This window comes from Lepisosteus platostomus, chromosome 17 (genome assembly GCF_059453375.1).
Source record: "Lepisosteus platostomus isolate fLepPlt1 chromosome 17, fLepPlt1.hap1, whole genome shotgun sequence".
Taxonomy (NCBI): Eukaryota; Metazoa; Chordata; class Actinopteri; order Semionotiformes; family Lepisosteidae; genus Lepisosteus; species Lepisosteus platostomus.
Window position 1 is genome coordinate 14933948 of NC_142627.1, and position 121896 is coordinate 15055843.

The following is a 121896-nucleotide window of genomic DNA, read 5'->3' on the forward strand; positions in this document are numbered from 1 at the left end:
CAACATGTGTCCCAGAGAACACTTGTAAATTATCTCAGTCTTACCCAACAGGTACACCACAGTGTGCCAAGTTGATTAGCATTTGCAGATTCTAAATTTGGGTATAAAATTTAAAACAAAATTAAACTTATCACTTCCCGAGACAGGGGTATAGGTTCATTACTATTAACATTAACACTCATGTGACACGAAATGCAGAATTACATACTACTAATTAACAAGTAGCAATTAAGTATGGTTTAAAGGTTGAATAGCTCTCTCTGTTTTTTTTTTTTAATTGCAATGTGAAAATCAGTCATTTCAGAGAAAGACAAACCACATTTCTTAACATAACGGCTTCTTTTATAAGGCAGAGCCACTGAAATGTAACATTTTTACATTCATATTAATTTTGAATAGAGATTCCTTTAATTAAAAGTTATTTAAAAATTGGTTACACTTAGATTAAAAGGACATTTTTAATGCAGTTTATTAGGGTGGGTTAGATAAGGGTTGATAGTAGTTCAACTTCTAACATTCTGGTATCCTTCTCATGGGTTTCTAATACCATGTGTTTTTTGTTATTGTTTTTTTTTTCAATTTCGAGAGATTAAATAGAAAATAAATGGGAAAAAATTGGTGGAAATCTCCCAAAAGGGAAGTGTTTTGCATTTTTATCTAACAGAGGAAAGTGCATTTGTACGTCAAATTTCATGTTGTCATGAGGGAATACTGAGGCCTATCACTGGCCAACTGAGATACTTCCTTATTTGTTACCTAATCATGTTGTTACATGCCAAGTGTTACAGTATGTTTTAACAGCTGGTGGTAAATCTGTTGAAGTCGCCTGTGAGAGTAATTATAATGACCCAGATTTTACATGAATATCACAAGGGGTGCAAGTCACTTTACAATTCCCATGTCATTTATTTATTGTTTCCAGGCGTTCCTAATTTTTAGGGGAAAAAACAAAGAAACACATAAGTGTTGTTATCTCATAAAACTATTTGGGTTTATTCCATATCTAGGTATTTAATAACTGTAAATCATCTTGTAATAATAGCAGAGCGTGAATGTAAGGATACACAGCGGGATTTCAGAGTGAGTCACCTCACTCCACGTCCACTCTTTGTGACACTGTCAGAATCCTTCATAATCGTAGTGAGAAACATAAAACTCTCTGATTACTAGAGCTATGCTCCAGGGCTTACCACAAGACCACATACTGTAGCAAGCTCACACTTTAATGTAATATTGGTAGACATATAAAACAAATGTTTTTCAAAGTCAACTTAAAATACCTAATATTCTATACTTGTGTACAAGTATCATGGTTTCTCATGAATATTGGCCCTGTTTTGCTGACATTTTCCTTAAAAAATCCAACAGTTGCTACAGTAGTTTAATACAATACCTCAAAACTTAAATATACACACATTGGGTTTGAAGTGGGGCTTTGATGTTTTAACACTTTAAAACTCAAGGAAAATTTAAACAGAAATTTATAACTTGAGGTGTTTCACACAGCTTGTCTCGGGTTTCTAAATTTGATGATTAGGAGTTTTGTATTCTTTTCCTTGTTTCTTTATATTATACATTGGATGAAAATCCCATCCCAACATCAATTGTTTAGTTGAATTGTAAAAAAATATAGATTCCTCCATTACAAATTTTGCTCCTGGAACTGGCTTATTACTAGTTCTGCATATCATTTGGCTAAAAAAGTATCTTAGGAAATTCTATTAATAATACATGGGTTAAATGCATATAAATGGTACAACATAGGGATAATACATTTTATTTATATGGTGAGATTTTAAAGTATTTTGTCAAAATTTCTTTAGAATGTCAATGAAACTGTGGCTCTATCAGTGCAAGACAAAAAATACTATAAATCAAAAGTCTATTTCTATGAAAGCAACAGAACATGAAGGTCGTTTTACAGAATGTGGATCTGTTAAAAGAACTGAAGTAAATGAGGTGTGATGAGGATTGCAGGGAGATGAGAGTAAAGCAATGCATTTTACCTTAGACTTTGCTACAGGCCAGAGGTTTACTGTAGCTCTATAAACGATATCTTGCTTCAGATGCAGACAATGTTATAAGCACTAAAACCTTGACAAATTCAAAGCCTCAAGCTGATATTTTTATTTTAGTACTACAGCTACTTCTGTAAACACCTAGTGTTGATTTTTGTTGTTCTTCTTTAATAATGGGAGATGCCTTAAAATATCATACTAAATAACAGAAAAAACACATTTATGATATACTGTACAGCTTCAATTTGGTGTACCATTGGTTGGTATACTGAGGGAAATGCATTTTGTGCTCTGTGTGGTTTAATTTTTAACCAATAAATAAAATGTTTGTTTATAAAAAAGAAGTAAAGAATATAATACATAAAAAGAAATATATGCAATTTAAATAAAGGGTTATTTTGCATGTAACCTTCTCTGCTCTTGTGAAGCACTTACTGTACAAATTCCCACAGCCACACACAGTTCTTCAACACACAGCAGTGCTCAGCATAAGAAATCTGTTGAAAAAATCCCTAATAATGGGCTGAAACAAACTAATAAAATGTATTGCAAATGACAGCTGATTAATTGATTTCACGATTCGATGATTAAAGGAATATTCATACATGCTGATGAAGGAAAAAACTGTTGAATAAATATTTCCATCTCCTCTAAGTTTGTATAAATTATTTGGTAACAGTTTAAAAATACAGATTAGCTACAGAATATAAGAACACAAGCTAAACATAAGACATACAGTATGAACATAGATAAGAACATGAAGAAAACACCATGTTTTCTGAATGAGGCACAAGCACACTCTTCTTTACAGTGTTAGCTAGTATACATCTCATGTCACTCAAGCACAATTTATATCTTCTGGGATCTGGGGTTTGGCACTGAAACAAAAAGAAACCAGTCACAATAGGAGAACCTTCTGACACTCTGTCTTTAAAGTTCTTGTCAGATAATTACAGTGTGCCAATCATGGCGAAAGAAAACATGCATGGCCTCAGTGCTGACAGCTGGCTCCTCTGACCTCATTGTAAATGATTAAAAAATAACTACTCTGCTTTCTGTGTCCTAAAGAATGCAAGAAATGATTGTGGCAGTTGCTTCATTTTTCCTATGGGTGAAACCTGACCTACTAACAACAAATAAAAAAATAAAAGTAAACATCAGACCATCAAACAGGCAAACATTGGATTAGAGCGGATGATTTCATCAAGTCACCCAACAGCATTTTGTAATGTCAGTTCAGATTGAAGATTTGAGTATCTCCATAAACCAAGTCTTCTTGTCATCCCACGTTTTTCTCTGCAAACAGGCACATGTTAAAGTGCTGCTGAAGAGAGCAGAATTGCTTTAAGCACACAGGATATAAATGGCCTACACCTTATTTGACAAAGACAGTGAATTAAATTAATTAATTTGACATGGGTCATTTTCCAATGTCATCTATTGTGTGCTTCAGAATTGAAAATACAAGCTTTGTTCAAAAGTTGCAAACTAACTTTTTTTTGGTCCTTTATAATTTATAATCATTTGATAGTAGTAGACAGTCATTCATTTCTTGATACTGTTTAACTGATGGTATATTACTTATTCATGAAAACTTATTCATTTTTTTTTTATTGAAAACAAAAGGTTTTGAATTACAACCTAGATATATAAACACATTATTTTAATTTTGTGTTCCTAGTTTAAGGTAAGGAAGGTCTTATCTTAAATAAAAATGTGTTTGCTTAATACTCAGACTTATATCCTTAATATATCTATATAATCTTAATAAATTTGCATTTTGTAAAAAAAACAATATGGTCTTAAAGTCAAAATTTTGTTTGATTTGTGTTGCTGTAATGCTAAAGGAAGGATATGTAAAAATGTAATTATATAGTAATTTCTAGACCCTTTTGAAAAGCACAAATCAAAGATGAATGTCCAATCAAGTAATTAGATTTACACTTTCAAAATATTTTAATTCATTTTTCTGGGCATACAGTAGCTTTATTGAAAGGTTCAAAACAATTATGGAACTAGGTAAAATAATTGACTTTGTCTGGTTTATTCTAACCCTAAAGTATGTCTATGATTATTTCCTTAAGTCATTTACAGTATTTGTGTATTTGCTTCATTTCCCATTCTAACTGTAACATTACACATTTGTATCATGGTTGCTATGTTGAAGCCAGACATTACCAAAAGTATGATAGTAACCATTAAGCGAAATGAATCTAATGTTACATAATTTCTTAAAGCCAAACTGAATCCTTTCCTTTCAGTCAATCAATGCAGGAGGTGAGGATATAGATATGTACTGTAGTCTGAAAACCCCAGCCCTGCTTTTGCCTGTCTTCATGCAAGATTAATATCATATAAGAAATAATGGGCACTGTCTCAGGCACAACAACACTAATGCAGTTCACTGAACTCCCACTGGAGTGTGGAATATTATACAACAAAGGAGCCTCTTATGAGCATAATTAAATAGTCCTTACAGTGCCTTTGCACCACAATATTTTTGTAGATTGAACAAAAGCAAATGAGAAACGTTAATGTGCCTTTTACAAAGGTAAATACTTTTTCCCCTGTGAAGAGAATATATTCAGCATATTACATGTGGAGCAATTATCCATAAAAATAGACATTTTACACTTGTGCTTAACCTCTTCCTGTGGTCTAAGGGACCTTCATGTCAGCTTGATGTCCAAGATGCAGCATCCTAAGATCAGTGGGTTGCATTCACTCTGGAGTCTGAAGATAGGTAGCACTTCCATTCATCTTTGTATTGGAAGTTTGACAAATGGATGGATAGATATTTGACATGTGTGATATCGTTTCACTGAGAATACACTTAACAGTTGAATGAAGGCTTCATATATCAAGGACACTAACCATGCCCTCCAACATTTAACCATTTCCAGTTTCCGGGTCCGGAATGCTACATTTTTGCAATAGATATCACATCTCTCTACACCATCATTCCTCACAATGACGGTCTTACAGCCCTCAAGGAAACGCTGGACAAACGCACAGTGCTTGATCCACCCGCCCACACCCTTGTACGCCTTGCAGAATTCGTACTCACTCACAATGCCTTCTCATTAAATAACCTTTTTTATCAGCAGGTTAGTGGAGTTGCCATGGGCACCAGAATGGGACCCAGTTATGCCAATACTTTTGTTGGCTGGGTAGAAGAACACTTCTTCACTTCCTACACTGCATTGGCTTTGTCCCTGATCTCTACAAGCAATGCACCGATCCATGTGTCGGTGCTTCCTGCATCACTTCTCCAACTTGCACCCATCCCTCAAATATACAGTTAATATATCTTTGACTACTCTTCCATTTCTAGACATAAACCTATCCATTAACCATCACATTTACTTCAATCTATTACAAACCCATGGATTCACACAGTTATCTCCTATACAGCTCATTTCACCCCAGATACACTAAAAACTCTCTCCCTTTTTCACAGTTCCTTCGGCTACAAAGACACTGCAGTGATGAAATGGATTTCCAGAACCAAGCGCTCAAAATGCACTCCTTTTTCATCAACAGAGGATACCCCACCCATGCTATTGACAAGGCCCTCATCCTAGCCAAAAACAGCCCCCAGACCATTAATTCGATCAGGAACTCCCAGCCTAACACCACACTCCTTTGGTGCTTCCCTTTCACCCTGGCACACGTTCTATCTCCAGGACCATTAATGACAACTTTTCCATCCTACGGGCTGATCCCTCCACTGGGGCCCTCTTTTCTGACCGCTCCATCATCTCATATCAATGAGCACCTAATCTGCGTAACCTTCTTGTTCACAGCTCTCTTGACCGCCCTCAGCAATCATCCACACCAGACACTTTCCCTTGCAACAGAGCTCGCTGTATCACCTGCAAATCCATATCTAACACCACACTCATTAAAGGCCCCTCAGGACAATTCCGGATCACCCAGGTGACCTCTTGTGCCTCTAGCAACCTCATTTACTGTATCTCTTACAGGAAATGCCCAGCTATCTACATTGAGGAAACCAGAAGGGGACAGGGAGACCGCTTGAGAGTACATGTTAAGGCTGTGAAGATGAAGGATTTCTTCAAGCCCATAGTTTCTCATTTCATCTCAGACAGCCATGATCACACTGATCTCTCCGTCTGCATTCTCGAAGAAAGATTTCTTAACTTCCATAGCAGAAAGACATCAGAAACAAAAATGATCCTTGGTTCGCACCTTCCCCCTTCTCTCAATGACAGACTTGTTTTCATGTAACTTCTCTATTCACATGCAGGTTTTAACTTCACCCCTCTCTTCACCTCTCCCCACTTTGCACCACCCGAGTGGCCTCTCTCACTCTCCCCTACTCCTGCCTCCACCACTCTCCCAGCTTTTTTTCTCCTGTGCTATTTAATCTTTGCTGTCTGCCCTGTCTTTCTCACACCTGAAGAATGCTCCACAGCCGAAACGTTGTTTTCTTTCTTCTCTTTTCAGCATGGAACAAACCTATTGCTTGTTCCTTTGCAGCCTACGCATGTTGAAGCAGCTACCCACCTGAACTGCAGTTGAATTAGCCTCCTGATTTTGTTTATTTTCCCTACCTTACATGTTTATTGCATAGAAGTAATGTCTATTATAAAATAAGAATGGTGTGATTAAACATACAGTGAGAATAATGATTCAATAACTTCCTGCCTAAAGTAGTTTTGTATATTGTGCTTCAATCCATGAGTTATAACTCATAAATGTGTTGCCAAACAAATGCACTTCCTATACAGTATTGTGCATGAAGACAAATGTTAAGTGACCATGATGTTCACTGTACATTAAATCAATCCTCCATTAAGCATTTCATATGACATGAAGTAGCGGCACTAAAACATTTCTTTGGATTGCCCAGTCATCATTTTTATTGTGTCCTTTATCCTTTAAGTCCAGTCATGACTCCCCTGTGGTGTGTTAGACCCAAAGTAATTTTCTTAGGCCATTATCACAGTGTGTGATGAAGCAGCAGACACTGCAGTCAACATTTTCCCTTTGTCATTTCAGGAACTAGATTGTTTCAGTGTGTAACACAACACATGCATTATTTAAAGCAAACAAATACCAGTCTCCCTGATAAAACCAGTTCCTATAAAACTGTGCATGCATAATTCTGGTTTAAAGTAGTGATTAAAAGAAAGAAGATACTCAACACTTCCTATTAGCATTAATAGCAACAAAACTGCTAAATAATACATCCTTTATGTACTTCAAATGATCAGAAACAAGATTGCCCTGTTAAGAGTGCTAGTTGGTATAACTTTCATGAGACTGCAAACGAATGTACTTTCTGCTTTATATACAGTACACATTACCAGGCACTATTACATTATTCAGCAAAATTTCTGCTCTAGTTAAAGTGCTAATGAAGTCATCTTTTAAACATTTTTAAACATTTTAGACATTTTTAGCACTTGGTACTAAAGCTGGCTTTTCTGATGTTTTGAGAAAGTGGTGTAGGAACTAGTCCCCAAGTCACTCACTGTTTTTCATAAGAATAGTGGGTTGGGTCAGAAAATTGTCCCAGAAGAGTGTATTACATACACTTTTATAGGGAGACTAGAACTAGGAAGGGCTGAAATGATTGATTTGAATGAATGAGTGGAATATTTCACTTGTGATGCTCTGCAGAAGTGATCTGAGAAGGTGGCTCGGTGTACAGAGAATGAGATACTTTGACTGTTTCTGGAAAGGGGGAGCCCGCAAGATTATCTGAAAAATGTGCAGAGATTCAACACACTTTCATTTCTGTGTACCATGGATGACTGAGTGTATGAGTATAGATTCTGGCCCCAAGTGGAATCCCAAAGAAGAGTGGCAATGCTTTTAGTATACAGTTCACCAAATGAGAAAATTCATGAGGTGCTAGTGAAAAGTCTTTGAACAGGCAGAAGAAAAAGAGTGTAAGTACAATCACCAAATGTGAAATCTAAATGCAAGAGTAAACAAGAAGTGTAATATTTATTTATACTCAGGAAAGTGTAAGCGAGCATGGTTTTGACTTCATCCAAAACCTTTATTCAAACCTCCATTTATCACATTATTCCTTTAGATTAATAGATTAGCAAAAGCTTTATTTTAACATCTGAATGAAATTAATTACAAATACGATAATTGTTTCAAATGTAGGCACCTTTTTTTCAGAAAGATGTATCCTCACTGTTGCCTTTAATTCTCTGACAAAAAGAAATAACTGAGGTGTTTTTTTTATTTCTGTTTCAGATTTCACTATTTTTAATAACTGATCAAAAAAGTAAGAAAAGTCAGGCTCAAATTGCAGATGTAACACATGATTATTCTGAGTGTGAGTACTTGTACTGACTTAAGTGTTTTGATAGAGCTGTCTTTTTTCATGTCTGTAGTACTAATGTACTTCAGCATCACTTCCAGTCATTTCAGCAAACTATGTTAGGTAATTACCCTAAAAGCACAAAATCACTGCACTGTTTTTTGTGATAACTACTGGTTCTAAGCACTGAAATTAGCTGTGTGATAATGTCTCCTTCTGTGTGCTTGACAGTGCTGAAAAGTAAGCATTTAATCTAGTTTATTGAATATCATTCAGTCCTGACTTCACTATATAGCACGTTTGATATAGCAGTTGGTCAAAAATAAGAATCATATGGAATAGAGAAAGAAATGTACTTGCTTGAATTAAGGCAGAGAAACTTGCCTCATTATTTCTCCCAAAAGTCCTTCCATTGCACATTACTTTGACTGTTAACAGTAGGCTTCAAGCATGTGTACTGTATAAAAGTAGGACTCCCAGTTTTTGTTCTTCCTCATGTTTTGGTGCAAATGGCAATAGTAATTATGATAATCTGTCTTTGGAAAAAAATGTGGCAAAATGAAATAATTAAGGATTAAAGTTATGATGCACAAGTACATATCGATCTTGCTGCAAATTAGGCTGGTGATGCACTCATTTGCCATTATTATCATTATGAGGCCCCTTCTTATAATCAAGATACCAAGAGCCCCACACTAGCTCTACTATACATGTGTAGTGTATGCTGTTCTGTTGTATTGAAGAGAAAAGCACCAAAAGCCATTAGAAAGCATAAGAAGCACTCTTTTTGGTTACTAGTAAATCCAGATTAAGACGCATTTCTCTTGGAGACCTGTAATAGCGGCAGGTTATTGTGAGTGTAATACTAGTGAGACATAGGCTTGACAGTAGATGATGGAGGCATGAATGAAGTTTCTTTGTATGCTGGTTCGTGCAAGTTCCTAAATTAATGAGCTTTTTTTACGGCAGAACAAAACTTAGTCTGGTAAGCAAATGCTGTTTGATCCCTGTTTCAGAATCTGGCAAGAAGGAAACAGAAGTGAATAGGATTGTTAAGAGGACGTTTTTCAGTTTGGGTGACAGATAAAAGCTTGTTTTTTCTGGTTTCATTATTTATTAAAAGCTACTTATGCTATCTCACCATTACAGCACCCATTTAAAATGTCAAATGTCTAATCATGTTTGCTGCTTAATGAAGAACATAGGCTGCAAGATGAGAATTGTCTTAGATGGGTATGTGTAACAGGTACCAGTATTAATCATGGCAAGCTGGAAAGCAGTTAATGAATTGCTACTTTGTACAGACGAAGGGCACCTACTTGAATGAAAAAATCATTATAGTTAAATTACTGCCAAGGATCAAAATGATTGCACTATGTTACAATATAGTATTTTGCAGCAATATTAATTTTTTGTCATTTTTAAAATTGCTGAGAATTTACTGAATGGAAATCTTGGAAATTGAAAAAAATTGAGATCAATTTTTTAACAGTTCTTGTCCATCTGCTTATCCAACAACACAAAGTCAAAGCTGTCACAATTGCTGACTTTCATCATGCAGCTACTGTATAGTTTAACAAAAAAAACAACGGTGTCAAATATGGATGCTAGAGGTAAGAAAATTACAACAAAAGCAAAAGCAATCCTTATCTCTCTTCTATTGCTTTAACTCTTCCCTGGAGAAAATAGCGTTACTGGAATACATAAGAGTTTCAGAGCTCATGTTTATTCACACAGATTGTGGACGTGTCAAATGCGCTTGCCTTTGCTGACTAACATTCAGCTTTTGGGATGCAAAACAAAAAGCCCCAAGGAATGAGCTGACAGTGCCAAATTTAATCGTAGCATTGATTAAAAGTCTCATATGTACAGAGGTGGAAGAAAAGCTTCATATCCCCAGTACAGAAAAGACAAGGGTTGATTGAGCTTCTTAATGACTCTTCCTTTATGATTGCAGTTGTCTTTATTTTTGCAATTTCTTTATACAACCTTTTTATTTCAAATAACAGACCTAAACAAGTCTTGAGTCATTACATCTTTATGACAAAAGATGGAGTATCTGCTGAGGAAAGCTCTTTGAGGAAAGAGCAGCATAATCAGATTCATGCCAAGAGTAAGTCAAATGTAAGTAAAATCAAGAAATCAATTGCCCAACTGGTTTAATAAAATAAGAAAAATATAAGGAGAGAGACAATATGAAATGGTCAGCAAAGTATAGTATCCAGTAAAGCAAAGCAATATCATGAATTACAAACCTGTGAAAAAAAGAAATATTAGAAAGCTCTGTGTTATAAGTCTAAATTGTGTTCAGTCATACAACAGCAAAACAACAGTAAAAAATAAAATGCCTCTAAGATAAAGACAGTGAAAATGCGTTTTTACCAGGGAAGAAATCAACTGTGTGTCTCAGGATAAGGAAAGAGAGAGTACCAGTGCTCTGTATGAAAATCACTGCTCTTATAATTGCTTATAATGATCTAGATTTAGGTATATTTAATAAACTAATCAATTTTACATAAATTACCAAATTAGGAAATTAGCAAATGCTGTAGAAGTTGCAAATGAAAAAAATTATACTTTTACCTTAGACAGGTGCAGAGCATAACAGGTAACAAAACGAAATACCATAAATATCAGACGGAAAACCTCAGCTTGAATAATATGCTTATGAAAAAGACTTATGATGTTTATTTTGGTAGATAATTTACATCTAGACAATGTGAGGAATAAATAAAGGTAAGGGATTATCATAAATAATGATGTGAAATCAAGAAAATAAATCAAGTGCCGTTTAATTAGTCCAGAGAAAAGCAACAACATTCCTGGGCTTAAAGCAATGTTCTCCATTGGCATTTCTTGATAACTGCTGACATACACTGCTTTAAGCTTTTCATACATCCCAACACACCTCTGTGTCATTCCAAGTCATTCTTAGTGGTTTGTCCCATTCTTATAGAACTGACTGCTAAGAAGAACTGTACTTATTTAGTTTGAGGAAAGAGAGGACTATTAGTAAGGAGTAAGGAGTTTACCAGTCTCTTCCCTCACTTAATGATTAAGTTAATTCATTAGAACCATTTCTTCATTATAAACAATGAAACACAAACCAGAGAATTCAAGTAGAAATTACAGGATAGTGCAGCCAAACCAACAGGAGACACTATACACAAAGGACTTGAGCAGTCTGGAAAAAGCTGGCCAACCATATTGTTGAAGTTGAATCTCTGTACAAGCCGATGAAAACATACAAAATAAGATCGTCCATAAAAACAATTTTTAAAAATTAATCAGAGAAATAAACTGAAAATCCTTGTAAATTAAAATAGAAATGTCGGGACTTTAACAAAACTGTAAAAACTTAAACATTTTCATCTCTCCTTCCTGATAACACAAGACATGCAGTTGTACTCTGGGAGCTGCTGTAATGCTTTTCATTAATTTTCCCTCATAAGAGTTTAAAGTCATCATGTGGAATGTGACAGCAATTAACTCTGAGGCCAGAGAAAGCTTTAGGTGACAGAGTACCAAGAATTATACTTTCACTTTTTGTAGGCTTATTAGGAAATGTCTATTATCTGATGATTAGTGGCTTTAATGACCTAAGTTAATTCACCTTTTTAAATTTATTGAACGTAATGTCCATTTTCTAACCTATTTAATCTGAATGCAGTTTTTCTCAGTGTGAGGAAGACCTCTTGGCTGAATTTCCATTATTAAATTGTAATGTGTTTTTAATAAATAATATACTGTAGATAGAAAGTTTAGTTCACTCCCAACAACATTTAAGTTCTGAAGGTACATATGTGATTAAATCATTACATTAAGATTATATTAATTTTGTTGAGTTTAAAAATGACGGACAACCCATTTTAGTCATGCAACATATCTGGTAAATATTGCAATAGTATATTTAAGTATTTGTTTGCGTCTATTAAGTTTAATTTTGGAGAGAAAGATTATAACAACTAAATATATTTTTTCAATTTTTGTTCTTAACTATTTAGACTTGCATTTCTTTAATTTCTAAAACATGTTTTTGTATTAGGGCACACAAACATAAGAAATGTAATAAGTTACATTTAAAAAGCTAGACTCCTGTTAAACTGCAGTATTGCTGTGCTTTATTTTTGTTAAGGCAGGTGACTCAATAATGAAAGGAGAAAGGAACAACAAGGTTGAAAGAGATGGAAAAGTGTATTGGTTTTAGAGAAACATTCTGTGTTTGCTGTTCATTCTAGAGTGTCTATTTTTCTTTTTATTTATACTAAAGTTGTTGAAAGAAACCAGCAGCCCCCTTCGTTTCAGCAATGCAGACAAACCTTTCAATAAGTAAAAACGTCCAGAAAATCTTTGTCTTTTACCTGCATGGCCAAAGCAATGCCACCTGGCTGTATGAACAAGGTGTTTGGTCATCCTCAGTAAAGTGAACCAAGGGGTAGCTTCAGTATGGATTTCATGGGAAGAGTGGAGAGCTGGTGAGCTGTGATCACAGGCAAGGGAAGATTGACTCTTACTCATAATTATGTGGGAAAATCAGATTAGAAACTTTTGGCTTGTTTTCCTCCTTAACGTTATTTATTAATTCCATTTACAAAATGCAACCCTTTGCAATATGTTGTGAAGCAATAATTGTAAGCTAGATATGCCAATACAGTAATGCTTGTATTTCCAAAGTATAAAATCAGATGTTTGAGGACTCTTGCTTGCCTTGAATGTTCCATTCCGTAGCAATTAAAGACCAAGGAACATTTCTTTTCAACGGTCAAGACATACGTAATTGTCTTGCAATTTGCCAGCAGCCATATCACCCTGCAACTCACAACTGGCAACCCACTGAAGCTAAGCAGGTGTGAGCCTGGTCAGTACCTGGATGGGAGACCTCCTGGGAAAAACTAAGGTTGCTGCTGGAAGAGGTGTTAGTGGGGCCAGCGGGGGGCGCTCACCCTGCGGTCCATGTGGGTCCTAATGCCCCAGTATAGTGACGGGGACACTATACTGTAAACAGGCGCCGTCCTTCGGATGAGACGTAAAACCGAGGTCCTGACTCTCTGTGGTCATTAAAAATCCCAGGGCGCTTCTCGAAAAGAGTAGGGGTGTAACCCCGGTGTCCTGGCCAAATTTCCAATTGGCCCTTACTAATCATGGCCTCCTAATAATCCCCCTCTATGAATTGGCTACATTACTCTGCTCTCCTCCCCACTGATAGCTGATGTGTGGTGAGCGTTCTGGCGCACTATGGCTGCCGTCGCATCATCCAGGTGGATGCTGCACATTGGTGGTGGTGGAGGGGAGTCCCCATTACCTGTAAAGCGCTTTGAGTGGAGTGTCCAGAAAAGCGCTATATAAGTGTAAGCAATTATTATTATTATTATTATACGTAAGACAAAAGACATTTGTGTAACTTGAATTTTGCACCAACATATTTGTGCCATATTTTGTTAATGAATCAGCAACTATAATTAAAGCTTCATGTGAAAATCTTCATTGTATAATACTAAAATAGATAATTCAAGGCAAAGGCAAGAAGTATGATTGTATGTACTGTAATACCACAAGAAAAGGAAGAAATGTCTTTTCCAATACTGTAATCACCATGCACGATTTTGTTTAATTGGAAATGAGAAAAGTACTGAGGAACATAGTGTTCTAATTCTAAATTAAATCTATTAACTATAGAGACATTTAATCCCTTGATTGTTTAATAATTTAGTTTTGATTTATGAAAATATTTAGCTATTTTTTACCTCTCATTAACTCCTCATTTTTATGTATACAGTATTCTCTGTTATTTTTTGTCACTGCCAGAGTTATTATACATTTTAAGGTGTTAGATGAATACCCCAAATAACAGAATATAGTGTGGATGCTATAGTTTTCCTTTTGGTGCCATATGGGCCCAGATGCTTTCTTAGCATGATTCCAAGTGTCCTTGGGTGGATGGGTAGACAGAATGAGCATTTGGATAAAATAAATGGCAGAAATTTGGCCTTTATCTCAAAAACATGAATATATCAATCAAAAGGTTCCTGGTAATACATATTACAAGTGCAGTTAAGGGGAAATGAACAGCCCAAGAAACAGCTACTGTATTACTGGCTTTCTTCTATGATCTTGTACAGAAGAGAAAGAAAGAACACAACATCAGTTTAACAGAAAAGAAGATCATTTTTATTAATATTAACAAATCAGTTTAATTATTCGTTGTCTATGCATAATATTTAAATATTCTTTATTCTATATACAAGATATATACCTGTATTTTATCCATGTACTGTATATTCTACAGTATACAGAATATAGACAATGATGTCAGGTCAGCTGTTCTTGTATCAGTTTTGATTAAATCATTGGAGAACTTCTTGATTCAGAATCTCCCCCGCTCAGTAAATGGTAAATCTTGATTCCTATCAGTTTGCTTATGAACAAGAGCAAAACACAGAAAACGCTGTAGTTACCCTCACCCAGCATATCTCAAAGCATTTGAACAAATGGAGAACACAAACTATGGTACTTTTCTTTGACTTTTCTTCAGCTTTTAACACAATCTGACTGGATATTTTATTATGAACAATGTTTCAGTTATAGGTCAACCCATATCTAATACTGTGGTACAATTCTTTCCTTACAAGAAGATTGCAGCAGTTTAAAGTTAATAATGTAGTTTCTTCAGAGGTAATAACTATCTGTGGAGAACCCAAGGGATGTGTGAGTTCCTCACAACTCTTCACTCTCTATTGTATTGCCAGCAGTCCAAACCAATTCTTAATCAAATTTTCTGATAATTCCACCTTTCTTTTTCTGATAAATAATAATGATGACCCCAGTCAGTATCGAAAGAGTGGTGTGACCAGAATTCCTTCATTTTAAATACAATGGAAAAATGGAAGAAACTGCCTTTGGTCTTGAACAGGGTGAACAGCATCCCCAGTCATAGATCAAAATTAGTCCAGTATGCAAATTACGCCCTGTAAATATCTGGGAACATACTGTGCATACAGTAAAAGCTAATCTGTTTTGGAAGGCACATTTTGACTTAATTTGTAGTAAAATACAACATCAAATTTACTTTTTTTGCAGGTTGCTGATTTTTGGTGCTAGTAGTCAAATACTCTCCATGTGGGTAGCTGCGTCAGCATGCGTAGGCTGCAAAGGAACAAGTAATTGGTTTATTCCATGCTGAAAAAAAGAAGAAAGAGAACACAACGTTTCGGCCGTGGAGCCTTCTTCACACACCTGAAGAAGGCTCCACGGCCGAAACGTTGTGTTCTCTTTCTTCTTTTTTTCAGCATGCAAATACTCTCCATGTTTTTCAGTTCTGAGGTACACCATGTCATGCAGTAGAGAACAACCATGTGGTATAACAGTCTTGGCAACAAAAAGCCAGGATGTCCAGATTCTTAAAGATGTCTTCTAAGTTAGTAAGACATCAGCCTGAGCAGAGCTTTCAAACTTCTAGGATTAAGGGTATGCTTAGACTAGCTGGTAGTATCACATATTTTGCATGAAGAATACTATCTAATGCAGATGTTATAGAATTCCTCAGTCCATGTGTAGCAAAATGAGGAACTTCTTTATTCTCCACATTCAATCAAACTACTCAAAAAATGATTTCAAAATAAAGAAGCATTAGTTATTGGGCCAGTGCAATTGGTTTGGTTACAGAGTTGAGAAACTATTTCTTGTGCACATTTTTAAAATGTATTAGTGTGTTAGATATATGCCTCTACACAATGTCACCCTTTAGCTTCCATAATTAGAGTTAATGAGAAGATGTATCTTTGTGATCTATACAATGACATTTCAGAGCTCTATATCTCATTAGTACACTAATTAAAATTCATTCCTGATGCCTGTATAACACTCTCTGTTACTCACTTACCCCCTTTTCCTGTCAGACTGCTGAATTATCCAAACTCATTTTTGGTCAGTGGTTTACTTCAGTCGCTGAGTGCTGAACAATGTGCAGTTCTTCAATTTCAGCATACAAGTTCTCCCAACCATTCATAATACATTACAACAAAGCCGATTCCACTAATCAATGCCAAATAATATTAAGTCTCATCCAGCTTTAAATCTGAAATCATTGGAACCTAAGATCTTAAGGAAGCATTTTGTTTACATATAGTAATTTTTTAATTATATTGGACTACTGTGGGCTCTATGGTCAAAACACATCAGTTCTTAAACCCTAACTGCTTCCTATGGGCATCTGAATTTTGAATATAGGGTGTTATTCTTTTCAAGCCACTGCATATCTGTTTAAACAATATTACATTTATCATTGTGACTGATTTACGCACACTTGATAAGTAGTTAAACATGTTCAATAGTAATGTCCTTTAATTGTTCACCTTATTTTGCCTTATATTTAGTAAGTCAAAATCTCATACTGCATATGTTTAAACTGCTCTTACCAGTTTTTCACATTCGTAAAGTCATCAGTATGTACTGAAAGGAAATAATATTTTCCACACAATGAAAAGACTCACAGGTATGTTTTTTATAGGTTGATTAAAAGTTGTCTTTCCTTGTTAATTTCATTAGTACGATCAATTGACTGTTAAGCGTATTTTTTCAGAGTGGATTGTCATTGTTTTTTACAAAATCAGTCAAGTGGACACAAGCTTTCATTACTTCTGTTGGTCATCTAGCTTAATTTATGCTCATTAATTAATCCTTATCCTTATTAAGTTTATTTTGGCTGCAAACTTAATGTTCTATCTTTTCAACCCAATTAAATGTGTTTGATTTATTGGTCTGAAATAGCTGCTTCTCTCCTGCTAAGAACCAGCACTGAGAATAAACTACTACCCATGAGCAAATGGAATAATTAGGTTAATGTAATCCAAAGTTTTGCTAAGTGTCTGTAGGCTTTTCTCACTTTCAAAACATCTTTCATTTAGTTTCCCATTTTTTCTGTTCATTTCTTTTTCAAGTACATAGAAGGAAATCTGCCATTATCTGCAAAGAGCTGATAATGCTCTCCACAATATCAGCTCCAGAAGACTTTCTGGTGCAACATGAAAGTGGTTATACAGTATGAATACTCCTAATGAAAGAACCAAACTTTTTTAAGATACTGTGTTACTTGCTTTAGAAATTAACGCAAAGATTGAAATGGGTTGCTTTTGCATTTTCATTCTGGTCATATGGTAGTAGATACTTACAGTGCTAAGTGGTAGAGGGTGTGTAATTGACAGTGCATTGATATCTGAGTGTCATTATGCAACAGGTACAACAGGTACAAAAGATATTAAGGATAGCAAGGATAGAGAAAAAGTATAAGAATGTCACCAATCTGGTGTTCCTAAATGTATGGGTATGTATCTTTTTTTTAATTCAAAATAATCATCATTTCACAATTTACATCAATCTTACCATGAGAACACACTCTAACATTGCATAAAATCTCTACTAAATTACAAACAGTTCTTGGAAGGTGATTGTCCTTTTCCAATCAATTCACTGTGCAAGTCATTGCTGGGGCTGGGTTTGCACCATAAAAGATAAAAGAGTCCCTCCAAGCCCTGCCACTTGCTGTCGTCTACTCCTTATTTCCCTGTCTTGACTCTGAAACTGGGGTTGTCCAGTCCTCTACAAGATCTCAAGGGAACAGGTCTTTCTTCCTTAGTCCCTGTACAGGGCCCATAGTCCTTTCTAATGCTCCTTCTCCATGGAGACGCCCCATTTGACGACATTGCACTTCATCCTCCCTCTGAGGTTTGCAGGGATCCTCTCCTGCAGCTCCCACACTCCCCACTCTGTGCAATGCTGGATTAGGGTGTTCCTCGCAGTCCGCAGTCCTTGTTTTGTTAGTGACACCAGAAGATAGCAGGTACTGTGTCCCTTTGGGGGTGTATCTTTAATTGTTTTACACTTACAGTTCTAGTAGCTCAGGTGATGATTTCATGATCTTGTCTCACCAACAAGGGTGGCATGGTGGTATAGTGGTTCAGTTCCCAGGGTGCTTTCTGCATGGAGCTTGTATGTTCTCCCTTTGGTCACGTGAGTTTCCTCCGGGTGCTTCAGTTTCCTCCCACAGTCCAGACACATGCTTGCACAATTTGCTTCTGGAAATCTGGCCTTGGTGTGAGTGTGTTGTTGTGTGTCTTGAGTGTGTGCCCAGTGATGGACTTTTGTCCCGTCCAGTGTGTGTCTCACTCTACGCCCTTTGTTTTTACCCAGCTGAGCTCCAGCTCCACCTCCACCTACTGCATCAAGCGGTTTAGAAACCTGATGGACGGACAGACATATTTTGCCAATATCAAAAGTAAAGCAGGTCTGTTTACAAAAAGGGCACACTTCACAAAATGATATAAATATCAGTCTAACACCTGTCTTGGCTTTTTATTTTGCCAGTGGTGACATTACGTTTGACAGACAGTTGGTAAGTTTGAGCCTTGAATCTCTGAATCACAGTAATAAAATCATAAATCAGAATGGTTCTCTGGAAGCCCTTGAACATTTCGTTTTGTGACAAGATAAAAATAGAAATAAGCTCTGCATGTTATCATAGTTAGTATTGCAACATTCACACAAATTATAATTACTATAGATTGTAGAATCTGGAAAAATCAGCAGTCTTTTAACATACTTACTTGAAGAAAGGTTTTCTAAATATTATTCTGTCTATAGGAGTACTAGTGAAGGTCTCAAAATACATATCTTGTTTTGTCTGGGGACAAATAAGGCTATTTAAATGCGGCTCCATTTGTATTGACAGTTTTCCTAAGTATGTCATGTTGTTTCCCTCCTTAAAACAGGTTCCTGGTAACACTAATCATAGACAAGGTGCAATTTCACTCCTAATGCATGAAAGAAAATCATTTGTGATGTTTAAAACTTTGCAATAAATTATTTTGATGGTGATTTGAGGGCTCAAGGGTCCTCTCAAGGTGACAGATAAAAGATTTCTGTACTGAGCAGCACTTCCCTTCTTTAACAAATAATGCAAATTATCTCTTTCTATGAAATGATTGTGATAATTGTAGCCATTTTCAGAGTATCAACAAACATGCCCGATTGATTTATCTTTCTTTGATGGCAGTGATGACTTTGAATAAAAAGGCAATAAGTGCATCTGTTACTTTTGACAAAGTCATGCTGCATAAATGCATATTTCCTTCGTTTCACATGGTATCCTTTAATAACACTTTTCTTGACATAATTGAAGACAGTGTGAGGTACAGCAACCACCTAGGGTGTTAGTGTCAAGCATAAAGCATAACTGTCAAGAATAAAATTGGTATATAATTCAGTTCCTGAAGATCCACTTAAAATATTAGTAGGTACTACAGTATGTGTCTTTACTTTTTGCTTTTCATAGTTTTTATTCCAGTTCTCTCCCATTTTATTAAGTGTTTTTTTTTTATTTATTACTCCTTCATAGAGCCTGCCCTTCTTATCATTCTTGTTAGAGGGATTAGAGATCTTTCTTTACATATTTCTAAGTTATATAATAGTGTGTATTATAGTAAGTGTTCTAATTTAGCATACATTGTTATAGTTAAAGCAAGCTAAAAAAGGAATTTTGATTTATCGATAACAATAAAACAGTATTTCTTTTTGCCTGAAAGGATATTTTGTCAAACAGTCACATACCAGGTACTGTAGGTAACTCACATTAGTACTTACTTTTCATATTCCATCAAGGTTGCTGCAATTGATTGTGATAATGTATACCTGGAAATGCTATTTATTTTGGTTGTTGACAAAGATAAAGATATCTTTATCAAAGATAAAGCTTACATGGTGATAAAGGGTTTAAGGATTGGAAAGTGAATGTTAACAATTTGTGTGGGTGGCTTAATTCTGTCTACATAATATGTAGCACTAGAATCTGTAAGGAAAAGGACATAAGACGAGTTGGTAGACTTTTATATGCTGAAGCCGAGCTCCTTCTGATGTGAACTGGAAAGATATGTTTTGGTGCCTTATTTTTATTGTATAAGGTTGTTTTATACTGTAGTAAACTTTGGAAGGCATTTTCTCTTTACTCTACTGGACTCTGCAACATAATGTCCGTAAGAATTCATCTGAGAAAATGATACTCTACTGTTCAGGGTCTTATTAATATCAAGATACGTTTAAGCCCAAAAGAGTAAGATATTACATTATCTGTATAGGCTTTCTAATCCTTGAAGTAATGTGAAACATCACTAAGCCATTTTCAGCCTCAGTCAAAACAGGATTCATGGAAATTTGATTGAGATTTAAAACTTGTAAAAAACAAAGTCCAAAAAACCTATTTGAAAAATTCAATGGGGATTAAGCGATTACAAGGGGTCAAGCACACGTGTAACTTTCTATAGTTCCCAGTCATTTTTCAGCTGATGATTCACTGTGATACTTCAGGTGCTATCTTAGCAATCATTTTTGCCTCAATGGGCTGACAGACCTCCTCTCATCTTAATGTCCTTTATTCACAAGTAATTTAATCGACCACGATGGAGAATTTTCAGCTTAGCTGTGCAAGACTACCCTATTACATGGAATACCACCTTTTCATCACACTGTCAATTGAACTTACTATGGACAAACATGTATTGTTTATGCATGTGAATGCTTTCAAGCATTCCAGAAAGGTATTACAAGTTCACAGTATAAGTAATCTAAAAACTGGATTAAGGATTCTAAATCAAACCAGCATTATACTGTACAGAAAAAGCAAACTTATAATTATAACTATAACAATGACAAAGTTATTATTTCATTATTATATTAGGAAAGCGACATTTTTTATGTGGTGCATGGACAGTTTTTGAACTGACATGGCATAAGTAAATTCATTATGCTGGTTAACATTTGAGATTCTGTCAGATTCCTCTCATAGAGTCTCATTTGAGTCTAGCCTCTAAATAAATGTAATGATGTCCCAGCTCATTGCACAAATGTTCCATGGAACTCAAGTCTGCCAGGGTATCCATGATATAACTGCGGATTTGTGTTCCCTTAACACAGGTAAGCCATAGTTTCATAAGCAGCAGGAGGAAGTATTCTGTCCTGCTAGAAATATGTCATGTCAGTATGAGTCTACAGGAAAGGAGCGGCGGGGTTCCAGGACTTGATCAATATAGTATTGTGCACTCTGGTTGTAGTCAGAAATATAAATTGTGGGTTTTGTACTGTAGATCCCAGACAGAGAACAACAGTGTGTGGGCAACAGGTGAGATTCCAGGATGTGATTTGATTCTAGGATTGGATTCCAGGACTGTAGTGCCATGCAATCAGTTTGCCTTCAATCAGTTGCTGGACCTGGAATGTCTGTGTGCAGATTAAGTCTAACTTCCAAGGCATTGTTCTCTTGATAAGCATGGTATATTAGTGTCTTTATATTACTTTTATATTTACTTGCTTCACTTTCTCAAGCTTGATCTTCGGCAGGTTAATTCACCTCATTACCTGTGTCCAATCAGCCCTCTCACTAATTAGGTGATTTATTGCGTATACAACAGTCAAAACCACTAGAGTGTATCAGGGACAGTCATGAATGATCAATTTATCAAAATGACACAAAAAAACATTCAATCCATACCCAAAATCCATATATTTTATTTAAAAAACATACATAGAGAAAAAAATCAATCTTTCTTTTGAGGCTCAGTATATTTTTCTGTAATTATACTATTTAAAAGCAGCTGTACAGTGAGTGATCAATGAGAATTGAATTAAAAATGTAAATACTGTATCTAATTGAGAAAGACAGAAGGTTAAAGTGTAGATATCCCTTAGAAAAATCAATTGAAAGATACTTCTTTAAGTCCACTATAATAGCATAACTGAATTACATTTTTTCTAATTATTGAGCCCTTTCTCTTTAAAAAGAACACTGCACTAAAAGGGGAGTTTCCTCTTAAATAAAGGAAAGAATTCTAAAGACTTTAATTCCCTCCAGGTCTAGTCAGACATTTGGGAGGGAGTGGTCGTATTCCCAACAGAAATATCTAAATGGATACAAATCTTGAACCATCCCCTAAAGCTCCGTGCCATGCCACAGAAATACTGTGCCATCTGACCCAAAAGCCTGGAGTGAAGAGAGAAGGGACTTCATGACCTTATCCCTTAACTCTTAAGCAATGATTTTCTTTTCTTTCCACATTTAGATAAAAAAAAATGTTCTGCAAATTTCTCATAGACTAATCAAAGAAAATGTTCTTAAATGGTATTGCATTTCTGTGTGGTTACTTAGCAAGCAATCTACAATTTAAACTATGCAGTCATATTGTTAAATTACTTCTAGTCAAACATCAAATCAGTTTTGTTTACTTTTTTCATTTAATTTCTGCAGCCATATGGATTTCATTCCCTCATTTTTGCACATTATCCATAACTGATTTTTGTCTGATATGTATTTTGAGCCTTTAAATGGAAATATATTTAAAAAATCTGAATTCATATGAAATAAAGAAATGCTTCACAATTAACGTCTTTGTTCATTACATAGAAAAGCAATAGGAGAAATGTGGCATGTTTAGAAATGATTCTTGACTGACCTTGCACTCATCAATTTATTAATCGCGATATTTATGCAATGCTGGAATAAAAAGTAATGATGATTTTATTTTCCTGAACATCAAGCAAGAGAACTGTTCAATATGTTACATAATAAAACCTTCAGTAAAACTGATGCCTGCTGAACTGACAGCTCCATCTCTCTGGCTGAGAATTTAATTAAAATTAAAATGTGTGACATTCTTCACATGGAAATGCAATAAATGGTTTGACTGATCTATGAAACAATTATTTGGAGATAGATTAATCAAAATAAAAAATGGAGAAGGAGTAGACCTGCGATAGTTGTGGATGAGCAGAGGTGTACCCTTATGCAAAAGCGTTGAGATTTAGCCATCTCCCAACATTACTAGAGATTATATAATTTAAAAGACTGGAAGAAAATTGCAATGTGATAGAAGAAACAGACTCTAGTAACAGTGTATCAACAGATACTCTCAAATGTTAGCTGTGAATGTTGCAATCCTTTTTGTGAAGTCTTTTTTCTGATGATGATGATTCTCAGCGACTACAAAGTTCTTGACAAGATTGTTATTAACTGTTTTCCCACAATCTTCTCAAAGAGGTTTTAATCTCGGCAAATGTCATCCACGTTGCCAGAGAATATAAAAGGGGGGCAGTTCACAGCAGTGTAGGTTTCTAGCTCCACTTCAAGCTATGTAGGAGTAACAGTTGCTTATAAAGGGCACTACTGCCAAATTCACTAATCAAACGCCAGTTTAAAGAGCCGTACCATTTGTTTTAATGAAGTATAAATAGAATAAGTAAACCCACAATTTTAGTGATGAAAAATATGAATATTTATAATATCTAAATGGCTAGAATTTACTATTGAAAGAAAAATCAATTGTCTAAATTATATTTGCTATCATTAATGCATTCTTTGCATTATTTAAATGTAGATCCTCTTAACAGACTATATATATAGTTATATAAGTATGTTAAAGACTATATAATTATATATGATATAGTTTTTAAAATAATTAAACACATGCATGCACATAGTTTTTATTTGCTATGAGACGTTGCCTTTGGTTGTTGTACTATCCACTTAGCTGGGTTTAAATAGGAATGATCCTTTGTATGAGTTTTTCTAGAGGTATATGGTTAATAAGCTCCCAGTTGCATAATTCTATGTATCATTATGCTCAAATTTTATTTTCATATATCATTAGCTTTGATGATGTTATCTAGAGTTACATCAATTTAATGTCTGGGAATAGGTTTTGCTGACTTATAATTTATTTACATTACACCCTTTAATTGCATTCCTGACAAAGTTTACATTTCCCACTAGACAGAAATAAAGTCATGCTAGCATTTTAAATATTGAGGAAAACAATTCACAGTGCAGTTTGGATAGAGCAATCTGCCTATTTTATTGTATTGCTTTTGAATAGTGATATTACAGTGCTGTTTTGAATCGTCTGTTTGAGTCACAGTTACTCCAAGGAAAACTTGGTAATCTAGATCTTCTATATTCTTTTATTTAATAAAGTTTACACACTATACAGAAGAACTAAATTCACAATAATATAAAAGTGTATTATACCAATGCTATAGAGACTGTAAACCCATAGCTATTAGAGCATATGTGTATTCATAACCATTATTTTATTTTCCAATTGTGTCATTTTTTGCAGCAATAAGTAGTAGGATTTTCCTTTCCTGTGTTTACTGATATAACCTGTGTGCTCCAAGAGCTTGTTTTGTTTACACCTGTGGGAACCAATTGTATTCTGTAAATAAACCATGAACCAACATGAGGATTATTTAACATCATTTCTTCAAGTCTAGAATGTTTTCATGAAAATTTAAGAGAATAAAGGGTCTGCTTGCATTCAAGGAATAGTACACCAGAGAATATAATTTTGGTGAGCGAATTAAATAATCTCTTTGAGGTCACTATTGCAGTGATGTGATTAGATGCGATTTCAGATTAATTGAGGGGAGGATAAAAAAACGATGACAAGGAATTCAAGGATAAATTAATATAGTAGAATGGTATACTTTTTTCTTCATAGTCTAAAAAGTACAGAGTACCTGTTATTTTATATAATTTATTTTTAAAAATCCCGGCTCTTTGTTCTTTGCTTTCTGGGATAGACTCTGGCTCCAACCTGCAACCCTGTATTGGATAGAGAGGTTAGAAAATGGATGGAATTTAAAAAAGGTTTCATCTGCTGTTTTCTTTTTTGTCTGATGTATATCCTCCCAAATTCTGTCACATTTACCGTCATTTGCCTTTTTAGTTTTACTCAAGTGCCGCTGCAGAAGGAGGGAGGTAAGATGGTAAGTCCTTCTCCTACTACAAACTCCAGAAGCCTATGGGAGATGTTTTGTTTTGTAACAGTTATTGGTCAAGAAGTAAAGACTTCATGATGGAGCTCTGACAATCTGTTGCCTCAGCTGCTGAACCTGAGCATAGCACAGCTAGTAAAGGCTGAAAGTGAAAAATAGCCAGAGAGACTAGCTATTGAGAATTTGTCCAAAGGACATGGATTGCAATTTGGTCTTGTGTGCTTCAGCTGTGTTGATTTTATTCTGTTTTGTTTTTTTAAGCCATGAGTACTGCTACCAAGGTGCATTGATTTCCAAATAAACTGTTTTGCTCCCCTCGTTCTGCAATGCCACACTAGCTTAATAAGAGATTAACATATAAACTATATACCATGGAATACAGAGTTAATTCTTTACAACATTTCTCATTGATCCTAAATAAGCCTTTTAAATACCTGTCTTTCTCCATAATAGTTAAGTTGCATACCACACAACATTCAGAATTTTCCAAACACGAAATTGTCTCAAAATGTACATGTGGAACTTACCTTTTTTAGCATGGATTGATCTCCCTTTTAACACACCCCATCTGATAATACATTTCATTATCCATTTGTAATATACAGATGGAAGTGACTACTAAAAATATTTGAGTGCAACACACGCAGTCAATTAATTTTTTTCTGTTTCAGAAGTAATGCTACTGCTTTCAATTCAGGCCTGAATGATACATTTTGCTATGGTTTAATGATCCATAGGACGTATTGCATCTCTTCAAAGTACATTATCCCCTCATATACAACTTGCCATCACAAATACAGTAGCAAGGGCCTGGTAGTCTGCCATCTCTTGAAGAGAAGATACATTAAGGTTTGAAAAAACTGCATTTAAAACATGTAATTACTGCTTGCCTTAAATAATTCATTGTACAATCATTGATTTAACCTGATCCCTGTTTTACAAAATATGTATTTTCTTTTTAAAAATAAATCTCCTGCAAAACCTGCACATGCCTTGATGTGTGGTCTTGAGCGTCTATGGTATCTGGGAGAACACACGCATTCGTTGCTTGTTGAAGACTTGATGGAGGACAGCTGGGCACCCAACTATTCTAAAGGAAATATTCTCAGCACTGGTTCAAGCAGCCCCCTAGAGGGCCGATGTGTCTGCAGGTTTTCAAGGTCTCTTTAAAGCAGCAGCACCCAAAGAGCTGGGAGAAGCCATTAAAACGATCCTGTCAAGCCAGTAACCACCTGGTATATTCTGTTGTGAATTGAGTTGGAATGAAAACCCACAAATATATCCAGCCCTCCAGGACCGGTACTGGACACTGCTGGTTCAATGGATATAAAAGAAGGTCTGTCCATAACAGCATCTTCATCAGCAGTTGGAGGGCAAATGTTTGTTTATGTGTATTAAATGACTGCCGGCATAATCAGAGACACACAGATGTCCAGTTGATGTTTGAAAGAACAGCAGTGCCAATGGGCAGCTTTCAATACTACGCAAGGATTTTGAGATAACATTTCCTGTAAGAAACAGGCTACACTTATAAGTAAACTAAAAGCAGAATTACAGAGACAGCAGATCTTTTTTAGTAAGCCAGTGAAGAAAGCTAATGCAGTAACAGGCATCTTTTCATAATGCTGTCAATGGAGAAAATAATCCTGCACATGGAGACAAAAACACTGCACATGCATACCAAAATACAGTATAGAATGTCGTTATTTTATGTTTTGAATTTACTGAAACAATTACAAATTGATACACTAATCTCAGAGAGTACCTTATGATTAATAGCAAACAGCCAATGATCAATAGTGACATACACACCTAGATTCCAATATTTTTGGGAATAACACACTTTTGAGGGACAATGAAACAATGCTTAAGAAGACTCAAATGAATATGGAGAACAAAATATTGTACAGAGAGAACACAACGCTGTGTAGGTAGAAAAAAAACACTGTACAGGGAGAAGAAAACTCTGTTTAGAGACAACAAAATATTGTTTAGGGAGACCTAAGTGCTGCAGAGGGAGAACAGCATGCTATATCCAATCAAGACACCAACCATATAGGGACACCAAATTATTGCATTTGAAGAACAAAAAAGGAAAAAAAAACACTATATATAGAAAAGCAATTGCTGCACAGAGAGAAAGCAATATTTATTTAAATCTGGCTTTATTTATAGAAGCATGTTAATGGATATTTATCATATGTCCAGCATTTTGCAAAGTACATGGGAACAACACTATTCAATGTACATTTAAATGCAAATGCTATGAATAAACTACTGAGTTCTTTTGTGATGAGGGTGAATTAGATGTTAGTAGAAATACAGGATAAAATTCAAAAACAAGTGTGCTACATAAATTAAAAAAAATAATGAGAGAAAGTAAACAAACCTAGCAGTTAAAAATCAATTTCAAAGGCTATTTCAAGATAAAGTATAGAGTGGCAATGTCTCAGTAATGAAATTCTAAATGTTTTTCCAATTGCCATGGTGATAATCAGTAACCACAAAATTTCCAATTTGCTTCAGATTTCAGTAGATTTCGGTAGTGACCCAAGCGGCCCTGAAAGATAAAGTTTTGATGAAAGTGAGAGACTAAAATTATATTTTGGTAGAGGACTATGTAAATGTTATTATATAAATAATGTAATAACAGATTTAAATCCCGATACTTTCTACTGATACTTGCACTAAATATTACTGACAGTTTCTTTCCACTGTTATATGAAACCTGTTCCTGTTTATGGAGGTTAGAACACTGCAAAGACATTCTGAATATGTGTGGGCTTCATTACTGAAAGACATGTCAAAGAATATAATACATAATGCCAGATGAATTAAGAATCTTTCTACACATAAAGGTGATTTAAGGTTATTGGGACTAGTTTTATACAGAACACAAACTGTTCTTGTCAGTATTGTCATTCAATGGATAGTCACCTTTCATCAAGTGAATGATATTGCAGCAACAAAGACATGAGTACTGTGCCCTTAGATTTGTAGACATGTAAATGTTCCAGTACTTATTAAAGCACACAAAAAACTTTTTAAAGTGCTTTTAAATAAAAATTTCACCCAAACACTATAGCAGCTTTTCCAAATTCATTACTTGTAGTTCAGTTTTTTCGTCTTCTGTCTCAGTAATCACTAGAGTTATTAATAGTAAATGCCTCAGATCTATGTGCATGTAAGCATGAGATAGGATCAAAATCCATGAGGCTCATGCCTAAGCCTTTGCCAGCTCTGGCATGCAGGGTGGTGACAGATCTGGCCTCTTGTGTTGTGTTGTGGATCATCTTTCTGGGACATATTCCATTGACACAGCTATCAGGTCAGTTCGGGCAAGAAGTGCTTGCATGCCTCTGGCCTTTGTATGGATTTCACAAATGCTAAGAATGAAAAGAAGACACCGCTCTTGTACAAGTGTTTTTTTCTACATGTGTCCGTAAGATAAACACAAGGTGATATTTGCCTAAACGTGTCGGATATCAACTATTTCTGTATATTATTAGTATCATACAATTTTAACATAACATTTCTTAATTCAAATTCTGTGCTTTCAAAAATCTATTGATCTATCTAGTCATATACAGTACATGCTCGTACAGGGTGATTATAAAGTCTCACCTCTGAGAATAATATATCTGCAATCATATTTGAAAATCAGAAGTATGTGATCTTGGTCTTGTTTGAGGGAAACTGAGGGAAAAGCCTTTGGCACCAGGAGGTGATACATAAATCATATAACTGCTCATTTTGATGGGGAATGTATTAAAGACAAACTATAGCTACAAAAACATGTCCCTGGAAGTGGTAGCTATGCATATCAAATACTGTAGCAAACCCTGTGCACCCGGTGTTTATTAGCAGTTGCCTTCTTGTCTGTTGCATGCTTATTTTCACTTATCACCTCTACAAGTGTTAAATGACCATCTGATAGGACAGGAATGTCAGTTTCTAAGATAATGAATTGCTGACATACTGCATTATTATCTGTTTATTAGTGATAGTTTGTGCAACGTTCTTTAACCTGCTGAATCATTACTAAGTAAGCATCACAGACAACATGCAGTTGTGTTCTTTTAAAATGGGTCCCACTGCTGAGTACAGTGCCACCTGATGGCCATTCCCTGAGGCCGTGTGTATTTCCTTTCCTGAATCAGTTGATTTTTCTCACAAGGCCTTTTAACAAGGACTCTTTAGATATGGATGTACTTGGAAGGCAATGTTGAGGAAATTATAATTATGATTAATAGGACTTGGGGAATTAAAACATCAATTAGGAGAAACAGATATCTACTTTCTGACAGAAGCTCTACAAATAGCTGCATGGGTTTCAATTTGCACTTCTATTAAAAATTTAAATGGTGGCAAGAAACAAGAACCTAAAAGCTATCTCTTTGCCTTTGCCAGCTACTTGCCCTGTGCTTGACCTGGTACATCATAAAGTGTCTTCCTGTGCAGTGATTCCTTATAGCCTCTGCTGTTAAAGGAGCTACAAGGCACTCTGCCAGTTAGTAACCTGTGGGTGAAATATACAGTATCTGGAGACAGGAATTAGCTAATCATAGGTTACCTCTTGACCTAATTGTGATTTCAGCTTACTACCTACGCTAAATTGTTGTTCTATAAGATACAGAGATTTATATTTTGATTGCTTTTTTGGTGTTCTCTTATTCCATTAACATAATTTGTTTTTCTAAGTTATGTTTGGAGAATTATTTTATTTCAGTCTGTTTTTTTTCAGCTAAAATTAGAATGAAAGTGTAAGGAGACTGTATTTGCTACTAAACAGAAATGTGATTTTATCTGTATAACAGCAGGGTTAGGAGTAAACTTTTAAACATTAGATACACAGAGATAAATAGAAACCTAATTAAAATGCTAAACTGAATTTTTTACATCCAAATCAAATACAGAATAATAAACCTGGGGGTATTGTCATTCCCACACTACTGCATAGAGTAGTAGTTATTAGAAAAAGTTGAAAAGTGATCAGTGATTACAGTATGAAAACTCAGCTTTTCTTAATAAGTAATAGTTGTGTCTTTAAAGTTTGTAATAAAAGACAAATTACTGGCGATGCCTTTTAAAATTCTATTAGACAAAAATGTTTATACACATTCCCACTTGCATTCCAAATATTAAGAGAAATTGGTAAGTAAGTAGTGTTGATTTGTTAGGAAAACTAAGTGCCCATTTTTCAGTTATAGCTTTTATGATTTGGCCTGAAACAGATTTTTGATCTTTCTTAAAAGTGTTGCTTCTACTTTATTCTTTAGCCATTTGAGACTGACAGACTGAGTGGAATTTGTAATGGACACCACTGTAACTTATTTACATACAAACTATCTAGAAAATATGAAGTATATTTGCTCCTATGCAAGTACACATGATGGAAACAGTGATCTTATTTGCAAAATATGACAAAAACAAGCTCATGGAATTTGTGAGCAAAACAAAGTTTAGAAACAAATATTTTCCCCCTGCTTGTTAAGGGTGATCTGACTGAACAATTGAATGCATGTAAATTGAATGAAAAGTTGAGCAATTGAAGTTGCTGGTACATGAAAGTAAATCATTCAGTTATGTGCCTTGTGACCTTTCAGTTTTACATATAAGAACACATTTGTGGAACAAAGACTTTTTATAAGACTGGTGGTTAACTTTGGTAATTTCATTGGATCTAGCCAGTGTCTCTCTCATTTGTAACTTTCTTTTCTTTTTTGTTTTGAATGTCAGTGACAGTCCACTGACCTCAAACAATCCACACAATGGAGGTGGAAAATTATTGTATATGACATACAAAACCTATAAACAAAGCTTTTAACTTCTCGCTTTCTGAAAGGAACTGTTGAACCATTGCAAGAGGAAAAGAGAAGCTCACACACTGCAGTATGCAAAACATAATTATACAAAGCATACAATAATGTTTCAGTCAAGAGCTTCATCTCCTTTCTTCATGATGTGACCAGTTCTCCTACACACCTGTAGAAAACATCAAAGCATTCTGATAAGTTTACTTTGCCAAACGTATCAATATAGCAATAGAGTACGCATTCATGCTGGGATGCATTCAGAGCTCCCGACAGATTTACATGAGTATATAGACGCGGTCACCAGCTATATTAAGTATTGCACCGACATTTGTGTACCAGAAAAGAAAATTAGGACATTTCCCAATCAGAAACCATGGTTCAACAACGACATTTGCAACAAAATAAAAAATAGATCCACCCCATTCAAAGGGGGTGACAAAGAGCTGCACAGGGAATCATGGTATGCATTAGAGAAAGCCATAAAATGGAGCTACAGAGTGGGGCTTGAAACGCAGTGCACTGACAGGGATTACAGTCAATCACAGGCTTCAAGGGCTTCAGCCAGGAGATCGACACGAATAACACATCCCTGCCTGACAAGATAAACCATTTCTATGCCCGCTTTGATGCTCTGAACATGGACACTGCTGAAAAGACCCCTAGTGTACAGGGCAAGTTTGTTCTGAAACTCTCAGAGTAGGACGTGCAGAAGACTCTGAGTAGGGTGAAAATCCTTAAGGCTGCAGGGCCTGATGGGATACCATCCCGCGTCCTTAGGACATGCGCAGCCCAGCTGACCACAGTGTTTACGGACTTTAACTCCTCCCTGTCACAGTCCATTGTCCCCACCTGCTTAAAAAAAACACTATTGTTCCAATCCCCAAAAAGGCAAAAGTGACGTGCCTGAACGATTACCGCCCAGTTGCATTAACATCTGTGGTGATGAAATGCACGGAGAAGCTGGTGTTGTCACACATCAACTCCTCCATCACAGAGTCTCTGGACCCCTTGCAGTTCGCCTACCAGAACAACAGGTCAGTTGATGATGCTGTCTCCCTGGCTCTACATACAGCCTTGGAACACCTGGACACTAAGAACTCATATGTGAGAATGCTGTTTGTGGACTAAAGTTCAGCATTCAATTCCATCATACCCAGTCAACTGGTGACAAAGCTCAGGGGATGAGGTCTGTGCAACTCTGTTAAAAACTGTCTGCTGGACTTCCTAATCGAGAGACCACATGTGGTGTGGATAGGTAATAAAACATCAACACCACTCACCCTGAGCACTGGAACCCCACAAGGCTGCTGTCTGAGTCCAAGGCTGTACTCCTTGTTCACTCACGACTGCACAGCAAGACACAGCAACAACCGCATCATTAAGTTTGCGAATGACACCACTATAATAGGCCTGATCAGCGATGATGATGTGTCCACTTACAGAGATGAAGTCATACAGCTACTTAGGTGGTCGTAGCGATAACCTGGACTTGAACGTAAATAAAACGAAAGAGCTAATAGTGGACTTTCAGAGACAAAGGACACACACTCACAGCCCACTCAGTATTGATGGAACGGAAGTGGAAACAGTCACCAGCTTTAGGTTTTTGGGAATTCACATTTCTAATGATCTAACCTGGACTGTGCACATGGACTCTGTCTTGAAGAAGGCTCAGCAGCGCCTTTATTTCTTGAGGTGCCTCAAACGATGGGGGATGCTAGTGCCTGTGTTGGTGAACTTCTACCGCTGCACCATCAAGAGCATCCTCACCAACGGGATCACCGTGTGGTATGGCAACACCTCTTCTCAAAGGAGAAAGGCACTGCAGAGAATGGTAAATGTGGCCCAGAAGATCATCGGCAGTGATTAAACAGCTCTATGAGGCCCGCTGCCGTGGTAGAATTCTGGCCATCACAGAGGACTGTCACCACCCCGGGCATGAGCTCTTCACCCCACTGCCCTCAGGCAAGAGATACAAAAGCATACGGACACTTACCACTAGATTCTTCAATAGCTTCTATCCTCAAGCAAATTAATAAATAAATATATTAGTTTAGGGATGAAAGGTCATATCTTGTGATACATTCCATTAGTTGTTCCCATTATTATGTATCAACATCACAGCAAGACAACAGAAACTCGGCAATGAAATAAATATAGCTAACGAAAGGGAAATAAAAAAAATGTTTTAGTGATTGAAAAGGAAGAAGTGACTACAATGTGATTCAATCCTGCTTTACTGAAAATACACAGGATATTATGTTTCTATTCTATCTTTTTTAGTGGGATGTTTTTAAAATTACCAACTTATTGAAAATCTCATATCTTATTTGTGTCATTCTATCTAAATAAATGCAAAACCTATTATTTTCTGCACATATATATCATTAGAAATGTGGCATATTTGTGGTACACCTTCAAACAAAACATGGTGCTTTGTTCTTGAGTAATTGAACAGCATGCAACACTTTTATTAATCTTCTTACGATATTTTAATATCTAAATTAATATCTAACTTGGATAATAATTCATTTTAATTTGTTTTTGTACACAATTGTTTGCATTTGTTATTAAAATGGTAAAATATTTTAGAAAAGGCTTGTTAATTATTTAGACTTTGGAAACATTATTGAAATGCAGAGAACTCCCAAATGTGGTTGCCTTGTTGTATCCTCTTGTTGTGTGTACACTTCAGTACAGTACAGTAAATCCCATCCTCTGTAAATGAAACTGGCTTCCATTGAAATTTAGAGGAGACGTTTAATGTTCTCCTACTCAATTGTAATGCACCAATTGGTCTACTTCCAGGTATTATTAAGGGCCTCTTGCTTGAGTAAAGTTTGGAATCAAAGATCTCCCTTCTTAAACTGCTGAAGATGGGAACTTACCAGGTACTGTGACATAGTCTTCTGTTGTGCAGTTCAAGACTATATTAGTCTTGGCAACTGCCTACATATTTAAAGATAACTTAAATATCTATCTCATCACTACAGGTTGTAAAGTATAATTTAGTCTTACTCATGGTTGCACTGTCATTTTCTGTTTTTCTTTGTTAGCTATTGCTTTGTACATTTGTTATACAGTAGAGGAAGTTTGATGGCATGGTTGTGTTCTAGGACAGAAAGGAAATTTAGGAAAAGTGATATTTCAATGTGATCTTCACATTTATTTTTTTGCCTATATGGCTCTAAACACTGCATTGTTGTAAATTGGAATGTTGACTTAATTACCCTAAAAGCAAAAGTTTGAAAGAAAGGGCTTCAGCTTTTCAAACTGTTGCATTTGGCATTTAATGCGCTTGCATTTTAACAGTTACAACTAATACATATGGACTTTTCCTGGCTGTTAACCTATTTTACATTGAAACCATGCTCACTGAGAACACCATTCAACACGAAATTTCTAATGATAGAATATTTGTCAAAAATAAAAATTGTAGGACAGTTCATACAGTGTTTTAAAGCAAATATATTGATGGCCTGAGTTGTAAATTCTATTCTGTAAGAATGTTATTCTCTGTGAAAAAGTATGTGCACCCTTACTGCTTCCATTTCATGAAGGTTATAAAATTTAATTTGATGGGGGGGTTGCTAAACAAGTGCACAAGGTAATTTGGTCATCGGGAAGTGCTTCCATGAGCCACAAGACCTTTGGAACAAAGTTCCACGGACAGATGAGACCAATTTGGAGTTATTTGGTGAAAATCAAACACTGTGTATCACCACAAATACCTCATACTGACCGACAAGTATGTTTGTGTAGGGGTGATGATTTGGGCCTTCTTTGCAGCCGCAGGGTGGCTCACATTTATTGAGTCCACCCTGAATTCTTCTCTATAGCAGCGCATTCTGGAGAAAAACGTGAGACCATCTCTCCAACAGCTAAAGATAAGCTAAAAGAGGATCCGGCAACATGACAATGATCCAAAACACACCAGTAAATTTATGTCTAAATTGGTGAAAAAGAAAAAAATCGGGATTTTGGACTGGCCAAGTTAAAATTCAAGACTTCAACCCCATTGAGATGCTGTGGCAGGACTAAGCTGTGGCCAAAATGCCCTCAAACATCACCAAGCAGAAGCAGTTTTGTAAAGAGTAGTGGGCCAGAATTCCTCCCAGAAAATGTCAGACTGTTAAACTTTTCCATGAAACTTTTACTTCAAGTTATTGCTGCTAAAGGGAGCTCCACATATTACTGAATCACAGAGTGCACTTATTTGTTTGCACAAGGCTACTGAATGTTGACTGATTTTTTTGTTTAATTAATAATGACAAAGTCTGTCACATGAGGTTAGATTTATCTACTGTTAGGACTTCGTGAAGACTCGATGAAGGGCAGATATGTCTTAATACTGTATGTAAAACCATAGGGGGTGTACTTTCTCAAATCACTGTATGTATATACATGTAGGACTTTAAATCACCCCACACCAATTTCACAGCTTGTGGTAAGTCGTGTTAGTGACAACCTACCAGCAGTCTATCAGGTTAGCTGGCAGCATGCTTATCTAATAACCCTCTGAACGGATTTACAGCAGCTGCATGTTACACAAAGCCTGGATTTACTCTGTAAAAATGAACACTTCACCTTACTGATCTTCAACCTTGATCTCTGGAGAAATGATTTCTATATGTCTACACTACCTGTCTTGTAAATTATAATAACTCTTGTGGATTTTGTAGTATTGAAATAAGCGTGGATATCCCACTTAGTCATTCTACAGTCTCTTATTATACTTAGTTTATGATTGCCAATCACACTGTAGGATTAGCTGATTGCTGTTTTTAACAGGGTGGCATATATGATTTTAGAAATATTGAAAACCAGTTTGATCTCAAACAGAGCTTTACCCCAGCAAAAGGATGTTTATTTTTTTATTTATTTTAAATATTAACAAAATAGTATATGCGGAGAATTGCAGAATTCTTCTCTTCTAAATTTCCTTTAAAGATGATGGAGAATTATTTCTTATACTATGCCATTAAAAATAATAAAAATAATCTGTTGCATATACTCTTGATTTTTGCTATGCAGGAGGAACATTAGAGCAATAATTTCATCATGATTATACCCTCTATGTTCACCTTTTAGGATTCAGCAACAGAATCCCACAAACAGCTACAAAACATGATAGGCTTAGCTAAAACATATTCACTATGCTCCTAGATAATATTACAACATATTGTTCTTCCTGATGCACATCTTTGTGCAATGAAGTGTCAGTATTTCAACGCTTACGTATGAGTAAGATGTGGTAATACTGGAATGGATATACATATTATCCCATTGGTCTCTGTTTTATATTGCTGCTTGCCTGTTTTAATTTGTGGGAATAGTATTAAAAAGTAACAATTTAGTAAGGTTTGTATGATTAAGAGCAAGGATGGAACCTACTGATTTTACATTTTTTGTAAAAGAAAAATAAAAAATTACATTTCCATACAGGAGCAGTCAATATATATCCTGTTCTAGAGTATACCCAGAATGTAAAGCACATTTCTGATTGAACCACACTAAAATGCTGCAAGCTGTTCCAGGAGACAGAGCTGATGGGGATATGCACTGTGAACCTTAAGCTGTTCTATTTACAGCTGATTTGATGCTGCCCTGGAAACAGGGAATTAACTTAACTGTGATGTGCAGATCTACACAGATATGCTCTTCAGGAATGTATATCAGGTAGACCCCAGTGAACAGAAAATGTCCTCAGTAGATGAACTTTCCACAGCTGTATGTAATGTATGATTGTTTTTTTTTAATTTAATTTAGGCCTTACTAGTACAACATATACTAATCCAGAGCATGTCTATAGCTGTTAAGTGATTTCAAAAGGTAATTTTATTAACGGATTTTTGGTCCTTTACCAGATAAATATGCACATAGTTTGGTGTGAAATAGCAAACCCACCAGCCCTCATCACTGTAAACTAGCTGTATTTGGTTTAAGTACTAATTCTATGTTAAAGACTGTGTATTTTTATATTCACAGACCTTCAAAGGTTATTAACAATTCCTGCAGGGTTTAAAACAAATGGCTTTTGCATACAATTATTGATGCATCTTATTTATTACTTACTCTTCTTCGTGCAATCCTGGATCTCTAGTATTGATGTAAAAGAAAAACGAGGTTAAGACAAACACCAAGGCCTAGTTTTGTCACTGAATGATGAAAATGCAATAAAATGGTGGTGATAAACATCCAAAGCTTCGTGCCTAATAGGCAGATTTGTCTGGGCTAAAATCCATTTACCTGACTTAATCACATTGGCTCACATCCTGCCATTACAAATTATGCATGCCCGTGTAACCAAATAGATGTTCAGCACAGACGTATATGTACAATATTATCATTTCTCACAGTCCTGCAGCTCGTGCTCTATATTACTCGGTCCTGTGTTATAATTTCACCTACACTCCTCTGATCTGGTCTCTTCTATTAACTTCATGCCTGCGTTGTAGGAACCTCTGCACAATGCAGGGTTGTAAGTGATTAGAGGGGGAACTGCATCAGCGTGCAAGGTGCTAGAGAACAAGTAAAGGCTTAATTCCACATAGAAAAAGAACATTGAGTTTTTTTTTACTTTTTTTTAACTGCTATGTGTTCTCTGGTGCTAAGTGTGAGTTGGGTCACTAATAGCACTGTGCTGAAAAACAGACATGTTTTAATTTATAAAATCCAGATGCAATTCTGGCAGGCCAACAGATGGTTTGAAGAACGGATTATCCTTCATATTTAACACAAATTTAGTATTACATATTTAGATTTAATTTAATATATGTCTTTTATTTATAGTTCAGCCTTATACATGTATCAGTTTTATAAACTGACATTTACTTGTGGTAGCATTGGTGAGGTAAGCAATCATTTTCTCATTATGGTGAAAGAATAACATTGGCCCAGAACTAATTGTCATTGCATCCAAGAGCTGCAGGACTACATAAACATTACTGTATAGCTATAATTAAGGACACAGTTAAATGGTTACTGGTTTGCAAATGACACAGTGTTAAGTGAAATTACAGCAACCTCTACATCAATAGCTGCTTTGGATGTGACTTATGTAACAATTACCTACTCTCAGTCAATTTTTTTTCTTTTAAAATGAACCTGGAATAGCACAAATAGTTACCCCATGCTGTTAACTTTTGTAGCTGTAACAAACCGTCAGCTTTATAGCACAGATGAGTACCATCTATTATTATGCAAAGCAATCAACATTCACAAGTTTTGTTTTTTAACTCTTATATAATTCAGTAAACAAGACATAGTGACGGATGAGGTCGAATTAATTACTACCTACCAAGAGGGCAGGTGGACCGAATGGACATCCTCTCACTCTGACACACAAAGCACTTCAAGAGGCCATGTGTATTAAAACGCAGTAAATTTCATATCAAGTTTTGTCTTGATATGAAACTGATTTTCTACTGTTTCTCCGTTTAGGGTATAATTTTCAACGTGCTCAACCTCTTTAACTTTGTAAGCTGACAGTACAACCAATGGAACATAGCTCTCTAACTATGGGAAACACAGCTCATGAAATGAGCAGACCCTTCTTGTCAAAGAGAATAAATATAAGAATTAAAGTGCCTGCTAGCTGAAATTCATAATCATATCCAAGGGATGCAAAGTATAAGCCTGAAAGCGGAAACCTCCCAGTCATAAGAACAGTGTGGGCACAGATGTTCTCCCACGAGACCACTCACCTTTAGAGATTCTGCATGTTTACACAGCAGCTCGTGCACAGCTGGGAAGATGCCTTTGGTCCATTGTGCTTAATAATTTGTCCTTGTTAAAAATAGAAACTGGTGTGTATGTTGGAACTTCCAGTCTGCTGACCACAGAATACTGGAAAATTCAGTTGATATGAGGTACTCCTATGAGAATGTAAGCACATCAGGTTTTGTACACAATACATATTTAAGGTCACATGAGCTTTACTTGCGTAGTTAGTTCAAAACAGAAGCATTCACAGTAGCTTATTGCATAGTTCAAATCTGCAAAGTAACAGACCAGACAGTGTTATCATCATTAAGAAGCTCAGTATCACATGAACCAGGGAATTTCTGCCCTGAGTACCTATATTTCGCAGAAAAGACCTAAGACATTAACATGGGCATCTTGGGAAGACGTTAACATATACAAGTATAACATATACTCTATTCTGTTTGTAATTCTGGTTATGTTATTGCTCAGACCGGAATTTACGGTACGGATGGCTTCAACTGAAGCTGAAGTTACATTTATTTTTTACATCTTACTATGTTTTATTACTAAGATTTAAAAATATTCTCATGGGGAATTTATTTGCATGATTTCCCTATACACTGTACATAGCTTTCACGGTTATATTCCTCAGATGTCATACTTTTTGGGATGTAAAAGCTATAATATCTATATCTAAATTAGATCTTTATATAGTTATTACAGTGCAGAATTCTAATGATGTGCTTACTGTATTTCAAATACTGTATTTATAAAGTAAGATTTATGAAAAGTGTATATAAAGACCCTCTGTACCTCTTAAGCTCTGGGATAGTGGACCTTCAGTTCTTATTTCCTGACTAAGAAAAAAGCTAAAACAGTCATAGTAATTCCAAGATGTTATGTGACAATACATAAGAGAGTCAATAAGTCTGCATCTTTTTTCTGTTTGACGCTACTTTGTTAATTTTGAAATATAACCTACTGCCTTGGAGGAAGACTTAAACAAAATGACAGGAAGAGAACTCAAAATAGAAACTTAATGACAGGAGGGGATCTTAAAATAGGAATTTGGCTGGATTTAAATCAATGAAAAACTGGCACTTGAGCTGGAGAAACAAAAGAGATAAAACTACCCTTTCTTTGCTGGTACAAATGGCTATGAAGCATACCATATTAATTAAAAACAAACATGAATTTTAAAAGTCACATCCTTCTGATTTCCAGGCATTATAGTATATACAGTAGGACAGATTGATTAAACAATTAAATACTTAGTCTGTTATAATTGGCTGTTTATTAAAGCTTAACATAACAACAGCTGTATTAAAGTCATAAAACTATTTTTAAAAATACAATGCTGTCCAGATTTCCATTCACTAATCATGTTTATTTTTTCAATTCATGTACATTTTAATTTGTCAGAAACAACAGAAGTTTAAAAGAGATAAAAACAGGCAAAGAAACAGGATGCTGTAAATACAGTAGGACACATATGCTTGATGACAACTGATTTTCTATGTTTTTGCACACCAAAAAGTATCACGTGCACATAATCATCAGAAAACAAGTAGCTGTCTCTTGTGTTCACAGTTCATCTGCATAGAGCATTACAGATACCATAAAAATGAGAAAAGTCCATAACTGAGCCTAGGGTCTCCTCTGGCTGGAAATTATCCTGGTTTCTCTAGTGTTGAGTGAGCTGACTACTTCCCTCCTCCCCCAGGATAAGACACTATCACTGGATCACCCCCAGCAATGCTGGTCCTCACTTCTACGTAGTCTACAGAGGGTTCAACTAACTACAGCAATAGGGATAACATTTTGATCAAAGACATGTAATGGGACTCTTCACGAAGAACTCAAACCCAGAACTTTCCACTTATGAGTCCATAGTCCTATTCACTGCTCTACAATGCCCCCCTCCACCCCACCCCCCAAGGATACCATAACATCACAGTAATTCCATGGAGATTTTGCCAATATCCAGTTTTACTAAAATTGTGGATGCTGTACATTAACTAGAGAGGTATAACAGTGCAGGGAGGGAATATTGCAGGTGTAACTGAGGATAATTGCCTAGCATCTGGCATATGAAACCAAAACAAATTGCTTAGGGCAAGAAACACAGAAAAGGGGTAAATGGAGACTAAATCACCAAATGAGACAAAGTGTACAGGACAAGGAAATAAAGGCTAATAATGTTTGGTATCCTTTGTTATAGTGATCTTAATGATAACGTTGTATTAGTATTCAAGAAAAAGAAGTTTTTTTTTTTATCCCACTAAACTCTAAGGAACCCAAAAGCAATATTCTCATGTCAGATTGAAATATTAACTGATTAACTCTGTGCCTTTTTTAAGTAAGTAAGCACTGTGATTATTAACTACATTAATTTCTAAATTTGAAGCCCTCTGTGCGAGGGTCTTTTTCATTTCTGCTAACAGGTACAATTAGGTCAGTGTGATTGCCAGATAAGACTGAGGCTTGCGTGTGGTAACAGAATTATTCCAAACATCAAATGCATCAAAGGTAGCTCATGGATCCAAAAAGCTGCCTACTTTATCTGGGATGCTCACGGACACCCTGGTCTGAAGTACAACTGATTGTTCGTTTTAGGGTTACGTGGGCTGAAGCTATCTATGGAAACAAAGCAAATGTTGTAATATTTTCTGGTATCCACGGAAACCTAATAACTGCAACTAAATTTTGTGTTCACTGCATTTCTAGACACGCTTTTTTGTTTAAACTTTTATACACAGTGAATGCCACTGCTCAAAATTCAATATTGCCTGTTTTTATCTCAATCGGGTGGCCGATAGTATAAGTTAAATATATTCCGTAATGTTAAGCTGTCAAAATGTAGCCTTACTTCTGTTCCATGGTGCTCCCTGTGTAGAATTGTTAGTATTTTTTTTTCTATTTTCTTCAAGATAATGGCTTTCACCGAACAAGGTCAATTTTCAAACACAAATTACACAGTCATTGATGACTGAGCCACTTTGAGAAGGAGGTAGTATTCCAGAGCAACAGTTTCTGAATTAACAAGTGTGGCTAACACAGTGTTGATTAGCCTGATATCAGTTATCATATTTGTGCCAGTCCCATCTTACAAATGTGCCATCCCTACATATGACTGTCTCTGAAACATCCCTCTCCACAGGGAACCATGACAAAACATGACTAAAAGTTTAATTTTGTTGCAATGCAGCACCTCTTAATGTTTTTTCTAGATGAAGGTAAAATTTGAAGCGCACTAGTTAGCTTCTGTTCTTTCATCTAATAAAACTGAACCAAGTACTTTGTAAGTACTTTGTGAAGTTTCTTACTTGTTTGTATCAGAAACTGATTTGGAAACACTTTAACCAGAATTAAAGATCCAATACATTTAAACAAACAGAAGGATGTCTAGCATGTAATAGCTAGTATGCTTAGTTTCAGTTTCAGAAACTCAGAAAGTCAATGTAAGATTTTGTTCCTATGTATTTTAATAATGCTTTTACACTCTGCAGTGGCAAAAATGAGTGTACTAATTAGATACAAAATAATTGAATCTTGTAACTTGCTACCAGACTTTTTACAGAGGTATTCTACAATGTTTAAATATAAAATATATTTAAAACAATACCTAATTCAATATCAGTTTCCAGTATGACAATAACAATAAAAAAAGGTTTATAATAAAACATCCTAGTGTCCCCTCATATCAATACTGTAATCCATTCTTGTTGCTTTGTAGAGCAATCTCAAGTTATTAATGTGGCTGATACATTGATTGCAATCATCTGACATTTCAGTTGCCTGCTGGCAATTTCAAGTTTTCTGTACGATGGACAAGGCAAAATGACTGTTCATCATAAATACATTTTGCTTGACATTTTGACACAGAATGGCTGGATAAAACTCAATCTAAGTTCATGTACTTTATACTTCTACAAAACACTTTATGTACTTTCCTGACATGCAGATTGAGCTGTTTTAGGAAGTGTATAGCAATAAAATAAACATCTTGACCATAACACCTGTGAAAAGGAGAAGAAAGAACAGAGATGGGCAGCATTTTTAATATGATGTATGTAAGACGTATCATAAAGGTATCATATCTTTCATTAACTGACAGAAGAGTTTGGATTGTAATTCTTACAACCCATTACAATCTTGGGAAAACATTTATAGTGCATTCATCTAGAAAGAGCTCTTTGTAATGGGCTCTCAGTTCCACACGCAAACTGCTCTGTAGATAAGGATCCACTGCTAATAAGAGATTCATGAAACTAGTTTAATTGTATAAATGTAAATTTACTTACAATCATATTTCTTAAAACACATATTTGACTAGGATTTGAGTTTCACCTTGTTAAATGTGTACTTTCAAATATAATCAGGTAATTATATTATACTTTCTCACAGAAAATCTTGTGAAAAATTGTAAGCATTTTCAGGTTTTGTTATAAAACAATAAAGGGTATCAACTGTAAAATATTTTACTAAGTATTTATTTTCTGTTCTTATTTTTACTCAAAAAGGAATATGTTGTTCATCATTACTGCTAGTGCTAAATATTTTTAATTATTCAAATAACTATTAATGCATGAGAAGAACCATTAGGAGTGTATACTTTGGCCTGCACATTTTTTATTTTATTGTCTGTCCATTCAACCAGTGTAAATAAGTAATGTTAAATAAAACGAAAGTAAGCAAGTAGTAAAATCACAACCAGAGTTTATTTCTAAAATTGACAAATGCTGAAAATGATGAAGAAAGGCTAAAAACAGCTACACCTCTTCAGCTGTGTAGGTAAAGATGGAGAAAGAAGACATATGAAAGAAAGGAGTGGGGTAAGGAGAGAAAAAGAGAGAAATCTGGGCAAGTGATAACAATAATGTATTCCAACAATAAGTATTAGTATTCCTCAGATCAGTACAGAGTTTACTGAATCAATTCAACTGTAAATTTAAATTCCCTAAGTAGCACTTAAATCATCTGTTTAATTAATGCACAAGTAACCATGACTTGCTGTAAATTTAAACAATTCGTCACAAACAGAAACACTTGGTGAAAAAGCTTTGGTGCATTTCAAATCCAGTAATGAACTAAAATGTTTTCATGCATTTCTAATACTTTGGCAACACAAGTAAAACAGATTGCAGTGTTTGATAGACATGCCTGTTTAGTTATTGCGGTTGGCTAATACATTTTATGTCAGCATATGGTTACACAGTGTTCTTTATGAAAGAGCCAGCTAGCAGAAAAGGAAAAACTGATTACTGTGATGACAGTACTTGCTATTAAAACAGGATCTAAAGGTTTCTGTCATGTAGGGGTTTCATGTCATGTGGTGAACTCAGAATCTGGATTTAGACTCTTATGTATACAGTAGAATGCATTCTATGTAAAATATATATATATACTGTATATTAAATATACATGGGATATGTGTAAAATAATCTTTTCTACTGGTACACAACTCTTAATTTAGAACATAATCCTTTTAAATATGCAGCAGCCATATCACCCTGCAACTCACAACTGGCAACCCACTGAAGCTAAGCAGGTGTGAGCCTGGTCAGTACCTGGATGGGAGACCTCCTGGGAAAAACTAAGGTTGCTGCTGGAAGAGGTGTTAGTGGGGCCAGCAGGGGGCGCTCACCCTGCAGTCCATGTGGGTCCTAATGCCCCAGTATAGTGACGGGGACACTATACTGTAAACAGGCGCCGTCCTTCGGATGAGACGTAAAACCGAGGTCCTGACTCTCTGTGGTCATTAAAAATCCCAGGGCGCTTCTCGAAAAGAGTAGGGGTGTAACCCCGGTGTCCTGGCCAAATTTCCAATTGGCCCTTACTAATCATGGCCTCCTAATAATCCCCCTCTATGAATTGGCTACATTACTCTGCTCTCCTCCCCACTGATAGCTGATGTGTGGTGAGCGTTCTGGCGCACTATGGCTGCCGTCGCATCATCCAGGTGGATGCTGCACATTGGTGGTGGTGGAGGGGAGTCCCCATTACCTGTAAAGCGCTTTGAGTGGAGTGTCCAGAAAAGCGCTATATAAGTGTAAGCAATTATTATTATTATTATTATTATTAAATTATCATTTGAGCACAATCTGTATTTTTTAGCTCATTTTAGGTGCAGACTTTCCTCTTAGGTACTTCAGATCGAATTTATTTTATAACAACAGATACTTTCTGGTTTTTGAAAGAACTAAAGAACATATTAAGATGGAATCTGTGATCTTAGGAAAATCCATTTGAGCTAAGAAGAAGACTTTATTTGACTGGCCTATAGAAAAGCTCACTTTTTGATTTTTCACAAGCCTGGGATACCAAAGAACTGAATCTCAAGTCTAACCTGATCTTATTGTATGCTCCAGGACACTGAATACAGTTCTTTGAGATTTAAAGTCTGTCTTCCATTAGAAAAAAAAAACTGACACTTAAATAATTGCTTTTATTCAATAGTGAATACAAGCTGTCACTCTAAAGCAGAAAACAACAAGCATGTACTACTTGACTTTTTTCCTCTAAATGTCAGCAAAATCACTGCCATTTTATGTTATAGGATACTTGAATTTATGATATAGTGGCAATGATATTTATGTCTTGATTATTCTTGCCAACACATCATTTTCAAAGGCTTGTGAAGGAAGACTATGACAGTAATGTTACTCTAGATAAATATGGTTTATGGTGGAATTAATATCATTTTGAAGCTCCCATGAGACCAAGTTCAAATCTTGTATTATAATCAAGGTTTCACAAAACCTTTCAAATAAGAATATTTTCACTCACTTGAAAGATGTTCAGACCCTCATAATTGCTGTATGTTATTTATAGATCTAATCTACATTATTACGTTTACCTAGTGCCCTTGTTAGATGATTAAACACATATCAGACTAAATACCTTTTCACTGGAGATGTGACTTTTTCTATTTGACTATTATTAAGATATTAGACTTACTAACTCCTTTTCTTACCGTATCAGGAGACTTTCCACAGATGGTCTTGATCAGCAATTGTAAAACTGGTGCTATATTTGGGCTGAAGAGTGTTCTCTTGATTGGGTTTTTATATTAATCCAATCTGTTTACCCAGGGTAGGTGGGGGTTCAATAGAATTCGTATTATTGCTGTTTTCAAGGTTTTGTATTCATTTCGTATCCCATACTCCATAGGCATACTTGTGAGAAATGAGATAAATTCTCATTCCAAAAACATTTTTAAAGCACCAGGGGTAGAAAATCAGCTCTTACATTGTAATCCCAAAATTACTTTAAAAAGGACGTTAGTCTGGGAGGAACTGCAGTATGCTGTTTATTCACATTTACAAATTTAGTGCCCTCTAAAAGTCTATAAAGTTTATAAAATAGGAACCATAAACACTAAATAACAGAAAGAATTATAGGTTGAATAATGTTTCTTGTTTTTAAAAAAAAACTAAAAATGTTGTACAGTAATCTTAATAGCATTGCACAAAGCTAAATTATATCTGTCATAAATAATCAATTTTAGTCCAGAAAACAAAAGGGTCACTTTGATTCTCACCCCTGTAATTCGTATTTTGTAAATCCTATTCTAGCAGGGATTAGATGCCTCCAGTGGCGTGTATAAGATTCTGGCACTTCAGAGGTGAAATTTAGAAACACTCTTCCATGTAGAATTGCCTTCAGACCCTTTTGTTTTATTAGTGAACTGCAATCTTGAGTTTGAGACAGGGGTAGTGGAGAATGTTTATTTTTTATGCAGTTAACCATTCCTTTGTCAATTTGGATGTATGCTTGGGATCTTGGAATGAACAAATTCAAGCAAAACATGAGCTGCTTGGCAAAAAAGAGTACTTGATCTTGACAAGAGCTCTTGGACCCATAGATGCAAAACATCCCCATTATTTCCAGTTGGGATGCGTGTTTTCTCAACATGGGCTTCATAATTTTTAATGCCAAACATAATACTAATAAGCACGTGCAAAAAGCTCAGTTTTCATTTCATGTGACCATAAAAGCGTTGCTCCAGTTGTCATTCAAATGATGTTTGGTACATTAGAGTCTCCTCTTTTTGAAGAGATTTCTTCTTTAAAGCACAGCTATAAATTTCACATTTAAGCAGAAAACTTCAAATGGTGGGTTTCAACACTTTGTATCCTATAGATGTCAGCATGTATTGGAGATACAAATATTTTTTTTACACACCCTGTGGTGGCAAAATACACTTGTGTCCACTTCCTGGCAGGGTGACCACTATACCAAGTGGTCATAAATGTCTTGTTAATGGACACTGCAGTGAAAAGTGGGAGATTTTTCTTTTTGTGGAGTTGTGGAGGTCAATAAAGATTTGCCTGCAGTCTTCAAAGAGCTCTTTGACAGTACCCATATTGATGAGCACTGTTGAATATTTTCCATCTATTACCTCCTTTTATAACCCAGGGAAACAGTAAAGCTTTATAGGCCTCCATGTGGTTCAGAGGCTTCCAGTGCACTTCCAAAGAGCAAAATGTTACTGGGAATTTCTTTTGTTGAATTTTATTTAAAGGAATACTTAGAGGTATGAAAAATGTTACCTTCTTGTTTTCTGGAATTCACTTTTTAATGAAACGTAACTTTGCACTGTGCAATATTTTTAGATTTACAGTATAATTCTTTAGAATTCTTAGGTGATGCTATTGTTCATATTTCATCAGGAGTATCAACAAATCTGAAGGATACTGAAAGGACAAATAAAGCCATAACTTCAAAGAATAACATAATATTAAGACAGTAATGCCTCACAGATTAAGGTGTACACATTTCTATTAAATAATAGTGAGACCACATACAGTAAATGTGTAAGGAAATGTGCCTTTTATATAGAGAAATCCAGGGTCCATGTCTTAAATGCCTAAAAATGGAAAAAGGGGACTTAAGTGCAGACCTAGCAGATACCTAGCTGTGCAGTGTATTGCAGCACAAAGGTATAACCTCACATTGCACCAAGAAACAGTTCTATCATTTTATAATCAGCTTATGCTAGTCTCGACACAGATTCCCTCCTCTGTTACTAAAATATGCTTCTGACTTCCAGGCTCTGTCAGAGATGAATCCTTGAACAAAGGCTCTTCCGAATAGAATGCAGATTTTATTTCTTGGAGGCAGAAGGGGAAAGGAGTGAGGTTACAATCACTGTTCTTCATCATATTTGAATCTTACATGGACTTAAAGCGTGCTCCAGCACGCTGTAATTAGCCTATGCTTACTGTCAAAATCACTGCTGCCCTCTATCACTTTCATCATTGTGAATTTTATTGTTTGATTGATAGACTGGCTCTGCGTATCTGAATACTAGATGAATGTTTTACTGGCTCAATTACAATTTACAGTTCTTTAATTGAGGGAGCATCTCCTTATCTTCAGAATTTTTTGCTGTTCTCTGTGCCATCTTAAAATTTACCAAGTAGCACTTTCATCCTTCACATACACCCTTCCAATAGCATCTACCTGCTTTAGGTGCAAGTCAATTTAATACGCTGTTGCTAACTGACTGAACTGAAACTATCAATTTTTTATTTTAATCAGATATTTTCTGCCTGATATTTGCACTTGTTAACTCTGCCAAATAATATTGTATTATTTAAATTTTATCGATTGTTCTTTTAGTTGTTTCACTCCTCTTTCCTCTTGGCTTTGTTAAATAAAGTATGATGATGATGATGATGATGATGATTGAATAATTTGAATACACAGAACTGCCATGGTAATTAATTTGAAACTCCTGACTATATTCAAAAGTACATTAATGTTGTTTGAGGAACATTAAATACAATTTGAGTATGCATATGTATACAGTGTGGTGTTACATTTTATATTTCAAGCAACTCCCAAGCTACCCATAAGGGTTCTAGACTAAGAAAACATATTTTTCCTAAAGCTACACTTAAACTGAACCTCTTACTTTCCTCATATCCCCAATAATAATAACTGAGTTGCTGAGTTATGATTATAGATTTGAGTCATGCTATATATTTTGTACCATGACTCAAAAACACATGTCATATGATAAGCAACTGTTAAGAACAACATATAAAGATGAATTTTCTAACATATTTTACATGAAGATGCATTACATTAAAACTTCAATAAGACAACAGGAAAGGAGTTTTAAAAATGTACATAAAAATGTTGATAAAAAATATTTTACCAATTGCTAGAACAACTATAATTTAGGCAGCATGTTTAAATCAAGCTGTATCAAAAATAATTTACACAAAGGAGTTTATTTTTAGACACATTTCTTTTGTAATAGTACTACCAATAAGTTAAAAACAATCATAATACGTTTTATAAAACTAAGCTGTTAAACTACTCTATACAGGCATTTTAAAAACATAAACTTTTTATTGTTTCTCCAACATAAAAAAGGTTACACAGGAAAAGGGGCTACAAAGTAACTGTTTCATGTAGTACAGAGGTTGAAATCCAAAATTCTTATAAAGAAAATAACAGTAAAAGGTCTTAATCAATATCCTTAGTGAGATTAATGTTGACACATATCTTATAAGAGAATGGAGACATTATTCTGTAGGTGAAGCAGTCAGAAGGAAGCAGCAGAATATTTGTTGTTTCATCCACAGTCACAAATTATGAAATTCCAGAGATCAGCAAATAGGAGAGGACTCATAAAAATAAATGTATCCACAAAGTTAGCCATTCCAGTTAAGTTGCAAATGTAAACAACTGAGCTGTCCATTAGACAAATTAATTTGTGTTATTTTAAGGGAGGTAGGAAACTGTAATGAAAAGAATTCAATACAACTTACATCCCTTGACTTGTACTGTATGGTGAGAATCAATTCCACAGGGCAGCACTTTTCACGTTTAATACATGGCCAAAACAAATGTGAAAATGTGAAGACCCAATCTGCTTCAGTAATGCTCATATCTATTAATACAGTTGCAGTTGTACATGATCCTTCAGATTTTTTCTTTTTCTTGCTTGGTTTGTTTTTCAAGAGGTTCACATGCTCTTCAGTGCTTTTGAGAAACCCCACCTTTTTGTCTAGTGTTGGTGAAAAGTCCAGCCAAACAGGATGTGGCACACAGAACACAGCACTGCTCTAATGGAGGTTCTTGTCAAGAGGCATCAAAGCTGAAATGAAGGATGAAATGGAAGTTTAAAATGACTTTAGTTTTGCATTCATTGTGAAAGAGACATTAGACGTTAATTATGATAAATCAAAGTAAACAGGCTTAGTGCAAACTGCTAATTTCTGTCACTCAGCTTCTGCTAATCAATTTTCTGGTGCCTAACTTATCACTGTCTCTCTGGGGAGGGGAACTCATCAACAATGTCTGCCATCTCCTTTTCTAGTCAGTATAAAAAGACTAAACCCTTTGTTATGTGCACAGTGTCTCATCCTGTTATTTATCTTGAACAACATTTTACAGTACAGAAAATACAATATCTGTTTTGTGTTTTTCAAAGCTACTGTATTGCCACATTCTTGTCAGTTTAAATACATCTGTATCATCTTACTCTTTTTGACTCTAGGTGTTTACTTAGGGACTTAATGCTCACTGGTTTCAGTGGCAAAGGGATTTTTTTTTCAAATACTTCCCTGCCACAGGATTGAATTATTTTTCCTTCTCACTTGATATTGTCTCTTCATTGAACTATTAATTATTAAAAGATCAATTCCACACCCAAGTGAGATAAAATTGTGATCCCAAAAGGCATTTCAACAAGAAAGTAAACTTAAAACTAACTAGATGAATGGATCTACCTTTTACTCTCCCCATTGGCAAAAACAGTGTCCATTAGACTGAATATCATACATAGGCTATTAAACATAGGTCTAATATATGCTGCTTGAAAGCACTATTTATCTTGCTCTTAATAAGTCACACCATATTCTATATTTCCTGGATGTAAAGAAAAGTCCTTACATCATTTCTGTCCAAAAATATAAACAGTATCATATTGGTATTGGACTTTCCTGGTATATGTTATAGACCTGTATACACATATACTGCATATAAATAACAAACAGCACAACTTAGTGGTAAGACTACATGTTTGTTAACAGCACTGGGAAAATATGAGTGCAGATAATACTCTGTGGTGTTGCTCTCATCCAAGGCAGCAACACGCCTACACATTGTGGCCAAGAACAGCCATGCTCTTTAGGGGATTGAATCCCATTCCTGGCACAGAATCTACATTAATGAATTCCAGGAAGAGGGTTTTAGTTATATCAAGCATCTGCATAGGTACTGTCTCTCTTCCAAGAAATCAAATATCAATGTTCATAAAAACATTGATTTCAGACTCTTACCTGTCCCAAAGCTTGACACTTCTACAGGTGGTTGTACAACAACCAGCAGATATGAGTGCTAGAAAGAATGAGATCAAAAGTGATTAAACATGTCATAGAAATTGAAGACAAGGAATAATATAGTCATGAAAGACAGAGAATATACAATATTGCTTCTGAAAATCAGTGGACTTTTTTTGCATAGAAAGATTTGTGCCCTGCCCACATTAAAATTTAACAAGTAATTTATGGGTTCTAAACTGATTTAGAAAGTGCTTAACTAAGTTCACATCCACAGTTACTTAAGTCTAAACCCTGTACATGGTTTTAGGCATAACTGGGTCAGCTGGAAATTCAGTTCCAGTTGTAGAATCCTCCAACATACTGTACCTATTTTTGCAGTTACTGTAAGTGAAACACAGATTGACTGGGAATAAATCACTAAAAAGCAAGACAGAGAGCAACAGAAACATATAAATGTAAAAAATAGTACAGAAATAGATGATCATATAGTTACATGTTCCGATGCTGAGACCAACTGAATTTTGGGTTAATGAGTCAGTACAGGAGGAGCTGTCTTCTTTTAACAGAAACAGCATTATTTATCAAAGAATAACTGATCCCATAGTGATTTGCTGTCTGCTGGATACATTATATATATATATTTCATTATCTATATAAATATATATATCATTACTTTTCTTCTGTGTTACACTTGACTCCAACATCTAAGCATTCAAAGGATGACAAAAAAGGCTAAAAAAGCATGCTCATCAGAAACAACCATGACGGCCACCAAATGGACTAGATTAGCCGAATGGCCTCTCGTTTGAAACCGTTTGAATTATTGTATATTCTTATATTGACCAATCTTTAGTGAAAAGGCTTGGTGGATACCATCCTGCATGCGTGTCTGCTGTAAATGTGCACCACTACTGTGTTTTCAAGCAAACCATACAATATTTAATAATGGTAGCTCTCAGCTTCTCAATGACAGTCCTCCAATCCAAAGATCCAAAGCCATAATTATTCATTATTATACTTATTTCAGTTGAAAAAATAAATCTGTGTCTAGTATTTTATGTCAGCTACTGTTGCAGATGAAGAACGGAAGAAGAACTACAGTTCAATGCAAGGCTATTCATTGAGTAATGTAAATCGCTCAATACCATAATTAGTCATGAGGGAGATGTCACACCTTAAGCACTTCAGAAAGAACTTGAGAGTATAATGGTGATTAGAGGTTAACAATCTCTCGTCTCATTTTCTTTATATTTAACTCAAAGGTTTAAATTTTACATCTTGCACTAATCACTGTAAATTCAGACTGAGTTCTTACACATGCGATGATGACCATATTTTACAATTTATTTTTTCTTTTATGTGCCTTTTCTTCTGATCTGTCTCCAGAAATGCAATATAAAAAAGAAACTATGGAGCATTTCCTATTAGGCAGGGCTATCCAATCCTGCTCCTGTAGGGCTGGAGTGTCTGTATATTTTTTAAGACTCTTTCAAGCAGCAGGACCCGAAGAGCTGGGCAAAGTTTGTTTAACTGGCCCACATCAGGTCTTACAGGCACTAGAGAGCAGGAAGGGCCATTTTTACATTATATCTCATGCAAACTCTCACTCTCACTCCTTCCCATGGCAAGACCAGTGGTTTGTAACAACATGGTGACTATTTCACAAAGTTAATGATTTTCTGCTTTGTTCAAAATTGTAAAATTATGCTGTACAGTCACAGAACTTATTTTGTTATTGAGGTTTCATATGGCCTGAGAAATTGGAAGTGCAGTTCCTCTTTAACACTTCTATGATGTGGACCTCTCTTTGAATTATTATACATACATGTTAACATTCATAAAAAAGCTAAAATTGTAATTAGCATCATTACTGGAAAATAGCTATTATGTCAACAATTTGCTCCTAATTTCTGCTCTGTCAATGTTCATTCCCATGTAAAGCAATTACGTTTTCATCACATTGCATATCCTTAAAAATTAGTTTGTTAAAAATGGGGGCAAAGTAATAACTTTCAGTGCATGTTGCCACAGCATTATGATGAACTATTGCCATTGATTCCCTTTAATGAGAAAATATTGTTTGTATAAAAATTTGAACATCTAAACCTAAGATTATTGGGATTTTTTTAAATGGACACTCCTTTCAGTTCGTTCATAGATCTGCATTGCTCCCTCTGTCCTCACTACTGTCCTAGGAGCAGCACTTTGGTTCATTCCACCACATGGGTGGTGGTGGAGGGAAGGGGGGTTTCAAAAGCCTTGTCTTGTAACTCTCTGGCAGCAGGTTTGAGGAGTTGAAATTTATGTTAGAAATCTAATTAACAAATTAAACAGTTTTGTTGATTTAGTCTTGAACAGAAAATTCGACAGAAATTGTCAAAGTTTACCCCCATTTTAAAATCTAAGTTCAGTTTAATGGTGGAAACATATCTTTAAGGGACATCCATGTTTCAGTCTTGACACTGCTTCTGATACTCAGCTGAGTTTTGTGTAAGCAGTATGGGCAGTGATTTTGCCCCCAACTCAATTTGCAGTGTGTTGTAAAGTGTAAATTAACAGGCTGAAAAACCTGACAGCAGCCTGCTTTCCTTCACATCATATTAAAGGGAAATTACATTAATTTTAAGCAAATCCTTAATGCAGTTGGGAAAGACTCTAGTTCCTTCTTTATTGATCAAGATTGCATCGATTTTTCTACCTACGTATTTTGGGCATATGGAGATATTTCTTGTTGTATGTCTTCAATATACAAGTAGGACAACAAAAAAGTGGTGCGTGTATGTAAAGCTAACTTACTTGGTAAGACACCTAAGGCTTAGAAACAGAAAACGCATGCCCTGTTTCAAGATACAAATCAAATACACTAATTTTAAAATGCAAATGAAAATAGCATTTTAGGGACATTTATTTCCTTGTTAAAAATAGGGATACAACATAAATTATTTTTATAGTCTGGAAAAACAAGTCATGTCTTGACACTATGCAGGAATGCTGATGTTTATCTAGAAGCTCATTTAGCACTTCTTTTGCAATTTCCTTCAACAAGACGTTGGTCTGAGAGTACACCATTCCAGTAACAGGTCATATAAATGGCCAATCTATCATGTAGTGATGGTCAGTAGATCTGCACAACTGGCACAATTGGTCAGGGAGTCTATTATCCATCACAACAACTGTTAAACAAATCTGCAACTCTTGCACGTCTATCATCCTCTTAGGATCTCTGAACAAAGATTTCCCATGACTTAAAGAAATGCAGGCATCAGTGGCTTGAGATTGCAGGTGCCTTTTCTCTCAGATCTTTAATTCTAAACTTCATTTGTTCCGCAGAATCTGGGAAGGTTGGTGACAAAAAATGTAATCTATTGTATGTAATCTATTCCATATTCTGCCAAAATCTCAAGCAATTTTTTTTCTGCTCAACAAGAAATCCAAATGGAGCTTCAACAACTTCAACAACAACTATTAATACATTTTGAAAGCATCACTATCATTATCAATGTCTTCTAATTAAACAACAGAAAGAATAAAAAAGCTATTTTTCTCACCTGACGTTTAAACCTAGAGTATCTTTAACTCTTCAAAATAAATTAATGTCACATTTCTGTATAAATCTGCTACGGCAATGCCAACTGGATGCTCAAAAAGGGTAATAATTATTACCTTAACTGAAAGTGAGATAATAGCAGATTATATTCTGATTCCAGTATGTCAAGTGTCATTACTGAAAATTGAATGTGACTATAAATGTACCTCTGTTATAAAAGGTAGTCACTGAGAGATAGGTGTTAGCTGTGGTCTCTTGATTTATAAATCTCCCTTAAGCATGTGGCAGAAGCAGGTGCCCTGCATAAAATACTCACCCTGAGACACAAACATCATAAACTATACTGGTGCCCGCAGGTGTACAGTTTTTATATCTCTAAACACAAAATTCTGACACATCTCATAAATTTAAAAGAGGTACTACTGACTCCCTGATATTTCAGACTTTTAGTCCTGCTGTCTATATGGCAGATGTTCTGTGGTTCCACCAGAGGGTGTTCTCAGCCTAATGGTATAGGAAATACCTGAATTGAAAAATTATCATCTCAATTAGAAAACCCTGGACAATCACCCTCTGCCTCTTTCCTTAAGAGAAATCTGTTTTCTGTTCATGGTTTTCTGGCTTTGCTGGCAGGCAGTTTGCTTATCCGAAGCATATAGCTCACTAAAGGCAAAGGACGCAACAGTGATTGATGACTGTCTTATAATCAATCATTCTGAGGTACTGATATTTATTTGAATAGTTTCTATTCATCCTTATTTTGTTTCTGTCCTGTATTTGTAACTTTCACAATTACTGACTTGAATCAAATGACAAAAGAAACATTATTAAATCTATTATAAATTACATACTGTATATATATGCGGTGTATGAAAACCATTCTTTTAATAAAAACACAAATTTAAAGTAGACATTAAACATGGATAACAGGCAACTGCCTAGTTCCGCAGTGATCATACAGATTATAAGTGGGTGGGGAGATAATTCTTTATTTAAAATCATATATAAATTAGTTGTTACAATAGAAAAAACATCAATTAACCTTACTATGTGCAAAACATGTTTCTAAATAGAATTCAAGGTTATCTGTTAGTAGCAAAAAAGAATCAGGTTTTCAGTTTGTTCCAAACATATAAACCAATTAGATGGAACTATTCTTCACTACAATTAAAAATTTCAAGACAAAATGCAGATTCAGTCATTAAGCCAGCTGTTAGCCTATTTAGCCTGTCCTCGCAATAAATCTATGAGATTGTTCTCACTGAAGAACTAAGTAGTAATATTGGAGACAAGGTGTTATAGATCATCTGTGTCTGTTGATAATGATTTCATCCTAAACCCAATCCTAACATAATTCTATACCTGCCTCCTGAAAGCACAATTAAAATAATTTAGAATTTAATCTACAGATGCACAATGAAAGTGCAACAGTTTAAGTTTTCCATCAATAGCTCATTAAGCACATACATAATGTTACTTACATTTTAAATAGTGTACAAACCAGTCTGTTGAGTCAATTAAGTAGTCTTGTTCCTTAGAATAACAGACCACATACACATACTAACCTCATGTTATGCGCTTTCATAAAAAAAAAAAACAGGTGCTCAGTGTTTGGTCCTAGACTTGAGTTAAAATTCCTCAAATGAAATGATGAATAATCGGTAGCCACTAAAAATAAACTGTTTTAATTGATTTATATATATATAAAAAGTATGCCCACACCCTGATGGCCAACCTTCACATGCTTGATGTAGCTGCACAAGGTGTGGGAAGATCATTCCACAGAACTGTGCAGAGGCTGATCAGGTAAGGAGGTCATCCCTGATAATGTTTTTTTTCTTTAGGTTTCATTTTTTAGAATGTTTTTAGTTTGACAGTATGTTATGGTTGATACCAAAATGGTACATCATTTTTAACTGTATTATTGTTGACTTTTTGTGTGATTTTGTTACATGTTAAAAACCCATTGTACCCAACCATCATGTTTCATTTGTGTATCAGTATAGTTTTGAGGTTAGGATATTATTAACATTGTTTTCATGTTCCTCATTTTGTTTTACAGTATGTAACAATAAATCATATTTATATCATGTTTTACTTATTTATTTATTAGAATAAGCAAAGTAAAGTAGGCATAAAAACTAGAATTTATGGTTTTTGAAAGGGAAATCTGAAATAAGAGCAAAACATTCTTATAAGTTAATTTAGTATTCAATAAAAAAATATGATGATGAAAAAAGCACATGATAAAGTTAACCTGAACCTCAAAATGTGGTAATAAAGGATGATCATCCTACAAATTGGCTTCTAACAGATGTCAAATAATCAACTTTTTCTTAGGATTTTTTCATAGATATTGTGGGAAAGGTATTTGTTTTCCCCCCTACATCAATGGTAAAATCTTATCGGAGAAAGAAATGGTAATTCGTTCACATAATTAAAAAATTAATTCATTCATGTATCTGTTACAATAAAGGTTTTCATATAAATAAGTCTTCTGTACATTTAGGTATAATGTATAGTTATACTGCACGGCCGAAACGTTGTGTTCTCTTTCTTCTTTTTTTCAGCATGGAATAAACCTATTACTTGTTCCTTTGCAGCCTACGCATGCTGACGCAGCTACCCACCTGAACTAGTTATACTGTACTTTACTACACAACGTACAATAATATAATGTTCAGCCCATGCAGACACACAGAGCATTGAGGATTCTGTGCAGGCTGTTGATCAATGGACCGGCTGTTTGGTCTGTCGCAGATAATTGAAGTGTCCAGGGAGTTTGCCACTCCAGTCTGTCTGTGTTTTGTAAAACCAGAGAAGGCATTTGACCAAAAGGAGAGGGAACTGTGTCTGTAACTCTTGTTGTTAATCCTAGTTTGTTCAAAGCGACTAGACTTCAAGATTCCACCAAGTGTGGAGTTGGTCTCCCCAGGTGACAGGGGAGCATCTGGAGTACCTCAGGGTCTAGCACGGAAGTTCAAATACCTCAGGATCTTGTTTCTGCATTACAATGTCATTGTCATATACTGTATGTAAATTTCCACTTGTTTATTTAGCCAGATCAATGTCTTGCAGTGCAAGGTCACTCACATCAGCAATATGTAATTATAAACTGAACGTGTCAAAACATTCCTGAATTCCTGAAATAAACTTTATATCCAAATTACTTGTGTTCATGCATACATTTCATTTATTGTTTTGTAAGTGGTAAAAAATTATGAATATTAAACCAAAAGGACTGGTCTGTTTTTTTTTTTCACTCTTCTCTTGAAGAAAATATACTGCCTCTCAGATAAATCAGAGTAGGTGTCCTGGAAAGTCTTGACATGACTTCACTTGCTATCGCAGTTGAAGAATGTGTTCCACTGACCCAGCTGTTGGAATTTTTAATGTTCTCCACACTGGCAAATGCCATCATAGAGTTATTTAGAGGCTAGAACACAAGTCATTACCTCAGAGCAATGTGCTCAAATAAAAAGGGACAGTGCAAATGTGGCATGTCTCTCGGGTGTCTCCCAGCCCTGAGCAATACCGCACCACCCCTAAGCAGGGGCGAATTATCTTGTGCAAAAAGGCCAGCCTGCCATTGAGGGAGAATTCATGGCTATCAAGTTTCCAAGAGGATTACGTCAATTTAACAGGCTCAGGGACCAAATGAGCCTTCTAACTCAAACACTAGCAAACTCAGCTGCAACAAGAAATAATCTTTTTCCAAATTTAAACTACAATGTTTGATACAAGGATCACCAATGATTACATTTTAGGTGGCCTACAAATTTCTTGCTGTGACATGGATGCTTTGATTTTTTTTTACTTAATAATGGGGTTGACCTCAATTCTTCTGTGCAATTTCGACACCTAACTACGCATGCAACCTTTTCATGTACCCTTTCCGAGGGATATCAAAAAACCTTCAAAGATTGAAATGCTAATGAACTCGTTTTTAATTAACCTTATCAAAGCATTATCAAGCAGCCTGAATGCAAGCCAGTGACACACAATTGTTTTCAATTATTTGCTACCTTAAAATATCTTCATTTTAGATGAGGAGCTCCTACCATAGGGAAAACACAAGTGATATCAAGGACACAACTTCATTGTTTTAATTGTAATTTCAATGTGTTGGGCTTGTAATTCAGCTTTTCATAGATATTGCTTTTCTGCTTAATTCTTACATCCACAAAGTAATCACCATTTTGCTGTGTCAATATAATTAACAATAAGCAGTAAACGCAACACAAGCATCTTCAACCAAATCATTTTTCCAGCCCCATAATCATTAAATGCCTCAATCGACCTATTCTCAATATTATTTTTTATTGTTTTATCTTATCTAACAAAATTAGAAAAGAACAAGAAGATACATAGTGACCATGCAATGTTCACATCGATGTAAACAAATGTCAGAAGCCAAATACGTTACTACTAAAACGATGACTGAGATGGGAATCTCAAAACATAAGCAATCTGCATGGAAGAAAACCAGAACAAATGAAAATAAGTAATATTAGAATTATGTCCAATAGAAGTGCACAGTGGCAAGAAAACCTTGACAATTATCTGAATATGTGTAAAATATGAATCTAGAGTCATGTCTAAATAAAAGTTTAGAGCAGGTCTGATAGAGCTTGGCTGCTTGGGACTCAATACTGGACTATCGTCTCACACCCTCAGCCTGCAAGTGTGAAATAAAAAATAATATGTTTACAAATGGTATTTTAGTATTGTGGAGTTTTTCATTCCTCTGTTGCGGGTGAAAATATACATCAGGGTGTGTGTCATCCTTCATTAGTGTCTAATAAAAAAACTGACAATTTTACTTAGCAGTCAAGGACTGTCCTTCAAGGCAGTTTTAAGCTTATGTGAAATGGGTACCAAAGGGTCCACTGCTTGACAGGGAGTTACTGTAGACTTATTTATAGATTGCCTCCTAGACAAATGCTGTGAACACCAGTATGTCATCTTAGCGTCTTGATATAACTGATATCACCTCATTATCACTTGATACTTGCCTGCATGTTTTGTATCAGATGCCTGTATGTTTATTGGTATCACAATTATGAAACCCTGCATTTTCAGTTAATCTTTTTGATCACACTGCCTGATTGAGATACAGTAATCTGGTTCGATACAGGATAATTAATTTGTTCGTTTTCGTGAGTGTCACCTGTTGCAAAATCAAATTAAAGTTCTTTCAAGTAAAAGTATGTAATGGTGTTGTTAAGAGTTGAACTTAAAAAAAAAACAGCAGAAAAATGTTTAAAGGCCAGAAGGCTCTTTAAAATAAGAACCACTAATGCTCAACACTGAACATTCACTGTGAAGTCAGTTTCTGTCACATATCTGTTCAGAGGCTATGTTTAACTCTGTTAAAATGCCTTTCTTGTGTAATTTGCATGTTGTTTTTTCAGTTTTTGCAGATCAAGTCTGTACTTGTGATATAAAGCATAAAAATAACAAGAGACTATGTACCAACATCACCCATGGGACCAGCCACTTTGCAGTTTTTGTTGTTTTTTTCAGAAAATCTTACATTTTATAGTTGTTGTTAACTTTCACTGCTCCATGCTTTACAACACCATAAATCCCAACACAGCAAGATTTATTCACAAACACTGAACTTCATTGGCTCACAAATCTCTATACATATTAATTAATCATACGTTTTTATGAAAATGAGCTCTCTCAATTGTAGGAAACCCATATTTTTTTAATCCACTATAAATCCTGTTTGACAATTTTTCACGTGCTAATGGGATTTATATTTTAATATTTTTTTTAAAATGTAATAGTATTTTTTCTTTAAATCCTGCAGATCAAGGGGCATTTTGCAACCCTTTGATAACAAATAGAGAATATTAGAAACAAATAGACTAAAATCATGATTGAGATGAGACACCTGATAAAAACTAGGAATATTTCTTTGAAATGCAGCAGTTCAGAATGCTAAAGTTCTAAATATAATATAATATAATTAATTGGACATGTAGATAAAAATATTTCAAAGGTTTGACCTAGAAAATATTCAACGCCTATGAGAACAAAAAAAAACATACAGGTGCACATTTCTATTCTGAGCAAGAACATTTAACATGCACAAATGTAATCACAAAATAATGCAGAGAGTCTAGGTCAAAACATCTGAGCCTGCCTACACTAGTGAATTGAGAAAAGTGCATTAAAGAGGTTTTTGCAACTTGTGTTTCCTGCATGCTCAGATAAAACCCTGCATGTGAGAAGACAACAATGGCTGTTGTAACCCATGGATACTACGAGGCAGTCATGTCTCCGATCAATAAATGTGCATATTCAACAAAGTCATTTGTGTGGAATAATCAAGAAGGTTTTCACTTTCTTCACTATGCAATGTAATATGCAACTATTTTATTTTAATAGCCCTTCCAATTAACTGTGATTGTTTCCAATTTTTTTCCACATCAAGGACTCATTTGTCCCTTATTGGAAGGCTGTCTACTGTGGTGTAGTACTGTCTTGAAACACTCTGTACATGCATTTAGTTCTTGTCTTCCTGCAGAACTTTCATACATCTTGCTGCTACTGCAACAGAGCTGCATAGCACAGGCTGTCTGTTATGATTCTGGGAAACATCCACTGAGGCAAGTTGTTACCCAGTGCTTTGCACTGTTTAGTTTCACAGCTTGCATTTTTCTTCTAAATCAAAAGTCTTTGATTTTGACGACTGTTCTGCATTCTCCTCTGTTTACTGCCATACAGAAGAGCCTCTGTTTGCAGTTTGCAAACCAGAGCTGAGCACATGACAATATGATGAGTGATAATGGAACAAAGGGGAAAATGTTCAATATATGTAATCTAAGACTGTCCTTCACTTACAGTTCACAGTATTCAAGGCTGAGTATAAACTTGTATAAGCATGAGACAGCCTTTTGTGTTTAGTAGTGGTATAACTACAAGCATTACATTTTCAAAGTCCATTAACTTTATTTAATAACAGATTTCACTAATATGATGCCTAACTTGTCTTTAATTTAAGCAGAAGTAATAATTTAATTTATCAGAAGTACCTAAGATTTTGCATCTACCTATTCTAGTTAAAAAAATCTAACTGTAGAAATCTTGTTTCGTTTATCTTTATCTGGCTGTCAGTGCTTCTCTGTAATAATGCAGCTATTGTGAAATCATTTATTATTGTCATATTACAGATGATTGATAAATATATACAATGCAGAATAGGACTGTAAGACATTAAAATTATTGTATTTTTCTTACTAGATGTACAATACAGTAAGACAAAAGTTTTTCATTTTAGTAATGAATGAGCACAGAAAAATATAGGGTATAATGTGTGAAAAGCTAATAGGTTCTGAAGAAATATATATTTATTTTTTGCCTTCAGTCATGTCATGAACACTGTAAGGTTCAGAGTAAATGCATGAAAGATAAAACAATTTTTTAGAATTGACTTAGTATAGTGTAGGTAATTTCCTTAACAGCTTCCTTCTTAAGTCTCAGAACTGAACCGAATAGCCATAGCTAAAACAGCAAGATTGCACAAATATATTGAAAACATCTATTTAAACTGGTTATCTCCTTCTTAATCACATTACGTCATCCAATTTAATCTCAAATGCTTAAATTCTTAAATTCAAAAACTTAGTTGTACAGTAGCTATCAACAGTAGACCATGCTCAAGAGAATGAAATTGCACAAAATACAATTTCCAATTGGTCTGTATTCATTTGTACAAGTGTGAGTATGTGAGTACATCCCAACAGAAACGCCACACACACAAAAAATAATCTTTTGTAATCTCTACCTTCTGTTGCTAAGCAATACCCTGCCCAACATAACTGAAATGTTTTCAGTCTTCTCAGTATTGAGAGTATTTCATGCTTCACGTCTGATTATTATTATCCTTTTGATACAATAACTCTCCTTAATTATCACAGAAGAACTTTATAATTGGTGTAGAAAACTGTATTTACGTTGTATACAGGAGACTTGTATAAAAGTAATGAAGATGTCTGACTATAAAAGTAGAAGTAAGATGGTGTTTATAAAACAGAGCACTTGTTTTGTAAGAATATGTGCATGGTTCATTGAAGCTGTCTGAGATCCCCAGTTACCAGCATTAAGATGAAAATGTCTCAGATGTATTTGAATGCATGACAGTGCAAAACAAATGGTAGAATTGCCCTCCAACAATGTAATGATGTGAGATGGTACAATGAGGTCTGTTAATAATGCATGATATGGTATATCAAAACTTTGTGAACATAAGGCATAGAAGAGCCCATCTGTTCTGAAGTTCAGACAAATTAGGTCTAAACCTTTATTGTAATTAATGCAATAGAAATAACACGGCAAAATCATTCAGATTTTAAAAGTGCCCACTGTTCACAATACAAAATTAGACAATTAAACTTAGGTGAAAGGTTATGAGTATTCCATAGAAAAAGTTAGCTAGTTTTAAACAAACTGCTTTCAAGTTCATTCCTCCTCTATATAACCTCCCTGGCAGCTACCTTTTGATGTATCAGCAGATGTTTCAATAAGGGGATAGATTTTCTTCAGAAAGATTTCAACAAAGTGTAACTGAGGTCAAAATGTGCTGCATATTTAATAAAGGTAACAAGAATCCTTATTTGATGTGCTTTATGTCGTGGAGTTGAGTGCAATAGATATAAATATTTTAAATATATATAACATAGACCTTGAAAAGGCTGGTAAAGTAGGGATTAGCATTGTGATTTCAATTACCACAAGAGACTTAAATGGCACTTCTGAGGAAATACTGGGGAGTCTATTTTAGCATCCCACAGACAAATGAGTAGCATCATGGTGTTTGACTGAAATTTTCAAGAATCTCGAAATCTCCTATAATTGGATGAAGATATTATTAAAAATACAAACAAAATGCATAGATATTGTATGGTACCACAACACGTGGGCCTTTTAATTAAATTCCTGAGTGTTATTATGAAGTTGTCATACAATCACATAAAACTATTAACTACAAAAAATATTAGCCTTAAAGAGAGCTGTGTTTCATTTTTCTTAATTTTAGGCCAAGAATAATTGGGGAGTATTAGCTAGAAGCATAAAGCCAAACATCTGTGCTTGCTTGTGTAAGTGACCTACATTAATGAATTCATAAAACCAAATTTGATGGTTACAATGGTGATTATTATTACTACAGGACGGACATTTGTAATGTACGTAATGTTTTCTTTTATATTTGAGGACTTTTATTTGAGGAGAAGAGTTAATTTAATGTAAAAATAAAAGATAGACAAGGTCTTGTTGGGGTCACAGCTGGAGGGAGTAGAGAGAGACTAAGGAAGAAATGCTGTGTTATACTCCTTATTCCTGTTTTTTTTACATTATCCGTGAATTGTTCTGATTGAGAAGAAATACATTTATTTTAAAAATTATCCACCCTTATGTTCAAATCTGAATTTCCCACAGTGCAGTGTTGCATGACAATCTGATTGAACCATTCCCTGCTTTTTCTTTAAAACTGGTAGATATGTTTTTTTTTCAGTCTACTTCCTACTTCTGTTAGAATGATTGGTATGCAATACAGTGGATAAAAAAAGAAATAGTTGTAGTGAGCACATACAGTGCTGTAAAAATCCACGGCATTATTGCATATTGGTTTTCATATAGCTTCTTATTAATCCTAAAAGATGTAACCATGGATTCTGCTATAAAAATCTGTATGTGTGCCCTTGTCATGTCCTACATTTGTGAAGCAGATAAACTGACCTGCTTTTTGAACACTTCTTGCAACAATTTCATGTCTCCCAGTATACATTTGTTTTACAATCGGTTTAATTTGTTAATCTCTCTTTTCTTTTAAAGTATTTAATCATTTAATATACTGTCCAAGTCTCTGTTCCTCTAGAGTGACGGCAACAATCAAAATGTTGATTCAGAATTGAAGGGATGTTAGCATTACAAATTGTTGGCAAACTAATTAAGAATGTGATTATAATAATACAGATCCTGTAGTCGTGAGATTAATTTTTGATATATAAAAAAATACAAAAATAAACAAAAGGGATATAATACCTAGAGTGTCTTAAAATACAGACACCAGCAATCAGGTTATTGTGCCACTATTTCACATTAAGTTTAGACAATGGCATTCTAGTGTACAATTTGACTTGATCACAATTCTGGACAAAACAGGTTGTTTACATTGAGCACCTGTAATCCTGTAGATCAGGATTTTTCATGAAGTGAAAAATGTTCTTGATTCTCCTTATTAACCATACAAAACATTAATATATCTAATAATAAGGTATCTAATAAATCACTTGGCTCAAATTCCTTTTTCAAAACTGCCTGAATCCCTCAATCCTTGTAAGAGAAAAAAAACAGGCTTGCTTTTTAAGAAATTAAAGTAAATTAAGTAAATCAGCTTAGTTTTCAACTGATTTTCATTTCTCTTTCTAAATAAAACAGAAGGAATACTTCAGCAATAGTTCTCTCAAAATGTGGCTTTATACAGTATATGACGTTACACATAGAAAAAAAGGACTGTACTGGAGTGTGGAGCACACATTCTGAGCCCCACTTTAATAATCATCCAGCAACCTAAATACAAGATAAAAACAATGACTCTATCCTTTCGTTATTAACTAAAATCTTATTAAATCTTAAGTTAGTAAGTACTTTCATAATGTGTAGGAGGATCTAAGTTAAAACCTAAAGTAAAAATAGGAAAATTAATCAGGTGGAAAAGATACACTGAAAATACATTTTATTTTATAATTTTGTATTAGGACATATTTATCAGAATCATAGTTTTATTAATTACTTTCATATTTCTAACATGTGTCTTATGCTAGAAACAGATGTTTTGTCACTTTCATTAAGATTATAGTTTGACACACATAAGATTCCTGTTATGTGAAGACGTTTACACCATGTTTTAGTATAAGACAACTTCAGGATTAGATTAAGTGTAAAATTAACAAGAGTTAATGGATAGTGAGAGAGAATGTATAGCTAAAGTCATTCTTCCAAAACGTTGTAAGACACATTTCCTTTCGTTTTAGAAGACGGATATATTCCTCATGCTTTATATCAGATAGCAAGTGTTTTTTTTTGTAAACTACTGTATAAGTAAGCCACAGTATATAGTAACACAATGTTTCTACTGGTTTATACTACAATCAAACTCAACCAAAAACTAGTGGTTAAATACTTCAACCCAGAGTTTCAGTTACAGTATATCAGTGCTTTCTCCATTTTTGGTATATATTATTAACAGAAAACTAGTTTTCCAAATGAAGCCATCACAGTCAAATTTATTTCTCTACAGTGTCAAATGAAAGCTCAAATACCTGTTGTTAGCATTTTGAGAGATGTCAGTGTATTTTTCATTTCCTTCCAAACACCAGCTCAATAATTAATGATAGCCTGATTCAAAACATATTACTTTAAAATGCATTTCTGCATCTGCAGTATTATGCTATGACATAAGAGTAATCCATCCTATGTCAATGCATTTGTACCGCTAATACCTTGTCCACTGTATTAAATATATATTTTTCGAAATCACCTGCATTGTAACACTCATGACTATAAATTCTTTATGTCAGTAGATAAAGGTGTACCAACACAAAAGAAGGAACAGATAAATAGACTGAAAGGGTTACTTTATCTTACATCATTCTCAGCTATTTTTAAATGGTTGGAGCATTTGCTGCTCTGTGATTCAATTACATTTATTTTCTTCCTCAATTTGTCACAAAACTAGAGTAAAGAAAAGCTTACAGACTTCCCATTTGTGTTTGATATAGTATTGTAGTAAAAATATTAGACTCAAGAAAAGAATCAAGGTTTTGGTTTAACTGTGGAACATCTGCATTATTCCACTTAAATTAAGTATTATCACTCAAGCCAAAGCATTATTACAAACAGCCATTTTAAAAACCACTCCCATAAACCTTGAACCATAACCAGTATCTATTTAAACTAAACAGAACTGGGTTTGTCTATAATTACATTGTGTTTCATAACATAAGAATCCTGTACTCATTTTATCTTTAAGCACAACTGAATAAACCTCAACTATGAAATTACTGGCCTTGATACCAAATTTAAACATATAAATATTAGAAAATATTTATCAAGGTCATTGTATGTTACAGTGATACAGAATATGCCCTTTTGCTGAATCCTTCAAGGTGATTAGAAACACTAAACAAGAGTGTTTTTATCTTGAAGTCCTTTACCAGTTTCAAGCTTTACTGTCTAGAGCCTGCCTTTGTGCTGCTTAAATATTTCAACTGTTTTAGGGGACGACATAAATATGAAATTTCATGAATTATGAAATCTAATTAATTCATGAAGAAAACTTTTTTTCTGCTGTGGTATTCAACTTCAATTCATGGTTTTATTTGCTCAGCAGGAGCTGCTAAAGCAGATTTATGGAACATGTGATTATCTCCTTAGCACCAGGACAGTATACACTATTAACATTAATTCCACAGCCTACAAAGTTACACTAAACTCCTCCAAGTCTAAGTAGTTTACCGTAATAACTAAATATGAAGAAGGCATTAAACTCTTTCTTCAAAATTTTTCAAAAACTACATTTCTGAACACTGTTCAGTTATCTTTTTGTTCAGTCCTGCCTACATTTACAACGAGAAATTTACCTGCAAAAACAAAATTCACCAGTGCAGACCATCATTATTTCTGTTGTTTGTCAGAAATTAAAAATATTTATATCTCTATATCACTTTTGACATCATTTAAATATTTTGTGGTTATTATAACACAATCCTTTGGCTTTTTGTTGCACTCTGAGTGTATAGTGCACATTTTCATAAAATCAGTCCATCGAAACCTCTTAAGGGATAATCCAGCATGATTATTGAGAACTAAGCTGTACATGTTTACAAAATTTAAATTCCCTGCTAAAGTCTAGACTTTGAGTGTGGAAGTCAGAGTGGTAAAAAATAGAAAAAGGCACTTGTCATCTCTCAGTTGGATTATAAGTAAGCTGTGGTTTTTGCATATTTTTTCATAAAGAAAAAAATACTTTGAGGGTAGTAACCTCTTATTTACTTTAAGAACGGATAAACATTTTTAAAACTTTTTATCAGTAATTGGAAAGTTTTCTTATTTGTTCTGAGATTCTGTATACAATTAATGCAAAAATGAAGAAAAGGACAGCCTGAGTAAATAACTAAGGGATTCACGGCTAAATGTTTGCTAAGTAGAATGCTAAACTGATTGTTTGACTAAGTGCATTTGGTTACCATTTGTATGTGTCTTATTTAGCAGTATGAATCAATATTTTTATATTGTAATGTGCAATTGCAAAATTTGAAAGTTCTTTTTCCACTTAATAAATAATAACAGTTACAGTACACTGTATTGGTTGCAGAAAATCAAGCATAGATCTGTAAAATAAAGCATGATTTTCAGACATACGTGGGACTTTCTAGGGACATTCAGCATAACCATAGTGTTAGGAACTTTTGATTTATCCATTTTAATTATCCAGGCATTCTTGAATGTAATAAAAAATGAATGGCAAAATAAGCTTATTGGATTATCTAAGAAAACATCCCTTACCCCAGCCTTCTTAAGGAAAAATAAAATCAATGTGACTAGCAAAATTGTCATTTTATTCAATTAAAATTTTTACTCATAAATACTTATGGTGTTTTTTCACAATCAATACGTTTGAATGCTGTATGTATTTATGCTTCATATATAGGATAATTTTATTAATTGAAAATTTGCATAAACATATGGATAGGAATACAAATTAAATCATAGAAAAATGTGTTTTAGATCTCTGTACTCCTCTTTCTTACTCAACATTTATTTCCCAAATTTAAATTTGTTCAGTATTTTCATAAATTCCTGTTAGCACTGATCTTGTTACTGTGGCAGTCTATAAATATATATTTGAAACTAAAACTTAATTCAAACCTTAGAAACACACTACTCTTTTTTAATCACCCCAAGCAGATGTTTGAATCCAATGTCAGTGAAGATGTGCATGCTAATAAGCAGGAAATTCAAAACAGTTAATATACATGTCTAAAAAATATTAGAAAAGCTACCAGAAAATCAGATCCAAACACTGTTATTATTAAACACAGCCAGTAACCACTGTCTCCTGCTTTTGTGACTTCCCAGCTATGGTTCTGGGAAGCACAGTAATTGATTTTCTAGGCATCATTAAGAATCAAAAGTTGTGCTGGATAGAGGCAGTTCATATTGACTCTTTATTACTTGATAGCTCATTATGTAGACATAGTGAATGAAAGGCAGACTATAGTTTTGCTTACCTACCAAACAAAGAACTGCCCAGTCTTACATTTCATATATACCTATTTTAAAAAGCTATCGATTATTTTGTATAAAATATATCATTAAGTTATAATGTCAAAAATATAAACTAAAATATTTGAGCTGTAAGTATTTCCATTTTTATACAAGTAATTCAGTATTAAAATGCTGCATTAACAATTTCAAGCAGTGAAATTAGGATCTATCTATCTCATGTAAAAACTTTGTTTTATCTACCATTTTTCTGTTCACTGTCATTCTGCTTTATTGTAAAGTATGGTAAACAGTTCGCCTCATGCCTTGTGACTTCAGTAAGACAAACTACTCAGCACTTTTCTTTTTAGAATCATTATGATGCACAGTAGGGGTTGAAAAAAAGTCTAGCAAAAAACTTTGATTTGTTTCACTGTCTTACTAATCTCATAGATCAGTTTTCAGAACAAAAAATGACAAATACATGTGCAGACCAATTTAATTGCCAGACTGCAAAAAATATTTTTAATCATAACTATTATTCGGAATCCCTTAGGGATTGTCAATATGGTTTTAATAATCCTTGGACTGTTATATATATATCAAGTATACTACAAAATGTTTATATATATGTTAAAATATATATATATACCATAAAATACTGCAACATTACCCCTTCCAATAATGATCATATTCATTTTACAGGAGTGCACCTACCTTAACCTTACTTCATAGTTTATTACTAATACAATAAAATTAAGGCACATATAATTGCACTGTTTATACTATTAAAGTGCTTTGCAAGATTATTTTCCATATTTTATTTCTGTGTCTTTATACTGAAATCCTTCCAGAATAACCTTGAAACTGTGACACATAGAAGAAAAAAAAAGATAAAACAATAAGACCCTATGTTGTGAATCTAAATTCCAGCCCTGTGGGATGCGTCCGATTTTGATGTCAGAAACTATATTTTAATGTCAACACTGCAAATGAGGCAGTGACACCTATAGTGTTTCAGAAACCCAAGAAGTACCAGACCCCTTCAAGGCCTGACAGTTCTGGGTTAGTGACACACATCAAAATGAGATACTGTCACTGCTCAGTGTTTTGCATGTTATGTGCCTGGAGTCTTTGGAAACGAGGTTTTCAGTAGGTCTATCAACCCACCATTCATCCCATTGTAAATGCTCCGATGATGAGGCGACATTTCGTCTGGAGCTGGCCTCCTCTGCATCCCTTCTCTGCTGGGGCTGGTAAACTTGAGGTGCTCTGGACTCCCAATGTATTGATGCCGGAGCTGCTCTGGGCTCCCTCCCCGGGCTTTCTGGAGAAGATCTGGAGTGCCAGTCAGTGCCTGTTTCTGCAGAGGCTCGGAGCTAACACTGCTATGTTTTTGGTGCTCGGGGCTACCTCCACCCCCTCCTCCGCTTCGGTGTTTTTGAAAGTGCTCTGGGCTATTGGTAGTGCTCATGAGGTGTTTTTGCAGGGTTTCTGGGCTGGCACTGGTGTGCTTCTGATGCTCAGGACTTCCGCGGCCCAGGCCCTTGTGCTTTTCGGGGCTCACCCCTCGCAGGTGTTTGTGGTCGGGGCTCCCGCTACACTTTGGCTTCGGCTGGTACTCCGGGCTGCCGCTCCTGTGCTTCTGGTGCTCTGGACTTCCATCCCTCCGAGGTTTCTGCAGGTGCTCTGGGCTTCCTGTGGTGAGAAGCTTGTGGTGGTGGTCAGGACTGTCTGTGCTCCCAGCACTCGAAGTGCTACTTCCATCGCCCACATCCCTTAACAAGCCAGTACTGGGGGCTGATATATGGGATAGGCTATTCTGGCTATCTATGGAATTTCGGCTACCTACACCACAGTTCTTTTCTTCATCAAGCATCAGACAGAGCTCCTTGAGTTCCAGGTTCTCCTTGATCACCTCCTCTTGCTTTACTTCAAGCTCCTTTAGCTTCTGTAAATACAAAGTCACCTCTTTTCGCATCACACCTGCACTGTATCTCCCCAGCCTCTGCCACTCCCTGGACACTTTTTTCCCTTTTTGTCTGTCATCATCTAAAAAGCAACACAGGTCTCTCAACTCTTGGTTGTCCTCTTGGAGCTTCTGGTTTATCTCCTTAACCACATAGAAAAAGAATGAAGATTTGATTATGACCAGAGTGACACATCTGTTCATAGTAAACACATAAATCTACAAGGGGAAGTAAACTAGACATTTCCTGATAATAAACAAAAACAATCCACATAACTAGACAAAAATGTGGCAGGGCTGTGTATATTTTGAAGGTATTACATTTAAGTTGAATCCTGATCTGCCTGTCCAAAGGTTCTTTCAAATCATAAAAAACAAAGGGGAAAAGTACTAAATTTTAATTGGTAGAAAATGTTTGAAAATATAGCTGTATGACTCTTAATCCTCTTAGATTCAGTAAACTTGATTCAAAAAGTACTTCTCTATAGTTACGAGAAAGGAATGATATGCAAATAGTAAGAATTCTAAACACCTATTGTACTATGCTTCTCAAAAGTGTTTGTTTTGTGAATGTTAGTAGAAAACCAAGATACTTGTCCCTGTTGCAACACACTTTGAAATGCAAAAGCACAAGGGTCTTGGAGCTGTTGCCTATACTCAGGGAGATTAATGTTATCAAGTCTTAGCATGCATTCCTGAAATAAATTCTTATTATCAAAATCCTTCTTATCAAAAACCATGACTTTAAACAAATGCAGTTTTTGCAGGTATATTTAGTTGTAACATTTAGGTTGTAACAATGGAACACCAATGTAATGAGGGAATATCTATTCAAAGGGCAATGTGAAATTTTAACAATTAAAAGATGTGAATAAAACTGATTGTGTGAATAGTGACTCCACACAGCATGCCCATTGGAATAGATGGAATAGATGGTTAATCACAGTATGCACCAAAATATTTATATTTTTGTCTGGTACTTTTTGATAATAAAGTATTTTGTTATGGCTTGCATTAGTAGGCCATAACATGAGATACTCAATAAAAGTCAGAGGAAGTTTTAGCCATCTCTAAACAGTGACAATAATTGATTCATATCTCAAACAATCCGACATACCAATTTCAATAATACTAAAAATACCAGATATCTTGTATGGGGGCAGTGCTTGAAGGAAAATAGTCTATAAAATATCTATAAAATGAAAAACTGACTTCTCTTCTCTATTAAAAGGGTGTTAGACTAATGGAATAACCCCAATGAAAATGGAAACCCATATTCTTTATGCATGTTTGTGGTTGAGTGTTTTCATAGGTGTGTATCTGGAGAGTATGTGTGTCCAAATAGTGTCAGCACTGAACATCTGAGTGCATTTAAAGTTGTGTTTTTCTTTTGCATCCTGTCAATTTCCTTCAGTCAGATTCCTTTCATGTGCTTTCAACCTCAGCACTTTTTAAGATGGAAATATTCACTGTCAGTCCTTTGAGCATTAGTCTCTCGTTGGTTAATTAGCTCAGAGTTTTTGCCTTTTGGACTCTTACAAATTTGTCTAAGATTCAAAGTATGTTTTTTCCCCTACTCTGTGCAACTTCAATGAAAAAGATCCCTAAATTACCCTCACAAGGAAAGTTACACTTACCAAAAAAACAATGTGTAGTCAACACATCTGTTGGTCTCTATACTGTATTATTTATATGAATACTCTCACAGATATCTAGCTATAAGTGAATATACAGTATGATGCACTTATTTAAGACTGTCTATGTTTATTAATATTGAAGGTTAAAATATTCATTGGAGCTTTTTGTCTTTTCTTTAACCATTATTTAATTGGTTTGGTTAAAGAACTAATGCGATTGCACTATAAATACAAACACTTTAAAGCAAACTTGTTTCTTGCGTGCTAAATTGGAAGCACTAAAATCGACAATTATTCACACCATTAGCTTTTTAAGCTTCTTCTTAGATAGTTTAATAAAGAAAATTAGTAAAAGCCCCTTACATTTCTTGAAACCGTATAACTATGATACATGTAAAAAAACAGCTACTCCGTTAAATACGAGGTTGAAGTATTAGTTTTTTCACACGGTGTTGGACAACAGGTGTCATTTGGCCCACTGTGACTCAAGTATAATGGTGATAAAAGCTATTTGCACTCTCTCATGCGCAGTAAAGCATTAAGTGATACGTTTTAAAGTAGTAAGATGTATGATGTTAACATATAAAAGACTAAACCAAACACTAGTCTACATGCAGTTTAAAGGCGGTCATTATTTATCCTATCCCAACCAGCTCCAGCTTCCAATGTGCATCTCTACTACTAAATACTTAATAATTGCTAGCATTTATGTTTTATAGTTCTTAGTTCACATTACCTAAACACACTGTACGAACGTAAGCACGCATTATTGTATTAATTATTTTTAATCTGCATGACTTTGATGAATAACGCTGCCCTCTATTACCTTTAGTCCTCTGATCTCGTTAAGATGAAGCTGCAGTCTGCGGTTGACCTCCCTGATGAGGTTGCCATGGTCCAACATGATACTCATCTTCTCGGATTCTGCCCGTCGGAGCCTGCGGACCAACTCTTCTTTACTCCACTTCATTAAGTCCTCGTCTGACAGCTTAGAAAGGTCTTCAGTCGGACTTTCTGTGCTCTTTGACATTTTTAGTTCTGAATTATTCCCCCTTCTGTGTAAAAAAGTAAATCTCAAGGCAGCTGTATAGAGCTCACATAAAGTTATTATTTATCAAATATTTTTTCTTACAGCCATCGTCCCCTTTACGGTAAGAAAATGATATCTGTGCCCAAAACCAAAAGCATTTAAAAATACACAGACAGGGATTGTTTCCCGTGTCTAATTCCTTTTTTTCTGCAGTCGGGATTGCATCTTGTCTTGCAAGGAGAGACCCATATCGGTTCCTGAGCTAAACATTCTCTACTAGCGATGTTTGCTGGGAGATGCTTCTGCAAATGCATTAGAAGTGGGTATTGGGTTGGACGCAGCTGCAAGAAACATTGTGACTGCAGTATAAGACTCGGCAGACTGGCACACAGTACTGGATCGCTCACTCCCCCCACCCTCCCCAGCCCAGAGAATAGCCTACAATTCAAGAGAATGGGGAAGGACTTATGGATACGACGCGCCACCTGCAGCATTAAAACGTACCAATCCACCCTGCAGATGATGTCACTCTTTTACACATTTCGATTGAATGATAATAAAACAAAATATCTTGATGAGTAACCCGTGGAAGTTTGAACATTAATCCGCGGTAGGCTATAGTAAAAGCATCAAATTGTACAGTAAGTATATCATAAATGGCATTTTTAAAAGATGCGGTTTCATGTATCATTTAGTATGCGATGTTACAGTCATTTAGGGTGTTTACGCGGTGTATGTACAAAATGATCGGTGAATGCAGTATTGAAAAAAATGTTCAGCTTCTTTCCTCGATGAACCAGCAACAGCAAAGCAATATATATTTAAAAAGAGCAGCTGAGTAGGATTACAACTCACATTTTTCATCCACCTATTGTCTTGTCTTGACTTGTTATTCGTAATAAGGTCAAACCGATCCATATTGACGGACTTTTTAAAACAATTAGTAATTGATTGCTTGTTTAACTAATATGAAAATATATGTGTAAGTCAGATATGCAGTTTGTAAATTTGTGCACAGGAGAAACATGTCGTGGTGCAAAATAAGAAGAAACTCTCACACCTGCGTAAAAGCCAGAAATGCTCCTGATTTCCTCAAAACAACATGCACTTTATTATGTCTATGTTTTGTCTATACCTGAAGAGAACTTTGTGACAAAGTTTGTTTTTTTTTCCTTTTTCCACTATTCAACCATTCATTATCAGTCAGAATCTTATTCCTGGTAAGGGTTCTAACAATCTGTATCTTATAGTGTAGCTTTTCTGCTTATGTTCTTACTGCATTTAAAACAGTGAACAAGAGACACTTTTTCATGCAAAGGATTATGGGAGTATGAAACAAGCTAATCAGCAATGCTGTTGAAACTGATTTTCTGTTTTATCTCAAGAAACAGCTGTATAAGCTACTCGGATCAATTAACTACTAACTACCAAACAAGTTAGACTGTCCAAATACCCTCCTCACCTTTTTAACTCTTTTCTCTTTGATGTATTGAGACATAAGCAAAATTTGCATGGCAATACTCGCCCCTGAAAAACTTGAGCAGTGATGGCATGTTCACCCTCTGACATATTTTGCAATACTAGTTTGCATTTCTGAGACAAGAATTTGCTTTGGGACATTTTATATGGGTCTGTCACCACCATTATCTGACTGAACTAGCTGGGTTGCTGTCTAGAAATATAAAAAAAGGTGGGAATGTGTGATAAATGGTAGAAGATCACAATCTGAGGTAAATAAAATTATGTAACAAACTCTGGACTTTGGCAGCCCTTTGAACTATAGGCTAGGAAAACAGTCTAAATATGTATGTCTTAAGCCTTTAAAGGCCAAGACCATAGGGGCACCCATGATGTGTTATGGGTAAATTCCATAATTTAAGTACTGTGTAGCTAAAGACTCTGCTGCCATTTTAGAGATTACCAAACAACAACATGGAGATACTCAAATATAATGTGCATTTCAGGACTCAAATCTCCTTTCAGGACTCTCCATGTGTCTCAGTGGTGATAGATACAGTATACAGCATGTCCCTGCATAAAGACATAGTCCAAGAGTTGTTTTTCAGCCCTGAAAGGTGTGGACATGTGCAAGAACTTGAGCTTGGAATGAGTTAATGTCTCCATGGGTATAAAATTCATCAGCAGTACTCAGTTTTTTATAATCCGAAAATGGTGATTTCAGAATATGATCTGTTTACTAGTAATACAAAAACAGCATTTGTAAGTAATACATTTCAGCCAGACACACTACATTTATAAGAATCAGATGCTCCTGTGGCAGAAATGCTGTTGTAGAGGCGATGCCACTCACGTCACAATGCCAGACATGCCAAAACACAGAAGAGAAAACCTGGATCAGTACACACTTGACCCAACAACATTACTCATCCTCTAGCCCTCCATCTCCTGTGATTGCAATGACATGTTCTACAGCTGAATGATTCCATCTGTTGCTCCAATACCTCCTGCAGCAAATCACCCATCTGGTGGACCTTATAGCTCTGTTCCTGCAGTAAGAACTAGCCTGACTCAAAGTAAGTCAAATGACCCAAAATCTGACTCTCCCCCAGGCAAGGGCAACTGCCCAATTTCCTGTGCCTAAAGAACTGCCAGATTCACTGTTGTGTGCTGTGACTGTTATCAGTGAGGCCTGTGAGAGCATCTTATGCAGCCATACAGACACTGACAAAGTTTGTCTGTCTCACGTGACCAGGATATACAGAGAAGGCTTCACACTTTGCAGTACATTTTTTCATCGTAATGCATAGTAGCCAACACTTTGAGATTGTATTCTAGTCTGAGAGTCTGCTACCGCACTGAGCATTTTTTTTAATGTATGATGATAATGCATTTATTATTAATTCATATAATACGTTCATCATTAAACTGTTTCTTACACTCCCTCCAACTCAAACCGAAACTGAAATTACAATAAAGCAGGCCAGTGAACACAAGAGGGCACTCGCCCAAAACTATGCAGAATTTGGAAAACTCAAGATATTTGTAAATGATACCACGCATACGGCCTCCATTGCTTGCGAGAGCCGGCTGACCAGAGCGGTGACGTCACCGCCCTTCTCTGTGGATAGCAGGGCTGAGGGGAGATTTCCCTTCGGTTCAAGAGGCTGGGTCCCTGTTGAGTGACGCTGGAGGCCCGGGTTCGAGCCCCCGACGGTGGGGGGTCGGCCTGATGCGGTGGCGACGAGGGCGCCCACGTGAGCCCCGGAGCGCTACAATACGAGTGTATTCCAATATTAATCTTTGGTACAATAGATGGGGTCACTGGTGTATTTTCGCCGTGTGTTTAGAAAAGTGGTGCTCATTTTATTTTATATTTCAGTTGTTTACTAGTTTACCAGCTTGAAGACAAAAGCGAATATTCAGTGTCTTCTTTTTAAGGGAACTTCTTATCATAATCATTAATGAATCATTAGTTATTGATTTTTTAGTCCTAGGATACGATATTTTTGCATTTATTTGCTTAAACACAATTATGAAAAAGAAAATAAGAAACTCAGTCTTCCAAAATGAATATGACGTTATATAAAAAACAAAACTCAGCTTTATCTTTAAACTCTTTTTTTTTAACAAACGTGACAGCAACACAACAGAATAATTCCTTCTTGTCGCGACAATGCCTTTACAATGTGACCCGCCCAAGCAGGGATTTTAAAATCGGTCAATTACGCAGTTGCTAAATGCTTACACAGGTGATGGGTGTGTCAGAAATTTGGCATAAAAGCGACAAGCCACCAGAGCGGTAGGGCCAGTGTTTTGTTTGACAAACAAAAGTACCAGCACTAAATCACAGGAGAAGGTAAGTATTTTCACCTCCTATTTCAAGTGGTTTGTTACCTAAAGAACAGAATGCTACGCACACGAGGGATCTTTCTGAGGAGTACACTGCATTAGATTTTGCTTATTATTTGATTGTTGGTGCATTTCCTGATCCTTATCGCGCTTTGGCTTCGAAACAAATGCTTACAGACCTGTATAGAACGAGACCAATTATTGCTATATGTGGAGATTTGTGAAACGCTTTTATTATAAAGGTTAATATGGTAAAGCAGATAAATTGTAGATATTCTTTATGAATATCATTTAAACTTTTAGGCTTCGTTTATATACATAGTGTGTATGTTTCTTGTACTTGTATTATACAGTTCAACTTCCTTTATTGCGTGATATGGAAAAGACCCTTGCAAAAATCGTTAGAAACTGTTTCCTGACTTTTTAAAACTTCCTGATTTTTATTTTGTTATGCTATAGCATACTAAATATATTTTCAGTGATGGATTGACTGCCACCATTAAAATAAATTTATCCTTTAATATTTAAAGACTTGTATTAAAGTGATGGAGACTAGACTTTGAGTTATGTCAACATTTCTAACACTCAACATCTCCAGCTCATGAAATGTTCTTTGGTTAGAATGACTCTGTACACTTTGTGATGTTAGTCTTCATTTTTTCTTTTCAGTTTATTACTTCAGACTAATCAAGAAGCATGGGATTGGTGTGGTACAGTTTCTGTGGGCTTGTGTGCTTTGCATTCCTTAAGGCCTCCACACAGATGGTGGGGGATATTCGAGAGGCTTCTGTTGACGACCCAGGAGTACTTAAAAGTGCTCAGTTTGCTGTTGATGAGTATAACAAAGCAAGCAACGACGTGTACCTCAGTAAACTAATTGAGATAACTTATGCAAAACAGCAGGTAACCAGCATTTCTTCTTCATCATTTCATTTGTTGTTGTTGTTGTTGTTACTGCTTTCATGACATTTCTTTACATTTCAATAGGTTGTTAATGGGATTAAATACTACCTTGGTGTTAAACTGGGACACACAGAGTGTGAGAAAAGGAACTTCTCTGATGCGTGTTCTTGCAATTTGCCTCCCAGTCAAGATCAGGTGAGAATGGGTTGCCCTCCTTTTGTATCGTTTAGGCACATTAAAAAGTATTGATATTTGGAATACATACCTGTTGAAATTGTTTTTGCAAAATAACTGAGTTTCTTTTTTTCCCTTGCTCCCTTTTAGACAATATTTTGCCGTTTTGAAGTTCTAGTAGTTGCCTGGAGAAATGAAACAACCCTGTTGAGTATGAGCTGTTAGCCTGAAAGCTATTGGAAAATTTGCACACAAGTGTAAATGAGCTATGTTCAGAAGTGGAAGAAACTTGAAAAGCACCTGTTTGAAAACTATTAATCTATTTCCTTTTACCTCTTTTGCAATGTTAATGGTGTTCCCTAATGTTCAAGCGATCTGCATGTGAACCAAATTGATTTACTTTTACTTTTCTGCAGTTTTAGAGTTGCAAAGAAACTTTGTAATGTATTATGGAATTTCACTGGACAACTTCATTTTCACATTCTGTTGGCTTATGTTTACTGCATATCTCTTTCTGGCATCTTTGAGAAACCAGTTTCATGGCATGTTATTCAGACAAAGTCCTGTAGTACACTTTGCAGTGAGAACTATGTTTAACTCTGTTATTCCTTTCGAGGAGGAAACACAGCTTTTAAAAATGTCAACTGATACAATAAATTCTGCTTCAAAAATTGTAAGACTGGTTAATTGAAGACCATTGCCTTATGCCCTTGTTAAATGAAGCCACTGGTGTTTAACTTGCTGATTTAATTAAACATGGAACTTTTTCTCTTAATTTCTTAACTGCCCATAAGTGAAAGAATTTACTGGCACCTGAAAGTGACTTGGTAGACTGTCATTATTGGGGGAATTACTGATTTATACAAGTTTAAAAAAACTCCTAAATTTTTTGAGGTTCCATTGGCAGAAATTGTAGCCATGCATCTCTCTACATTATTATTGCATATCTGGATACTGCAATTTTCGTTCATCTTTTTCAAAATCCAGACATTAAATCAGGGAAGTGGTGATCTAAATGGTAAAGAATCATCCACTGGGATTTTGATCAACTCTTCTTGTAAAGCCTGGATCTGCATATCTTGTTTATTGGTCTATGAGCTATATTGACCATTCTTGTTCATTCTCCAAATCTTGCATAAAGCTCAAATTCTCATCTTGCAAAAAAAAAAGTCATTGCTACAGGAGTAGCATGAGGATGTGTGTTATCACTTAATCTGCTCAGTCACAGGAATTGATCAATTTACAGCCATGCACTCATGTTTCATCAATTACTGCCAGTTGAGTTCTCTACTGATTGGACCCTGTGCCTCCCTGTCAATTGGTCTGCTGTACAGAACAGTGCTTTTTTCCACGTGTCTGTACTATATTTGCAGTTGGAAGTTGGACTAAGACACCTCAGTATATCGGTATACCATTGATGGTAAGAAGGCACGGTTGTCTTGATAAGCAGGACATCCTGGTACCTTTCCCTTTTTTTTTTCTACACCAATGTTGATATACAAGAAGTTAAATCATCAGATTACCAGTGCCCAACCTGTTCTCTCAAGCTCTCAAGGTGATTTTGTGCTTATGCAATAGTGCAAACCACTCCCAATTGTTTCAGTTAGGAATTATCAATTAAAGGAATTTCTAACAAATACAGAAAAATAACAGTAAGGATGTTGTTCTTCAACTCCACCACTCTAACTTCTAATCTTTTATGATGTCCTTTCCCCCATTGCCCCAAAAAAGTAAGATCTATGCTTGCTCAGGTTAATTTTCTTTAGCATTCCTCATCCAGCCCATCTCCAGCTTTGCACCCTTGGGTCATTTCACTTGACATGGGCTCCTAACATCCTCGTTCTACAGCCAGGTGGTTGGACCTTTATTCACATTTCAGTAAACATTTTTGCTTTTTATGGCTGGGTGTTATTTTTCATGAAATCTAAATGATGCCTAAACTGGTTCATATCTAAGGTGTGAATAAAATATATTCATAATTTCTTTTGATACTAAGCATATATATATATATTTTTAAAGGTAAAGGCTTTGATGGAGACTATAATTTGCATTAAAAAAAAACATTAGGTGATTTTATAAATCTCTCTTCAATGTATAAATGGTACATAAAACATGTTATTTTCATCCAGGTACTTTAATTTAAGGCCTAGTGCTTTTAGGTAGTATTGTATTCCTAGGTGTCATATATGTTTCAGATTGTGTCATGTTTAGGGATTCCATTACACCACACTGTATCACTACAACATGGCTCGAGAGTCCTGGAATCAATTCAAACCTGGGTGTCTTTGTGAAGTCTGCATATTCTCCTCTTCACCTTGTTTAAGCTGCTTGATTCAAGTGGTTGACTTGCCACTTTAAATATTCTAATTTGGAGCCTTTTTTTTCCCAGTTCAAGCTAGACTGACTGTGGGACTATAGTGAAACAAAACCCAATTTCCTTAATAGGACAAATAATTTTTCAATATTTTCAAAGTACATCACCTTATGGGGTAAGGTAAATACAGTACTTCTAAGAGGGTTAAGGGTCTTGCTCAGGGGCACATCAGAGTAGGATTCTACTGCCTGCTACAGGATATGAACTGGCAACCTTCCAGCCAAAGGTGCAGACCCTTAGCCACAGAGCCACCGCACCGCCCTACTACATAAATAATACTGAAGAAAGCTCCATTCCTTCAGCGTGGAATAAACCTTTACTTGTTCCTTTGCAGCCTACACATGCAGATGCAGCTACCCACTTGTACTGAAATAATGCCGATGATAATGACGTTCATAAGCGCTAGGGGGAGCTAATCAGATTTAGCGTTTCTTTCTCTTGACGTGGCGAATTGTAATTGCCGGTGACATCATGAAGGACGTTAACCAATAGCGTTTGAGCTGAGGTGGATTTCCTAGACCGGTAGTAACACGTCATTCCACGGGCGTCCAAGTAGCCGGTGTTCACTTCACATTCCTTTCATTCCCAGAGTTATTCCTTCAGTTTGTGTTTTTTTTAATTGTTCTTTCATTCCGATCTTTAGGTGTGATTGACAGTAGTTTCTGTCGTTTTTTTTCACGTTTGTCTTCTTTTGAAGGTAGGTTCGGTTTCTTAGTATTTGTAGGCCGCTGATTATCTCGCTAAGCCTGCACCTAGCCTAACATTGATCCCTGTATAGGAAGGTAGGAAGTGGGGTGAGGGTTAATGGAGTAGAGCTTGCGAGGGTTAATAAGTACCGTGTTTTAACCTTGCCCGATGTATAACAACTACAGTTTAGCAGCAAGTTATAACATGAGTAGAGTCTTGTTCTCTTTGTACAAATTATATTTGTAGGGGGTTAAATGTAAGATACTACTGTGTGTGGAAAACAAATCACTAGATGTGAAGAAGGAGAATCGGAATCGCAGTATCAGTTCTTGAAATTGTAAGAGATTTCCCGTATTTGGAAAACCAGTGTAGCTGTTGGGGCAACAGCTTTATTACCAGTTTTTAAATTAACCAGGTTATTGATAGTTCAACATAAAATATGGGAATCTGTAGTTGGTGCCGACCCCAGTTATGTCTACGCCAACATCCTGTTAGCAGGGAGTGGTGTTTGGAAAGGGGAGTCTTCCCCCCTGTTAAATTAGGTTATCTTGTGGCTGTTATCTGTCTGTATTGGGCAGTTCGGTTGTTGCCTTTTGTTTACTGGTGGCAGCTGTTAACAACCACTATTTTCGTAAAGCAAACGGATATCGTTGTTAATTCAAACTTAAAACCGATGGGATTTGTTTACCTTCAGCTGAGACTTGTGTGTGTATATATCCATTTTTAATAAACATGATCTGACAAGCGTAAATGTGAAAACTGACAGGCAGAAAGAGAACGTAGCTCGTTTACTAGTATCAAGCCAATTAAACCGTGAGAACAGCATCAGAATTTAGCCGAGTAGAACATGTTCTTATTCCGTGGAGTAAAGATTCGGTTCATTGTAAGGAATACTTGGTTACTAAGTGGAATTATAGAACGACCATCTTGTTCTACGTTCGTGAACTGGTAGACTTTATTGAACCATATGGTTGCTGTTGAGAAATGCCCTAGGCACCGGAAAAGCGTATTTGCTGGATTTTGTTTAGCACAGGTGTCCTTTCTAAACTGAAAATCCAGGTGTGTCAGCTCTGACGCACTACCTGTCTAAAAATATCCAATTGAAGACGGTTTTACATCCGAAAACCTGTCTAACAGGTTTATTTTGACATCATAGCTGTTTCTTGATTTGTCCATTACGTGCTAGTTTCTGGACTATTAAAGTCACAAATATGCTTTGTAAGTAGCATTTTCTTTGTGGACCTGTACAGTTAAGGAACGGAACCGTAGTACCAGAAAGCTGTTCAGCAGTTGTGTGGGTTGTCATTATTGGTATGTAAATGCTGTCTTCTTTTTGACATTTGATCATAAGACCTAGCTGGGTTTCTTAGTAGTATTTACCGCTTAATAGATATTTTCATACGGAACAGAGCTTTTTAATTTAGAATTTTTTTTAAATTGTCACGAACTTAAAATTGGCTGGATTCGGAAAGTTATTGAATTGGTTTATATTTGTGGTAGTTGAATTAACCATTTTGAATTTTTATTTGTGTTCTGTGTTTACTCAAAAGTAAAACTGTAATAGGTTGCCCTTTTGCAACTCTTTATGGCTTTACGTTTTCTTGCCCAGGAGTGTCTGCACTATGAAAGTTTTATAGTTAACTTAAGAGGTGCCTACAGTAGCAATGCAGGCCAGTTGAATAATTAAGAGCTCTAGTGACTCTGAATGTTACCAAAGCAAAATATTGAGATGAACTTTTCAACCTATTATGGATAGATTCAGGGTGAGATAAAATGACTGGGAAGTGTAAGTCTTTGAGAGAGTTCAGGTGAGATGACTCCCAGAGTTTAATATGGGAATGTGTATCGCACCCCTGGAAAAAGTGAAGCACAAGACAACTGTAATGGTAGATGATAAAGAACATGCGTTTTTTTTTTTTTTGGTGGCATCATTTTCGAGCGGCTCAGGCTTATGATCTTGCTCTTTTTATAGCCTGTCAGATCTCATGGCAACATATCAGGAGTTCATCCAACAAAACGAGGAGCGGGATGGGGTGCGGTTCAGCTGGAACGTGTGGCCCTCGAGCCGTCTGGAGGCCACCAGGATGGTGGTGCCCCTCTCCTGCCTCTTCACCCCTCTGAAGGAGCGTCCCGACCTCCCTCCTGTGCAATACGAGCCCGTGCTCTGCAGCAGACCCAACTGCAAAGCTGTGCTCAACCCCCTCTGGTATGCTGTCTGTTAAAATTTCAGCCATGACATTTCTGTGTAATCATACCCACTATGACGTTTTCTTTATGAACCGTTTCACTGGAGTTTCTTCCAGTACTTTCACAAGGTAGGACTGACGGAGCTTAAACAAGAATCCTCAGCTTTGTCTTTTCTGATTCAGAATTGATTTTCACGTTTCCTTTATCTGTGGTCCTTTGGATTACTTTGAACCTCATAAAACTGGATTTTGAAGACCATTATATGCCTAAAATTATGTAACATTGGAGAATTCAAGATACCCTTTTCACTTAATTGGTGTAAATGTAACTGTTTTTTCGCTTTACTGATGGTCTTATCGGATGCAGTGAACAATATACTTTATACAATTTTTTAATTTTATGTCAGTGAAAGGATTAATATTAAGGTAAAAGGCACTAAAATGTTCCATGCAAACAAACTAATTCAATATAAGGTAGTGTGAAATATTCTGGATATTTAGGGGGACAAGATGATCTTTATGGACAGAATGATTTGATCTCATCTGTGGCCTTTCTGATGTTGGGTATGAGCAGTCAGTTTAGGACTGGAGTAATGAACTAGCTTAGGAAAGGTTGAGATTTGCATTGGCTGGTTAAGGTAGCTATGGAGGCTGGCCCAGATGGAGTTACGAAATTCTAAACGGGGAAGCACCTGCCCTGGCTTAGGTGTTGTGTATAATAGTTGGCAAGGCAGGGGTGAATTCAGAAAATATGGAGCATACTAGTGAAAAAAAAAAAGCCTCTTATTATGTAGGGTGGTCCATTTGCGGTTCTGCAGGGCTCGTTTTCTAAGTCTCTTTAAAGCAACAACATTTGAATACCTGAGAGACGTTTATAAATTGGTCCAGTTATGACCACAAGGAACAGGTGTTCATTCTGTGCTGAAAAGTAAAGAAAAGAAACACACATTTCATCAGTGACGTCTTCTTTCTCACCTGAAGAAGGCTCCATAGCCAAAACGTCATGTTTCTTTTCTTTACCTCTCAGCACGGAGTAAACCTTTACCTTTTCCTTTGCAGCCTACCATGCTGACGCAGCTCCCTACTCAAACATCTTCAGTTAGGCCAGTAATGAGCTGGTTTAGATCTTTAACATCAGTTGGAATAGAAATGTAAAGAAACCAGCCTTCCAGGAAGAGAGGCGTTTGAGCGTCATACATTTTTTTTTTTCTTACACCTGTTCCGCAGTGCAGGGTAAAACTATTCAAGCAATGTGAAGAGGTATGTCACAAATATACAGCTGCTTACCCTTTTTTTTTGCAAAGTGACGGTGACATTTATTTTCTCCTCTTTGCAGTCAGGTTGACTTCAGGGCCAAACTGTGGGCGTGCAACTTTTGTTTTCAGAGAAATCCAGTGAGTATTTAACTAATCAAATACAAAGGTCTTCTGGTGTGGTATCTATTTAGCTTAGTGTGAAATCAGTAAAAACTTACTGTGTTTACACTTGTTTTTCTTCTACAGTTCCCCCCAGCATATGCTGGTATATCAGAGGTCAACCAACCAGCTGAGTTAATGCCACAGTTCTCTACTATTGAATACATTGTACAGGTAAATGTATGCACCATTTATTACTTGTAGAAACTTGACAGGTCTTAGGAGTTCTGTTATGGTTGTGATTAAAATAAGTATAACGGTTAGATGACTTGTATTTTCCAAGTAAAGTAACCAACTTTCAAATAAATTTGTGAAATCATGGTCTTAATGCTATACATGAGCAAAGTGGCTTACATTTTTATTAAAAATATTACGCAGACAATCTGTGCTTGTTAGTTTTTATATTTTTGTAGTTCTGCAGACAATGGTCTGTACTGAGACTAATGATTGTTTGATCTTACAGCGTTGTCCACAGACTCCTTTGATCTTTCTATATGTTGTGGACACTTGCTTGGAAGAGGAAGACCTTCAGGCCTTGAAGGAGTCTTTACAGATGTCTCTGAGTCTCCTGCCTCCCGATGCCTTAGTAGGCCTGATTACCTTTGGCAGAATGGTGCAGGTGCATGAGCTTAGCTGTGAGGGCATCTCCAAGAGCTATGTTTTCAGAGGAACTAAGGACCTGTCTGCTAAACAAATCCAGGTCAGTAGTTAGACATTGTAGGTAAAATGTCACATGCATAGGTATATGCCAAAAATTGTTTTGCACTTTCAAAGGGTGTTAAAGAAATACATGTATTTTGCAGGAAATGTTGGGCCTTATGAAGCCTGTAGCACCAGTGCAACAGGGAAGGCCTGTTCAACCTCAGGATGTGTCCGTCTCCAGCAGGTATTGTGAAAGCTTTCAGATGTTATTGTAGTCCAAGAACCATCTCAGTGAATTTGCATAAGTTGAATATTTGGCAAATATGTATATTTGAATTATGTTAAAATCTTGACAGTTTTTTAGTCTTCATTTCATTCAGTGTGAAGAAAAAAACATTTTGTTAAAGGTGGCATCTAGAATATTGTTTTCTTATAACACATTTATTTCTACAGTTTTAAGATCTTTCTTTAAAAAGGTATTGATGTGCATCTTAAATGTTGCTCTAGGTTTTTGCAGCCTGTGCATAAGATTGATATGAATCTCACTGACCTGCTTGGGGAGCTGCAGAGGGACCCCTGGCCTGTACCACAGGGAAAACGACCCCTCCGATCTACTGGAATTGCCTTGTCCATAGCTGTGGGCCTGTTGGAGGTAGGCTTTTTACTTTATTTATGTGCTCCTAGTTTACTCTCAGGTGTATGGTGTCATTCCAACCACTTATTTAGGTTAAATCTTAAAGCATTGAAAGTTACAAAAGGAGATAATTAAGATTTGACATTGTCGTCTGTGAATTCCAGGTAGTTCATGGATGCTTTAATCTGTGTTGTGACGCACTTAACTATTTTCTTGTGTTAAATGAAAATCATCAATGCGTTCATCTGAAATGAAATGTCTTAAATGTCTGCTGAATCTTTACTAAGAGCTCTTCACTGTTTCAGGGTACATTTCCAAACACTGGGGCACGTATAATGCTCTTCACTGGTGGCCCTCCAACTCAAGGTCCAGGAATGGTTGTTGGAGATGAGCTGAAGACCCCAATTCGCTCCTGGCACGACATAGAGAAGGACAATGCACGCTACCTGAAAAAGGCCACAAAGGTATGACTCTAAATTGAAAAGGGGGAAATTGTCCAACCACAAGTGCTTAATAGTTTTATAAAGGCTTGATTTTGCAGCAGTCTGTGATCACATTCTTAATAGGTGAGTGCAGGTGGCAGGTGAATTTGAATGTCATTTTATATTTAAGGATGCGAATGTATTAACATGAAACTGAAAATGTATCTGTTACTGGGCTGGTTATTGTTAATTATTTTGTGTTTTATTTTTATTTTTCTCTGCAGTATTATGAAGCTTTGGCCAACCGTGCTGCAGTGAATGGTCACTGTATCGATATCTATGCCTGTGCTTTGGACCAGACAGGTCTTCTGGAGATGAAGTGCTGTTCAAACCTTACAGGGTACTGTGTTGCCTCCTGTTATGCATTTATACATAGTTTGTATACAAATTGTAAGAAATTGCAAAGGAACAAACTAATTTAACGTTACCAAAACGTTGTGTATTTACACAGTCATGTTAAAAACTAGTGTAGCCTTTGTATTTTGCATTTTAATCTTTTGTCAGTTGTCAAAGACCTGCTCTAGTTCATTTACCCATAAAAGAAATATTAATTCTGTAGTTCTTTTATCTACGTTTTCCTGTAGAGTGAGGTTAACTAAATGTAAAAAGGTTAAAATCGTTAAGATCATGTGCAAAATTAAAGTAGCTGTTTTTTTCTTTGTTTTAGGGGATACATTGTGATGGGGGACTCTTTCAACACTTCTCTTTTCAAGCAGACCTTCCAAAGAGTCTTCAGTAAAGATTACAATGGTGAATTCCGGATGGCTTTTGGGGGCACTTTGGAAGTTAAGGTAACTTATTTTCAGTTGCTCTACAGACTCTCGGTTTACATTTTATTTTTAATAAAATTCCAACTAATAAAAAAGCAGGAAGGTGTATGCACAGTCGTGAAGGTTCATTGATATTTTTTTTTCACTTTTTCAGACGACAAGGGAAGTCAAGGTTTCTGGAGCAATTGGCCCCTGCATTTCCCTTAATGTAAAAGGACCATGTGTGTCAGAAAATGTAAGTCTTTTGTATTTTGTATCTGTTTTAAGAAACATGAATTTGCTGCCCTCAACTGCACTCTTCCGTTTTCTTCAATGTTAAAGCTCGTGTCCTAAAATGCTCTCTTGTTCACTTTTGTCAGGAAATGGGAGTGGCCGGTACAAGCCAGTGGAAGGTGTGCAGTCTTAACCCATCCACAACACTTGCAATGTATTTTGAAGTTGTTAATCAGGTATTGATTCTGATTTCCATGTATAATGTTATAAGGCTTTTGATGCTGAGGTTTAATGTTCCTGTCACAGGAAAGGAAAATTTGCTTATAGAATACAAAGAGCACAAAGAAATGAAGACCTCTCAGATGTATGTGAGATTGGGTTGCAGTTGTCTGACTAATGGTTTTGTGTGTCACTTTATAGCATAATGCACCAATACCTCAAGGAGGAAGAGGAGCTATTCAGTTTGTCACACAGTACCAGCATTCCAGCACACAACGACGAATCAGAGTTACTACAGTTGCTAGAAAGTAAGTTTATGTGAAATGGTAAACATTTACCGTTTTAAAGACTTGTTGAAAGCTTACAAAGAAAACTATTTAACACAGACTTTCTAAAGGTTTGTTATAATTAAAGTTATCAAGTTTGTCCCATATAATTTAAGGGATGGTTGCATACATTGCAGTTTTTAATTGCCTTTTGCAAAGCCATTGGGATGTGACATTGAGATGTGATTAAAATGCATTTTAATCTTTGGGGAAAGGTTAATGGTTTGAAATGACAGGCAATAAACCTTATAAGCCTCCCACTGAAGCTGACAATTACTGTTCATTTCCTGAGCTATGTTTAGCCTTCACTAGGCCTGAGACAATGTTCAAAGTTCATTCTATGTTTAAATGGCTCTTTATTGATCTGAAAATTTTAGTGCTTCTACTTTTTAACTCAAGGAGCATTTGTAATCAAAAAGCTTTAAAACCTCCGTTAATTTAGTGTGAAAAACCTTACATCTGCCAAAAGTGTCCTTACCAATCTAAATACTCATATATCCTAATTTGGCTGGTTTCCTTTATCTAGCTGGGCAGATGCACAATCCCAGCTTCAGCACATAGAGGCATCATTTGACCAGGAGGCATCAGCTGTGTTGATGGCACGACTAGGTGTATTCAGAGCTGAATCTGAAGAGGGACCTGATGTCCTCAGATGGCTTGACAGGCAGTTAATAAGGCTAGTAAGTATTAGTCTGTTTACATTTCAATCTAAATTGAACCATTTCTGGTTGTCTATTATAAAATTTGTTCTCAAACATGAGCAAATAGACGGTGAAATTTACTTTCACATTTTATTCATAAATCTATATTGCCTTTTCTTGCAGTGTCAGAAGTTTGGACAGTTCAATAAAGATGACCCTAATTCTTTCCGGTTGTCGGAGTCATTTTCCCTCTACCCACAGGTAAGGATATGACTGTTGAATATTAAAGCTATATTTTGAGGTTATTTTATTTTTTATTTTATTTTATTTTATTTTATTTTATGGCACGTTTTAATTTTGACATTGTGTGAACCATACCTTATAAAATGTCTGTATTTTATAGTTCCAGTAGTATTGCAGTTGGCATTAAGAGGTTTTCTATGTACCTTTGTAGAATTCCATGTAGAAATGATCAAACTATTAATGTTTCCAACAACTTCTAACCGTTAGTTTCCATTTTGTTTCTAGTTCATGTTCCATTTGCGGAGATCACCATTCCTTCAGGTGTTTAATAACAGCCCAGATGAATCATCTTACTACCGCCACCATTTTGTAAGACAGGACCTGACGCAGTCACTGATCATGATCCAGCCTATTTTGTATTCCTACTCCTTTTATGGACCTCCTGAGGTGAGTTTTTGGATCTGTAATTATTTCTGGTATGTGGAGTATGTATTTGTTTCTTGTCTCAAATGACAGGTTTGTTAAAATGTGTGTATTTGTTAGAATATCACTAACTGAAGACAAACAGCCATGTACATTGGAATGAATGAGACTATCTCTCATGTGTTGTTGCAAATTTGTCTTTTAGCCAGTGCTTCTGGATAGCAGCAGCATTCTACCAGATAGAATTCTACTAATGGACACATTCTTCCAGCTTGTGATCTACCATGGAGAGGTAATGCATTTTGAATGTAATGGTTTTACACATAGTGAATGGGGGTGGTAGCTAAATACGTGTGCGTATTTGATAGTCTGAACTAAAGAAACCTCAAATGTTTTCTCAACAAGACTTCTAAGTTTTTTTGGTCTTATTCATGTTGACAGACCATCGCACAGTGGCGCAAAGCTGGCTACCAAGAGATGCCAGAATATGAAAACTTTAAGCAGCTGCTTCAGGCTCCTTTAGATGATGCCCAAGAAATCCTGCAAACCCGGTTCCCAATGCCTCGTTACGTTGACACAGAGCATGGTGGCAGCCAGGTATGCATTTTTGCCTACTGAATGTGAGGCATGACACCGGAGATTCAACTAAAACTCCAAAATGATTGCACACTCCTGAGTAGATGTGCATGTTTATCATTAAGATTTCAGTTTGTTTCTTAATATTATAATAGAAATTGTATTTTTTAAATAATTTTCATTAGCTTAATTATATGTATACCTAATCATGCTTTTTTGGCTCTGTATGTAGGCTCGATTTCTCCTGTCAAAAGTGAACCCATCACAGACTCATAACAACCTTTATGCGTGGGGACAGGTGAGTAGTTCATAGTTCATTTCAAAACAGTGAATGGTCACATTCCTCAGAAATGCACAGGAGAAAAGGTTTTACTAAATGAGTTTTGGAAATGTAGTATTGTTTTGTTTAATTGATCTACATTATTTGATTTAAGAGAAAATATTTCGGTAAATGGAAACCTTATGTATTTTGTGACGAGTGTTAATTATATCTACAGTGGAACCAAATTCATATTCTGGTTTTTGTGTTTTGTAGGAATCCGGAGCGCCCATCCTAACAGATGATGTCAGTTTACAGGTGTTCATGGATCATTTGAAGAAACTGGCTGTTTCTAGTGCCTCGTGATTGCCATAATCTGCTGAAGGGCTTTTTTTGTGGGACCTACTGACATTTCAAATTAAGACACTGAAATGGTTTTATTTTTGTAACAAATAACTTATGGCATGAAAAAAACGACAGTTCTAGAAATGTGAAAAGGGTCAACCATCTTTTTGCATTCTTCAGACCTTTTTATAATTCCTTTCTTTTTCACCTTAAGGAAATTAGTGAAGATTAATTGGTTTAGATATAGTAAGCTTAACTGTACTATACTAATTGTTACAGAAACCTTTCTGTATATTTCTGCAAATTAAGGTATTATATAAAATGCTTTTAAGAATAGCAAGTTCTTAAAAAGTGTCCTCTTGAGACCATCGTTGTGAAACCATTGTCATTATAGAACGTTTTCCCTCTGGTTTTGAAAAGGTAGATGACTTGCTCATTGTTCGATGACAAGAGACATGCAACATAATGTAAGGTTTAGGAAAGTAAGTGTTAATTTCTGCTTTGCACAATGTGAAGATCTTGCAGTAATTGTATTCCACTTGTGGGTTTGTGAATATTTCAATTGTCTATATTGTAAAAAACATCTTTCTCTGGACTTGTTTTAGTTCTTTGCTTCCATATTAGAACAGATAAAATGCAAATAAAAACGGAAAGGAGTGTCATTGTATTGTTTGGGCAAAAAGCTTCATTTATAGTAAACAAATAATGATACATTAGAATCTACCAATGGCATTTTCCATGCACAATAAAACAGAAGAAATGTGTGAAGTCATTGTTTTCTCTTTATATAAGACTGGTATGTTGCACAGTTTTCCCGTCAAAGACTGAGATGACACGTTCTTCCGCATTGGTTTCGCTGACTCGGTTTTTTTTTAAATATGCACAATCGACATTTTTTTCAACATTGAGCAGTGTTTTGCTAATCTTCCTTCATAATCTTGGAATGAAAGTTCCTGGATCATGGTCTGCGAACAGATTGCTGAGCTATCGTTTCCAAAAGAAAGGGAAGTATGGTCGGCAACAAACGGTTATCTGTTCATGCTGCACAAAACGGAATATAAACGTGACCTAGTAATAATACGGCAGTTTTATTTTCTTATAGAACGTTGCATTTTATATTTTATAAGCATTTTATAGGCCGTTAATACTTACATTTGTGGATCTTTCATCAGAAGTAGCAGATTCAGAGCGACATAATTGCTCTTTTTGTTTGTAGAATTTGCTTGAGTTTGCTTAATTTCTCCACGTATATCCTTCTGGAAAACAGTATTTGAAAATATGAATTGAAATTAGTTTGCATTAACTGACATACTGCCTTACAACCAAGACCAAGGTTAAAGGAACAACTTTTAGAATCGTTTTATCGTGTTTAAACTAGAACATTATAGAGTGAAACATGAACATGACGATTTATGCGTGTTGTGTAAGGCTAGAAAATAAATTTGCACTTTTTTTTTACTTTACTTTTTAGGAAAGACATTCAAAAATGTATCGTTAAGCATTTAAAAGCACGTTAGATCTAAGGAGTTTAATACGTTATACTTTGCAATGTGTAATGTGGAAAAAGAACACTTAACCAGTCAGTAATAATGGGTAGATATATTCACGAAACGATGTATGTAAAATGTTAATTTATGGTGTTGTGATTTGTAATTCCGTCTGGCGGCGTATTGTTTTGGTTCACTTCTATGATTTTTTTCATCACTTGTACTTTTGGATAGGTTGTCTCCTTTAGTTGTATTATTTGATATACAACACGACAACTATGTCGTCAAAATTTTATTATGTTTCATAAAAGTGGAAAAAAACTTAAACTAAAAAATATGCACTTGGACAGCTAAACTGAAGAATCCAAACCAGGTTTCTCACAGATGTACGTAAAAAAGTTTTTACATTTTTTATTACACGTATAAAGAATTTACCAATACAAACAGAGGATCAGAACCGGGTACAAGAGGAAAAAAAACAAACAGAAAACAAAACAATTAACTGCCAGAGGTAATGAAGTAAAGTATGTGATCAAAATTTTTTTTTTTACATATATCAAATGTTTTCCTTGCTTTAGCATTTTTCAGTTTTTTATAGCATTTAAAGTGTTTCAACTCCACCTCAAAAGTGCTAAAAAGGAGAGTATTATTAGACGATTTTTATTTATGAATGTGAAATTTACCCAGAATTTCTAATTTACTATAAATGCTAATTCCCCAAATTTTCTATTAAACAGTACAATAAAATATCAAAATCCTTAAATCTAAAAAGCACCTTTAACTGCCTGCTAACAAAACTCTGCAAGTCGGTCCAAAACAGCTTCACAAACCTACACCTAACAAATGCACCAAAAATTTCATTTCAACTCGACAAATAAATCATTCTTTTTTTTACAAATAAATCATTCTGCTAGATTTACGTAGATTTGCGTGACGTGAACGCAACCTGTGTGACGTCACCACAAAGGACCATAAAGACGTGTCCAATCAGAAAGGATTTTCTTGTCAATATGGCGGCGTCCTTGAAGCAAGCTTTTTTAAATATATATTTTTTTATATAAACACCAGGCAAGCTTGCATTTAAGCTAGCGACATCAAGCGACGCGAATGATCCGGTAGTATGTGTAAATAACCGAAATTCAATCAAAATAAAAGTCCTTCAACTACCAAAGTAGCGTGAAGCTAAGCCTTCTGCCCTTGTACTACATATGCAAAGGGTGGCCATTGAGCAATCTGAGCACACTTTCAAAACTAAAATGAATCTCAAAGATATTGCCAAGTGGAATACCCGAATGTCATTTTTGTATGCGTTAGGCACTTGGACCATGTTCGGAACGCTCGGCTATTACCAGCTGCGGGCTAAGTGGGACAAGAAGGACGAACAGGAAAGCGCCAGTGGTACGTCTTGTGTTTCTTGATTTCAGAAATTGCTGAATTCGTTAAGTTATGATGTGGCGTAGTGTAAAATTAATAGATTTTATCCGTTTGTCATCCGGTGGCGACGAAACTGATAAAAGCGGCGAACTGCTGGTCTCCAGTAACTGGAGAAAAGCGCTGGTCAGCCGAAGTGCGCAACTGAAGCGGGGCTGCTGAAGCTCTGTTTTAAATAGTTATGCTGGACCTCACGCAGCACGTCGTTTCTATGCATAAAATACGATTTTCTATACCATCAATAAGTATGCTATAACCATTCATGAGCGGACAAATATGCAACTTTTTCTTTATTCTAATGTTAGTTGTGATGTGCCTTCAAAATGTGAGTATAACTGTACCACTTAGCACTGTATCTATCAAAGAACTATGCTGGAGTCGCAGGAACTGATGGGTGTGCAAAACTCCTTAAAGGCCTATTAGTAGCGTGATGCTAGTTACATTTACTAAATGATTTAGCAACGCCAGCTTGGCAACACCTTTTAAAAATAAAGGTCCCCTTATACCTGCCTCAAAAAAAAAATCCTGGACAAGGTAAGTCACATTTATAGCACAACAACAGTTTGTACATCCTCAAAACTAGGTGGAATGTGATAAAGAGACCCACAGATAATAGGAAATTGTCGTTCTTCATTTTTTGCCATCTTGCGATCTTTTTGGTATTTTTATATCACTTCCTCTGTGCAAATTTACACAGTGCTGTGCACGGCTAAACGGGGAAAAAGTCTAATTCCAGACAAAAATACCTCAGATCTATTCTACAGACCCACAGATAATAGTTCATAACCATTGTTTTGTCAGATAAGTGTCTTTGCAAATGTTGCTGGGGTTTGTAGGCAGCTTCACGCTACTTGGCCATTCCCTACTGCCGTGTCCAGTAAACTGCACACATTCAAACCATTGAAGCTGTATTTGTATTGTAATTGTTGAGCACTGTTATGTGTTGCAATACATGTAAGTATAGAAATTGCTGCACTGAGAACTAGAATGTGTTTATTACCACTGCTTTAATATATCATTTATTTGTTTAGATATTCCTGAAACAAACCAGGATGAGGTGGAAATGAACAAACCACGCTTCACATCTACGATTATTTATAAGGAAAACTTCACACCCTATTCAGTCAGGATTTCCAACTATCTGAAGTCCTTCAGCAATAACATGGGAGATGAGGAAGGAGCACGCGCATCTGGAAAGTGATGATGCGTATCTCCCAGTCAAGAGACTATTGTTCTCAAGAGACATGGACATTTAAAGAATTAACTTAAAAATATTTCTCTGTACATTTTGCCAATTTTCTAAAGAAAACTGATGTTAAAAGTAAAGATTTGTTGGCTTTTGTATATATTGTGTTAGGTATTCGTCATTTGAAGTAATCTTGCAGAAAACGGATGGTCACTTTAAGCAGATAATTATTTGATCCTAAAAATACTTTAATAAGGAATATAACTTTTGTGGACAGAGAAAATCAACGTATAAATTAATAAAATTGTTTTAAGCCTTCTCACAAACCTGAAAAGGAAGTTGTGTATTTGACAGCAGTTGTATTTGATAAGCAGGAGGATTTGTGTTTTTGTTAATATACTTAGAAAGGTGGCAATTATAGGATTTTAACCATCATTGCACAACATTTGTGTATCGGCTTTAAAAAGCACCTGCATTCTTCCAAGATGACTTATACCTGAAATCTGAGTTCAAAAACAGGAAGGAGGAAGACCTGAACAAACTCCATGGATGGAAAGAAACGTGGTGGGTATTTTACAACCCCTGGCATTTGGTAAAATCCAAAGTTTAGCACGTGGAATTATTGTATCAAAACAAGATGTTCTTTTCTTTGAGGTCTGAGAAAGTAACTGTATAACTATCACTTGATTTAATAAGGAAATAATACAGCAAGAAAATCAAATGATATCTTCTGAGCACTGGCTTAGTAAAGATGAGTAGGAAGAAATACAAGTAAATAACAAAATACAAAATTGTCCACAATGCTATTCTGAACTGAATAGAAAGTGAAGTATTCTTTCTTAAATATATTTTATATAACACCATGATAATCTGTTCTAGTTTAAACACCATGATAACATTATTGCAATTATACTTGTAACCTTATGCCTGGACTGAAAGCACTGATGACCTTGAACATGAACTTTACAAATTGCCATATGTAAATGGTACATGTACTGGTACAATGGAGTTCTTGCAGAAAGTCTTGATTGTTAAGAAAAGTGTAAAACACAAAGTGCAAGACAGTGCATCAAGACAATATACAGACAAACAGTAGACCAATGTACAAGTAAACAGTTTGAATGTAAACAATGCAGACATGTAAACAATGACTGCAGATGTGCAATAAATAAAATTACAATGAGGTTGATGGTGTAGTTGTGGTCCAAGGGGCATGGCCAAATGTGTTTGCCAATCGCACTGCTTGTGGGTAGAAGCTATGGAAGAATCTAGTGGTAAGTGTCCGTATGCTTTTGTATCTCTTGCCTGAGGGCAGTGGGGTGAAGAGCTCATGCCCGGGGTGGTAACAGTCCTCTGTGATGGCAGAATTCTACCATGGCAGCGGGCCTCATAGAGCTGTTTAATCTCTGTGAGACCACAGCCGATGATCTTCTGAGCTACATTCACCATTCTCTGCAGTGCCTTTCTGTCTCGAGAAGAGGTGTTGCCGTACCACACCGTGATCCCGTTGGTGAGGACACTCTTGGTGGTGCAGTGGTAGAAGTTCACCAACACAGGTACTGGCATCCCCCATCGCTTGAGGCACCTCAGGAAATAGAGGCGCTGCTGAGCTTTCAAGATAATGTTCGTGTTCACAGGCCAGGTTAGGTCATTATTAGAAATGTGAATTTCCAAAAAACCTAAGTTGGTTTCCACTTCCGACCTCACATCTGTAAAATGTTACTTATGTTTAAAATGCTTCTTTTGGTAACAATATGTTCTTGAGATTCAGACATGTCTGGCTATAAAGAGAAAGCTTTGCCAGGGGAAATGGACAGAGAAAAAAAAGGAGAGAAAACTTTTTCTTCCTCGCATGCTGCTATATGCTGCATTAACTTTAGCTGAAAAACAGGACTGATGCTCACTTCACCTCTGTAGCCTGGTTACACTCACCCACCTGTCTTCAAAACATATATTGGAAAAATCGAGTGTTAGCAGTTAGCAGTGACGATGTTGAATCGGAAACATATCGCCTTTATCTAACGCAGCTGATCAAGAGGAGGCTGTTTCTTTAAAAATTTCAGTCTTTTAAAAAATGCACTAATGCACTTATGCTCAGGAAATATATTTATTCTAAAAAAATATTTATTCTGTATTTCCGTTTTCTGTATTATGCAATCACGTGTTTTCGAGATTGTATAATAACGCGGAAAACGTTTACATAAAGTTACCGCTACTTTGTTTTATAATCTCCATGGGTTGGGTTTGCTAAAGTTATAAAACAGCTTTTTTTTTTGGCAGAGAACACACTCGGTGCACAGTAACATTTTGACCAATACAAAGCGTAAAAAAACATCTCTACCGCAGACACGCTTCTTTTTTATTTAAATATTGAAATGTGACGCCTGTTTCTGGAATAAACCCTCATTATTCGTGTGGAATAACTGGTTGGCCAACATGGGCACATTGTGTAACCCAGCTGAAAAAAAAACTGGAAGCCTTGCATTGCTGCAGAAGCGCTACCTGATGACGCCTAGTGCTGCTCCGGAGGAGATAAATTCTGCAGCACCAGCGACGCTGAAGTCTCAAGCGGCTTGGGAGAGAGAATCGCAATGAAGAACTTAAGTGTGGCGCTCCTCGCTCTTTTCGGAGTTTTAGTTTCTGGATATAACGAAGATAAAGAAACTCATGGGTCTTCTCCCTGGTTCTGTCATAAACTGGACTGTCCAGAATACACTTTGGTGAAGAAGCATGAGGTAATTTGTTGTTTATCGTTCAGGAAATAGTAACTTGTTTTTTTCGTTTGAGCGTATCACGTTCCGCTGGAGATTGACGCAGGTCTTCTGTATTTTAAAGATCCTGCAGTTCTTTTAAAAACCTCTGTGCTGTTATATAGCAATTAAGTACACTTACTTCTGTAGACGGGACATTGAAACGGGATGGAATGATAAACTATAAATTGGAAAAAAACGTGTAAATTCAGCATTATGCTTTTTCTGAACTACAATACGCGATTAATCATCGTACATAGTAAATGTATAATACGTATGTACTGTATGTTTATTCTTTCCAATGATCTGGTCATGTAATGTTGTTGTTGATTTGTCCTGAAAAGAAATTTCGGGTTGGAATTATAGTGAACAGTTGACCAACATTGCTTGCATACTGCACACCGGCTGATCACTGATTTTCAACTCAGTAATGGTTGAATATGTTAATATCTTTCAGTTTTAAAATCCAGATCCGTTTTAGTATCTCTACGAACAAAGAGTCATACGATAAATTATTTAAAGAAATAACAACTGTTGCAATTTTTCTGCACTTCTATTTACGTACTTTGGGTAATATGTGCGGGTTGCAATGAAATGTGTGACCAAGTTACTCGTAGTAAGGGCGCAAAATAGTGTAGTGTAGGCTGCACCTACTCGGAATTGCTAATCAATACATTTTTTCCTGTTTTTAAATATGAATGTGAACAGCTCTAATGTGAAGTCGGGTTTGCTGTGCATTTCAACAGACCTTTGAAGAGCGATACTATAATGCCAGCAGATGGATGACGACAGACGTAGAAGGAAATTACAAGAGCGCTGTTAACAAAGGTTTCATGCGCCTCTTCTATTACATAGGTGGAAACAATGAAGCCGGTAAGGGGAAAAAATATTTCGATTAAAAAAGCTTTTTTCTGCAGCTCCATTCAGACTTTTTACAGGTTGAAAGCCCTTGCAATGCTTGAACCTGACACAATGCAAGCAGGATTAAAAATATAACCAGTATAGCCCTGGTTTCAGGATGCTCTGGCCCTTAACTCTGAATACAAATTGATACATCTGCAAGTTTTTCCCCACAGATGACCTGAAATCAAATGTTTGACTTTTTCAGGGATAAAGATTCCTATGACTGCCCCGGTTGCTGTTGTGGTGCATCCCTCTACCATCGACGGGAATCCGAAGAACATCTCTGTATCCTTCTTCGTCCCTGCAAAAAGCATTCCGCCAAAACCAAATGACCTTACAATTCATGAGTTAAATTTGACTGGCAGCACTATGTATGTTCGGTAAGTCGGCTATAGTTGCTATTAGATGAAAAGAAAAGTACAGAGCAAGATAACGTTGAAAGTGTAACTGTAAATCTGTTTTGCCCTTTCCACAGATCTTTTGGTGGATTTGCCTTGGAGTCAGATTGGACTGAAAACGCCCAAGCGCTCGAGGCTGACCTGAAGGCAGCTGGCATATCCTATGATCCTGTCAGCTATGTAGCAGCTGGTTATGATTCTCCATTCAGGCTCTTCAACAGGCACAATGAAGTTTGGTTCCACGGGTTGAAGATGGAGAATGCGGAGAAAACTGAAAATGCTTGAACCTGATTATACATGGAATGGAACCTGTTATGAAAATGAATGACGTTTGTCTGCCAGAAGTAAAGATGGACAGTAATTTAACTCCTGATGATGTGAAAGATGCACTTTTCACAGGTGTGAACGTGTGCTAAGTAAAACTTTCGTGCCTGGCAAAAATGCACATCCAGTTCCTTCCAGTTTTGTTTAACAAGTCTTTGAATGTGACAATGATGTATAAAGGGATTATTGTAAATGTATTACAGGGATGTGCTTATATGACCTCTAGTGCTTCAGATAACGCTTGAGTAATGAACTAATCTTAATGTAACTGAAAACTTCTTTAATGAGCAAAACAAAAGTATTGAAATAAAGGAGCACCCTTTGTAGTGCAGGAAACAATTTGTCTTTGTAATTTTATATCGTTTGGATACTATTTTAAACTGAGCTCCCATGGTGCGTTTCTGAAAAATAAAGAAAGTTTCTTGACTATGCAACGGTGTGCACTTTTACAATCCAACCTACCTAAAGTTCTTCCTTGATTCAATGGGTGAAGCAATTTATTACTTTTCTACTTGCTGTGGTGCTACCCCCACATAACGGCTTCTGTGCACGTGTGCTGCACATCAGTGATGGTTGAAGTAGATTTCCCCTATATGTGAATTGCTTCAAGTTTATAAGTACTTTTCAAAACCTGAAACTACAAAAATTTGACTCTATATGTGTTATGTTTGTAGGTTAATTGGTTTCTGGGATGACTGGCCCTGGTGTGAGAGTGTGTGTGTGTGTTTGTGTCAGTGTGTGCCCTCTGTTGGAGTGTCCTGTCCAGAGTGTGTCCTGCCCACCCAAGTGGATGCTGTGCTCCAGTAGTGAACAAACAAATTAAGTCCATTCATTTTGATAAAGAGAACTAGGATGCTCTTGGATGAATTCAGAAATGAAAAGGAAGTATTATAACTAATACTTATTATTTGCATTTGTAATTTGTGATAGCAACAGCTGGTCACAAATGGATTTGACAGTCCCCAGAGAGTGACAAAAATATAAGATATGCAACAAAATTCACAACATTCATGTTATTTTAGTCATAAATAATATCTGAGCACATCAGCTAATGTCTTGTTTGGGGATACTTAAAGTTGAGTTAATGTCAAGAGCCTATTAATTCTTCCATAACAAGAAAGCCAAATATTACCACGCATTAAAATTGTCCATGGTGCATTCAGCAAGAACTACAACAACAATAATTAAAGTGTTGCTTTATTATACAAAGAACTGTCTTAGAATTTCATTTTGCAGGAATGTGTGCTGTAATACCACCCAGGGTTTGACAGAGGGCGCTAGCCGGTAAGATTGCGCTCTATTCAGTGTCGTGGGAGCCTTTGTAAACTGAAACGCGGTTTCAACCTAGAGGCTACATCGCAGTGGGGGAATACAATCATGAAAGCGATCGTTCAGAGGGTTTCAAAAGCCAGCGTGACAGGTTAGTAAACAAACTTTTAGAATTTTCCTGGCGTGTTTTATATACATATACACTTGGATTCCTGGTGTGTACATTTTCATTATCCGGTGGATTGGCATTGCAGGCCGTGTATTGGCTAGTGCAGTTGTTTGCTCTAATAATAGAGCTTAATTGAAAGAGTTTGTATGTGTATGTTTTTAAGATGCATTGTTTTTAAAAGCCAATCACATTTCAGTTCAGTTTGCTCTGCGCCAAAAGACCAGATCGTATACGCCGGACAGATGAGCGCAAGGATAAGCACGCGTATTGAGTTGAAGACTTCTGCTGGGTTTCATTGGAAAAGCCGGTTACTCTGCTTCCTTCTTTACATGGAGGTGGGCGGTATTGACGCAGCTTGTTGCTCAGTGGTTCCGACTCTTCTACTGTTTTTATTTGGGCGACTACAGCTGTTCAGGCCTTGGTGCAATGCACTTTTCAAGCAGTATTACATACGGAAATGAAGCAGAAAAGAGAGGAACTGAATGCCTTTGTCAGGCACCTATCGTGGTAGCATTAATAAGGCCCGAAACAAATACAGTTGCTGTTGCTTAAAGTTGATTGTAAAAATGCACTTATTTCAGGCAATAGAGTATATTTACGTTCATGCGTTGTTTTGATCTCATTGATGGGCTTTCATTGGATAACAATAGACAGAAGCGTAATGAAAGACCTTGACACACTGTAATAATCAAACAGGTGTTACATATTATCGACAAAAAGTCAGTTACTTTTTGTTTTGAGAATGAGTTTACCAGACAACACCCTGTTTTCTAATAATAGAAAGAAATATATACAAACCTTTGAACAAACAGTTTCTTATGATACCCTGTTTTTGTAAAGTACCTGCACAAACTTTCTACTACATTAGAAAGCTGAAAAATTATATTTACGGTATAGTATGACGAGGTGTAATGACAGCACTATCTTAAACATTACAGTAATTTAAACAATGAAGTGCTGTTGAATCACGTTTCTACAAATTATTTTTTTTTGTTTTTGTAGTTGGAGAGGAACAAATAAGCGCCATAGGGAAAGGCATTTGTGTACTACTGGGGATATCGGTAGAGGACACGCAAAAGGATGTGGAGTACATGTAAGTAGGTCACTTTCTCCCACTTTTAGAGTAACATTTGGACCCAAGGACACCCAATAGCGCCAAATTTTTCTGCCATGCTCTCTTAAAGAAACTGCACTTTTCTTCCAGGGTCCGTAAGATTCTGAACTTGCGGCTGTTTGAGGACGAGAATGGGAAGCACTGGAGTAAGAGTGTGATGGATAAACAATATGAGGTGCTGTGTGTCAGCCAATTCACACTGCAGTGTATCCTCAAGGGAAACAAGCCCGACTATCACTCGGCCATGCCTGCTGAGCAGTCACAGCCTTTCTACAACGACCTCTTGGAACACATGAGAAAAGCCTACAAGCCGGAATTAATCAAAGGTACGATATTCTACAAGGGACTGCAGAAGAATTTCTGGCAGGTGTTCATTTTTATGGTGTAAGGGAGGTATCCGTGCATCTACCGAAGACTCCTGCTCCGAGCATAGCTTAGGCTCAGCAATCCAGACACCACAAGTTCGAACCTGAGGCACATCTCTTGTTGAATAATAATTGGCATTCCCCAAGTAATGGTGCATGTTTGGAACAGTGCTGAGATTAGCTAGCCAGGGCTCTGTGTGCTTTTATTGAAATAATAAGCTTTGTATCTGTCCCCCATTCAGCACAGAACATACTGTAGGTACCTTGCTGTGTAGTATGTCAGAAGATGCATAGCTTGATTTGCAGGAGGGTGAGAGGAGCCTGTCTGAACTTTTACATTGCACTTGTTTGGTTACAGGCATTACAAGTGTTACTGTGAACCAACGTAACAACACAGCTGGCAATTCCAAATTGCCTGTGTATATAAGAAGAAAAATAATTGTGGTTTCTTAATTAAAATGAAGAGATTACCATTCAAAAATAAGCTTCCAGTGGCATTGGAGACAAATTGGAATTTTACCACTATAGTTCTGTAAAAGTGAGTTGAACAATAGTTTTTAAAAAAAACATTTTTCAGATGCACAGAAGCTTGCTCCAGGGGTCACAGTGTGAGGCATAGGGATGTACCTTAATATTAAAAATTAATGAGAAATTCACAAGTTGTTAATTTAAAAAAAGGTTCTGTCATCTTTTTATAATGAAAAACCCTTCACATCCTCTGACCTCTGGTGGAATGAAAAGCAAAAGGATTTATATTATATTAATTGTGTGTTATATAAGGAAGGCTGTTATATCCACTGCACTAAGTTGTGGATGAAGCCTTTAATTTCAAGCTGATGATCATCATTTTTCTACTTTTGGGACACACAGTGTCGATGAAAGATGTGCTCTCATGAAAACAGGTTAGACTGTAAGAGGAATAGGAAACCAAGTGCATCCAGGAGTGACCTATGGGGAGACTGTGTAATTAGTCTTTTTAGTTCTTTCTCAAAACTGATGATGCTGCATTCTGCTTTGTGCTACAATATATTGCACACTTTGTGAAGTGGACAGTAAAAAGCAGTTTAAATCACAAGGGATCATGTCATCGCCTGCTGCTTTAGAAGCCATGATGCTGTAATACTGAGGGCTAAATGGGACAGTTGACCGTGTGTATAATACTGCAGTATAGAGGGAGGGCTTTGTAGATAAAGAAGAGTAAAAATGTTTGCAATTATGCCACACATGCTACATACCATCTGACAGAGTTGTGTTCTTTCTTAGATGGAAAGTTTGGAGCCTACATGCAAGTACATATTCAAAATGATGGTCCTGTCACTATAGAATTGGAGTCTCCAGCTGGTCCCATCGATGCAAAGCAGGTATTTTGTTGGATTTTGAAAGTTACACATTCACTTCAGTCCTCTCACCAGACTGATGGAAAAGAGTTTTCTCAAGATTGTATTTTTTCACTATTCCTAGTCCATGTAAGCAATGTAAGGCTAAGCAAACCATAATTAAAAATTAGATTTTATGATCTTCTTACTAAAACTTACATTATAATTATTACTGTGTATAAAGTGTTTTTTCCTGTGACTTTTTTGGTTTTCTTCAGTTTTCCAATTAAGATAAAATGTGGTAATATGCACAGGAGGTTGTAATCTTGCATTACTTTATCCGTATGTTTTTTTTTATATTAGTGTTTAGAATAGAGTTATCAGCTTCTATTCTTGTGGCTGAAAGTCCTGCAGGTTTTACAGGTATATTTCTGGAGATGTTTATACCATGTTCAGGAATGGGCTCACGTACTGACTGCTGTATGAAACAGTTTGTATAGTTTCAGTCTTTTCATTGTTATTCAAACAAAAATGTGCTAGATGGTGCTGTTGGGTTTGCATGTGAAACATGGAACTACAGCACAGTATTTTTATATGTTCCTATAGAACTGAGGGTCTTATTTCACCAACTGTTGAAGTTTAGTAATAAACATTGTTCCAACGCAAGTTTTAATAACATGTTCATAAACCCCAAATAGATATAGTAAAGAATCACCATTCTTTATGCTGGTTTATTTAAATTCCAAATAAATGAATTTCAAAACAGTGCCAGGTTTTTGACATATGATGTCAGTGGCAAACCCTGGTGATCTTGGAGTATATTTGAATCTGTAACTTAAACCACAACCAAAGCTTTTAAATTGTCCCAACCATTAACATGATTAAATAGTGTCCAGCGACTGTCTAGAACTTGAAAAAGTAAACCAAAGCAATTCATTAATAATTAATCTACTAGCTATCACCCTTATACATACAATGTGTTATGAAGTTAAGTTTACAAAAAAAAAATTCAATTGGAAACTACATGCCATTTTTAATGTGACATCTCCAACTAGGAGTAATTTTCTTTTAAATATGTCTTTAAGTTTGAAACAATACAGCAAGTATAAAAATGGGAGATCACACAGTTTGGGAAAACTGGTTATTTCAACAGATTATGTAGTTGAAGAGAAGTATCAGACTGCACTGTTATAGCTTGTGCCCTATCAAAATGTCATATAGGCCTAGATGTTAACATTTTCTAAAAAGAACATCTTAAAAGATTGTCGTTTATCTTTAAAACATACATATACAGGTACTGAATTTTAAATTAATGAATTCTAGCACAACACAATGTAGTCCTTTATTCACCTCAGAAGAGCAAGCATAGATCTCTTGTCAGTTGTTCGTTTATAATGGATGAAATTGTAAAGCTTTTTAAATGAATGGACATAAAAAGCATTTAGCCCTTTCTGAAACGCTGCTTTAGTGACTCCAGTCCAGTTGCATCCAATGTGTTGAATAGATGCTTTTAACATTTTAACCTTGTTTCCAAGGAAACCGTGTTGGTGTGGGTGGCTTTCCATTTATGAGAAACAGTTATAAATATAACTATTTTTATGAATTAGATATCCCACCTATATAATAAGCCATTCTTTGTGGGATGCACTGTGGGCAGTGTAATGTAGGTTTAAAAATGCTTTGCTTAATGCCTTTTGAAATCTCACGCAAGGATGTTTATCAGTAATGCCAAAAAATAAAGCTTGTCAATTTTCCCTGGAATGAAGTTAAAAATGAAAATTGGAGACCACAAAATTCTTTAACAAATTGACATGCAAAAGGGTGCATATTTTCAGAACATGCTGAAAATATCTTTAAATAAGCCATCAGGAGTCTAGGAAAGTCTGTTGAAAGAACCAGATGTGCAAAAATGTATGTCTTCTAAATGACAGCTATTTTGATTTTCTCATCTCGTTTAAATGAAAGCATACTGGCACTATATAGGCTCTTTGCTCATTATACTTTTTGGAGGGAGCTTCAGGAATAGAAATTGGTCAGAACAAAGTACCTAATTTACTTTTTGTTTGTACTATATCTATAAAGCATAGAATAAAGATTTCTTTGTATAACACAATTTCAGGAACGAAGTAGCACTAAGTTTGCAATTTTAATGTTATAATCAGACTCGGTAAGTCTTTAGTGATGAATTAAGTTCTTGTGTAGACCATCCCTTATGGTAAGTCATGCAGAATACAAATTTCCACATGTCAAATTCTAATATCAAAACACATTTAACTTTTACATTGTGTTCACTTGCCCTTAGTTGCTTATTCCCTCAGCATTTTGGTTTATTATAATGCCCTTTCAGTTATAGTCTTAGATTGGCCTAATATACAGTATATGTGTATACAGGTGTCTAGAGTTGTCATTTTGTATATTTCCAGCCTGTAGCCTGCTTTAGTGAGCTCTCAGGAGTTAAGCAAGGTTACTCAATAGGGTGGGCCTCAGTTTTTTTGTCAGGTGTTTTGGAATTATTTGAAGTAAAAACGCTATACAGGTGCATTTTCTTAATATCATTATTAACCTTTTTTGGCCTGTTAGAACTTTAAAGTCCCACCATAAGAATGGTTGTGAACTCTGAATCTGGCCTTCAAAAAATAGGAATGGAAGATTTTCAGTGAACAATGACAATGGACCGCAGATCATCTGCCAAAGAGCCAAATGTAAATAATGGCTTAAAAATGAGTTTTTACTTTAACCTGTTTTGTTATTATAGCATAACCTTGCTCCTCGGGATGATTCTTTACCCTATTCTACATACCTTCACTGCAAATGAAGCTATTTTATTACTTATCATTCATTTATTATTAGAAAGCCACTTATCCTGGTGAAGGTCACAGCAAGCCTGTGTCTACCCTGGCAGCATGGATCAGGACTGAGAGAACACTGCTGTTCTCCACCTGGAGTATAGGATGCTGTCACAGTTGTTAATAATCAGGCAAAGTTAATTTACTGATGAACATCATCATACAGCAATCTTTATTTTTCTAAATTGATATTTACGCATACAGTTGGTCTGTGCTAAATAGGGATTTGGAATTGGAAGAGCATAATTTTTATGTAAAGAATTTCCAGGTTTGCTTTGAGCTTTTTAGTGCAACTTTTTAATAGTTGTAAGTACTACAGCAAGTGCGTATTAGGATTAGGGACAGATGGGGAATTTGACATGTTCAGGTTCAGTATTTTATCTCTATATATTGTGTTATAAAGTTGTAAGGGTAATTAATCTACCATAGGACAAAATCCTGTTTACTCACTTTCTTACTTTTATAAAGCATTTGACCTTTTCTGCAACATTTCAAGTTTGAAGCTCTTTATTTAATAATAGTTTTGCCATTAATGCAGTACTACAAATTTAAATTTTAAGTCTGTGTTAAACAACAAATTAATCAAAGCAACCCATTAAAAGACAACATCCCATTTAATTTATTTAGAATGATATCTGCAGCGTGCATGATAATCATCTCCCTAATTTGTGTTTAATTTAGTCGCAGTGAGGCTCAGTGATTAAAAATGCTAAGATTGTACAGTTTCATTCACCCTGTCCTTTGTTGCAAGTCTGTTTGCAGACTGTTGATTAACAGAGCTTACTCATTCTTTTAAAATGTCAACCTTTGTAGTGTATGTAGTGTGCAGTTTTTAGGGGAATGAAGGATTTTAAATGCTGCAGTTCAGAAACTTAAAATATGTTAGTACCCCTGAAAGTTTAAGGAAATATTACACAGCTTTCAACTGTGTAACATAAAAGTAAATGTGAATAATTACTGTGTGCATTCCTCATTTGTATGTGTGTGATGTTGGGATGTGAAGGTCGAATAATTGTTATTTTTGATATGATGTTCAGGAACAGTTGGACTGCTTTATTGCACTAATATGTCATGAATAATCTTCCTTCTCGATTTTATTGCTTCTCAGTGTTATCAATATTTACTATTGTTGTACTTGTTAAAAAAGATGAATGTTAATGAATTTGTTATAAGGTAGCCATATTTGTTCAACTGGAGAAATAATCTTCTTTTGAATGTGATTTTTAAAATTAACTGCCTTACGTTTTGTGGTTTATCTCTTAGCCGTTTTTGTAAAGGCTTCCTTTCCAAAATGCCAGGTCGAGTTGTAAATGTTCAAAGATGTAGAACATTTATACCTTTCTGTGTTAATGGTTTAAGGAAGGACTTGTTATTTTTAGAATGCTGTCTAATGTTTTAACAAAAACAGAAGAGATAGTTACATTGTGTTGCTATGCCTGAAAAAGTTAGATAACGCACAGCAATAACAACAGCGCAATACCTGTTATAGGAATGCTGAAGAGGATTAATCTGACCTCTCAGAAGTAGTCCTTCACATTGTTGTTCTACTGGTTTAGTTGATTTGTCCTCCCTGAAGAACATTTTTTTCTTTTAATACAAATAATGGGATTCTTTTTTTAACATCATTTATTTGGGTAGCAGTTATCCAGAATATTTTTTTTTTTCTGTGTGTTTTAGTCTGACATTACTTTACATTTGCAGAGGCAGGTTTCTAGAACATCATAATTAACCACTTAATTAATTAAGTTAATGAAGTGGTACTTTAGCACCAGCTCCAACAGAGGATTAAACATTTTTGGTTTTCTTTGCTGGCAGACATCTTACAACTTTGATCAGTTTATCCGGCACTAGAGCCTACTGAAGATTATAAAGTAGTTTTGTAGTTATGAGGGTGTGTGTGATTATTTCCTGTTTTTTCTCCTGTCACTACTTTGCCATGATTACAAGTTGCATCAAAAAAAGAAGAATATGAACACAAGGCTAGGTTAATTTCAGAATCTATAGAAATGACCCCTTACATTTCTTTGGATATTTCTTTTGATTGTATTTTGCTTAAAATAAACAGACTGCCTACTGGTTTTCATCCATCACACATTAATACAAATGTATATAAAGAAATGATAGATAATGTTCATAGGCTGTTAACCAAACTCTTCCAATAGTCACAGAGGAGCAATTTATTAGAAAATTGCTAATGTAATACCAATCTATAAAAGTATACAAACAAGTAATTTGAGGTCAATACTCTTACTTTAGTTATATGTAATGATATGAAAACAATAATTAGAGGATTATCTGCATGGCAATAGAATTTTGAAGGATAGTCAACATGGATTTCTGAAGGGGCATTGTTGATGTAGTGGAGTATCAGTAGAAATTGTATTAGGACCAGTGTTTTAATACATAATAATCCAAGTATTTAAAATCCTCAAAGGCACTGGCAAAGTCAACCCAGTGGAAGTGTTCAGATTCAGCACTGAGACTTGACCCAAAAGACACAAACAAAATTACCTAAAATGTATGTAATGCTGAAAATAAGAGTTGCTTTTACCTAGCCATGCTGCAAAAGCCATTATCCTGTCTTCTTTTAATAAATGGCTAGACTAGATCCTGAGATTCATTAGCTGCCCGCTTCTAAACAAGATAGGTGTACTGAATGGCAGCTTCTTGTGATGCTTTGCTGTTATTCTGTGATTTGAAAATTAACATAGAGCAGCTAAACTGGAATGGGATACTTCTTTCTCTTTCTTATCAGAGTGTCTCCCCTATGAGATATCTTTCTCATTTACTTAGTAATCAAGACTTGCATTACAAGTGTCTGGGGGGATTAAAATGCTTGTATTGATTAGTTCCCCTTAACCTTGCAAAACAAACTATAAAATTAACATTAGCATGAACACCTGGACGTAGTTCTTTAAGCTCAGCATTTTGCATTCATCCTTTCTCACTAGATCCCTAACATTGATCATCCAAATGCTCTCAGAAGTGGAAATAAATGTTTATAAGGATATCATATAATTACTCCTCCACAGGTAAGCTAACCTCTACACAGTTGTGCTAAAAAGGAAAAAAAGCCTTTGGCCATTAACAAATTTACATCCATAAAAATGAGTTGTGAATTTTATAAGGTCCCCAAACACTAAAAATTAGTTCTTTTAAGTAAATTTAGCCTAATTACCTTTACTACACAGGGCATTATAGACATCAGTTTGTCAAAACCTTAACTTAAACTTAAACTTAAGGTGTTTCAGAAATTAAAACATCTTTAAGGAGAAATATAGAGGTGAAGATGACATTGTATCTCGTTCTTCTGTCCTATTATATTGTTATTCTGCTTTTCTTCTTTGAAACTCCACTTATTATGTGTGATATTTAGGAGAACCATGTGATCTCTACTCACTTATTATCTGCATAACTGTTTAAATAACCCTTGAGTTATCAAACACCTCAACTTTCCTTCAGGAAATTTCAACTTGGAGGAAGTTGGAAGGGAGTCCCTTTTTGATATAAGGGGCACTAATCAAGACTTGCATTTTTAAGACAACCTCCATGGCACACAACAGTATTTTAATAGTGTGAAATAAAAAAGCCATTTGATTAACATGAATTAATTTGTCATAATCATGAAATTATCCTAATAGATTTTGATTATGCATGAAACAAAGGAACATTTCTTGGATCATTTTGCATGCAGTGCTACAGGAAAGTATATCTGCTTAATTAAAGTTCCATTATGACAAATTAAATTTAAATGCATACCATGACAGATGTTTAGCCTTGTTAAAGAACACTTCACAATTCTATGGTTCACATAAATGTGTTTATAATGAGATGTATATGAGGTTGTGTGCTTTGAAGTGTTATGAGCTGTCAGGACATTTTGATGGCTTTTAGAATATGTTCATGCTTTTGATTGTAGTGTAAAATAATTTCTTTCCTAGAGAACAGCTAGATTAAACATCTGAACGTCATAATATTAGCCAAGGAAACTCATTGCAGGCACATTTTCCATTTGCAGAAACGTCAAGGTTAATATAAAATGCAAAGGCTTTTTTAGCCACATAATGTATTAACGGTAAGTCATATCAGACTGACTGGATTGCCATCATATTACTTTTGCGTAGCACAAAATAAATCATAGGACTGCTGTTGCTGCAGCAATGAATAAACTGAATTTACTTTTTCAAAAAACTCATAATTAAGAATCAGACCTTAGACCACTTTGTTGACCAAAAATAGGTAGAATGGTAACATATTTGCCTTTAATCCATTTAAATAGTTTGTATAATTGTGAATTAAAGCTGGACTTTAACATGTTGGACTTTGTACTTTTCTTTTTTTGTGTTTAAGCCGCTGAATTGTTTAAGTAAAGCCCTCTCAGGAGTTTAAATATCTTTTTATTCTAGATAGAGCAGTGAACAGTTGTGTTTAATGTGGCAGAATACTACATTGACCTAATAACAGAAATTAAAATAACTACATTAATTTCCCCCTTTGAAACTGATTGATTAAAAAATAGTAAAATAATGACCTTCATGAAATGTTCTCAGTTGCCTTAAAAGAGAAAACCACACCCTGAGTTCTTTGAGAGTCCAGCACATTCGAGATCAAGGTCCAAACCCAGGTTGGGTCACTGGTTGACTGGCCAGTAGTCCTGAATAGGGGCGAATGGGACTAAGATATGAGCCAGGGTTTAACAGCCAGAAATACACAAACAAAAAAACCCACTGCACTATTCTACAACCCAGTACCCTCTAAACCTGTCTCCCGAGAAAGGGGTGGCAAACCCAAATCAAAGTCTTCCACAGGATATCTGTCTACTCTATATAAACAAAGATATAACGGAAAACTAAAAAAACACTGGAGGCCACAACAATCCCAGCCCTACGCCACAGCCAAGAAAACAAATCCGATACGTCTCACGTTTTCCCCGTTTCTTTTTCTATCCCCTGTCTTCACACACTCTCTCTTCAACCACACCCACCTCCAAAAATGGACCCCCGCACGGGAGGGGAGGAAAAAAAAACAAAAAAAACGTAACAAGGGCTATAAAATTGTTGGGCGTCACGCAACAATTCAAATTGAATGGGCTAGAGTCCACACAAGAGCAGGAGCGCCTGTCTCTTGTGAAGCAGCGCAAGGACTGGGTGATATGGGACAAAGTTTGTCCTCTGGCTGGCATGTAGAAAGTGCCAACATGTGCTTAGCACTGCGCACTTGACACTGTGTGTACAGTATGTTAAGGGAATGTGATCTTTGGCTGTCCAAGTGGATGCAGAACTACACTGTCCAGTTCTGTTGAATAGCAATGGCCAGTTTTACAAAGGATATATATTCAGAACGATCAAGTAACTGAGAACCTGGAATGTTTTTTTTATCTGCTGTTTTAATAAACTCTCTAGATGTGAAGCTCCTCGTTGTCATTGCTTAGGCTTAGATTGACATCACTCTGCCTTCTCCTCATCTCTAGATTTTTTTGTCCTTTTCCCTCATCTCACCTGCTTTTAATTCTTCAAACTTCAGGCTACAGATCCTGAAATTATACTGTCTTGAGCTCTTTAATTCAATGTAAGTCACATATATGACTGGTGTACACAAAATAGTGCAATAAACTAACAAACCCTACTGTTCTTTATGTTCCATTCAGAAAAAGAATCCTGAAGGAGCAGCCTCCAGTCTTTTCTGATTGGCTTTTCCTTTTGCGTCATTCAGAATCCTGTGCCTGTTAACATGCATTAAGTTGTGTTCTTGCACTGAAAGATAGAGATGGGACTGGGAGAGAGCGCATACGAAAAGATAGCTCCTGTCTTTTATATGTTAGGTAATAAAAAATCCCTATTGCAAGTTTCTGCTTGGTTGTTGAGTATTCACCAGTTTCTGCGTACTTGATTTTTCCGTTACTAGGCAGATTTAGGTCTCGGAGATCTCCTGGGGTTACTCATTGCCTTTGTAGTTGTTTTGATTGTTTTCCTACTGTCATTTTTCCCCACCACTAGCAGTCAAAGCTGGAGAAGCAGCAACGGAAAGAGAAGATGAGGGCTAAAGGACCCTCGGAGTCAGGCAAAGAGAAAGCCGCCTCTCGTCCTAAAGTGGACCCCAGTGCCAGCAGTGGAGCTGAGGGAGACGTGTCTTCAGAAAGGGAACCATAAACACTGAAGTGGTAGGCATTTCTAGAACCAATTCAAAACACCACTAATAACTGGTCCAGCAATGGCAGGACATTGTAGATCTTAAATCTTTCCTGTTCCTTTCAATTGGTTTTCATCAGCTAAGCTGATCAAAGAAGTGGAAGAGGCTTTATCATCACCAGCAGGCAATGATGTTTATTCATTATGAAGGGATGCAGGATAAGTGGTTTTGTACTTTACTGCAAAAAGCAACGATGGGAGACTACATTGACTTTAAATATTTGACATCAGCTTGTTTTTCATAACTTGTGTCTTCAAGAGCTGTTTTCTAAGAATATGTAATCTGTAATATAGTAGCATACATTGTACATCAGTTGACTTTCGTTGTGTTTACCTGACCTGTTGACTTGTGCTGGGGTATGCAAAAGTTCCCAGCCTCTCCATGTTAAGAACTATAACCAAAGTTCGAAGTCCTGGTTTATACTTTGCATATACACTAAACCAATTAATGTATTCAGTATTGTCTGTGAAATATGATTATTACTTTATCAGTTGAACAGATTAATTGAAAGGTCTTTGCTTGATCGTGCTACTTGACATTAACACTAAATAACAGAAGAAGGTAAATTTTGAAACATAATTTAGTTTTATTTTATAAACTAAAACATGAAACTTCATAATCATTAACCAGTTGTATCAACCACCATTTTTTTAATATTCACAAACTTTAGCACTTCTTGAGAATACATATTAAATTTCTACAGGCACAAGTGACTAATGTAAGATACTACCTAACCTCTTAATGTTAAAAGTGAATTTACTCAATAATGCCTCTCTATTAGGTTAACACAGCCCTTTGGGCCTTATATACAAGAGCGTGGATTCAAAAAATGAAATAGCAGAAATTGAGGCTCGAGAGCAGATATTGTATTCCTGTGTTTATTCATGGATCCTGTCTCTTCATTTGGGATTTGATCTTATCATACAAATAATTAAAAGTGAGAACAAAACGCTGATGTGCTCATGAGCTTATGAAGGGCCTCTTATGTAATTGTTCATTTAAGGGTGGATTAGTGATGTTTTTACAGAATTACACTCTTTTTCATGGTCCTGCACTATATTTTTCAAGTATTAAAATGCCTATACTGTTTCATACAGCTGATTGTAGTACTTGAGCTGCCATCTGTTTGCTTACCTGGCCTGACCTTTGTCGAAAGTGAAATAAAATCGTAATACTTATCGGACTTATCTGTTTCATAACTTGACCTTGCACTGCACATTTTCTTCGTATTGGTATTGTCAGGTGTCAACCACAATCCTCTTTTAATAATAACACTCAAAGTAAATGTGTATGCGACATAAATCAAAATACATTACGTAAAAGTAGTTTGTAGCAGAATGACTGAGCAGTATTAGATAAAGCTTAGTTGTTTTTGTTTTTTTCTGTGGTTGTTGAACAACACAGTAAATGGAATTTAGTGATCCTTTTTGCTACAGTCTTTAAAAGAGGAAGAAATCAGTTACGTTTTAAAGCTGAGTTATATTGGTTAGTTGGCAAAATGCTGGTGATCAGTTTCAGAAGTAAATGATTTTGGATAATTTCGGATACTAGATTCCCTAAATACTTTATGAAGGTTTCATTTTGGTAAACTAATTTTCTAGACTATTTTCTTTGAAGAGACTCAACTCTGTGACTGTGTATCTTTAGAAAATATAGAAAGAAAACTGTTGATGAAAAATATACAGGGTGTCATATTCTCGTAGAATTTCTTAATTATTTTGTTCTCTTCTTTTTTTTTTGAAGGTCCTACTGTTTGGACTTGATCTCGACAAAATCCCCAAAAGCTTGATCTTCATTGACTTCAAAACATTTTCTTGGGCACCTTTTACTGAACAGAGTAGCCTGGGGAATGAGCTGTCTCACACTGACATTCACATTAAACCAAAGGAGTCCACTGCCTTGAGTTTCTTTCAGAAGTTCATAGGAAGGAGTTGAAAAAAAATGAGGGAACTAAGAAAAACAACCTGGAACAAATTTGATCATGGCAGGACCAGGAATGAGTCATTTGTTTTTACTTGAGCTTTTAGAGATAACCGTGTGCAGGAAAATCATAGTTAATTTGTAAAATGTATGTGTTGAATCTTAAAAGGTAAATTCTGTTTTTGAGGAAAGGAATACTAGAATTCATTTTAAATGTTCAACTGTCTCCTGTGTTCTAGTACTGTCTGCATGACTCAGAAATATTGTTGTATATTCAGTCTGAAAACATCTGAATACATTTGAATTGGCTATAAGAACAGTATCTGCCTATCTTTATTCCTCCATTGTATACCAACATAGCAGGAAATAAACTGGATAGATGGGAAGGGATATCTAACTAGACCAAACGTAAATCAAATTTAGATTGATTTTAAGGGCATTTGGAGGGGGGATTTTTTTAATCCAATGAATTCACTTTCTTTTCATTTTGGTAAACCAAATTAAATTGCTCTGAAGTCTTCATTATTAAAACACTTTTGGAAAGTGGTTCAGTGTCAGCTGAGATTTTTTCCTTAGTATCCACACTTTGTCACTTTTGTTTTGCTAAAGTAGAGAGCACAATTTTAATACAAGGAAGAGGCTCAAATGAGCTGATCTGGGAACAGGAAAAATGGGAGGTTACAGGTTTCTTGAAACCTTATAAAAAACAACTCAGGCAATTTTGATTTCTAATGTTCCTTTTAAAACGTGAAAAAAGATGATACAATATCTTTAGTATTGTGTATACGATACATTTCATGCCACCCTCCCATAACCTTTCAGAATGGATGAAAATAGAAATAAAACTTGTTACTTTAAATGCAAAATCAGGGTAATTTACATGAAGATTGACCAAAGTTAAATGTGAAATGAGGCTTAATACCACTCATTGGTATAAGCATTTTTCACTGTACCATCTTAGTGAAAGGAAACTTCTGATGATAAATGTCTTTTTGCATTGCATGTGCTGTGTCCTTGGTTTATGTGTAAATATTGCACACCAGTTTGCTTTCATACCTGATGCCTTAGTGTGTACATTCAGCTGAAACATGAATGGCACTGCACATTTGAGTAGATATAGTAGAAAATTTGAAGTTGATGTGTTCTTTATTTTGTTATTGAATATGTAACAAAGTTGAATGTTTCCAAGCGTAAATGTGCTGTTTTTTTGTGTTTGTGGTATCCCTAGAATAAAGGCCAATACAACATGTTTTAAACCTTTAATTCATGTAATTCAGTAATGGAGTTTAATAAAACATCCCTTTTATCCAGGTAAGGGTAAACTTGTTTCCATAGACAGACAGATTACTGTGGCACATCCTTTTGTGACTTATTAACACATGAAACAAAGTAATTTCACAAGTCACAAGTGGTCAAATTTGGTCCTTTAAAATTGCAGGATGTTCACAATTTCACATCTCTAAGTTTTTTTATTAAACAAAAGACACTCAAGTTTAATACCTTTGTTTAATATTGAAGTTAAATGTTAATAGTAAAATCCATTGGGTATTCTTTCACAGCAAGGAAGTTGACTTGTTTTTGAAAGGATTTTTTAAATTTTGTTACAGTAATAGTTGCAATGTCCCATCCAGCATCCTGACACAATTTGTGTCTTAAATACAAATTCAATGATAAATCATGGTGAGATTTCTTCTTTGATTCTTTCGTTATTTTTCTTGTACTGAGAAATTAAGGTGATTTTGTATTTAATGTCAAAAGTTTTATGTTGATGTCTGATGTCATTTTTATGTCTTGAAACTATGTAAAGATGTGTTTGTCTAATTAGACTGTACAGTATGTAGTAATTTGATGTGTAACAGTCAAACTGTCCACTTAAGTGAAGTGTCCTGCCTAGGTTAATTAATCAACAATTGACATATCTTACTTGGCATAGCAAACCCTCTGATTTAGTACAAAGAAAAATATTTGTTTTTAAGTGCATGAGCCCTGGGAGTTGTATCTTTTATATTTTCTATTATTCCCCACTTGTTAGGTAATGTAAAACTTTCTAAACTTATAGGAAATGTGCTTATGAGCTTACAATTTTTATGGTGTTTAGCTTTCCTAGAGTATTTGTGATTCTCCTCATTAGGTTTCCGGTGGTATCGCTCCAAAATGTTGGAAATATCAAACCGGCATTTGGAAGGTAATATAGGTTCTTAAATTGCTATTTAAGATGTTATTTTATCATTAACCATAAAGGTCTGATTTTTGTTAAATGAGGCATTACAGCAGCACAGTGCATATGTGTGTTTTTCTCATTTTGTGTTGTTAATTGCGAAGTGTCAACATGCTCTGCTTTGACTGTAATCCTTGTTTTCTCTTAAACACGAATTAAATTATTTTATTACACATTTTCAGTACAGAAACAGTAGTTTATTTGTAATTTAATCATGTTTATTCAATCAGTGGCAGTTTATGTAGATGTTACTCATGAGAGACAAAAGTGTTGGAAAATTCTAAATAATCTCAGTATATGTAATATACTTTAAAAATATCAGGTATATTTCGTTTTCTTGATTTGTTAAGTATTAAAAGAGAAAATATTTTGCCCTTTATAAGTTAGAGGCATTATTACTTGTGCTTCGTACATTGCTCATATATTGCTTTGATGATGCCTTTACAGTTATTGCTTTAAATTTTCCAGTACTGCATTGTTGTTTTTTGAACAGAGTCTAATTAGCAGCTAAGTTATGTTTACCCCCATGGAATTCCACATGGTAAGAGGGTGAAATAATAGACACTACATGTTTTTTAAAAAAATGTTTTCACTTTACTTTAAATCATTCCGAAGCCATAAAGTTTTATTCCCACATTGCTGTTTACTTATAGTTATGATAAGCAGTTCAAATGTTTACTTTGCTTATTTGTTAGGGATTTTAGTAGATGAGCCCTTCTGTATGGTATCTGTTAAGACTCGTGTGAGTTTTTTTTTAACCATTTTGAAGACATGGTTAAGTTGGAAAGGCATTTGTTCTGCGGATGGAACAATCTGCTGTAGGTAATCTAACAAATGGGAATAAAAGGAATGGATAACAAAAAATATCATGCAAAACCATTTGCTGGGCTATCTTCCTTTCCCTCTCAGTGAGCTGCCCAGACCACGTGGATTTTATTTTTTAATCATTTATAAAGGCATCATCATTGACTCTTACATTAATATACTTAATGCTTTTGCCATTTAAAGTGATCTAGTTCACATGTGTGCGCCGTTATCATCAACAAGCCCTTTTGACCACTTTGTTCTATCAGCAATAAAACAAATTTGGTCTATTATCAGGCTTTGTTTTACAATTTGGTTGAAGTACTATTAAAATGCAAACCTCTTATAAGTCATTTAAATATTGAAAATCTCGAATTTGAATGCTCATGATAAGTATTGTTGTAATATTTAGGGAGCTATTACCTCTCCTCTTTTGTAAATAATCTTTTACAAGCAGATGATACAGTACCTCAAACAAAATTCCCCCGATGCCAGTAGACGACAAGGGTACATCATTCTTGTGCAATGTTAGAAAAAGTGTTGTCCATTCTAATCCAACAAAAGACTTTCTTTTGATTTTCTTTCTTGGTCTTTTAGTGTTTCATTTACAGTATATTGGTAAATTCCTATTGTGTTAAAGGGAAATATTAAAAGGTAATGCCATTAAAAGTTAATACTCAGAAATGCATTAAACGTAAAGAGGACATTTTTCTAAAATGGGTGGGAATCTCAAGAATAGTACCATGAGCTTCATCATGAAATGTTATATACTGCATTACCTTTGATAAGAAAGGCTTTGGAAAGGCTAGTGTACAATAAACAGGTTTAAAATGGCAAAATGATACTAACAGCCTATGCTTTCTTTTCATTCAGTGCCTTCTGAGGTTGTAACCATTTGTCCTTGCTTTTTGTCATCCTCAGTCTGAAGTGTGAAAACTGCTTGGATGTCCCCATATTTAGATTTATAGGGATGGTAAACCCAAAAATAACAAGCTGCAGCTAGAGAGCAAAAACAGATGGGATCCTCAAGGATTTTATTTTTCACTCTGTCCTTGTGCTGACTTTGGCAATCCATACTTTGTAGATGTGAGAAACCTAAGACAATGGTGTGGTCTAAGAATAGACAAAGAGGAATCCAGAATCCCCACAGGCCTGAAGTGCTTGTTTTGTATTAAATCAGAGCCAGGTGCTTTGTGACAGTGCATATTGATCAATTAGACAGTTAAAGCAGAGTCTATTTTTAAAAATGGTAACAATGTGTTCAGTGTTTGGTCTAAACAATGGGTTGAAAATAAATATAACTATTAACTATTATTAAATGTAACTATTATGCACTATCAAATTAAACAGAAATACAATAGTTGTGATCTTTTGAAAAGATCCTCTGGTTGCAGTAAGATACAGTTGCTGTTTATCCCCCTTGTCAGCTCAACAAGGAAGAGGAGTATCTCAAATGGAGGTTGCTTCCATTGTCTCAACACTACTATTTTTGTGATATTAAGTTGTTAGTAATATAACAATTCCTTGCTTTATGTAGCATTTCATATATAGGTAAAGAACTATTTCATCCTCTGCTGAAGTTCGGCTACCTCCTGGATGACACATGGCAGCAGGTAGAAAAGCTAGAAAGCACTTCACAACTTGCTGAATTGAGGGGGAACTTCAGGGATATCATATTCTTCAAACTCGAAGTCCGATGTAGTCGGGGCATGAGGGGTAATATCCCTACTCTTTCAAATATTACAATGGAATCTTTAATAGCAGTTTAATGTCTCACCTGAAGGATGGTACAAGATCTAAGACAATAGTGTCTCCAGTCATTGTAGTGGTGCATTGGTTTGGACAGTGAAGGCCAGAGAAAAGAGTGCCATATAATGGTCCATTTGATATCAGTAGTTTCCAAAATATACATTCAAGTTTACTGAAATGCATGAGACTAAAATTACTGTTTATTAAATAATTTGTGGAATTTAGATCTGGAACATGACTTTCCTTAAAAGGTTTGTTATTCTTGTGCTTTCATAGAAATAATTTTTCTACTGTCACACTGTTCAGCTGCTTAGTTTGGTTTTAGCCAAATTTTGTTTTTGTAATTTTTAGTGCAGGGTAGTAATACTTGGTAAGATCCCCGTCGTTAAAATGGGAAAATCCCACCCTTTAAAATATCCTGTTATCATTTCCCACCAGTCACAGGAGAAAAACAAGGTTTAACAAATCCCATGGCTCATGCACTTTTAAAATTAAAACAGATGTTTTGCAATATTTGGAAGGCTAAATGATATAAAAGATCAATGGGATAATAAATTAAGAACATTACTAGATGTTCCATTCCAAGTGTTTCTGACTGTTATTTCACTGAAGCACCACAGAATTACGTCTCCCTGCTATAAAGGAGGCTCTGAAACAGTCATCTCTTTCCCTTTTGCATCTGTCTTTAATGCTAACAAAAGACAAGTGATTCTACTAATTTTTTTATTAAAACTTTTGACATTTATGAAGTGCATGATAACTTGTTAAAAGTCTTGGTGGAAAAGTGAGAGCTTTCAAATGCAACAATATCAAGACTTCAAGACTATGTAAACAGAAGTAGCATCCACAGATTCCACTACCAGTGATGAACTACATGTATCAAAATGTATTAGTATGTTCTCTTCAGTCAGTTAGGCATTCACTGGATAAGAAATAAAGTATTTGTAAGATGTGATGAAAAGACATCAGGCAACAAGGACAAAACTAATGTCATGAATGAGGGAGCACTAAATGGGATGTTGTGAACAAGAGTGCAGTGTATCTGGAAGCAGATGTGTTGTTCCAGTCTGCTTTTGTTTTTAATCGGGTCCAGAAGGCTGTTTTGTTCTTCCATTTTCTCCTGATCCGTGTAACTGATTCACAGATGGACAAGGTAATGACCGTGATCCTTGTGAACCAACTGCCTGCGCTTAACAAGAACTTCTATTCCAGTCTCTAAATAAAAGGGAAATATAATTAACATTTACATAACTGAAAAAGTCCAATAAAGCCTCATTGTAACACTATGTTGATTTTACTGATGCTGATTAGAGTGTTCTTGGTCTTTTTAGAATGGAGTACTCTAGAGAAATACGCTTGAGAAATCCGCATTAGAAAACCTAATACCGTAATAAGCTAATAACAGCCAGCATTCATTGGTTAAGTGCGTTAAAGAGTTATTTTCTATAGGGTACTTATACTTTTTTTCTTATGAGGCAAAGATTGTTGTGATGGTTTTATTCCCAGACTTTAGGCTTGTAGTGTCTTCAGGCTTTTCTTGGCATTCCACCTCAGTTCTTGGTAGCTTAATGGGTGTTCGAATGTATTATTTGATTCTTTAGACTTCAAATTTTGTATCACATGGTGGAAACCCACCATAATGTTTATGATAATTGACTGCATTATGATCATTTGTGATTTGATATGATGAATGCATTTTGCAATCCAACAGAAGGACCAAGACTTCTATGTGATAAATAGGAATCCTGAAAGTGTTCTAAATAGTTTTGTAAAATGAAAGAGGGACCGTCTAAGTTGGAGAGCCTCTGAGGGCTTAAAACTGTGATTGATAACGGAGCCACTTAGAGCAAATGAATCTCTATTTTGAAACACAGTTTCAGACCTGTATAAAATTATTACTGTGTTTAAGGTTTGTTTTGAGCTTGGAGTGTATTAGCACCACTTTGGAATTAAATCAAGGCATGCCTTTTAAGGTACAGTATTCTGTCATTCCATTGAAATGTGTTTTTATGTAATTGAACTAATTATTTATTCAACTGAAAAATATTTTTTTGTCCCTAATACAATGCACAATATGGTAGAACTCCTGGAGGACAGCTGAGTACCACTGAATTCAGGAAGTCTGATCACTTCTTGTGGCAAGAATGTCTTAACAGAGGTTTGTGATATACTTTCTTGGTCATGATTGAAGGCAAATCTGTTTATAGTGAAAGTAATTTTAATTTTGATCTGAGGTAAGGGAAGTGATTGAAGTAAGCGAACATTTCGCATTGGATGACCAGTGCAAATTTAAACACTTTCAGTAAACATTTTTTCAGTTACATTCAGAAAGCATTCAAGAGCTACAGCCTGATGAAGGGTCATTTGAGATTGTTGCAAGAAGACAACTGGGCCTGAATACTTCCAACTATAAGATTTCAGGAGGAATGTTGTGTTTCCTCCTGAAATCTTATGCTGTGTTTTTAAAAGAATTCAAACCAGGAAAGGAAAGTACATCTCTGTTAAAATGCATATTCCAACAATCTTTGTTCGTGCTGTGTGTTAATTGTCATTCGTAGCTCTATCTGATGAGCCCAAATGAGGGTTCAAGCATGAAAGGATGCTGTTTGACCACATAATCAATCTTTCAGGTCCCTGGACAAAAGGAGTTCAGTTTGAAATATGCTTCTGTTTTCAATTCAAGGTAATGTTGGATAAAATGACCCCAA

The 121896-nt window shown here is 35.7% G+C and overlaps 6 protein-coding genes and 1 long non-coding RNA gene across 9 annotated transcripts; 5 read left to right on the top strand and 2 right to left on the bottom strand.

The window, feature by feature from the left end:
• Positions 1 to 48888: 48888 nt before the first annotated feature.
• Positions 48889 to 73823, bottom strand: ccdc85a (coiled-coil domain containing 85A). Its single transcript, XM_088609728.1, has 4 exons — positions 73225 to 73823; positions 69963 to 70905; positions 50963 to 51020; positions 48889 to 49776 (listed from the first exon to the last, which is right to left on the bottom strand). Exons 1-4 carry the CDS (start codon positions 73426 to 73428, stop codon positions 49761 to 49763), a joined length of 1221 nt encoding a protein of 406 aa, XP_088465854.1. The 5' UTR covers positions 73429 to 73823; the 3' UTR covers positions 48889 to 49760.
• A 122-nt stretch (positions 73824 to 73945) lies between these two features.
• On the top strand, positions 73946 to 78986 carry LOC148646218 (cystatin-2-like). Of its 2 annotated transcripts, none has more exons than XM_088609730.1 (4): positions 73946 to 74069; positions 77908 to 78141; positions 78226 to 78336; positions 78466 to 78986. In XM_088609730.1, exons 2-4 carry the CDS (start codon positions 77935 to 77937, stop codon positions 78538 to 78540), a joined length of 393 nt encoding a protein of 130 aa, XP_088465856.1. In that variant the 5' UTR covers positions 73946 to 74069; positions 77908 to 77934; the 3' UTR covers positions 78541 to 78986. The 2 variants fall into 2 exon arrangements, with proteins under 2 accessions (XP_088465856.1, XP_088465855.1); XM_088609729.1 differs by lacking the exon at positions 73946 to 74069 and adding an exon at positions 77090 to 77245.
• A 2207-nt stretch (positions 78987 to 81193) lies between these two features.
• On the top strand, positions 81194 to 91412 carry sec23b (SEC23 homolog B, coat complex II component). Of its 2 annotated transcripts, none has more exons than XM_088610614.1 (20): positions 81194 to 81386; positions 83349 to 83582; positions 84899 to 84956; positions 85065 to 85151; positions 85441 to 85677; positions 85781 to 85863; positions 86127 to 86271; positions 86559 to 86717; positions 86960 to 87075; positions 87403 to 87526; positions 87660 to 87740; positions 87865 to 87954; positions 88139 to 88245; positions 88790 to 88943; positions 89088 to 89165; positions 89433 to 89594; positions 89776 to 89862; positions 90012 to 90167; positions 90379 to 90444; positions 90682 to 91412. In XM_088610614.1, the coding sequence occupies exons 2-20, from the start codon at positions 83362 to 83364 to the stop codon at positions 90769 to 90771; spliced, it is 2301 nt and encodes a 766-aa protein (XP_088466740.1). In that variant the 5' UTR covers positions 81194 to 81386; positions 83349 to 83361; the 3' UTR covers positions 90772 to 91412. The 2 variants fall into 2 exon arrangements, with proteins under 2 accessions (XP_088466740.1, XP_088466741.1); XM_088610615.1 differs by lacking the exon at positions 81194 to 81386 and adding an exon at positions 82535 to 82687.
• Positions 91413 to 91516: 104 nt separating this feature from the next.
• On the bottom strand, positions 91517 to 93116 carry LOC148646220 (uncharacterized). Its single transcript, XR_015927997.1, has 3 exons — positions 93013 to 93116; positions 91903 to 92006; positions 91517 to 91734 (listed from the first exon to the last, which is right to left on the bottom strand). It is a non-coding gene; the product is annotated as an uncharacterized LOC148646220 (long non-coding RNA).
• An 81-nt stretch (positions 93117 to 93197) lies between these two features.
• On the top strand, positions 93198 to 95180 carry smim26 (small integral membrane protein 26). The gene is made up of 2 exons (XM_088610618.1): positions 93198 to 93635; positions 94700 to 95180. Exons 1-2 carry the CDS (start codon positions 93446 to 93448, stop codon positions 94867 to 94869), a joined length of 360 nt encoding a protein of 119 aa, XP_088466744.1. The 5' UTR covers positions 93198 to 93445; the 3' UTR covers positions 94870 to 95180.
• Positions 95181 to 97179: 1999 nt separating this feature from the next.
• On the top strand, positions 97180 to 99568 carry soul2 (heme-binding protein soul2). Its single transcript, XM_088610616.1, has 4 exons — positions 97180 to 97589; positions 98351 to 98477; positions 98713 to 98887; positions 98983 to 99568. Exons 1-4 carry the CDS (start codon positions 97446 to 97448, stop codon positions 99188 to 99190), a joined length of 654 nt encoding a protein of 217 aa, XP_088466742.1. The 5' UTR covers positions 97180 to 97445; the 3' UTR covers positions 99191 to 99568.
• Positions 99569 to 100490: 922 nt separating this feature from the next.
• On the top strand, positions 100491 to 116810 carry dtd1 (D-aminoacyl-tRNA deacylase 1). Its single transcript, XM_088610617.1, has 6 exons — positions 100491 to 100649; positions 101670 to 101760; positions 101872 to 102107; positions 103410 to 103507; positions 112305 to 112468; positions 114241 to 116810. Exons 1-5 carry the CDS (start codon positions 100607 to 100609, stop codon positions 112455 to 112457), a joined length of 621 nt encoding a protein of 206 aa, XP_088466743.1. The 5' UTR covers positions 100491 to 100606; the 3' UTR covers positions 112458 to 112468; positions 114241 to 116810.
• Positions 116811 to 121896: the final 5086 nt, after the last annotated feature.

Coding starts and splice junctions, on each gene's coding strand:
- ccdc85a (XM_088609728.1), bottom strand. CDS start 73,428: ATGTCAAAGAGCACAGAAAGTCCGACTGAAGACCTTTCTAAGCTGTCA. Junction 70,906..73,224: donor ACGAGATCAGAGGACTAAAG/GTAATAGAGGGC, acceptor TATGTGGTTAAG/GAGATAAACCAGAAGCTCCA. Junction 51,021..69,962: donor CATTTACAATGGGATGAATG/GTGGGTTGATAG, acceptor CATTCTTTCTAG/CACTCATATCTGCTGGTTGT.
- LOC148646218 (XM_088609730.1), top strand. CDS start 77,935: ATGGGATTGGTGTGGTACAGTTTCTGTGGGCTTGTGTGCTTTGCATTC. Junction 78,142..78,225: donor TAACTTATGCAAAACAGCAG/GTAACCAGCATT, acceptor ACATTTCAATAG/GTTGTTAATGGGATTAAATA. Junction 78,337..78,465: donor TGCCTCCCAGTCAAGATCAG/GTGAGAATGGGT, acceptor GCTCCCTTTTAG/ACAATATTTTGCCGTTTTGA.
- sec23b (XM_088610614.1), top strand. CDS start 83,362: ATGGCAACATATCAGGAGTTCATCCAACAAAACGAGGAGCGGGATGGG. Junction 87,741..87,864: donor GACCATGTGTGTCAGAAAAT/GTAAGTCTTTTG, acceptor CACTTTTGTCAG/GAAATGGGAGTGGCCGGTAC. Junction 90,168..90,378: donor CAGAGCATGGTGGCAGCCAG/GTATGCATTTTT, acceptor CTCTGTATGTAG/GCTCGATTTCTCCTGTCAAA.
- smim26 (XM_088610618.1), top strand. CDS start 93,446: ATGCAAAGGGTGGCCATTGAGCAATCTGAGCACACTTTCAAAACTAAA. Junction 93,636..94,699: donor CGAACAGGAAAGCGCCAGTG/GTACGTCTTGTG, acceptor TTATTTGTTTAG/ATATTCCTGAAACAAACCAG.
- soul2 (XM_088610616.1), top strand. CDS start 97,446: ATGAAGAACTTAAGTGTGGCGCTCCTCGCTCTTTTCGGAGTTTTAGTT. Junction 97,590..98,350: donor CTTTGGTGAAGAAGCATGAG/GTAATTTGTTGT, acceptor GCATTTCAACAG/ACCTTTGAAGAGCGATACTA. Junction 98,888..98,982: donor GGCAGCACTATGTATGTTCG/GTAAGTCGGCTA, acceptor CCCTTTCCACAG/ATCTTTTGGTGGATTTGCCT.
- dtd1 (XM_088610617.1), top strand. CDS start 100,607: ATGAAAGCGATCGTTCAGAGGGTTTCAAAAGCCAGCGTGACAG. Junction 100,650..101,669: donor TTCAAAAGCCAGCGTGACAG/GTTAGTAAACAA, acceptor TTGTTTTTGTAG/TTGGAGAGGAACAAATAAGC. Junction 103,508..112,304: donor GTCCCATCGATGCAAAGCAG/GTATTTTGTTGG, acceptor CCCCACCACTAG/CAGTCAAAGCTGGAGAAGCA.